Source organism: Diceros bicornis, chromosome 14 (assembly GCF_020826845.1).
Source record: "Diceros bicornis minor isolate mBicDic1 chromosome 14, mDicBic1.mat.cur, whole genome shotgun sequence".
Classification (NCBI taxonomy): domain Eukaryota; kingdom Metazoa; phylum Chordata; class Mammalia; order Perissodactyla; family Rhinocerotidae; genus Diceros; species Diceros bicornis.
Genome location: NC_080753.1, coordinates 12620547 through 12764725, shown reverse-complemented (window position 1 = coordinate 12764725; position 144179 = coordinate 12620547). Strand labels below are relative to the sequence as shown.

General features: G+C 36.4%; 1 protein-coding gene across 1 annotated transcript; it reads left to right on the top strand.

Moving 5' to 3' along the window:
• The first annotated feature begins 48609 nt into the window (after positions 1 to 48609).
• On the top strand, positions 48610 to 137685 carry TINAG (tubulointerstitial nephritis antigen). The gene is made up of 11 exons (XM_058554135.1): positions 48610 to 48964; positions 55943 to 56006; positions 56667 to 56756; positions 62179 to 62293; positions 74000 to 74123; positions 78085 to 78235; positions 80408 to 80588; positions 82134 to 82179; positions 85702 to 85825; positions 121385 to 121430; positions 137551 to 137685. Exons 1-11 carry the CDS (start codon positions 48610 to 48612, stop codon positions 137683 to 137685), a joined length of 1431 nt encoding a protein of 476 aa, XP_058410118.1.
• Positions 137686 to 144179: the final 6494 nt, after the last annotated feature.

Here is a 144179-nt window from a genome sequence, read left to right as displayed (position 1 = left end):
GCCTGTAGTACTAAGCAACTAATTGTGCCCTTAAAGGATAGAAGTAAGAAAGAGAACAACAAATATCCTTCCTTGTCAATTCCAATTTCAGTTTCTGGAATTTATTTTGAGTCCTAAAATGGTGTGGAATATAGATTTTGCTCCATTTTCATTACAATCTGGGAGCTGTGTGCAATGAAAAAATGAATGGTGTAGTTAATTCTCTTAGGGAAGTGGTTTTCTAGTTGAGAAAGAAACAACTCAGGATGAAAAATGTGAGGAAACACAGGTATGTGGTATTTGTTTTCAAAATAGGCTGAACATATTGTGAATGGAAAAAAATTCCATTGTGTTGTCCTTTAGAAAGTGGTCTTTGGAGGAGAGAATTCTAATGTGTCCCAAGTCTGTACCTTCTGGGATGGAGGAGGAAAGGTCAAAAATAAAAATAGTATAATTTGGGAATTTTCAGCCATATCTTAAAAGACCCGTTACAAAGATCAGAGCTAAAATTCCTGTTTTCTTGCTGGTATTAGACTTACTAGCACTTAGACAGCAATATAATGATATTAATGATCAGCACTTAATAGTGAGTTTTCTGTGGTTTCATAAAACAATTAACATGTAAATTCCAACTGAACATATGATAATACTCAGGGAATACACACAGGAATGTTGTGAAACTTAATAGTGCTTATAAAAGTTCATGCCAGGAGCAAGTGGCACAGCTAACAACTCATATTAAGGATGAGTTAGATTCTGTGGTGTTCATTTTTACCATCCCTATAGGCATAATTTCTGCCTCAGCTGTGGCTCAGTGCAGGAGATTCCAAAGAGAAAGAACCTTTTTTTTCTGAGATAGCGTCATTTATCAATCAACAGATTTTTGCATACACATCACAGACTCGTTGAATTATCCAAGTAGAAGAGGAACTGGAACTCATCTTGTTAGGGCCCAGAGACAAAGTGAACTTCCCCAGGTCTCATGGGGAGTTAGTGGTATAGACAAATTTGTAAACCTTTGGGTGTCACCAAAAAGAGATGCCACACCTTTAAATTCTAAAAATAAATATTTAAGCTACTGATGTTCTGTAATTTTTTTAATATTTCAAGCTAATGCAGATGAAATCTTTAAGACATGTGGCTAGGAGTAGCATGTTTCTGACTGTCATTGAAAGCTGCTTTTTCGTCATAGCTCATACCATGAACTGCCCTCATTAAAGAAAGACTCAGAGCTCTGCCCGTGTTGTGTTCCAAGGCACAGACTCTTGAGCAACAAAATCAACTAGTATTTGGTGCGTGACTGCTCAGATATGATGGGCCCTATCCTCCAGCAGCTTGCAGACTTTTTGGGAAATAAGGCAAACTCATTTAACAGCCTTTTTCATTTAATAAGCATTTTCAATGGCTTACTCCTTTGTTTCCAAAGTAGAGTTGATGCACGCAAAATATTTGCATGGTAGTTCTCGAGCCTCAGTTCCTGACATTCTCATTCATTTTGCCCATTCGCTCTGAATTTCCTCCCTTCTTCCACTCAGCCTAACTGTGAGTAATTTCTTTTCAGCTGCTAACCCCATATACACTCTCCATACCCCTTACCCCAATCTCCTGATTAGGTTCCAGCCTCTTGGGAAGAGATTCCTTCATCCTTCTAGACTAGGTCAGATTTATCTGTTATGAACCCTCATAGCCCTCTGAACTTTTACTTCAGAATGCATTATTTTGTGTTTGTTTCTCTACATTCCTGATTGTATAATTAATATCTGTCTCTCCCGCTACACGGTGGTCTCCAACGGCATGGACACTGTCTGTTCACTATTGTATCTCAAACATCTAGAAAAACGCCTGGCACACTAGCAAGAATTTAATAAAAAAAGATCTCTGATAAATTATTTAATTATACAACTGCAGTAGAACTTATTTTATTATGACATTTTGAATATAGTTCATTTCAGTTGTAAATAAATAGACATTTGAAAAACATCAATTCTATCCATTCATACAAAATGTTGGCTATGGCCTCACTACTCAACCTATGGTAGCCTTGGCCTCAGCTGAGAACCCCTTAGAAATGCAGACTCTCAGGCCCCTCTCCAGACTTACTAAGTCAGAGTCTGAAATTTATAAGACTTCCCAGGTGCTTCGTGTGTGCTGGGATATGTTGGAAATCAGGGATGAAAAACTCACATTTTGTTTGGCCAGGCAGACCCCCTAAATGAGTGAAGTAAGCAAGATATATGTGTATAAGCATGATAATAGGTGACCTCAGATCCTAGGCATCCTCTTGGAGGAATGGTGGGGACTGTGTGGAGATCATTAGCTTCATCTAAAAGGGGCAGGCTGCTCTACAGATCAAGGTGACTGCAGGCCTAGTGTTAGAAGACCTTTGAGTAGTTCAAGAGAAAGAAACACAAACCTGTAAGTACAATCTGTGGACTCAAATAATGACAACTAAATTCAACTCCTTTTAAAGCAGGAGAATTGTGAGGTTCAAACAGAACACACATGAGTGATAGTTCTAGTTCAAAGGTCTCTAGTTTGCAAAGTTTCATATAAATGAGGAGTCTTTTAGGAATGCAGTAAACACTTCCTAATTCTTCACTAACAGACTTTAATTTTGAAGTCAGAAAACCCTCTTTCTTTTCTCTAACCATTTCATTCATTCTTTCTTTCATTAATTTATTCATGCAGTACTCATTTAATGTCTATCCTGTGCTGAGTGGACCCTGTGCCAGGTGCAGGAGACCTAAAGATGAAGAACATATAATCCACATGACTTCCAATGGTTTATAGTCTCATAAGGACAACATAACACTTATGAAACACAGTATTTTATGTAGGTATTGCTATAGTAATTTGTCACGTCTGTTTTTGAGAGATGTTCTTAAGAAGGTTACACTCTAACTTGAGTAGTTCCCAAATCTAGGTGGGGAGATGGAAGTAGAAGGTACAGCTTACTGAAGACAAATGGAGTGAAGGTGGTTATCAGAGGATGTGGTTTAGCAAAAAAGCAATCCCAATGAAGTGAATTCTGAATAGAATGTGTGGCACTCTTGGTGATTTTAAAACGTTAACATTTCTTGAAATACTTCCTCAGCTTTATAATTTCTGGCAGATAAGAAAACCTACTTCACCTTCACGTAGGAGGGAGAGCTGCTCCACAAACCTGGAGTTTTGTATTCCATTTCTCAGGTAGATTAAAGACTTGAGTGATTTAACCATATTTTGCATATTTTCTTTTTTTCTAGTTGTATGGTTCTCATTTCTCCAGTTGAGTTGAGGGAATTTTATCTGTCTTTGTTAGAGAAGTTTGTGTTACCTCTAGAGAAGCAGTGACATTTATGAGAAAGCCCCACACTGGTAACAAACACTTCACAAGGCTTTATATTAGTTTGGTGGCAGCTGTGATCAAGAGTGTAATAAAAATCAACTGAACGTTTTATTCAAATACCACTTGTTGATTCTCCCACGGTGAGCGAGCAAAGGTCTCCCACAGTGGTGAGCGAGCAAAGGTCTAATCTGTTATACAATATCTGGGACTGGATTCTCCATCTAGGATAAAAGCATGTTTTGTCTTATTTCACCTGAGTTTTCTATTGCATTGATCATTCTATGTTGAATAATACTCTGATGATAAAATTAGTAACTTTTCTTTTCTTTCTTTCTTTTTTTTTTTTTTTTTGAGGCAAAATAGTCATTTGTTCTCCAGAACACTTACCACCAAGTAAACACGCTTGGAGGACTCTCTCTGCCCTTCAGTACTCACCTACTCTCTGGATCACAAGCCATTCATCTATGTAGAATTTATTGTAATGTTTTAGTTTCATTGTTTCCATTCTGGCTGTGAGAGGATTTTCACACCAGGCTTTATTGTCCTGCCCACTTAACATCTCTAGCCTTCATGCATTACCAAATCTGTGCATTCAGCAGAGGTATCAACAATATTTCTCTCCAACATTTCCCATATTTTCTTCCCTAATCAACAAAATGTCTACTTGATGCTTCTTCACTCGTCCTAGAGAGTAGGAGGAGCCCTAGAGTCACCCAGAAAAACTGGAGACTGTTCTATTCTCTAAGGCAGTGCTTTAATTTAAGACTTCTTTATTCTCTCTCTCTGATTACTTAAACATCTTCCAATCCCCCCTCCACTCATCTATATTTTGCACATCAGCCACAGTGACTTTTTTGAAATGAAAATCTGATCACACGTGCCCCTTTCTTGCTTAGCATCCTTCAGTGGCTTCTCACTGTCTAGAGAATCAAGCCCAGACTTCTCATCTGACACAGACGCTCCATTGTATTGTGTCTCCTGCATGGCGGTTCATAGCTACACCAGCCACGCCTAAACTGCTCTGGTCTCTGAATGGGACACTCTTGCCTCTAGGATGTAGCTTTTCCTTTTGCAAAATGGCACACACCACTCCCTTCCCCTGTCTCCCTGTCTCCCTGTCTCCACTCTCCTGAGCATCTTCCCAGGGACATATTACAACTTCACACCTGCTATGAAAGCACCATATCTGGAGACTGTCACCCTGGATTCCAGTCATGGCTCTGCCACTTACTCATTCTGGATCTTGAATAAATTATTCTGCCTCTCGGTGCTTTAGTTTCCTCATCTGTGAAACAGGATAATATTAGTGCTCACCTCACTAAGCTGTTGTGAAAACTAAATAAACAAATATGTATAATGAATTTACCATGTAAGTACATAATAAAGTATTATGACTAAATCCATTAACCTTCACAAGACATTAATATCATAATCTATTTTATATTTTTGGTCAGTTAGAAGATAATAAAAAGGCAAACCTATTGTTACAAAAGATCATAAATAGAAGAAAGAATTCCAAAGCCAAGTATAAATGATTTGGGGATTACCAATTAATTAGGGGATCCATCATTTTCTGTTCTCTTTGGTTGATTAGGATAATTAACACATAGTTTTTGAAATTCAAGAATAAAATGAAATGGATTTAAATGAATGGATATCTATATTGGAAAGAAAGAATGGAATGTAAAAGTAGATATTACATAATTACTCAACTGCTTTTACAATCTCAGTTTAGCATTTCATTAGGAGTGTTCCAACATTTTCAAATGTCAAGATATTTATTCTATTCTATCTTAGGAGACTAGGAGTATGGAAATTTGACATTGTATAAACTCCGATGATTCATATAATTACCACACCACTTAGCCGAGGTATGCTAAAGATTCTGCTGTCTCCAGGACCAATTACCTGGGTCTGAGATTTGAAGCAGTACATAGGGTCTAATTCTAAGCCATGCTTAGCATCTCAGGAGACCCTGATGAATAGGAGAAAGGAAGCGCTTTCAGTTGATTTCTGGAATGCTCTTTAGATCTCTGGTTGGCTCTGGGGACAGATCATGCTTCTATTTAAAGCAATGGTCTCAGGCAGCTAGGAGTCCTGTTATGACACCCAGAAGATTTCATAGTTGGGAACAGAATGTAATGGCTGCAATTTAGTGAAGCTATGGCTTTAAATAAAAGCAGGCTCCATTCTTGAAAATCTGCTGGAACAGGGGAAGCCTTAGGAAATGTGAGGCAGGACCTCCTTGGCCTTCTCAGCAGCCAATGTTGGCTCCTCCAGGGGCCAAGCTGAGGTGCTGGGATCCTCTGACACCCTGGAGAATGAGAAGTGAGTCACTGTTCCATTGATTTATCAACCAAATCAGGACCCTATGGAGGATGAAAGGGAGCCAATCATTTCTATAGTCCTGATCTGCCTAGAACAACAGCAGAATCAGGAATGTTCCTGGAAATTTGGGTACTGTGGTTACCCTAAAGCTGGAATGAGGAGAGATGGTGGAAAAAAAGGGGTGAAGAGATTTATTACAAATGATTACTCTTCCCTTCTCTTTGTGCGTGTGTGTCCCTCATGCTGTCTGTCTCTTTTTCTCACATATCTGTGACTTTCTTCTACCTTAATAGGTTTACGTGTATGTATAGTGCTTGGAAGACCTATGCAGTAATAAAAATTCCTAGATAAGCCAAAGAGCCCCGCTTCTGTTAAAGTGTCACTATGTTGTAAACTACGTTATAATAACATCGTCGGATAAGACTGCAATGTTTATGAAGTCCCTGTACTGAGATTATTAACGTTTATAAGAATGTACAATGCTTTACATTCCAAGTAAGTGATTACTATCTGTAGATCCGTCTGCTTTTACTCTGGGCCTCAGCATGATTTGTCTCTTTTGCTTTGGAGCTTTTCAATTTGAGGCCTATTGAGAGCTGAAACATAAATATAACTTCGTTTCCTCTCTATGGTATCAGTGTGTTTTAACAATTCATTCATTCAATAAACATTTAATAACTGTCTATGCTGTATGCCAAGCACTGTCAGAGTCTGTGTGGGACAGAGATAAATAAGGTGTGTTCTTATGCTCAGAGTGTTCACCATCTGCCAAAATTGTTTTCAATGATAAGAATATCTTCCTTTGTTTTCAATAACAATCAATTCTTAATGTTTACACTTGGTAGAACCTACTGTGATCAGCAACAATATTCTTATGTCTTTGTCTAACTGTCTATTTAAATGAAATTTAAACATTTGTTTCTCCTTACTTCTCCTCCTGGTCACATCCTGGGCATCTTTTCTGTGAAGCTGAGTCATCCAATGGTTACTATTCCTGAACATGAAACTCTTGATTCTAAAGAGGTAAACATAAGACACAATTGGAGATCTAGTTATCTGCTTCCAGGTGATATTAGGTTGTAGAAATAAACCAATTTATTTTTAAAAAATATTAATAAAATCATGCTTTTTTTTTTCTTTAAGAAAGAACTGTCCCCTCTGTGTTGTTCAGAAGCAGCTGATAGTTAAATAAGTAAATTCTTGTTGCTTCTCAATGTGGAAGGTGGTACTAGAGGGCCCCATGTATGTAGCACCTTCATTACAAACCAACTCCTTCTATCCCAAGTGTCTGTCTTTGTGATTTTCTCTTTGGATTCATACGTGAAACCACTGTTGTCTTCTTTCTCTAGAAGGTCAAAGGATGTCCCGTAATACAGAGGGTCTTCTGAGTCAGAGGCCCCAGTATCTCACAGTATCTCAGTTTCAGCTCATTGGAGGATGTCTGCTTAGCTCACTGCGCAGACCCCCAAGTGAATTTTGCATATGGCAAGTCACAAATAGGCAAAAGTATACCAGCTGAAATATAGCTCCTAAATTTCATGCAAATGTTTAGCCATTTTCACATTTTGAGCCAACAGATAAAAAAGAAATTTAAAAAAATTTTATTTTTATAAATGCTGTACCAAAGAGACAAAGAAAAAATTTTGTAAAGAAATTTTTAATTTTGTGTTAATCAAGAGCAAGAATAATTGAACAATGTTTTCTTCTCTGCATCTTTTCAAAGTGGTAAATTTGAGAAAAAAAGTGATTTTTAAAGGACTTATCTTTAAGAAGGGAGTAAGTGAGCTTATGCATTCATTTCATAAACCCTCACTAATGAGACATGCTCATTTTGCAGCCTCCAAGTTTAGGAAAAAAAAGCATAATACCAAAGAGAAGTAAGAATAACAAAATTACAAATAATACCTGAACTTTTCCACAAAGTATATTTCCCACAATTTAGGGCATATTGTCTACTTTTCATAAACTGACATCCCTATTTCTACAAATTTTAAAACCTCTGTCATACCATACCAGTGTGCATTTCTGCTAGAACATTAGTTATTAAAATATAAAGGTGTGTTATAAGTAGGTGTGGATTTATATCCTCGACCATATCTCTGATGTTTTAAAAACAGGATTATTGATTCAATGAGTATGGACACATGGAAGGCTTTTGATGCATATAGCCAAAATGCATTCCTGAAAAACTGTAGCCATTCACCCTACCAGAAGCCTGTTATAATACCTATTTCCCTGTACACTTGCCAGCATTGAGAATTATTATAATTGCCAATTTATTAGAGCTTACTATATGTTAAAAAGTGCTATGCACTTTATATGCATTATTTTACTTAATCTTCACAAAACATTCCAAGTTAAGTACTATTATTATTCCCATTTTACAGATGAGGAAATTGAGGCTGAGGGAAATCAGTATATTGCCTAAAACCAAATAGCTGGGAAGTGTCTGCACAATCAGAAGTCAAATCCAGATCTGACTACCTGGAACCTGTGCTCTTATGCATTCTACTATGCTCTATCCAGCTCTCTATCTGAATCTCTATCTATACTATCGTAATCTTTCTCCCTTTAAAATCATAATTTTAAAATACTTGCAATTTAAAAGGGGAAATTATCTTTCATTTTTATTTGCATTTAAAAACTTTTATATTTTTCTTTATTTTTGTCTATTTTGCTTTTGTGTTACGTTACGCACTTATCTACTTGTGTGGTAATATTTTTCTTATTGAATTGTAAACTCCCTTTATATATTAAGGATATTAACTCTTTGTCAAATGTGCTAGCCCTTTCAGTGTGATGGTGGCAAATTGTGTAATAGTGAAAAGTTGGACAAATATATATATCCCAGGATAGCAGAATCGTTGAATAAATTTTGCACGTTTCAGATAAATGTAAAAAAATAATCAAATGCTGTCTTTCTTTCAAACAATAATTTTGGCTCAAGTTCACATAGGCTATATGTACACAATAAGAATGTTCCTGCACAACGATAGAAAATCAGTTGGTTATTTAAATAACAAAAGCATCCAGTTCAGATAATAAATGCTGAATTAAGAACTTTTGAATGTTAGGTAATGTGAAGGACTGTCTTGCTAAAAAGAACAGGGTAGGTGGAGTACTGTAGTATTTGCATTTTTTTGCCCCAATTATCCCAACCCTAGAGACAAAACTTAAAATTAAGCTAGTGGATAAGATTGCCAAAAAATGATTTCAACCTCATGTTTGAAATATATGAAAAACACCATAAAAGGAATTAAAGTTTGAAGTTTAATAATTGTAAGAAACAATGAGTTACTGTTAGTATTAAAAGAAATGTAAACAATTAAGCAAAAGGCCATTTTATGCTTCCAGTGTGCTGTATTTTACTTCTTACTAACATTGGCACGTTTTGGAGCAATTTAACTACTTTTTACAATTCCTTATGATATGTGGTCAAACTGTAATATTGACTCATATATTTTCCCCAAACCCTCTCTTTGTTACCTGCAAAGCACTAACCAAGAAAACGATCTGTTTTTATAAAGCAATTCTGGTCTTATATCCAGAATTATGACTATATGGCTTAAGAAGGAAAGCATTCCAGTTACCAACCCAGGGCAAATAAAGAATTATGGAAGGAAGAACCTTTTATTGGATCACAGAGTTTCCCCCTAGGTTGTTCCCTCATTTCCTAAAGACAACAGTCTGTCTTTCTTACTGCCAGACTCCTGTTTCTTGTGTTCAGTCATGCTATTTATGGATACTAGTTTTTAAAATTAGCTCAGTAATTCATTTAAAAACAAACATACCTCAGATTTATCTGATTCGATTTGCTCATCGTTTTTATAAGTCTTATGATTTATAAAGTACATTTAAAAAGAACTAACTCAAAACAACAATTTCACTTATCATCTAGTTTAGTAGTTCTCAGCTCTGGCTGTACATTAGAATCTCCTGGGACTTCTTAAAAGCCCCAGTAGCAAGGTTCCACTCCAGGCACATTAAATCAAGAGTCTCTGGAGGTGGCAAAGGCATTGGTATGTTTTAAAATCTCCCCAGGTGATTCAAATGTGCAGCAAAAGTTGAGATCCTCAAATTCTAACTTCTTCATTGGCAGTCTGGGAAAGCCAGTCCAATTAGTTATTCAGTCTTGGAAACAAAAATTTGCAAGTAAAAGCAGAATCATAAAAAGTTTTGTTTCAGGGAATGCTTTGAATTAATAAAAATTTGGGTCATGTATTCCTGTCTAATGTCATAAAGTTTTAACACGTGATTTAACCTGTGGTAGAATAGTTTTGAAAGATTTGTTCTATGTTGAGCTTCACTGTAATTTCCTTAGTAAAGTCTAATGTTTTGTGTCTGTTTTCTTTGATATTCCACGCAAGGTTTGGAAAATAATTAGGCTGGGGCTGGGCATAGCATTTGGTGCAAGCTGAGTCTGGGGTCTAGTGCATTCCAAAGAATGTTTTATTTAGCATTTTATATGACTCTTAAAGAAATTACTCAGCCAGTGATGAACCCTCGTACAAGTTGGTGAGATCCCTAAACAATCCATTTGACCATTATGGTCAGCCGGCTGATCAATTTTCAAAGCAGGTCACTTTCAGAGATTTCAATTGTTCACACCAATGCATTAATCTCCAAGTAGGTAATACATAACACCATTTAATTTAGAGCAAACTCCCTGCCTGAAATAAATGATGTCTCAGTATAGTTACTTAGAGGAAATTAAATTATAGTAGCAACAATTATTTCTGATTGTATTCATCATGTCTTGTGAATTCAGCAACTCTTTGATCCACAACCACTCTATGACTGACTTCTCTTTCTACAGGCTTACTTGTGAAAGTCATACTGGGGAATGAGATACAAACAGACCTGCCACTCTTCACATCACCTGCTACATGAGGCCCTAGGCCTGTTTTATTTTTAACTTGATTTAAAAACATGATTAGATGCATTTGATTCTGAGCTTTCAGATCCACTGGTTATCAACACAACTTGAAAGCTAATCATTCACTAGCTGCCTATAAAATACACACTAGGCAAATTCTTATCCTGTCTTCTTCCCTCTCTTTGCAGACTTTGATAAACATTTAAGGGTTGGCAAGATAATTCTGCTGGCAAGGTGACCATGACTGATTTGCTGCTGTGTTGTATATAAGCTTTTTGTGTTCATTTTATTTTGAATTCCAGAACCTCCATTGACGTCTACAGTTCTAATCATATGGGACAAGCGTCTCATTCCTTTATCTTTATTCTCCAGATGAGAACATAAAAAAGAGAAAATAAGTGACTTGTTTGTGGAAGCCATTCTCATTTTCTGGTTTGCTTCAAGGGTAAAAATGAAATTATCAAGAGGAATGGGCCTACTCTATTCCCTTCTGGCAATCTCCCATAAATATTTCTTTCTCAAAATCAAGCTTTGCTAAATCTTGGATTGCAGAATTCAAGGTTGTAATCTCAGGCAGGAACTTGGAATCTAGAAATTATTAACTGCTGATTAAAAGAAGATTCGTATGCTTTGATAAACAACTGGCTAGAGGGCCAGGGTAAATTTATGTTATAAAGACACCTAATATAAACAACTTGAATGGATAGCCACCTTGCCCAGGCATCCAGGTAGGTGAGAGAATAATAAAGGGAAGGACATTCGTAGCCAGATTTGGCAGCAGTAGACTCCATCAAAATGACTTTCCTGTGTTGTAAGCCCCCAGCTTGTCTTGGGGAAATATAAATTTAAAAAAGTCTTTCTGCCAACCCAAAAGTCGTCTTACAAAGGTAGTAGAGAAAGAAAACAATTTTATTATTGAATAAGCATTAACCCAGAAATATGCATCACAGACAATCACTAAGAGATTGCAAAGACAGGAAGAAATCTCACCCTTCACATTAGCTAAGCAGATACAATCCATTATATAGATATTCTCGAGATAAATAATAATTCAATTCCTCCTCAAGTAAGAGGACTCGACAGTACCATTCATTACACATAGTTCATCCCAAATACCTGGTAATTGGAGTGACCATCTATATTAGGTAATTTGCTTTACACAAAGGAAAAGTAAACTTTTCATATCTTTATGATAGGAGGTAGTTTTACAACTTGGAGCTAGGTATCAGCTAAAGTTAGGCTTCTTTTCTCACTTGGGTGTTTATATTCAAAATAGACGGTTCTCGAGTCCTTGAGAAAGACTTTCCTGGGTCTTAAAGCTGACAAAATGCCTATTTAGTTTTCAAAATAATTTATATATATTTCAAAGAGAGGAGAATGTACTTACAATGACAAGATTCCTAAAGTAAATGCTCTAAGAACAAAGGAGTGAAATCTTTTCCCTTATTTTCAACAAGGAGAATTAAGCTTCTTATTTTTAATTTCTGTTTGTCCTTATACATGATCAACAAGGGGCAGAACTGAAATCTGAGAGTCTTAATTTAAAGTAGCCAATAAAATGAAACATTTCTCACTTATTTTTCTTTTCTAGAAACTCAGTTGAGTCTATTATAGGAGAGGTAGGGATTTGACAATTTGGGGTCTCTCCTTCAAATTCATCTCAATAGATTAATGTTGGGTTTTACATTGTGGTGAGTCATGGCAAAGCTGAGCAAAGGTCAGGAACTAGAAGGACTAACATTCTTCTGTGTGCTAATTTTTCAAGATAAACAAAATAAGATTGGGGTTAATAACTATTTGGAGCTTAGGTCATCCAAATATTAAATGTTTTCAACTCCAGATTCAATGTTGTGCTCTCTAGAATCCATTATATCTGCATTTTCTATTGTGGGGGAGGGGAAAATCCCCCTTTGCGTTTTTGGTTCTTATGGCTAGTTGAACAATTAAAATAACATAAGGCAGATTAACAGGAGAAAATCAAATTTAATACATGTGCATGGGGAATTCACATAAGTATGAAAATTCCAAAGATAGTCAGGCAAAATGAGGTATATATGTCATTCTGGACTAAGAAGAAGGGAGCAGGAGTCTGGGACTTGAAATGGAAGGGAGGCAATTTACAGGATGATGAAAAGAGTTGTTTGGTAAACAAATATTTGTTGAGCTATCTAGAGACAATGGGACACAGAGAAGACTTTGATCAAACGCTAGATTCCTCCTGGTCTATCACACCTACTTCATGTTAGACTATAGTTATCTACAGTGATATCTCCTTCCTGGAACAGGTCCTCTATCTAAATTCTTTTTCAGCAGTAAGGAGGGATGTCAAAGTTTCTTCCTGAGTCTTTTGTTTCTTAAAAATAATCAGCCTAAAATAATCCTCAAGCCAAAGAGACAAATTTTTGGTGGCAAATTTTGTTCCCCTACACTATCTATCAAGATAGTGAATGTTTATATGATCATAATTGTATATGATTGTAATCACTGAATGTTTTATATACCTTCTGGCTTATGGATAATAAATTCTAGTACTAGATCTTGTGTTTTTACACCAAAGTTAGTAGTTATGTAAATGTCTAAAATACATTTAAAATATTTCAGAAAAATTAAATATGCAGAAATTAATAATATACATTTTCTGGAAATGGCTTTTTGTTCTGGATCCATGAAGTCTGGCTTCATATTTACAAGAACTCATACGTAGATCATTTTGCTTTCATTTGGCAAAGAAGAGTATGCATAGATGGTTTTGTATTAAAAGAGAATGAAAAATCAATTTACACAGCACATTCTTGAAAAAGAAATGCTTTCTGTAACATTGGCTTAAAGTTTCACAACACTACATCACTTATTACCCAAAGTTAACTCTAAATAAAAAAATTTTGGAATTTGACCCCCTTCAAAATTTTGCTTTTCGAAATGTCTTAAGTTCTTTTTTAGTTATATTTTCTTATATCCAAAATAAGTGTGTTGTTCAACTGGCAGTATGGTCAAATAATGAGCCTTAACTATGAGAGTATAATTTTGAAATAAGGATTTATTTATTTATTTTATGAATGACCTTCATCTTTTTAAACTATTGACCTTTATATTCCCCAAGTTATTTAGCTCTTTACCTATTGAGATTGGCAAAGGAAAGTAAAATCTTTACAAAATGTTTAAAATTCTGACTCTACCTGTCGTAGCATAATGCATCATTTCAAAAGAGCTGCTGACTTGTGGTGCCCAATGTTCCTTTGATCTGCCAGTGGGTTCAGGAAGAGCTGGGAAGTAGTGCTGAGTTTGCCAGCACGGTGTCAGAGGATGAACTACCTATTCCTCTGCAATCTGATTTAATTATTCATATAATTATAAAATCTTATATTTGAAAGAGAATTTAGAGGACATTTAGTCCGATATTTTATTTAATGTTAGAATTCTGTCTACAAGTATATCCTTATGTATCTTCTGTTTAAACTCTTCCAGTGACAGGGCATTTACCATTTATAAGCCAGACAGAATATATGTTTTAGTATGGCTAAAACAAACTAATGACTACATGGACAACAAAAATAAATAGAAAACGTTGAACAAACTAGGGTTTTATTTCCAATACTGTGGACTTGGGCATGATATTTAATGTTTTTGAGCCTCAATTTCATTCTCTGTAAAGTGAGGTCAAAGGACTATGGTGAAGATCTGCATTAATGCACGTAAAGTGCTTAGCATATAAGATACAGAGCGCTTAATAAGTGTTAGCCAAATGATGATGATTTCTTTAAATCTCTTGTAATATTAGCTATCAAATGTTGTACTTACAGGGAAATCAAATAAATGGTAGTTTTTATTTGTTAGAAAGAAAAGGAGGAGATGTAATTTAGTCATTTCCTCCCTTCCTTCTAAAGCTTCAGAGGATCCCAGATGATGAAAGCTACAACTTGCTTGTTTCATGACTGATTTTCTGTGGTCAGAACAAATCAGTGCAGCAATGGAGCTACTCCCTTGTTTTGGTAGCCTTTTCTCCACCTCCTCCTTCTAGTCTAACAAATGCACTTTTTCCTAAATGATGCAGAATGGATCCATGTTTCACAATCCTGCTTAGCCACTTGGCCATGCCATGCTCAGGTTTCCTGTCTGCGTTATTTCCCCCTTGCATATGGCCCATGTTCCCCTTGGAGCCAGCTCTAAGCTGCAGCTCTCTGACGACTGCTTCTTCCCCCTATGATCCAACCCAAGGCAAAGCAGCAAGAGTTGCCTACAGAAGAGCAACCGACCTCCCTTATTCTCCACCAGCCATTTTGGAATGCTCCATCGACAGCCTTGAGCTGGCACCAGGAAAGATAAAGCTGTGGTCATTTCCTTCCATTGGTGTCATTCTATCACGTTCTATCAGAGTAACATTTTGGAACTAAATTTCTCTTCTGGCTCATCTCTGGTGCTTTCTTTTATAGTTTCTTTCTAGATTTATCTAATCTGTTAATACCATCTCCACTCAGTTAAATTGATCTTATCTGTTCCAGACAGTCTAACTCTATCAAATAGGAACACTTAGAGATTGATGGATAAAGAAATTATTGGGATCACTCTGCTACCACATAGCAACATTTTAAAACCAATCGAATCAATATATGAAAAAAGGCAAGAGGTTCATTTACTGTCTCTATCTTTTATAATGTTCCATTTTGCAAAAGCTGGGACTTAATCTAATCCCAGTTCACTTTACTTCCTTATTTTAGAGGTTACATTTTAGGGAATGAGGCAGTCAATGCTAAAGAAAAAGGAAGGCAGCAGCCAAGTGATCGAAAGGTGAGGGGTTGTGGGTCAGATATGGCAATGCTACTCCTTAAGGCTGCACCAGCCCCTCAAAGCCATCATAATCCCATGCAGGAGGCCAGAACTGCTCTGCTGAACTCTCAAGAGATCAGAGTCTGATATGAACGTACAGCTGTGTGTCTTTCTTATGCCATTAATTGTATAGCAAGAAAATAGCTACTGAGGTAAAAAAATAAACAAAAATTTCCTACTATCAACCATTTTTTATATCAGATAGTATACCCAAATATTAATGCATAAATTTTTGGGTGTATTTTTAAAAATTTATTTATCTCCATTAACCTAACTACTATTTTCTCTTATGTTGCAGCAATGAAGTTGGAGCAGAAGCTGAAAACACAGGCTATGCTGAAGTTTTTTGGAATGCTGGTGCTAACCACTTGCTAGATTTAACTTTTATTTTTTTCAGTCTTAGTGTTCTTTTATGAACTGCAGTGCAGCAGTGGAACTAAAAAAATTTCCTGCAGGCATCGAACATTGCAGTACTCCACTAATACCCGGCATAGGAGAGATTTACCCACAGCTTCTTGCACCACTATTAGAGCCTCTAATGCCTTCTATTAAGCTGACAGCAATACTAACGTGCCCCTATATTTAGCAGCCAAATAAAGAAGAATCATGGGTAAATAAAAGAATGGTTGTGAATATTTTCAACACCAGTTTTATTTAATGTGTACATTACTTACTGAATCAGGTTTTATTCCCCCTTTGCCTCATTTTTTTTTACATGTTAAAAAAAATGAATAACTTTAAAAATATGAGTCTCTGCCTGCTTTCAGGGGATGCTAATAATCAGGGGTTCATTGGACAGATCTTGAACATGAGAAAGTTGGTATTTCAGATAGCACACACTGTTCTCCTGTTTTGTTGGGGTTCTGTGCTGCCATCACAGACTATGTACAGAGACAGCCCAATGATGTTGAACGTGGTGTCGCTGGAATGCATCTGACATCACCGTCCCTCTGTCTATCGCCACATGATTCTTGTGAAGGCTACTTCAGAGTCAGTTGGTACTCATAATTTTGGGAGCAGCAGAGACCATAGAGCAAACCCACACTGTGATGACAATCCTGGGAGCCCACCCTCCAACACACCCGATGCCCACAATATCGGTCATGTTCAGTTTCTTTCCCAGTTGTCATCTCCAGTAGTCTGTCCTAAACTTCTCTCAGTGGTTTCCTTTTTATAGCTTTCTGCCCAGCTGGGAAGCCATGGACAACACACCCTAAGGAAGAATCCACAGCAATTCTGGACAGTGAATGTCTGGTAGCAGAGGAGCCTGAGTAATGGCTACTTTACTTATCCCTTGAACATAGCTCATATTCCCCTTGGAGCCAGATCTGTCTGAGCCACAGTTCCCTCAGACCACTGCTTCATCAACCCTTCATCCTGTCCCAGGAAAAGCAGGGAGAGTTGCCTACAGAAGAGCGATTGGCCTTCTTCATTCTCCACCCGCCATTTTGGAATGATCCCTTGTCAGTTATCAGTTGGCCCTGGAAATATAAAGGTCTCATCAACTCCCCATTAGTAGGTGAAGAGCAGCAGAGCCTTAGTAAAGCTCTCTGCTCATCTCTCCTCCTCCCCAAAAATACTACTTCTCCATCAACCTGCTAAATTGTGTTGAGGCATCACTTTAGATTATTATAATCTCTAGTATTCATTGTGCTCTTATCACGTGCCAGGCACCACACCAAGTGCTTCACATGAATTTAATTTAACCTCCAATGAGCCCAGAGGTAGGTAATATTGTTATTCATATTTTATGTTTGTGAGAACAGGCTCCAAAAGGTGAAATCAAGCCAGTAAATGGTAGAGGCAGAATTCAAATCCAGATAATCAAATTCTAAGACCAAGCTATTTAGTCAATCATTTTTCCATTCATTTATTTATTCAGTTTTTGACCTTGGGTATGAAAGGTTGAGTTGATTACACTCCCCGGTTCACGACAGATTGCTGTTATAAGTTTGGGCAAGGCCCCTCTCTTGTGTACGTGTTGACTGGATGATTGATTGGATGATCATTTATAATAATTTCTATCTTCCCACCTCCCGCTGTAGGTACACATTCTTACATGTTTAATATATTTCTTTACTTATATAGATTTTGAAGATGTGCATTGTTTTTGTCTGCATATATATTTAATAAATGTAAATAATATTATTGTTTATATTCTGTTTCTCTTTTTTTTTCTCTCAGCATTGTGGTTTTTAAGCTCTATCCACATTGCTCTGTTATTGTCCAGTGGATTACTTCCTCACACCACATGGAGTGCCTTCATCACATTTCACCTCCCCACCTGCCCCATGGTGGTCTCTCAGGTCCTTGCCTCTACCAGAAACAGTTGTGATGCACATCCCTTGTGGACCTTTGTGGGAATTTCTCTGGAATGTATACCCAGGGTTAGAATTGATTAATCAAAAGTATGTGATGGGGTTTGCAGCAGGTCGCCCCAAGATGTGCCACTCTGGCATGCAGATTATTTCAAGCTGAAAACAATCAAGGCCCAGAAGGTTCAGGAAGAAGCTTTGAACTTCCCTCTTCCTCCCTAAAATAATTTAAAGATACAAGATCTGTTCCAGGAAGAACTATCACCATAGATAGCTAAAGTAAAATGTGAACCAGGTGTGGTAAACAAGGAGGAACCTAGCAAGGTCTGTTTGATCAAAGTCCCCTCTGTGGTCCATTGTCTTGGCATGGCCCAGCAAACATTTGTTTACTAAACATTAACTCCTTTCATCTTCCTCTGAATTGTCTTCCTTCCCTTTGAAGTCCCAGACCTCTACCTCCTTCTCCTGAGTTTAGGATGATATATATATATCATTTTATCTGACTGTGTTTGGAATCTTTCATGCTTATGTGAATTCCCCATGTGCACATATTAAATTTTATTTTCTCCTGTTTACCTGCCTTATTTTAATTGTTTGACCAACCATAAGAACCAAGAGGGAAAGGGGGAGCATTTTCCTCTCCCCCACATATACGTATACTTAATTTGACTAAATCCTCCCAGATTGCTGCTCTCAAGAATGGATGTAACCATTTTTATTCCCACTAGCAATGCATTAGGGCTCTTATACCCCTGAATTCATCTCCATCTTTGAAGGTCTGAGCTTTGAAGCACTAGGCAAAACTATTATTAAAGGCAGATTTTAAGATGGGAAGTTTGTTTGCTTACGATGTCCCATTCATCCTAAGTTTTCCAATTTTCTGAGACTTTTATATACTTTAACTCATTGCAGTTGTCAGTCAGGTATTGTTGTCTTCATTTCATTGATGAAAAACTTGAACCTGAAGGGTTATTTGACTGAAGGCAAAGTGGTGAATTACAAACCTAGTACAAGATCTTTTGATTTTTCTGCTATGTTATGTCTACCTAAACAAGCTGCATCTGAATGTCATGGTCTAATCTATTTGTTCATTTTCTCAGCAAAGATCAGAGTCTTAAGAGCACGAGTACAGAAGGGGCAAGTGTTGGTTGTGGGGAAAACATGGAGAATTGGCTGCATTTTGGGTTGGTAGGTAGCAGCATTCAGTGTCCTGAGGATCTTGGGAACACAGTGGATGTCTGTGAGGAGGAAGAGGTGGGAGCAGGTGATATGGAATAGACAGATATTGAGGCTGTGTCTTTCCTTGGATTCTCCAGGCAGCAGATTCTGAGATGAAGATTTAGTGTAAACAGGTTATTTGGGAGGTGATCACAAAGAACCCTTGTGAGGGAGTGAGGGAGTGAGCTAGGGAAGGGAAAGAACCAATAAAGAGTCCATTGTAAAGCCAGTTGCTGGGATCGGCACCGGGAGTTTATCCCACTGGGGAGTTCCAGGACCCAAGGTTGAACATGCCTCAGAGGTAATTCCACTTAGAGGGAAGGAAGCTGGGGCAGTGATTCTAAAGCTTGACTATCAACCTTTACGCAGTGGTGACTTCTCTCTTTGTAAAGCTTTTGTTTGCTTGACTTTTCATTATGCATACCCAATAGGACCTATAATTTCTTGTGAAATTTTAATTTGGGAAGTTTATTGAATATTGTTCTGTGTAGTCTCTGAAATAAAGTGCAGGAAGCAAGAGTTAATTGAAAGCTTAAGTAATAAGGGAATAGCCTCAGATTTTTTTTTATTGGACAAGCAGAAAATTCTGCAACTAGTAATGGGAATAAAAATCCTTTTTTTCACTAGACTACCATGAATGTCCACATTTGAAATAAGCTTTATCTGTTAGAAATTAAATCAACTTCGTGAAAGGATAACTTGGTTTGTAAGAAGGAAAGATTACTTTGCTTAGAGCAAGTCTAGAGGCCTTAGAGAAATATTACTGAATTTGTTTAAAATATATACTGTATTTTGGGTACTTTCCACATATTTCTGTGGTATGTTGTAAAATTAAACATTATATTTACCTCATGTTTTAGAGCATATTATTCTCATTTTATTTGATTAGAAATCGATTTTCTTTATACTTTAATGAACACATTTTAATTTTTTCTTATAAAGGTTTTCTAATGGATTTATTTGGAACTGTTCAGCATCACTTAAGCACCTGAGTCCAGTTTTCCTTAACTTAAAACCCTGGAGATAAATTCAAACAATGAAGTGAAACTACACAACAGGCAGAGGGGGCTTAGTAAATAATGTAAAAAAAAAAAAAAAAAATGAAAGAAACACCCTATATTTTCCAGGAGGCTGCAGATGGTGACTCAGAAATACTGAAAAGAATCTCTAAAGTAAAAGCAGTAGAAGATTCAACTACAAAGAAAAAAGAAATCCCCATGCAATATTTAACCAAGAGCATGCTGTGTGGAAGTACTGATAGGGAGGCAGAGAGTTGGAATGATAATGAAATAGGGCCGTAAAATATTTCTTACAAGGCTTAGGAGGCATTTTCAAATAAATTGGAGCTGAATTAAATCACTCAAGGGAGGAGGAATTCCAGGGATTTTGCCAGCTCTGCTTTGGGTTACGGTTCAGAGTTTTATTTTTTAATCCATACTAATTTAAGTAAAAATTCTAGAAATTATGGGGAAATTTAGATAGTAGCATAAGTTTTTTTTCTGATGAACAGATGAAGTATATGTGAAACTTTTTACTTGAGTCATTTAAGATTAGAAAATGAAGTAGATTTTGAATAATATGTGGTAGGCCATGCTCTGAATTTTCTTAAATTGGTCCAGTTATAAAAACATTAGATGGGTTCAACAGAATTTGGGAAAGTACACCACCAAGAACTCAAGCTTTTATTAATTATTGTTTTCTAGGTTAGTAATCCTAAGGAGGAAATTTCTTTTCCAGCATTTCTTTTTTGCACAAAACTAATGACATTTTCCTAAGAGGGAGAGAATGAAAATATGTGTGTTTTCCTCCGAGTTTCCAATCCTATCAGTAATCACAGATTTTACTTGCAGAAAAAGAGCCAGATCTCTAAACAGAAATGTATTGAACTGCTACACTAATTTTTGTTCAAAGACCTACCCTGAACTAGGATGACCGGGAGTTTTGGAGTATCATCACATCTTCACCGTTTCTAAAGATAAAAGTTGCAAATCATAGTTCCATTTGGTTTTATCTTTTCTCCAATATGTGCCCCTCCTACAAAATTTAATTTTCTCATGTTGATGCAACAATGAAAATGCACTTGAAATATATCATTTTAAAGCTACATTTAGCTCAGAGCAGCAAATTTTTATAGTATTGGAATGCATTTTAAAAGGATAACATTTATTTTTAACGTTTTAAACTTGTCTAGAAAACAATTTTGTCATTGACAAACACATACACCCAGGCACATGCACTCAATCACTCCTAAAATTGTATCTATTGCCAACACGGATGTTGAGATGCCATGCTCGTGTAGGAGAGAAAATGTAGCAGTCATAGGTGAAAACTTTCAAGACAAACTGGTTGTGACTTCTTGGGTAGTCTATCTTTATGAGGCTCAATTTTTTCATCTGCAAAATATATGTCACACTAGATTTTTCTTCTCTTAGTTTTATTCCAACTAAAATAATTATGTGAATTTATTACTCAGTTTTAGGAAATTTGACTCTACATTCTGAAATTGAGGAACAGAATAATTTTGGGCACATGGATTATGTTTCAGCACTATGGGCCTCTTACAGTCCCAGCTATGTCTTTCAGAGTGACCAAGACCACTTGTATCAGAATGAAAGAGTATGCCTTTTTAAAAAGTCATTTTCTGGTTCTTTTCCATATTGAATCAGAATATATAAGGTGGCGCCCAGAAACCTGCTATTTAAATAAGATCTCTGGGTGATTATTATGCAGATAAACTTTGGATAACCACAAATTCTTAGATCAGTATGGTGGCTAAGCGGGAAGAATATGATGTTCTATATGGTTAAGATAAGCATGTTACGACATTGTTTATTTTACTGATGGTCAGAGGTAATAAGAGAGAGCTTATATTAAATGTTTATTTTACTGATGGTCAGAGGCAATAAGAGAGAGCTTATATTAAATGTTTTAACATCAATCAAATAAGGGTGGATAATGTAATTAAACTGAGTACAGTTAGGCTAAGTATATGATAGAAATAATAAGTGATCTAGAACTGGCAATTTACTACTGAATTTTGCAGAAGAGAAAAGAACCCACCATTGTTTTGGTTGTAAATATTAATAATTTAAAATGGATCTCAAATCAAATATACAGGATGGAAAATAGGGACGATTAAAAGAACAGTTTGTATTCGTCCTTTTGTTTTCCTTCCATCGCCAATTGAAACTGAAGAGAGAAAGAACTAGCATTTATTATGAGCCCCTGAAGGGTTCAATGTCAGAGACAGACTCATCTACATGTGTTACCTCATTTTAATTTAATCCTTCCCAAAGTCATACAAAGTGGGCATTATTGCCCCAGTCATACTGAGAAGCAAGCTGCAGGTGAGGGAGATTAAATCCCAAGGTTAGGATGAGGCAGGACTGGATTTGAATTTTGGTCTGTTTTGCTGCAAAGTTCTTTATACTCTTTAAGTGTTTTTCCATTTTTCCTCCTGCCATATGCCAAGGGATAACACTCCCTTGGAAACCACATCCCCTCTGTAAGGGCACCTCACCAAGAGCCACTGAAGAGAGGCCACAACAGGTGGGAGCCTCTCCGCCAGCTTGGGCTTCCAGTCATAATAGCTCATCTCCACTTGCCCTGTGAGCAGGGAATATGAATGGCCACATCCACATCCTGATATTGCGCCCTGGTTATCCTCGCTCGGAGCCTCCTTAACGCAAGATGAACTCCCTTTGGGACCCTAAGCTCCGCTTCTCTCAGCCAGTCTTGATGGGTCCCATGCTGCTCAAGCAATTCTTCCTAAATTAACAAAATCTGCCTCAAGATGACTTGTTTCTTGAACTTTGGAGAGGGACTAATGTATTTTTGTTTTCTCTTTTTAAAAAAATTCTGCCTCACTTAGCACTCCATCACCATAAAGAGGATTTAGAGATTCTACGCGTTTCAGTGGGGTGCCGGCTGTCCGGCACCCCCCTTTCTCACGGTGCTTTACCACTCTGATTGTGAAGACTGCTGTTATACCATGCTGTTCCCCAAAAAGTCAAGAAAGCCTAGTGTGATTTATTCATCATTTCAGAACATATTTCCTAAATCAATCTCAATAATCTATATAGAATGCTACCTCTAATTAAGACTGGCTTGAACACATACCTACTTGCTAAGAGAAATCCAATGCCTTCTCCAAGATTTCTGTGAATTCTCAAGGACTTATATTTTTCCTAACCTCCTCTAGAACAAATTCCCAGCTTCCATGGAATATTCATGTTCTACTTTTCATCTTGCTGCTACACTCTTAGAGTGTCCTCAGTGTGGGTTACAACCTATTTCCTTGATAATCCCCACCTAAAACTCTCCTCCAACAAGTGTGGAATATATATTTATTGGAGATTTGTGGATGATGGTGAGGGATAGGGGAGACAAGGACTTACAGCATGGAATCAAATGGCAGTCTATTGAAATGGATTTTAGACTTTCCTATTTTTAAAAGGGAATTAACCATTTATGCCAAATTGATGTCTTCAGGTTCTACCTTGGGGTTTGGGGGTCCTTTTCCCATCTTCTGTCTCCTCAGCTCCACTTCATGCATGGATTGCTTCTTAATTTTTATGCAACTATTTTAATATCTCTTTTTCTGATCTTCTCCCTACCAAGCCAAGTGGCTTATTGATTTTCCTGAGTAAAAACAGTTTATTTTCTCAGAACCCTTTCTAAAAGGTAAAATAATAAGTTATACCATAAGTCTACAAAAAGTAGTATCTAAAAATTTTAGCTAAAAATCTACCACAAATTTTTCCCTTCTTCTGTTCCTTTACAGAAAGTGCAAATATCACAAAACTTAAGCAAATTGGAAGCATCCCAGTAAAATAAATAAAAACAAAAGCAAAAGTAAAAATACACTTGACTTTCTGGAAAAATGCCCAGAAAGCTTTTCAGTTTCTATTGACTGGCTACATAAGAGCTGTGCTTACTTCAGAAGATTTAAATGGAGCAGAGTATATGAGGCTAAGGTTGCATATTAGCTCTGAAATCTCAAAGTCATTTTTGTTTTACAAGATGACTTTTTAGACTTATTAAAAGTATTTCATGGTCAGCCCATTTCCTAAGTAAGTGCTTTTTCTCTATAATTAATACAAGATATAAATGGAAACCTGCAGCCAACTGAATGGTCCTTTCAGCTCTCATCCTACTTCCATTCATGCCTAGAACCAAGAGTTAACCAAGAAAATATGCCATGTACACTTGATAAGCTTCTGCTTTGTTGAACTGCCCAAGGGAGTGAGTTTTGGATATTTCCTACAAAGAGAACTTCCTTTCACTGTCAGGGACAGCCCAGAGACAACCTCAGTGAGAATTTTCCTGGCAAATGCTTCCCAGTCAACTCTCAGGGTATGAAAGCTGATTAGGCAGTCATCTCAGGCTTTGGCTTTGGCAGTGCCACAGCCAGTTAGCACCTTCACCAAATTCAGAGATGGGAGTCATGTGGGCAAGGGAATAAAAGCAGATGGGTTATCAAGTTAATCCGTCATTTTTAATCCAGTCACATTCCCCCAGTCTCTGAGGGCTTCCCAACTTAATTCCCAAAACACACACACACGTACATGTTCTCTCCTTCACATACATACACACTCACACAAGTAGACATACTCCTGTACTTCATCACTAACAGGTGAATTATGAGCCTTCTGCCATTCTGATAGCTCTATAATAATCTAACTTCATTTTGAATATTTTAATATGGACCAATGAATACCAATGAGATGGTATATGTAAATTTTTATACAGATCCAAAGTGTAAGCGATTGAGACAACTCTTTCCAACCAGAACGGCAAACATTGATATTTTTTTCCCTCAGCCTTCATCCTTTACTCACAGCAGAATCATTTCCTGATCATAGTCTTGAGTTATGGAGTCTAGGTTTGGTTTCAGAATCCTCCACACAGAGTTCCAGGCAGCTGTAATCAAATGGCTGTAGTTTATGTTCAAGATGAAATCTGTTGTCACTTCTGCCCTACAAGTTAGAGCTTTGACAACTCTTTCCTCCATGCTCTTCTTTTTCCTCCCAAAGACCATTCTCTCTGGTTGTTTAAACCAACTCAGATCCCCAGGACTCCCCTTATCCCTGGGCAAGTATGATCCATGCCTTGGGCTCTGTACTTCAGGAGCCCTGAGCTTTGGAGTACTTTCCTCCAAAATGTATAAACCCTTCTGGTTGCTGAAATGAGTCAGGGTTGATAGTACCACCTAAATGGGGCATCTTGAGTTTGGACAAAGAAATTCCTGGGCCCTAGCCCTGTTTATCCCATTCAGGGTATCTTGACCTTCATTCCCATGGTTGGATCAACCAGGTACTCTAAGATGGTCAGAGATTTGTGTCTAGAGATTTGTCCCATGGTTCTGTGGCCAGGCCCCAGTTCTAGGGGAGTGTTCTGGTGAATGGATCACTCTGGCTTCCCTATGTGTTATTTCTTTCATAGAATCATGCAAGATTGGGCCTCTACGTGGTGCTGATATGCTGATTTTTGCTGAATCAAATTGCTTCACAAAACATAGTCTTCCTGCAATGTTAACACTGTTTGTGTGCTACTGTATCCTTCCTTCCTACCAATTTCTAAAAACCTCTATTTTTTTTCACTGCAGAAAAGAAATATTTTGCTTCCCAAATTAAAACTTACTTGTCCTAGTTCCTAGTGCCATTGGAACCCACTGTCATTGATGGCTTAAGAAGGGGCATGGACCTAATTCTGATCAATGAGATTGAAAAGAAAGTCCACTTGGGGTCTTCTAGTTAGGATTTCTTAGCTCTTAAAAAGAAACACAATAGGAGAGTTAAGTCAGCAATGGCAGCATATGAAGCCCCATTCCCTTCTTCTTCCCACAGAGACACCAATTTAACAATAATACATGGACTAATTCCCTTTGTGAGAAATCTATAAGCCAATTAAGAGGCTACTGTATCCCAGGCGAGCATGAAAGCACACATCAAAGCCACTAGGAAAATTCATGGCACCTTCTCATCAAAATCCCTCCCCCTCGCATAGTGCCACATGATTGGGAGGAAAATCCCAGCTCCTGGCTTCTCTCTGGGGAGGGAAAGAGAAGTCTAGACCTTATAGCCAACACTCTGATTTTTTTGTGGCTGCTTAAACGACTAGTTTCTGTTTCACCTGTCTTGAAGTATGGATGGAAACTGACGTAATCTAGATGGCTGGGGGATGCTGAGAACAAAAAGAAGCTAGGTGATATGCTTCTGCTTCATGATATAGCAGACAGACATCAGAGGGAGAGGGAGTAAGATATTATGCACTCCTGGCAAAAAAACCCCAGCAAATTCTTCTAATTAGGAATCTACACACAGAAGTCCAGAGATGACACATTCATGGAAAAGGTTTGAGAGGTCCTCAGAATCTCTACCTAGGTTAATTGGTGAATGTCTTTCTTTTTATAAAGTGGTTACTTTTTCAAATGTGTGGGTACCACACAAAGTTACAAGGAACACAAGAAATAGGGAAAATAACCCAATCAAAGGAACAAAATAAATCTCCATAAACTATGGAGACCCTGAAAAAATGGAGGTATATGAATTACCTGACAAAGAATTCAAAATAATCATCATAAAGATGCTCAATGAGCTCAGGAATACAATGCATTAACAAAATGAGAATTTCAACAAAGAGATAGAAAATATAAAAAGAGCCAAACAGAAATTTTGGAGATGAGGAATGCCATAACTGAATCAAAAATTCACTAGAGAGGTTCAACATCAGATTTGATCAATAATAAGTGAACTTGAAGACAGATCATTTGAAATTATCCAATGAGAAGAGCTAAAAGAAAAATAAAAAAGAGTGAAGGGTCTAAGGGACTTATGGGATATCATAAAACAGAGCAATATACTCATTGTGGGATTCTCAGAAGGAGAAGAGAGAGAAAGGGTTAGAAAGCTTATTTAAAAAAAAAAAAAGTCCCAAAGCTTTCCAGATTTGGGGAAGAAATGGACATCCAGATTAAAAAATCCCAATAAATCCAAAATAGAAAGAACCCAAAGAAATCCATACTGAGACACATTATGATCAAATTGTCAAAAGTCAAAGACAAAGAAAGAGTTTTAAAACAGCAAGAAAAAAGTGACTCATTATATACAAGGTATATACAGTGTATACACTCTTTATATACACTGCCATAAGACTATCAGTGATTCCTCAGCAGAAACTTTGCAGGTCAGAAAGGAATGGGATGACATATTCAAAATACTGAAAGAAAAAAACACTTCCAATCAAGAATACTATATCGTTAAAATTGTCTGTCAAAAATGAAGGAGAGTAAAAGAACACCCTGAAAAAACAAAGTCTGAGAGAGTTCATCACCACTAGACTAAGAAATGCTAAGGGGAATTCTTTAAGTTGAAATGTTACGATGCTAAATAGCAACATGAAAGCATATAAAAGTATAAAGCTCACTGGCAAAGGTACATATATAGCCAAATACAGAATACTGTAATATTGTAACAGGGATGTCTACATCACTTTTAATTCTTGTATAGAAGATAAAGAAAAAAGTATAAAAAATTACTATAACTATAAAATATGTTGAAGGATACAAAATAAGAAAAGAGATAATTTGTGACATTAGTGACATAGAGTGTGTGAGAAGTAAAAGTGTAAAAGTGGAGAAGTAAAGTGTGGGAGAGATAAAAATATAGTTTTTGCATGCAATTGAAGTTAAATTCTAACAAGTTTAGAATAGATTATTATAACTATAAGATGTTTTATGTAAGCCCCATTGTAACAAACAGAAAATTCCTATAGAAGATACACAAAAGAAATAATAAATGAATGAAAGCATGTCACTAAAAAAAATCAATGAAACACAAAAGAAGACAGTAAGAGAGGAAAATAGAGACAAAAGAGCTACAAGACAGACAGAAAACAACAAAATTGCAATTGTAAGTCATTCCCTACTTTAAATGTAAATGGGTTAAACTCCCCAATCAAAAGACATAGAGTGGCTGAATGGATAAATAAAAACAAAATTCAACCATTTGCTGCCTGCCAGAGATTCACTTTAGATTTAACGACATACATAGGCTGAATGTGAAAGGATGGAAAAAGATACTCCATGCAAATGGTAACCAAAAAAGAGAAAAATGGCTATACTTAGACAAAATAGACTTTAAGTCAAAACTGTCAAAAGACACAAATAAAAACATTGTATAATAATAAAAGGGACAAATCATCAGGAAGATATAACAATTATAAATATATATGCACCCAACATCAGAGCACCTGAATATATGCAGCAAACATTGACAGAATTGAAGGAAGAAATAGACAACAACACAATAATAGTAGGGTATTTGAATACCCCACTTTCAATAATGGCTAGAACACCTAAGCAGAAGATCAATAATGAAACACAGGACTTGAACACCACTATAGACCAAATAGAATGAACGGACACATAAAGAACATTCTACCCAACAGCAGCAGAATACATTCTTCTCAAATGCACATGAAACATTCTCCAGGATAGATCACCTGTTAGGTCATAAAATAAGACTTAACAAATCTAAGAAGACCAAAATCATACAAGTATCTGTTCCCGCTGGTGGTGAGAATGTAAAATGGTGTAGTGCTATGGAAAACAGCATGAAGTTTTCCCAAAAATTAAAAATAGAAACTACCACATGATCCAGCAATCCCACTTTGAGTATTCATTCAAAAGAATTGAATTCAGGATCTCTAAGAAATATTTGCACTATCATGTTTATTGCAACATTATTCACAATAGCCAAGAAGTGGAAATGACCTAAATGTCCATGAATTAATAAATAGATATAGAAAATGTGGTATTACATAAAATGGAATATTATTCAGCCATAAAAAAGAGGGAAATCTTGTTTTATGCTGCAAAATAGACGAAACTTGAGGACATTATGCTAAATAAAATAAGCCAGTCACAGAAAGACAAATACTGCATGATTCCACTTATATGAGATACCTAAAGTAGTCAAACTCTTCTAAGCAGAAAGTAGAATGGTGGTTTCCAGGGGTAAGGGCAAGGGTGAAATGGGGAATTACTGTTCAATGGATATAAAGTTTCTGTCATGCTAAATGAAAAAGTTCTAGAGATCTGCTGTATAACATTGTGCTTTCAATTAAAAATACTATACTGTACATCTGCTGTACTTTAAACATTTGTTAAGAGGATAGATCTCATGTTATGTGCTTTTACCACAATTTTTTCAAAAAGAGACACAATTAGCAGAAAGTTTATTTTTCTTTTTACATTGATACAAGAAGATACCCTGAACTATTGCAGTTGTTTTGCAATGTTGAGAAGAAATGACTGAGTAGAATATGGAGACCACTTTGGTTATTGATGATGCCTTTAACTGCTCTGTTAAGAAACCCTAGAGATACCATATCTTTTATTGATAAAGTCATTTTATGTTGGGTTTATATTACTTACCTCCCAAAGCATCTTTATAGATATACCATTTGTAAAGATTTGTCCTTAGCAAATGGGAGTTACCTCACAGAGAAATGCCATAAATGAATTGGAGACAACAACTTAAAAATAAAAAGTAAATGAAGAGAAAATGTTAAACATAGAGTTAACATATGATCCAGCAATTCCACTCCTAGGTATACACCCAGGAGAAAAGAAAACATACGTCATTAAAAACTTGTATAGCAATGTTAGCAGTAGCATTATTCATAATAGCTAAAAGATGGAAACAACCTAAATGAATAAACAAAATATAGTATATTCATACAAGGGAATATTATTTGGCAACAGAAAGAAGTAAAGTACTGATATCTGCTATAGCACTGATAAACCTTAAAAAAATTATGTTAAGTAAAAGAAGTCATAAAAGGCCCATATTGTATGATTCCATTTATATGAAATGTATAGGCAAATCCGTAGAGACACAAAGTAGGTTAGTGATTGCTGGGGGCTTGGGAGAGGGGCGTGTCAACGGGTATGAGTTTCTTTGTAGGGTGATAAAAATATCCAAAAATAAAGTAGTGGTGATGGTTCTACAACTTTGTGAATATACTAAAAAAAACACTGAAGCATTCACTTCAAAGGGAAAAATTTTATTTTATGTGAATTATATCTTAATAAAGCTGTAATGAAAAAAAAGAAATGAAGAAAGAAATAAAAACAATTCAAGGCACAACACCCACCAAAGATTTCTTTGGGTGTCTAGGTAAGAAAAGCACATGGCTTATGAGGAAAAGAAAATTAGATTGTCATCTGAGTTTTGACACTAATGTCAAAAATTCCAGACGAATTCCAGAAAAAGATGAAATACCATATTTAAAATATTAAAAAATATCTGAGCAAGAATTTTAAATTCAGCAAAACTGTCCTTCAAGTACAAATGACACTAACAAACTGGCCAACATGCAAGAATTCAGGAAGCATTGCTGCTAGGAGCCCTATTAAAAAAGGAATGTACTAGTGAATGAGCTTCGGACAATTAGAATGAAGCTTTATTCTGGCTTTCCTATGTGAGTTGTAGCACTGGGTAATTAAGTAGTAGATGGAGGGAAGCATCTCTTTATAAAATTATTCTACTTAATAAATGAAAATAAAATGATAGGATGTTATTATTTTGCAACCCCCAATGAATTCATGGATCTAGGAATTGAGCATCAATGACTGTAAACATCAAAAAGAAGGAAAAACTGGGCATTATGTGCTTCCTGATTAAAGAATATGTCACTACCTAAGTCTGTCAAACGGGCTAAAGCTGATCTGATCAAGCCTCCGTCCACCTGCCAATTTTCAGACTATATAGAGCATAGAAGAATGTGTTGAATGATGCCATGATGATGCAATTGACAAAATCTAGGCTGTGGGAAACAGTGCAGGACAAACCACCTGAGCTCTGAGCATATATATTGCAAAAAAAAAAATGAGCAAGATTTGGAGGAGGAGCCTGTAGATTAAAATAGACTTTAAAAACTAGTGAAGGAAAAAAAGGCAAGAAGAGGGTCTAGGGGTGAACACTTGGGTGATTAAAAACAAAAAGGAACACAAGGAAGCAATTACCATAGAGGTCAGATTACTCTTTGAGGGAGAGAGGATGCTGTGATTGGGATGGTGCACATGGAGGTGATTCTAGCGTGGCTGGCAAGGTTCTGTTTTTTGACTTGGGTGGTTATAAGGATACTCACCTTATAATAATTCAGTAAGCTGCAGAAAAAGAGGAAATACTAAGCATATATTTGCAGATCCTAAATATATCACCCATCCATAATCCGTAATGTATAACTCACCCATCCTAAGTATATCACCCATATAATCACCCATCCATATTCCACCATCACTGCAATAAATGTTAAAATTAAATGAATTCTTATGTGCCAAGCATTATTTGTTTACTTGTATTATGTCATTGTTTACTACTGTTATTTCCATTTCACAGAAGAGAAAACTGAGGCACAAACCTGTTAAGTAACATGACTAAGTTCATACAGTTACTAAGCTTCCTTGGAGTCAAATGTTATTCACCTAAGGAAAGATTTCTGGCTAACTCAGGTGGCAAAAGCAGCTTTCTAGGCGGATGGGTTTCAGGTTTATTGATTAATTGGTTCATTCAATCATTTCACAGATTTTCTTGTTGAGCATCTGCTCTGTGCCAGGCACTGGGCCAGGCGCTGGGCTGCAGTGGCGTACTAGGTCGTTACTCTCAGGGCTCTCGTTGCTTGCAAACACCCGGAAAGGCAGAAGGTACCACAGAGTGTTTAGCAGTGGGAAGGGGCGTGGTTTTATCGAGGAATGGAGGGTTAAACTGAGACCAAAGGATGAAGTACAGTTGGGGCAGGTCAAGGATGGTGGAAAGATTAGCAGAGAGGGAGCTGCAGGCTTAAAGGCTTTGGGGCCACAGACGAGGAGAGTACGTTCCAGGAACTGTGGAAAGGGTTCTTGAGTTTTCCTGGTATTTAAGCTTCAGCTCTTTCTATGCAGATGCTATTTAAGGACTAGTGACATTAGAAAAGCAAAGGAAACCAAACATTCGCATCCACAGTGAACCTGGAATGAACTGAACTTGCAACAAATGAAAATCTCTCATTCTGTCTCTCTGATTTTAATTAAATTACATACAGAGTCAATAAATTGCGGAAAGAGTGGGCAAGCAACCGAATCAACCCGAACTGAAACTAAATTACAGTCAGGCTTGTTCAGTGTGAAACCAGAGGGCTGATTTAGTGCCACTGTGAGGGAGTTGATGGCGTTTATGCTTTATTGTTTTATTAAAAGTTTCAGAAAAGAGGGTAACAAGTCTGCAATGTGGGAAGGACTTGAGAGACTAGATCACTATTTGGCAACAATTCCTGCATTGAAGAGGATATTGGCATTGTTGAACTGAGTGAAGTGTTCTTTCCAACTGTTTTTCCTAAAATAAGAACATCAGACTATTCTCAGATCTGAATAACAGTTGAACACAGCTCTTTCATGAAATCTGAGCTGTGCTTTGATAACCTGCTTCAACTCAGAGCAGCTGATCTGATGCAAGTCTCCTCTGACCACATGAAGGCCCACAGGTCCGCGGGTCCTTCCCTGCCGGCATGGGCTTGTCCTCTATTGGGGGACACTCTGGCTCTGCTTGGGCTTAGCCCTGACTGTGGCTGGGGCTCATCTCCCAACACTTAACAGCCTTGTTCCCTTCTCTCACAGGGACCTGTTCTCGGTGGACTGGGTAGAAGTTAGGACACTGGCTCGGCCACTGCTTCTCAGTGTGAGTGTGGCCACATCACTGGCTTTGCGTGGGCCTCAGTTTTGTCATCTGTGAGTGAGGATTCCACCCTTTCCTCCATCAAGTGAGATCTCAGAGCCTTCCTGGAATTTATACTCTGAGATTCTCTGATTAATATATACCAACCAATGTTTCACTCAATAAAAATGATTGAATGAGGTTGTTAACCCTGGTTAGTAGGCCCAGGGAACCGTGGTCAGAGCTTCAAAGTTCACTAACAAACTATTCATTAACCAAGCTGTCTAAGTCCTCGGTTACATGGCATTATTTTCCTAGGTGATGGTCAATGGAATTTCGAACTCTGTAACAAGTAAGTCTTACAGATTCCCTCACTGCACACAGTGACCTCCACGCTCAGCTCGCTCGTCTACTCCTGCTTCATGAGCCTGGGTACCTAGGGCTTTCCCCCGTTCCTTCTTTGCTTTAATGTTACTAATGTTTTCTTCACCTGTATGATTCATTATATTATTTGTATTTTGTATTTTGCCACCAAAATTCTTCAGAGCTTGATTTTTTTTTCTTTTGTATTCTAAAATGCATTTCTGTGGTAAAAACAAAAGAGCACAGTCTTTGGATTAAGACAGGCCTGGGTTTAAAGTCTCTTCTTTTACTTATCAGAGTTGATTTAGGGAAAGTTATTATCTCTCCAAGTCTCTGTTTTCACATCTGCTAAATGGAGATACTGTAGAATACTTTAGTGTTGCTGTGAGGATTAAAGGAGAAATTAGTGAAAAGAGCTGGTCTAGTACCCTACACAACAGAGATTGGTCTTCCGTGCCTGCCTTCCCATTACTAAGAATAAGCTCCTATAGGTGTCTTTGTCCTTTGTTTTTCTTTTAGCCTTCCTTATAGTCAGCCAAACCTTGTGTCAAGCATAGCCCATGTGAAGGAATGGGTACACTATGTATATGGTCATTCGTGCTCAGGAAAACTGGGTGTTTGAGACCATGATTTAGAATACTTCTTTATGCCTTCAGTGTTTATGACACACTCAGGCATGTTTGAGAAATTATATGCTTTCCTTCCTTCCTATTTGAGGTGAACACCTATTATCTCTCTCATCCTTGCTTTTCTAGGAATTCCCCAGCCCTTCTACCTACACACTGACCCGCCACCTTCACAGTCACTGTGGGAGCTGTGGTGCACACACAGCTATTCGGATGCCCCCAGGTCACAGTTCAATTGTACAGAAATGAAACCCCAGCTCAAGAACCTAGCTTAACCCACATTTACCTGGACATGATGGGCACATGTCTCAGGTTGTACCAATAGACTTCTTCCCCAGAAATTTGAGTTTTGACTTGAGAGAATTAACTCTGTCTCTGCCTATAGGTGACTGAATGTTGAACACTCTCAGAAGCTTTCAGAGCAGTTTTCCACAGTGGATATAGGTAAATACAGGAATGTCATTTGCAGTGAGAGAGTCAAAGGGAGGAAATGTGTGGAGGAAATAGAGATGAGAGGGCCCAATCTGAGTTCCTCCTGCCTTTCAGCCACTGGATCCACTGATTCCACAGGGCCACCTGCCCCCTGCCTACAGAGGCTCTCCATGCACCCTTCCAAGGAATGTCTTTATTTTTGCTTATGCTAGTTCAAGTTGGATTCTGTTACTTGTAACCAAAAGAAATTTAACTGACTTATAGGGATATTAAAACTCTCAGCCTACTAGTCTGGGTGGCCATGCAGCACTTAGAGACAAATGACCTCTTTCAAAGATTTCATTGTGTCTATTTCCAGCAACATTCTTTATTCTTAATAAGTATGTCTGTGTTCTAATGGTGTTCAGATATGGGTTTTCCAATCCACTTTTAGCTTTGCTTAGACTAATTAAGAAGTGTGATTTATTAGAGTAAATTGGACCATTTTGTAGGAACTTCTGTTAAAGCAGACCCCAAGAAGAGTTTGCCTGGGTTTAAAGCAGAGGACTCCAGATGGGGTTTAAGTACTATACTCTTAGGATCAATTTAAGCAACTCCATTGTGTGACAACTATAACCCTTCCATCATGTTAGAAAACTAGAGTGTACAGTAGAGTGTTTCACAGTAATAACAAAAAGATCCCTCAGATATACAGAAAGCAGCCAGTTGTGTATCATAGTGAAAGCATAATTCTAGAACAGTCTTAGTTTGAATTATGATTTTGACATGTAGCAACTATGTAACTTTGACCAAGTTATTTAAACTCACTTGTAAAGTGGGAACATTTACAGTAGTAACCTTCTAAGATGCTGTGAAGCAGTACATGTAAAATTCTTAATAAGCGGTCTGGCTCAGAGTAGTAGCTCAATAAATGTTAGCTATTATTTTTATTATTACAGCTATGTAGCCTTAGCCAGCCTTAGAAATTCTTGTGTGCCTCAATCCCTAATTGGAATCAGTATCTTGAGGTTATTTAAAATCCTAAAGTCTAGTTTCTTTACTTATATATTTCTGCTTGTTGGTTAACATTATTTTCTAAATTGTATGCAGAAGAAAATTTGCCAGTTAAAGACAAGTGATATAAAAGAAAAAATTATCTATCTTTAGGAGTTTAGAGTCTAATGGAAGATCTAAGGTAATAAGTGAAGAAAGTGAAAAAGTAAATAACACCAAAAATAAGTGCATACAATATATACTACAAGTGCAATTCAATGCTAAAAATAATGGTATGTTTACTACATGTCCAAGGATCTAGCCTATTTTTTTTATAGTACATACTCAAACATGTGGATCACTGTTGGAAATGGAGGAGACTAGTATCTCAGAGGATGAATTTTAGCTGAAATTAAACGAGAATAGAGGTAAGAGTTTAAAGAGATGAACAGATGGAGCTCTTCACGACAGGAGAAACGTCATAAGAGACCTGAAGTAGGAGGTAGAGATGTTCTGGATGTCTTTCAACAAATAATGTTTGAGCCCCTGCCATGTGCTATGCACTATATTAGTCACTGAATTTTCAAAGACAAATACAAATACTTACTACTGACAGAAACTTACACTCCGGAGTGGTAGACACATGAATAGATGTAATGGGGGACAATTCTTTGCAAATATTAAACCCTCACATTTTCATATCCTTCCTAAATATGTTTCCTTGGAGCCCTCTCCCAACTCAAGCTGAGCCACCAGGCTTCTGAGTCCAGGGAGGGGGAAGGGAGATATTGCTTAGAAAAGAGGCCGCTGATTAGTCTTAAATTTTAAAACTGACTTTCTTGACCTTTTTAGGAAGTCAGTAGCTCTGAAAGAGATCGTGAGAGAGGAAATACTTTTCTAAATCATTTTATCATCCTTTAGCACATCAAGAGATAAGAGAATGACTGGGCTGAAGAGGTAGACTCTCTATGCCAGGGGTGGAGAGATCTCAGGATATTGGGGGAGGATGGAGAAAGCCAGCTGCTCTCCTTGAGGTTGGAGAGAGAAGAGGAGGGAAAGATGTAACACCAGAGAAGCTGAAGGTCCCGGGAAGAATCCTAGCTTTCAGCTTGTTGCCACATCCAAATGGCCTGTACGTGATTGGGAGGAGGTTCAGCAGGAGAAATCTGGGTAGCCCTCTGTCTCCCCAAGGCCAATGTGCAGAGTTCAGGGGACCCAGAGGTTCTCAGGTCAATAGGAGGCGCTAATGAGCCCAGAGAGCTGGCAGAGGCCTATGTTCTGAATAAATAGCTATGTATTCTGGGCTTCAAGCCCAGAGCCAAATAACTGGAATCACAGATTTTTATGGTGGGCATCATGTCACCCAAAATGCATTCATATCTGAGAATTCCATTGCAATTCTGAGGTGACTCATGACCCCACATCACAGGGGATTTTAATGCAGACTGATAAGAAGATTGCATTGCTCAGAGTCTGGGTAGGGTTTTGAGGGAGGGAGAATACATATGTAATACCTAAGATGGACTTGATGAGAGGGCTTCTTTGTGGATGTGATCTTTTGATTGATATGATGTGATGTTCAAGTTCTTAAGGATAAGTAGGAATCACTCAGGCAAAATTAGAGAGGCGGGATTGGCAGCCCAAGCCTCAGACACCACATGAACAAAGGTCTAGAAGGAAGAAAGAACATATTCTGGGTGTTGCGAGTATTTCAAATGGCTGCAGCACAGAGTCTGAGGCACGTTTTAGGTTCCCCAGGAAACAGACTGTAGGACAGAGATGTCAGTGTAGGAGGTTATAGGGAAATGCTTTCAGGTGACAACCCCTGTCAAGGAGTGAGGGAGGAAGGATTGAGCAATGGGAGAAGTTGAACTGTGATGCAGTTACAATAGACATCTCAGGCAATCCCATGGTGACTTCTGGAACTGGGATGGCCCTTTAAATATGTCCCAAATTGAGGTAAGGAGAAGGTCTTGGTATCCTCCACTGACCTTGGATAAAGGATGCCCCAGGGGTGAAGGAGTAACCTTGAGTGAGGCAGCTTCCTTTGGTTGAAGGCAAGTCCCTGAAAAGGTTTTCAGCTGCGAGCTATCAGCTGGCAACATTCCTGTGGCTGGAGAATTAAGCACCTTGGACTTGAAATGGGATCTGGGTGGCATGTCCCAGCATCCAGTACAAGGCGTGAATTTGCCGAAAGGTGAAGTTAAGAGAAGTAAGCACATACCATGTGATACGAGTCCTTATAAATCAGATTTACAGATTTGGGCATATTTTTAAAAAGCAACGGGAAGCTACTGAAGGGTTTTAAGCAGGAAGTTAAATCAATACAATCATGTTTGGGTTTTAAGAAGATCACTGTGGCTGCTGTGTAGATAATTGATTTGAGAGAGAAAATTGGAGACAGGGAGACCTGTGAGCAGGTTGTTGCCGTCATCAAAGAGGGAAATGATGAGAGTTTGAGTTTATTAAGTGTAGGTGGGAATAAAGAAAAGTGAACCGATTAAAAAGATATAGAGAAAGCAGAATTAACTGTATCCACTTAATTGATTGATGGAATGTGGAGGTGATGGAGAAAGATGGGCGAAGCCACCGTTTCTGGCCTGGGAATCTGAAATAAGAAATTTGGCCAAAGACAGTGTTCTGTGGTTTTCTTATTCCTTCTTTCTGGCATGTAGACAACTATCCTTGCTGTTAGGAGGGATCATGTAACTACTTCTGGCTGAAGAAGTGTGAATGGAGTGATGCATGTCACTTCTGGGGTGACGCAATAGAAACCCCTGTGCCATTCTCTAGTCTTTTTCTTCCTCTTTGGCAAGAGGCAGAGAGGCCATGTGTTGAGCTGGTCGAGCCACAGAATCACAGCAGCTGAGAAGCCTGAGTCACTCTGGGAAGGACAGCTGCTTTGGATTGTTGCCCAGTCAAGAGAGAAGGACCGCGTGTGAGCTGGAAATAAACTTCATGCGTTATACTTTTGAGATTTGGGAGCTGTTTGTTCTTGCAGAATAAGGCTAGCCTAGCCTGACAAATACTGGAATATAGAAAGTGTTTGTGTGTTTCATGGGACGTGTGTGTGTGTGTGTGTGTTATGGGGGCAAAAAGGGGAGCAGGAAAGGCAGAATGTGAATTTAGTTTTAGAAATGTTGATTTTTAAGGTGATAGAGATATTTAAGTGGACGCGTCCAGCATGCAGTTAAAATGTGGGTGTGGAATTTGTAGCAAAATCTAGACTGGGGATACAGATTTTGAAAGGTACCACAGGTGATCAATGAAGCCATGTGAGGGATGAGATTCTTAAACACTCTGATCTAAAATGATCTAAGCATATTATTTTCCTGGTCATAGTCTTTTTTGTCCTTTTTAGAAAACAGTAGAATTCCCGGAAGCTTTACCATTTACCTTTAAAATTGCATTTACTGTATAAATCAATCTCAGTGTCACCATACGTTACAAAGTCATTTTCTTTTTCTCCCTATCCCACGATATTGTAGGCATCAGGGTGCTCTGCTTGAATGTAAGTAGAAGAGCCAACTTCAACTTCGTAGGGGAGCAGGCAAGCCATACTATTATCATTAACAATCTGCAACCAGTTTCTATCTTCCTTGAAGTGATATCTCAAACCCAAATTAGAAGTTGTTTTGAAAAATTACCTAAAGGGACCCTTTGGTTACACAAATGTAAAGTAAGTACCAACACGTTATTGTTGACAGCTGTAAAGTAATCTGAATGTCGCTATTTTAGACACAGAAGCTATAAGAACTATTTGGTAATGTAAATTTTATATGATTGAACTAGACTTCATAATGCTGCAGATTTTGTTGCTTTTTGGGATGGAAATATAAGACAGGATCTGATATGAATTCAGCCTGCACTGTGCTTGCACTGTTGCATATTCTTGTTCAGATGTGTGTGTGTGTTCCTGCTTAAGTTAGTCATTAGATGCCTAAGCTGACTCTGAGTTCAGCAGCAAAAATGTACAGGCATGAGATTTGCACCGTGTAGCTAGATGAGCAGACACAAGAAAGTAGTTTGGGCTTGGCTCAGCCTAGTGTGGTCTAAACTGTTGATGTCTTCACAGATAATCTACGTGTGAGAAAGTATGTTGAACTGGTACATTCATTATCATTTCATTCACAAACTGAGTTGCAGAAGGATTAAGTGACCTCTAAAAGGAATACACCAAAATATAAGGGCCAAAGGCAGAATCCAGGTTTGGTTCTCTTTGATTCTAAACCCTATACTTTCTCCTCTTGACCACATTGTTTTAAACAAGATCATTTCAGGTGTGTATCCTTTTATATTGTGTGAGCGATGTGTTCCTGTTTTTTTGTTTTTTTTTAAATTTTGTCCTTGGAGTTTTGAAACATTTTAGAAAGAGTTATTAGTCTCCGCTCTCCCTTTTGTTTGTTTGTGAAAATGGAAACACCTCTCTCTTCTGGTGTTCACTAGAGCAGCTGCTCAAAGTGACTCAGCTTTTCCAGTCAGCTGTGGCTCCTGCCTCATGGTGGGGAGGAAAGGACTCACAACATACCATCCTGTAAGAATACGCCAAAAGGTGCCTATTTCTGATGAGAAACAAGGAGCTCTGTTCTCAACCGGAACTATCATCCTTCCTTCAACCCACACACATCCGTCTCACCCAGTGTTTCATCTCATTTTCCTCTTTCTGTTCTGATTGAACACCATCATTTTTGAATGGGTTCTTATGACCATCTCTGTGAGTAAATGGAATGTGAATACCCTGAAGATCCCCACTCATGAATACAAACTCTCTTGATTCTGCAAAGGGAAGAAATACGTTGCTGAATATTAACAGCCCACTAGAGATTAGAATTTAAGATTAGATAAGATCTGCTTAATGTGTTTATTATCCAAAGGTGAATGGTAGGAGAGAGAGGGGCAGAGCAAGGAAATAATTAGAGAGGAAACTAATATATATTGAGCATCTATTTTATTTCTGGTACAGAAGCGTTTCTACTTATAAATTTTCAATCATGAACTCTCACTATGTGAACGAAATTTATGCTGCAATTAAAACGCCCACAACCAATAGATGGGGTTAGCAGTAATGTTATGTCATTTTAGTCATTGTGTTTCTTGAGTCATAGACAGGAAGTCTGCCATGCATGTGTTAGTTTTGAGGTAATTTATGATCATGATTAACCCCATCATAGCAGATAAGTGCAAAATAAATGTCAACAAGAAAAGACACGATGGGCTGGAAAGTAGAGATAATTTTTATAAATTAAAAGTGATAGAGAAATGGACGAGTATTGCACAAGTGTATGGAATGACTCATTTTTCAATAAGAATGAATCCAAAGGACATATCACAAATCATGAAATACTTGAAGGCCCTGTGTCTATACCACTGAAATTAATAAGCAAGAGATGAGGAAAAGTGATTGAAAAAATGAAACAGTTTTCGAGAATGTGGATCCAGAAGTTGTTTTTCAGCCTGAGCCTCTCTCACACCATACCAATGAAATCATAATTTCTTGGGATAAGACCTGAGACTGGCTTACTTTTACTTTTTATAATTTTTACTTCCCAGGTGGTTCTAATCTGTAGCCACTGTGTGAACCACTGGGTTAGGAGTTCAGAAGTGAAGCTATGGGTTTGTAAATGAAAGCACTTTTAAGGGTTCGTTGAGTGTGCTGGTGTTGTAAATTTAGAATGATTGCCCCAAGCTAGTGGAGATTCTGCAGGCTTAAAGCTTCTTCTAATTTTGCACATTAAAACCAGTGATGAGGCAGTAAATGCTATTGCCATATGCTAAATTCACTTTCACCTGTGTAGAGATTATTGAGAAAGTGGCTGATTTTATTCACACATTTTCATATAGACGAAACAGTCATGTTTTGAAAAAGATCTCTAATTGAATATAATATATCAGCAAGAGGATAAGATTATGTTTAGTTTTATATCATTTTAGGGGAAATGCACCAAGGACCTCTTTGGATTTTAAACACAATGACTTAAAATCAGCCCTTTGCAAACTAATCCTTTCTAGTAAAGAAGCTTCTGCATGGTTCTAGTACTTTCTCATGGATTCTTTTATTTAACTTCAAGAAACTGTTTAAGATTGGTATTATACTTCCTATTTTGATATTTGGGTTAACCAAACCTATAAGAAGATAACTAACTTGACCAATGTCACATGGCTAGTAAGAAATTTCAATCTGATTTTGATTTGAATTCAAAGCTAAGAATCATTCTCATACACCATGATGTCTCTCATAAAACAAATACATGAGGGACATTTGAAATTTTCATATAGTTTATGAAAAAAATGATAAAACTTTCAGTAGGGTCCATGAGGTTCTAAAATAAAATTCCTTGCAAATATATTTACAAACACATTTAGACTATTCAAATATCTGAATTACAGAGCCATGCTCCAGCCCTGGGTGATGAGGGGTAATGTCATTCACTTCCATGGCTTTTACCATCAGCTACGTGTTGATGACTTCCAAATCTACATTCTAGCAAAGAGAGAAGGCAGTTTCTCAATAGACATCTCCATTGGGATAACCCACCAGAAAATCAAACTTAATAGATTCCAAACTGAGCTAATCTTTGCCCTAAACTGCTTCTCCCATAGCTAATACTACTGTCTAGTCATTCATGCAAGAAATATGAAACTCACCCTAGGTAACCCTTACTCCTTTACCCCCATATCCAATTAAACATTTATAAGTATTACCTCCTTAATATCTCTCTTGTTTAACTTTCTGTGTCAGAGCCAGTTTTCAAGGGCAGGTTTCACCATCTTTTGCTTAGACTTCTACAATAGTTTCCTTACTGATCTCCTAGTTTCCAGTCTCACCCTCATTCAATCCATCCTCTATTCTGCTAACACAATGATCTATCAGAAAAAGCCATTCTGACCACATCCTTGTCTTGTTATGAATCTAGAATAACTTCATTTCTCAACAATTTTTTAGTTATAAATGACAGACACTAACTCTAGTTAACTTAAGGTCCCCCTAAATAACTTTTTGAAGGATATTGGTATTCAAAGAAATTAAGGAGAAGCTGACTGCCGGGGATCTTGGTCAGTAACTCATGGTCAATTTGGGGAGTGTCAGTATGTGAACGACTCAGCTCTGTCTGTTCTATATACTAGTCACTGCACTCAAGATTCAAAGAATCTCAGGAGAGAGTAACTGGCTCACTTTATGTCATATGAGACCTCTGGGAAGAAGTGAATGTGAAGACCTATGGCTAGTGGTCTCACCAGGATTCCATGGAATGGGAGAAGACCAGATCCCCAAAGGAAAGCTTATGCTGCTGTTACCTAAAGCATTGTTGGGTGAGCAAAAACAAGAACTGACTCATATTCCTTTTCATTTTCAAATACGCTGTGTGTTACATTCTAAGTCTAGAAATTCTATCTACTTACATGACAAATATCCTACTTAGTTTTTAAGACTCAACTGAAATGTCATTTTCTTAGTGTTGTCTTCCCTAATTCCATCAGGAAGGATTGACAACTACCTCCTTTGTGTCCTCATTAAATCCTCTACATGTCCCTGTGATAACACTCCTTAAGGCTCATTGTAATGATTTCTTTATAAGCTGGCTTCCATGGCTATACTGGCTTGTTCTTTAAGGGTCGGGATTAGGTTTTATTAATCTCTGCATCCCTAAAATATAACAGTACCTGGAATACATTTGGAGTTCAACATATATTTTGTTTGAGTAAAAGAATGAGTGAATAAAACTGCCTTTCTTCAAAGCAGTGTACTGTTAGAAGTATGCTAAAAGAACGAGATGGCAGGCCTATTTCTTATTTTCAAGTGCCTCTTGTGAAATAAAACATTAATTAAAATCTTTTATTAGCTCTAGAGGTAACTTTTTACATTCCCCATTGTCTCCTGTTTAAAGTTGAAATTAGAATTTTGACATGAAAGAAAACTTTATTCTTATGCCCTTGCACAGTATTTTCCTCTAATAACTTTATTCTGTTAGCTTTTTCTCTGTCATAATCTTTTACTACCCCTTTGGCCTTCATGCATTTTTCTTCATTTTTTCTTTTCTTTTTTTTGTTTCCTTTCGTGTCTTGTCATTACGAGATTTGCACGGCTCCTCCCCTGTCCATATCAAGGCAAAGAATTGGCAACATGAGCTCTGTAACAGGCCCTTGAACCAGAGTGGAGACTTGGTGGGAGGTAAAATAAGGCCTTTTTCAGAGCCTGTCTTCCTTTTCCTTCAGGCCCAATGGATGCATCCCCTTGGCCCATTAGAGGTTTTCTTTGGTGCCTGATGGTCTAAACCAAATATACTCTTTGGGCTCTCTTAATCTGCAAATGCACACTACATAAATCACTGTACCATGCAGTTCTATATTGGAAAATAAAAAGTGGAAAAAGATATTGAAATTGCTATTGCAAAAAAGTGAAAAACAAGGGGAAAGTAAATCCGAAGTACCTGTTTAATTATCGTGAGAAATTAGAAGGCTTTGAGCAAAACTACTAAAAGCCTGGACCGGGGCCCAGTGTCTGGAACCATTGTCATTTGGGGAGCTATTGCAAGATCCTCTTTTCCATTTCATGGATCTGCTAAGTTTTTAATTTTTTCCAATTTTCCCAGCAATGTATAATTAAAGCCCAAATCTGCATTAACTGGTAAACTTCCACAGAAGAGAGAAGTTTCACTGGAGTGTTTTTACAACGTGCAACCACTCTGTGCAAAACCCTATGATCCTTCCCTAGATCTCCACCTCCCTCCCATACTCTCTGCACCTCAGGGATCACTGGGTTGGAAAGCATCTGGAAAGATTATCCACGTCATGGGCTCAGGCAAGGCTTTTGTTAAGACGACCAGGTGAGCAGTTAGATGGAAAGGCAGGACGGGTCAGGGAAATGTGCACCAAGCTTGGAATCGAACACTCTGTCACTGGCTATGTGACCTTGTATAGTGACTTGAGTCTCAGTCCTTCATCTGTAAAAACTAAAATAGGGATAATAGTTATAATCTCTGCCATTGTGGGCTGTTGGAAGGCTCAAAAGAGATTATGCACACACACTAACTCACAAGATGTACTGTGTATTATACAGACGTGTGTTTGTATATATATACAGATGTATATTGCAATTATAATGTGTATAATCCTTCAGTCTCCCTCAGCAGCCTAATCCAAAAACAACTACACCTTGTAGTCAGAAGTTTTCTTATGTCTCATTGAAATCCTTTACTTTAAAATTTGAATTAACTCAGTGGAGTAGAAAGGAAAAGGTAGTTTCAAACAGTTAATTCATGAGCCAATGTGTGAAGAAAGAGCACTCGTTTTCAGCAAGTCTTCTCCCTACCCTTTTCTTACCATCCTCACCTGTCCTTCTCATCACCTAATGAGACCATTCTAGATCTCTTGTCAGGGTGAAGGGATCAAGCCCTGAACCCTCAAAAATGAGTTAATATTATTCAAGTTACCTCACTGAAGAGCGCTTACTATTGTAGAACGTTTTTGCAGCCTCCATAATTCAAAGAGATAAATCTCTAATGATAGAGTTTAGACCAATAAAATGAATTGTTTTCAACAAGCCCACCTTCCTATTCTCTCTCCCCCTTTCAAGTTTAAATTTTGCCTATTTAAATATCCTCGAAAACTTCCAGTTATAAACATGATTAACATTTCCAGTGTCCAGTCCATTTTTATAGCACAAGAAAGTTATTTGATGACTTCATTCTTTCAAGGAAAAATCAGAAGGCTCTCGATTCCCTCCGTTGTTCCTTGTGCAATGGAGGTTGTAAAAATCACAAGAAGAGTACATTTGTTGTCATTTAAAGTTATGCATACAGTGCACCCAAATTTTTGAAATAGCACCCCTAGTAGCTATGTACTACTGTCATTAGCTATTATCTCAAAGCAATCACTTATTGGAGGTCCAACTGATCAACCTTATTTAAATAGACTCAAATTGCAAGTAGACGTGATAATTTTATTTCTTTCTGATTTCTTGTTAGTTGTTTTCAAAAATCTTGTAAAATATCTAAATCAGGGTTTATCAACAGCAGGATTATCGACACTTTTGGCCAGATAATTCTTTGTTATGGGTTCTGTCCTGAGCATTCTAGGATGTTTAGCAGCGTCCCTTGCCTCTACCCACTAAATGCTTGCGGTACTTCCTCAGTCAGGACAATAAAAACTGTCTCCAGACATTGCTAAACTTTTCCTAGGAGGCAAAGTCACCCCATGTTGAAAACCACTGGTCTAAAGAAATACATTAGTAGTAGAACTTGCATCCAATATGTCACTTTCAATGTAAAGTTTCTTTGCAGGGATTTTTAAAAGCTTTTGTCAATTTAGAGAGGATGAATTAGTTAAAGCGAGGTATTATAATCAGTAGAAACACTTACCAGACAGTGGTAAACTGCAGTATTTAACCATGTGCTGTAAACAAATAAGTTAGGATACCACTCTCAATCCCCTATCACTATGGAGCTTCCAGTCTTACCTCAGGATGAGGGCTACATATATCTGGATATCAGAGGTGACCCATCCAAGAGGAAGAAGAGTGAGGTATTCATACACAAACTCCTCTAGGCATTGTTTAAAGGCTGCTTCTGGGTTCCAGGGAGGGTGTTAATTCTTCACCACTTTTGGCTTGTTATGCAGTGGGGCAGGTCAATAACTCATACAGTTGGAATCTCAGCTAGCTTGTCCTAAAATGGTAAAGATAGTGGGAATATGGGCCGAGTGACAGCAGTGTATGCTACAATCCTACTAACAGACTGAAGGAATTGGATGAGAGAGAGGTTGAAGATGTATAGGAACCAAGAGATAAGTGAAGGAATAAGATAAATGGTGGCAGAGTGAAAATTATAGGTGAAAGAATTGTCTGAGAACAGGATGACACTTCATCTTCTAAGTCTGGAAGGAAGATGGGAAAGATGGCTGCAAATGTAGACAGGTTTATGGGTTTGATCACAGGAAGATGTGGGATTAACATTTGCTGTCTTTGCTTTCTTGGAAACCACTGAAAGAAGGTCATCTCTAGAAAGTGAGGGAGTAAGTTAGGAAAGCAAGGAGGTTTGTAAGAGCCAGTAAGGGAGATGGCGGACAAGTTGAAGAAATATGAGACAAAAACCCAAAAGTTTGTGGTGGCACTGATTCTATGGGCTGGGGGTCATCTCCAACAGTACTCAGTAGATGTGGGTCAGGGGCGGAAAATGCCAATCGTAGGATTCATTCATTTATTGAATAAATGATTTATTGAGTGTCTAATATGTGTCAGGCACTAAGCACTGGAGAAAAAACAGTTAGACAAATTACAAATAGACAAAATTCTATGATTTTTGTAGAGCTTATATTCTGGAGAGGAAATACAGAAGATAAATAAGATCAGCGAATAAAATTTTAATATATTAGTGAAAAGCACAGTCAATGGGGATAGGGAATGCTGAGTCTGGAGAGGGGATGCCATTTTAGATAGCAAATGTTGGCAAGGCCTCTCTGAGAAGGTGTCACTTGAAAAAAGACTTGAAAGAGGTGAGAGATGGAGCCATGTTGATATCGGGGGGAAGCAAGTCTTAGGCAGAGGGAAGAGCAAGTGCAAAGGTCCTGAGACAGGAGTGTGCCTGGCATGTTTGAGGAATGCAAGAAGGCTAGTGTCATGACTGAACCAATGTGAGCGAGGGGTAAAGCAGTATAAATTGAGGTCAGAGAGATAAAAAGGTTGGAGATCCACCTTGAATAGGGTCTGATAGCCCATGACTTTTAGGTTGATTCAGTGCTCGAAGTTTTGAGGGAAGGTGAGGTGTGAGGACTAGAGAGGGAAAGGATTGAGAATGTTGGTGAAAACCTATTTGAAATGACAATTGAGAAGGGAAGGACATGAATCCAAGAGAAAGTAGATAAATTGGGAGCCTTATGAAGAATAGGAAGAGAATCAGGAGAGAACGAAAGCAGAGAAGTTAAAGGAGGAAAGAGTTTCTAGGTGGAGAATATATTTAATTAATGATAACTAACATTTATTTAGCACGTGTGATGCACTAAGTCCGTTGTGCATTATTTTATTTAAATTTCTCACCCACCTGATGTGGTAATAAATATTATTATCCAAATTTGCAGATGAAGAAATTGAGGCATAGAGAGCGTAAGCCACTTTCCCAAGGATGTGCTGCTAGACAGTGGTGAAACTAGGATTTGAACTCCGTTAGTCTAATTCTTAGACCCCCATCCTCACCCAGTTTGTTATCCAGTGCTAAATGCTGCAGAAGATTCCCGTATGATAAAGATGCACCCACAGATCTATGGGAATTGGATGTTAGGAGGTCATCGGTGAAAGTAGGTGGGAATGTAGATGGCACTTTGCTGTAGTCAGTGACACAGTGGATGGCATGGAAGTGGAGGCCGCAGTTTTTGGGTTGGAGAGACAGGGGGATTACGAAGAGGGACACCAAGATGAGATAAAATTAAAACAAAAAAGATAAAGAGACTTGCATTCATTTACAGCCTGAGAGGAAGATGCCAGAAGAAAGTGAAATAATGAAGATAAAAGTGTGAGTTGAATAATTTCTGGAGCAAAGTCAGGGAACGAGTTTGAAGGGTTGGCTTTATGAATTAGCCTTGGAGAGGAAGATCTTCATTTTATAGGAAAATAACTGAGGACCCGAGAAGCAAATTGTGAACCCAAGGTCGTAAAGCCGATTCAGCAATAGATCGGGGACCAGAGTCCAGGTTTTCTGATCATCAAGACAAGTCCTTTCCACTAGGCCACCCAACCACTCTTGCTGAATCATCGTCTGCTGGTTACTTATCCCCAATCCAAAGGGAGTTATTGTAGTTAATGAATAAATGCAGCAGAGCAAACCCCACTGTAAATGCTCTGCTCTACAGAAACACCAAAGACATCGTGACCTTTGAGTTTTCTTCACAACTCCCTCCCCCTGCAGGTCTTTAGCACAGAGTACTGACTTTTCTTGACTAGAAACTGCCTTCCAGAAACTGCAGGTTCCTACGTTGATGCCAAGTAGGGACTCGGGTAGAGAGAACTAAGGCCCCCCTCGGGGAATTTCTAGCTGAAGTAGGCTCCTCTAAGCCTTGAAATCAAATTGCTTCTGGTAGGTAAATGGGCTACAGATGGCAAATCAAGCCAGTGTGTGACTGGGCGTGATTGAGAGCAACTGTTACTGATCTGACCCATCCTGGCAGGCAACCTCACGAGAGCCTGGATTTTAGTTGCCATGCAAGTGGGTGAAATAAATAATTGTGTTTTTGACTTTTGAATTTTCTACACCTTGCCCGTTGTTACTGCAGCCATAATTTGGGGCATGTGTATTCCAGAGAGGTTTTGATTTAAGAATCTAGATGTTTTTGGAGGCAAGCAATATTCAATATATCACGTATGCATAAGATTTTATGTGTTCATTTTTGTGGCAATGAGCACTTTTACGTGATATTAAATATTATCAATTTTTAACTTTGGAGGAATGACAGTGGTCTATTTCTAACACTTGCATTATCTTGGGCAAACGCTGAAATTCTTGATTAATGTTTAACTGCAAGAAGTATACTCAGTTCAAGCAAAGGATCAGTTTCAGGATTCAGGCTGTTATCTTGATGATTAGAATTCTGGCTCCAAGGAGAAGCCCCCAGGCCGAGGGTATTGGATATAACAGAAAGTGGGAACCATACCGGCCTCTAGATAATGTGGACTGGATATAAGATCTTAATCTTCTCTTATCTGACCACAGAAATTTGGATGGAGAAACAGTATTTATCTCAAAGACAAGTGGACCCAAGAGCTGATTTCACTAGGAATCGAACCGTTTTGGAAGGTACTCGATTCAAAAGAGCCATTTCCAAAGGACAATACTGTAGAAGTTTTGGTTGTTGTGAAGACAGAGATGATGGCTGTGCCGCTCACTTCTTTGAGGCGGATGCATTGTGTTACTGTGACAAATTCTGTGAAAGGGAAAATTCTGATTGCTGTCCTGATTACAAGTCATTTTGCCGTGAAGAGAAAGAATGGCCTCCTCATACAAAGTCTTGGTATCCAGAAGGTAGGCTTGGGAATGTGTTTACATTATCCTAGTTCATAACAAAAACTGACATTTTCTCTGTTTTTCTTTCTTTCCTTCCTTCCTTGCTTCCTTCCTTCCAATATTGCAATCACTAGAATAAATTCCTTTGGATTGTTAAAGTGCTTTGGTTTAGATGCAGGGTAACTGCATCATACTAGCACCTTCAGGAAAGTTCTGGTGTGATGGCCATGAATGCTTATCTGAATCTTGTTTTGAACACTCACTCAATTTACATGAGAATTACTTAAAACTCTTTGGTTCTTTGTAAAATGTATTGACAGCATGACTCTCAAGTTTTTGAATGTAATCACTTAGAAAATCTCATCAAAGTCACAGGCCTGATCATCTGCAGAGTCATGTAACATTTTACTTATTATTTCACAGGACTAATGGACTTCTTAGCATCAGAACTTGTGGCATAGCAATGCCACTGAAACCACTGCAAAAGCAAAATAAAGTCAGCCACTCACCCTGCCTAAGCAACATCAAATAGATTCTTCATGTGTATTTTCATTTTGTTTTGTTTTGCCAATCTGAGATTTTTTTAAACTATTAAAAACAAAGGAGGGCTTCATATAGAATAATTGTAAAAGTCTAAGATTGAGTGAAAAAATTCAAATAATTTATAAGGAGAATGGTGGCATTTACTGTATTGGTCCAATTATAGGAGAACAGCTATAGATTCTGAGTAACTGATATATCCAAGATTGGCAAAAAAACGTAAACAAAACTCTATTGCTACAGTTACATGAGGCTCTATTTCTCCGCTGCCCATTATGTCAAATCTCAGCACAAATGCAGGTTTAATAGACCTCTGTCGCATTCTCTGCATGGGTGATAGTGACTAGAAATTATAGTTAGAAGATAATTTAGAATAAACTAGCATTTGGTATCTTATTTCAAAATCTAGACCTCATTTCAAAATCCAGATGTTATTGCTTTCCTTCTCAATAATGTCGTTTTGTTTGAAAATTGAGGAAACGCTTCTTAAAACATGTGTATTATGTTAAAATTTCCACAGAATTGTCATTTATCCCAGGCCTTTGCCTTTACCAATAAATAGCTCAGTAAACATTTATTTCATCCTAGAGAATGGCAGATACTCTACTAGAAGATCTAGTCATTCATCAATAATTATTCATTGACTATCTCTACTGTGCCATGCATTCTGCTTAGTGCTGGGGAAACAATGAGGAAGAAAAAAGACAAGATTTTACAGTATTGTCATTGAAGTGACAGTCATGTTGGGAGGCGGTATAAGATATTTAACAAATTCGCTGTGCAATTTCAAATTGTGATAAATTCTCTGAAGGTAACATTTAGAGTGCTGTGACTGAGTATGTCAGAATATAACATTAACAGGTAAGATAACATATACCATTAGCCTGGGTGGAGGGGTCAGTGAGGGAAGACCTTTAAGCCAAGACAGCAGGAGGGATGAGGAGCAGCGAACGGACCTGAAGAAGAGTTGACAGGAAGGTGTTGCAGATCTGAGGGGGAGGAGCTTGGCATGGTCCAGGAACTGGAAGGAGGCTACCGTAGCAGGAGACTAACGATCAGTGGAGGGTTGGGGGTGACATGAGATGAGGTTTGAGAGGTGAGTAGAGGTCAGATTATGCCAGGATTTATAGGCCATATTAAGAGTTTGAGATTTTATTCTGTTATGAAAACTCATCAAAAGATCTTAAGTAGGAATAGGGTCGGCTTCATGGGTGTTGAGTCTCGTCATTACATATAAGCTGCAGTGCTTCTGATGTGCTAAAAAGTGTTTGAGTCTGTTCTTATTTGAAACATATAGCCCATTTAGAAACGTAATTGTTACCTCTTCACTGTCCATTTTTGCCTGAGAGCTAGAATTTTACTAAGACTTTAGTTTAGGGTCATGTTTTAGGTAGAACTTATGTTCCAGGTATAGTTTTCATTCCAGTCATTATGAAAGGAAGCAATTATTCACTTTATTGGGTAGCAAAAGTTCACGTTAGACTATAATTGCTCTCATGAAGGTAATTTTTTTCTTTTGTCTTGCTTATGAAAGCGGCTAGTTGAAAGAAAATAGTACTACACAATATTGGAAAGCGAATTCAAATAATAAGACAATGGTATGTTATTTATACTAACTTTTTTGCACATGTAAAGTGACTTTCCTCTGAGATGCTAAGTTGGTCATTCACTAATCTAGTAAATATTATTTTTATTTTTTTGAGGAAGATTAGCCCTAAGCTAATATCTGTTGCCAATCCTCCTCTTTTTGCTGAGGAAGATAGGCCCTGGGCTGACATCTGTGCCCATCTTCCTTTACTTTATATGGGATGCAGCCTCAGCATGGCCTGATAAGCAGTGAGTAGGCCTGCACCCGGGATCCGAATGTGCGAACCCTGGGCCACTGAAGCAGGATGTGCAAACTTAATGGCTATACCACCGGGCCAGCCCTGAATATTATTGTTCAGTTATCTAGTTACATGGTATTGTCTAGTTCTTTATACTGCAACTGTCCCAAGAGCTCTTTTTAAACCAGTGACTTAAAACTATGTACATTATCTTATGGATTAGAAAAAATAAATATGTCCCTTTTGTATAAACTGGAAGTTGGACATATGGTAAATATCTTCCTTCTGTGTTTTTCCCCCATCTCTGGTGGTAACTTCTAGTAATTGGAGGATTTTGAATGTCAGATACAGAAAACAAGTGATAGAATTTGAAATAGAACCAGAGTGGATATTCCAGACAGAATCTTTTGGTGTAAGCACATCTTAAGGAAAGAGTCTAGTATACCATCTGTTGTGAACAGCCCTAAGCTAATTTGATTACACACAACTCTTATGTTCACATTGGTAAAAAATGTATGTAAGCCACTGACACATTTGAGTTGGACGAGGGTGAGCCACTCCTTGAAAACCTCCTTAACCACATTATAATAAAGATAAATCACAGTCCAAATTCTTCCATGTATACTGATAGTTACAAAAGTATATACATTGGTAAGAAGACATAAACCAATTTGTACAACCTCTGTAAGCTTCACAAAGTCTCAAATTCCTGTCCTTTTAGGTGTTCCCACATCCACCTGGCATGAAAAACTTATTGGAGGCACTTGTGATAATATTAAGGAGGTCAGACTCTTACAGTGAGTGTCAGGGAATGAGAAACCCTCCTACCTCATGGCTGGACACAGGGCCTTTGAGAGATCAATCCTAGGGCAGCGAGTCTAAGAGTAAAGGCTTTTTACCTTAAGAGATAGATACAAACCGTGGGGTATAAGAGTGGGATGTGACTTTAAAATATTTTAGCTACTCGACATAAATTGAATACTATTCACTTAGCCAATGAGAGCTGATTACTTATATCCATTATGCTGATTAACAAACCACTAATTTTACCAAAGCAAGCCCATTGCTGACATTCATTATACTGATACTTGAGTGTTCATCGAAAGGTGGATAACGGAAGCACTCAGAGCAGCGGCCCTGGAGCCTGGCCTTTCAGAAGGAACGCTCCTGACCACCCTGGGCTGTGGATTCCTGATTAGAGGAAAGAAGTGCCTTCCCTGAAATGAAGTTTAGACCAGCACAGACATTATGACACATGATGATGGAGGACTTGAACATAAATGACAGCCACCATGTCATCTTTTCTCAAATCAACAGGCCAACTATTTCACTCTCCAAATGTCTGACTTGCCTACTTTTGTATTAATGGCTGTCAGAGCTGCAAAACTCCCTTAATTTCAGCAGTTGTTATAATTTCTTTTCAAGATGCTGTATGTGTACCAATTTGACTAACTCACTCTGAGGTGCTTCATACACATTTCCTTAAGAAAATACAGCCACCAGGAATGCTCCCATCTCTCTACCACCATAATTTTCAACCTACCTCCATGTGGGTTACTGTTTACATTGAGTCTATCCCTCCTCTTGAGCTCTGAATCCCATCCTCTCTCATCTTTTCAAGATCTTCACTTTCACAATTCTCTCTCTCTCTCTCTCTCTCTCTCCTTCTTCCGCCCCTTTTCTCTCTCTCCTTCCCCCACCCTCTCCTAAAGCACCATTTTTTCCCCTTCTTTCCTGGATTAACCATCAATTTACAAAATGTGTTTTTGTAGCTCCCAATTTTGAAAAGTCCTCCCTTGATTCTTTGCCCTCAACCAGCTGCTTTTCCTTCTTTCCTTAAATGGCAAAATATCTGAAGGAAGCCTTTTGCTTCCTGACTTCCGGGTCTCTCATCGACCCATCCCTACAGGCTGTCCTTCCCTCTGCTGCTTCACCGAAACCTCTCCCGGCAGGGTTGTTCACATCCACTTTACCAAAGGCAATTTTCAGTTGTCTGTTCACCTTTTCTTGACCTCTCTCAGCAGTGCTCTACACAGTTGATTACTTTGCTTGTTTGAAATACTTTCTTCTTTTGCTTTCCACGACTCCACCATCTCCCGAATTCCCTACTTCCTCACAGGCCATTTCTTCCCAGTTTCCTCTTCTGAATGTCTGTTGGCTGGAGCGCGTTGAGTTCAGTGCGGGATGGCCTTCTCTTACCTATATAAACTCTCCCAGATGGACCCTTATTTAGTCGCAAGGCTTTAAAAAACATGTATGTTGCTGTCTCTCAAATTCATGCTCCAGCCTTGACTTAACTCTGGCCTTCCACCAACCACTCTACTTGACATTCTTCATTAGGATGTCGAACCTAGATTTAACGTAAATCTAAAATATGCAAAGCAGAACTCTTGATTTCTTGCTATAAGCCTGCTCCTTATTTCAGTAATAGCTTCACTGCCCCTCTGTTGCTCAAGCCAAAATCCTAGTGAGACATCCTTGATTTCTCTTTTTCCTCATTCCCCAAACTCAATCCATGAGCAAGTCCCATTTGCTTTACCTCCGAATTATGTCCATCTGCTTCTCTCTTTCCTCACTACTATCATGTTAATCCTTCCTTCCTCTGGAAACCACACCCCAAGCCAGCACAACAGGAGTGATGAGGACAGAGATTAGGGTAGAGACATTTTGGCTAAAGCCTTATAGGTCACTGTAAGAAGTTTGGTTTTATTCTAAATTTGATGGGGAATAACTTGAGGATTTTAAGAAGGGAGTGACACAACTTAGATTTTAAGAGATCTGTCTAAACGCTGTGTAAGGAATGAGGAATACACTGGGGTTGGGAAGGAGCGTAGGAAAGGAGTGGACTGTGTCTCTGTACCATGTAGAAGCTGGGACTCCACTTTATCAGCACTTTGACCAGGCCCAGATTAACTGATTACAGTTTTTATTCAGGAGGCCTGCTCTCAAGTGAGATTACAGCAAACATAGTTTCTCATAGTCAACTCTGACTTGATATTAAGAAAGGAGGACCAAGAAATGGAACTTTTGCTAGCACTAGACTTAGTACTAATGATTTGGTGTAGGCCTGGTAGTGGTATGCTCTTGACTTCAAAATTACTAGCTGGAGTACAGGTCAGAGAAAGGACAGTCTTTTTTCCTTAGGACTTTTGTAACTTCCTTTCCCTTGATCTATGTAACTGGTATGTGGGACAAGCCAGATTAATGGGGTATGATTAAAAATCAGCTTTGATTTTGCCCCCAACTCTCCTTTTAAAACCAAACAGGGAAGTACTTCCCTTGACTCTGAATGAAAACTTGAAGTGTTACGTGAATTTTCTGTTGCTCCTAGGTAATAAAAATTTTAAGTGTCTCTTTAGGTTACAAATGTAGTGTAAATTCATTTATTAAAAGTGTCTAATCTTGGGTAGTAATTAAAACTCTGAACTTGATTTAAAGTTAAATCTTTGCCCTCCCCTGAGTTTTCTACATCAAGAAGCCCGTGATCCAGGCGAGAGGAGTTCTCTCTTCCCATTATTGTGGAACATCAAAAACTCATGGGAAAGAGGTGAATAGAAGCAAATACATAGAGATTTTAGATTCCTTAAGTAAAATGTTGAACTGTGAACACATAGCACGTGCTAAAGTGGGAAAGTTGTGCAATGTTTCCTATGAGACAATTTTTTGAAAAATCAGAGGATAGTTAATTCCATGAGTAGCTTTTGTGACCTTGTGTCTAGTAGTTAAATCAGATCCCTTGGAATGCTTTCTAAAAGTGTAGATTTTCCCCTATGTTTATGTGAATAAAAAGTTAGAATTCATCTTGTTTAATTAGAGGCCATTGATATGATCTATCACTTACATGTTTCTGTCAACAAAGTCTTCACGTGACAAAGTAGTGAATTTTGCTACTTTTGCTAATTCAGCATGAATTTTAAATTTCTGTAAATTATAGTTTCGAAAGGGATTTAATTTGTAACCAGGTTACTATTTTCACAATATCTTACTTATGGTTTTCATACGATGATAGTTGATCTCTTTTGAGGAGTTTATAGGATCTGGTAAACTAGTTAACAATTAGTTTCAGTTAAAAGTTGAGAAACATTTGAATTTGGAACACAAATGGCCACAATCTTATTGGTTTCATGAATTTTTCTCCTGATCCAAATCCTGAAGAAAAAATAGAATTAATCTTTGTAAGGTAAATTCATAACATAGGTTCACATTTTGGTCCAAAACTTTGAGCTCCTTACTCTAGTCATATGCAATTAATCATATTCACTTATGAGACGTGATTAGATTTTTTAAAATGAGAAATGCAATAAATTTATTCAAATACTGTTTTATTGTTTACCTACTTAAACACATTTTGAGTGTGGTTAGTGATTAATTCCTTGGTGTCTAGTTTCCATGCTTTGCAAATCCACTCTGTTGGAACATAATATGCAATTTAAAGATAAAAGCTTATGGAACAAGCCCAGAAGGTTCGATATATAAACCTTAACACAACCCAGATGTGGATTTCCATCAGATCAGCACCAAATATTTTTGCATATTTGAAGAACTAAACACAATTTTAGGTTTATTGTTATGTTAATGCACTTTATTACTCAATTTAGAATTTTCATTTGTTGATGTGTTATGTTGACAGGTTGCTTCAGAGATGGTCGACATTATGAACAAGGATCAGTAATTAAAGAAAACTGCAACTCTTGGTAATAAATTTAAGTGACACAGAACTGAATTCTACTGTCTGTGTATGTTTTCGTCAAATGAACAGAATATTTCTGAAACAAAGCATATATTTAAATACAGATAGAATTGGAAGTCATAAGATATCACATATCTGTAGCTTCTTATAATCATATTTAATTTTAATGAATATTGAAAAACCTAATCATGAATATATCTTTTAATGTTTCAGTTTGATGTTCATGACAGTGGGCATTCATCGTATAGCAGGCCTGCCTAAAACACACCTCTTAATTATAAACATTCTGATATACTACAGGCAAGTCGTGTCTCTTTGAACACAGTAGCTACATATAAAAACAGGCTATCTTAAAAGGGTTGTACTACAGAAAGTTTCTGAATACAAATGCATTGAATCTACTATCTAAATTGTCCGATGTTTTCAAACTTCAATGAAAGTGAGGTCATTTCATTTATTAATTGCCTGGAGTAGAAGATAAAAGCATTTAAGTGGTAGCTAATGTACATGCTATGATTTATTTTTGCTAAGAATCAAGTAGTCATATGGCTAACATTAATCAAAAATATGTTTTATGCCTTAATGATCTGCAACTCTGGTTGCTAATCTTATAAGTGTACTCCATAAAGGCCAGACCACTTTTGTAATTTTTCTATCTTTGCAGCACATGCTCAGGACAGCAGTGGAAGTGTTCCCAGCATGTATGCCTTGTTCAACCAGAATTAATTGAACTTGTCAATAAAGGAGACTATGGGTGAGAGAAATTTTGCTTTATAGGCTTTTTGGTACTCTCAGTTACTCCTCAAGTTTCAAACAATGTATTTCCTATTATTTACTTCTAAAAATTGCCATTATTTCAAAAGAAAGAATGGGAGAGAAATGAAAAAGGAGGGAGAAAGGCATGTAAAATTGGAATGCACAGAGGTGAACATTAAATAATTAAAAATTAACATGCACAAAGAAGAAATATAGAGCATGGTCTTGAATTGTCTAGGAGGAGCAGTGTCATGGTGTGAGTAAGGGATAATTTGGATAAGTATTCAGGCAAAATCAGGAAGTAGGCAAAATTGATTTATTCACGTTGACCATCTTTCTCTCTACTGCTCTCCTGACCCAGCCAATCACATGCTCGGCTATCCTGGGTAGAATCTTAAGAGAAGAGTATTTTATCTTGACTATCCCCCAAGTAACCGGTCTATCTAGACAATTTCACTGACATGACTGATATCTAGCCAATTTCACTTACAATTGAGTCAAAAGACAGGTTGAGCCCCTTCCTTTGTTAATAAACTAAATATAGGGCTGATGGACCCTTAAACATAGGAAATAACTATTTGATGCTCTCCAACAGAGTAATAAATTACGTGGCTTGTCCACTTACATAGAAGGAATTAAGGTGGAGGTGCTAGGGGCCGGCACGGTGGTGCAGCGGTTAAGTGCGCACGTTCTACTTTGATGGCCCGGGGTTCACAGGTTCGGATCCCGGGCGCGCACCGACGCACCGCTTGTCAAGCCATGCTGTGGCTGTGTCCCATATAAAGTAGAGGAAGATGGGCACGGATGTTTGTTCAGGGCCAGTCTTCCTCAGAAAAAAGAGGAGGATTGGCATCAGATGTTAGATCAGGGCTGATCTTCCTCACAAAAAAAAAAAAAAAAGATCGAGGTGCTAACACTGGCTGTCTTTACTGAACCAAAAGGAAGAGGGATAGGCTGGCTGCTATCTGCCTCAGGAATTTTCCACTGCTCTTGATCAAATCTCTATACACACTGGATAGCATTTTCCACATTCTGGAAAAGATTTCACATAAGAAGGTCTATTGTCAAGCAACTATAAAAGTGAAATAATCCTGAAACATATTTTTAAAAATTATAAATATCATTTCCTTCCACACATAAGACGTATGTTTCCCAAGCACAATGGGGACACTGAATTTCAATGTACTCAAAGTATTTTCTTGGAAGATATGCAATACAGAAAGTCACATTTGTTGACATTAATATTCTTAAACCATTCTCAATTCCTCTTTGTGTGTGTGTATGTCTGAAACCAATATTTTTGGTGATAATGCAATGACATTTTAAATATTTCTAGGAAAAATCAATTATAATTTTCTGCGTTTAAGTGATATTTAAATCATTAAAAGAACATAAGAGGGGCCGGCCCCATGGTGTGGTGGTTAAGTTCATTGCATTCTGCTTTGGCAGCCTGGGGTTCAGATCCCAGGCATGGACCTATACCACTCATCAGCCACACTGTGGTGGCAACCCACATATAAACAAAAGTAGAGAAAGATTGGCACAGATGTTAGTTCAGAGCTAATCTTCCTCAAGCAAAAAATGAGGAAGATTGGGAACAGATGTTAGCTCAGTGCCAATATTCCTCAGCGGGGAAAAAAAAAAAGAACATAAGAGTATGTGTCATCATGAGAAATTATCTGAATCAGTTTCCTAGAAGTATTCACATGCTTGGCCTACCAAGAACATACTTCCAGGAAGTCATAATAAGCAGCCTCCCTTTCCACTGTCACAGAATCCATGAGAAACCTCAGTCTAAAGCAATGTGGAGAGAAAGTGCATGTCGGTGTCCAGGAGCTGGCGAGAATGCTGTCTTCCTCGGAAAGAAGGATTTCCTTTCCCTCCTTTGTTTATTGCGAGAGTCCTTCAGGATTATTTAAGAGGCATGAGCTTTCCCTTTTAGTAGCAAACACAGATGACTTTAAAAGAATAAAAAGTAAAGTATAATTGAAGCAAAAGGAGACATACACAGACCAAATAAAAAAAGTTAAGTAAAAAAGACAAGCTATGAAGAAAAGGAGTAAAACTAAAATTATTTACCAGGGGGGAAATGTCCTTGAGTTTAAAAGACAGTTCTAATTCTCAGAGGTTTTCTGTTCTTGATGTTCAAATTGTTTTCATATGTGAAAGCAGAATTATATTGCATCATTCAATATTTATTAAGTGCTTTTTAAAATAGCCTAAATACAAATATGTACAATCTTTGCTTTAAAGCATTTATTTCTCACAATTCGCTAGTGTTTTAGATACAGGTCTTTATTCATTTTACATAACCTACTTCAGTAGGTTCGCTACTGAATAATTCCCTGTATTATTTTTAATGCAATCAGTTAGTATTAACAAAACACGCATTTCCCTTGTGGCACTGCTGAGGATACAAATAAATAATTTCTGTCTTAAAGAAATTTACAGTCTCGCTAAGGAGTCGACATGTCATAACTTTGTAAAAGGATTTCTAATGACAGGGCAGTATATAAGGGCCAAATTAGTAGCACAAGTAATAATCAGTAAGTTAATAGAACAGAGGGAGATAGAGAACCATTTCGGTAATCTGATGCTGTGCAACAAACCACTCCAGAATTTAGCGGCTTAAAACCACAAGCTTCTCATTTGTTCATGTCAGCAATTTGGGATGGGCATAGCTGAGGCTCTCTTGCTGGTCTCTCCTGGGGTTACTCATGTGTCTACACACATCTAAGCCTCAACTGGGGCTGAATTGTCTAAGATGGCCTCACTCCCGTGTCTGGTGGTTGGTGCTAGTTGTTGGTGGGCCCACAAGTCTCCAGCAGGCTAGCCTTCGCTTCTGTACATAATGACAGTGTTCTAATAGAAGTGGAAGCTACAAAGGGCCTCTCTTGAGGCCTAAGCTTGCAAGTTGCACAGCATCAATTCTACTGCTTTCTGTTGGGCGAATCAAGTCACTAGGGCAGCGCACATACAAAGGTGGGGGAAATAGACTCCACTTCTTGATGGAAAGAGCCACAGTAATTTGTGGTTGTTTTAACCTATCGCATCTCTAAACTTGACTTTTCTTATGAATTCAAAATCTAGTCTGTTGGATAATTTGGCCTTGATTTTTCACTGGTTTCTCAAAATCAACATACCCCGAAGGAAAGGATTCACCTCTTTGACCTACCCTTGGTTACTGGTGTCCTCTCCACCTTGTCCACCAAGCTAGAAAACCGGAAGTGAGTTAGATTCTGCTTTCCTCTTCCCTCGCAGTCACTAGGCTCTTATAATTCTCTCATTCAAAGTTTGTTTTAGATGTTTACTTCCTCTATTCCTATGCTATATTCTAGCGCACTTTTTTTAATCAAGCCTGGTTTGAAATGACCTGACTTTTCTTTCTATTTGCAGCCTGACTAAACTCCAACGAATCCATTATACTTTCATAGTTATCCTTCTGAAACAAAGCTTTGATTCTGCCAATCACATTCTTAGAAATCCTCCCTGACACTCCAGTGCTTATAGAATAGAATTATACTCCTGGGCATAAATAATAATGTGACCCAAATTCTTCTCTGCTATTCCCTAAATGTGCGACCCAATTTCAAACCTGCATGTTTTGCTTCCAATTTGCCTTTATTTAGGGTAAATGCTCTCTGCTTTCATATGTGACCACTAAACTCATCTTCATCCTTCCAGACTGAGCACAGAAGTCACTTTCTGTAAAAAATTGTACTAACTCCTTCAGACAGAGTTATGTGTGAATCCTCTACTCTGATCATATTTTGACCTACTGCTAATAAATGACACGTACTGAAGGCATTTCTATTTTTGCAGTCTGTTTAGGTTATGAGCTCCGTGAGGGCAGAGAAATTTATTTATTTCTATGTTCCCAGTGTTAACTAAAGAATATGATAGATAAATTAAGAATATTCGGTAAATGCTAAATTTGGATTAAAAGGAAAGTGATGACTCTAGGTCAAAGAGGATGGTGTAGGGTAGTAATGTCTTTTACACTTTTTTGAGAGTAACTCACAATAAAACCTACATTTTGCTTCGTGACCTATTACGCATACATAACATGTACATACACTCTATCTATCATCTATCTATACACATAGATACACAGATACATATATACAGTGCTTACTCTCACTATATGCGATAAACTCTAATATTATTTTCCTATATTCTATATTATTTTTTAAAAATTCCAATCCCTGCACACTAAATTGAGTGATTAATTAAATGTCTCTGATCTAGTGTTTGAAAACTACTAGTGTAGAGTGCCAAAAGCATACTTTACTGATGTCATAATTTTGCCCAAGCCTGGTCTTATTACTCTTGTGAATAATATTACAATATCTAACATAGTCAGAGATTTCCTTATTGAAATTCCTTGGGTGATGGAGATTGCACTTCAAAATTGTAGCTCAAACTTGCTTAATGTTTCATTAACTAACAGATCTTATAAAAGAAAACATTAACTTGCTAGGCATATTATTGAAAATTGAGTTGCATCTTCAATCATTCATAAGAGCTTATCACATTTTAAACAATTTAGGTGATAAACATAACAGGATAAAGTTTAGATTTGACTTAAGTACTGAAAATATATTGCCTTCAAGTTGTAGATAATTCAAACAAGCAATAATTAAATTACTTTTGTCTTTCTCATTTTTTATCTGCTATCATCTCTTAAGGATTTTTGTTGTCTTCAAATTTCAATATTAGATTTTGAAAACAAAGCTTCTTTTCTATAAAAGGCACAAAATATATCTCTAGAAAAAGATGCATTTTTTTTCTAATTTCACATCAATTGAATTTATATTATTGTTAATAATAAATAAGATTATTGGGCACTTACAAATTAATTTAATATATGATAGAATATTTCAATGAAATTAATTAGTATTGATATAATCTTTTAAAGTATAACTATTTTACCCTCTATTTTTCATGGACAATTCTTTTTATATGGTCAACCTCTTTTCAAACCTAAATTAAATTATAAATAAAACATAATACCCTATTTAATCAATAAGTACATTTCTGTACATTCAAGCTTCTTTCTAAAATGCATTTAATGACATTTAAAAGAAACTGCATATATTGGCCTTATTACCACTTAATCCTTTTACAGTTTGTAAAGATTCTATATTCTTAAATTTAATCTATATTGATATAGCCTTAGGTCCCTCATCTGAGTCATTAAAATAATTGAAAAAGACCTAATTTAGGAAAAGTGTCTCGTATGCTTCACTCTTAGAGTAACCAATAATGTGTCATTTATACAAAGAATATCTAGCTTGCAGTAATAGTTCCAAATTTGTGAGATTTGCTTTTGTATAATTTCAGAAATATAAATGAACGTGTATTTGCAAAAATGATATTACATAACCTGTACAGATTTTTCTCTTTCATTTGTAAGGCAGATGGACAGCCCAGAACTACAGCCAATTCTGGGCAATGACTTTAGAAGAAGGTTTCAGATATCGTCTTGGCACCTTGCCACCTAGCCCCATGCTTCTGAGGATGAATGAAGTGACAGTAAGTGTTCTCTCTGTTTGACTTGTGTGTGTTTGTGTGTGTGTTTGTATAGGTGCGTTCAAATGTGCATTTAAAGCAATTTTAAATAACTTAAATAGTGAGTTTTGAGCTTTCAGAGTTACAATTTTGTCATATAAATAAAGACCTTTCCCCACATCGCTGTGACATCCCTCAAAAGTTTCCTGTGGACTTTGAAAGTTCACTTAATGTCATTAGATATAGCCTCCTACCTTCAAGATCAATTGTGCGTTCATTTCCATTGCTAATGATTTCATAGAAATTCATGTTTCTGATTATTGGTTATTCAGTGACCCAAAGCTTAAGCAAGTCGTTAGTTGTCCTTATTTTTCATTATTTAAGTAAACACAGTTATTTTGCAAATTTCATGAACTCTGTTTTAATGTCTCTTGATCTATCCATTATTGCATGAGGATAAAATAAATGCTAGTAACTGCAGACATATATGTTAAAATTGGTAAAGATTTGTCCTCGAAAATCCTCAAAATTTCCATTAAAAGAACATCTTTAGGGCCGGCCCCATGGCTTAGCAGTTAAGTGCACCAGCTCCGCTACTGGCGTCCCGGGTTCGGATCTGGGGTGCGCACTGACGCACCGCTTCTCTGGCCATGCTGAGTGTCCCACATACAGCAACTAGAAGGATGTGCAACTATGGCATACAACTATCTACTGGGGCTTTGGGGGAAAAAAAAGAGGAGGATTGACAATAAATGTTAGCTCAGAGCCGGTCTTCCTCAGCTAAAAAAAGAGGAGGATTAGTATGGATGTTAGCTCAGGGCTGATCTTCCTCACAAAAAAAAAAAAGAAGACCATCTTCAAATTTGCCTGATGACCTGGTAAACTCCTTCATGAAACTGTATCATTTCCTCACACTCTTATGCTTGGTGTGTACTATTGTACTGGTTTTCCCTTTCATTTTTAAGAGGTGTTGTCCTCTGAAAATAGGTAACTTGCATAAAGAGGCTTCTACCTCTCTGGTATCACAGACCTCTAACTCAGAGAGGGGCAGTTTTATCACCCGACATATGGCGTCTCTCAGGTAAGCCATTTCCAGTTGAGACGTTGATTGTATTCAAATACAATGCCCTGTTACAAATGCCCAGGGCTGAGCGAGGCTCTCAGGCTGCTGGAGCCTCTTCACTTTGCAATGAAGATGTCAGGTCCTGGCTGCCTGGAAGCGCTCAGCGTCTCTGAGCAAGCAGGGCTGTTGTTTGCTCTTGGATGAGTTATAAATCCACAGGTTTCTCATTAAATGTTTAATGTGCTTTGCTTTTGAGAGATGTAATCCCTTGAGTTATTATTCCAATTCAAATTCCAGTAGTAGGGCCTGCTAAATTATAACTAGTATCAGAAAAAATAATAATAGCTGCCATTTATTGAGTACTTGTGTGTTAAGCACTCTTATAAGCGCTTTCATACATTATCTCATCTAATTTCCACAGCAACTGGATGTAGTGGGTACTGAATTTTCCACATTTTGAAGACAAGAAAATTGAGACTGAGAGAAGTTAAGTCACAGGGAGATTGAGAGAGGTGAAAAGCCATCACCAAATTACTTAGATTGCCGAACCAGGATATCTTAAAAGATCTGCCTCAAAAAATACTCCCTAGAGTTCCAGTAGAATCAGTTAGCTTTGGCCAGTCCAGGTTCAAAATAGCAAAAGCTTTTTAATCTTTTAACCAGAGCTAATTTTCTGAAATGATCAGCTTAGATATATTTTTGGTTCTTTCCTACAATCGATAAGATATAAAATTTTTAGAGATGTGGCTCAGATTAATGGTTTTTAGTGACCTAACTGTATGATCAACTGGAAAAGATTTATTTTTTTCTACGTTTTCTTTTTCATTTTTGTCCTCATCTGGGAAAAAAAAAAGGCAGCATTGTTTAAGAATCAGTTCACCCCTTTATAAGGCTTGCTTTTGCCATTGTTTTTATTGAGGACCCTCGTCAGCCAAATACACATTTGGGTGTCTGTATACATTTCCTCCAGATTATTTCTAACATTTCCCTCTTAAACTTTGATTTTTGCAACTTGGAATGTTTTATATTCTAGAAAAAATGAGGTAAATTTCTTTCCCAAGTTGCCACTGACTGTATCATAGAAAAAGAAATTTAATATTAAATCATTTATTGGCTGTTAGAGATTTGTTTGCATAACAAACTTGTTTGCATAAATACCACTCTGGTGATATTTAAACGAAAAATCTTAATGATTAGTACTTTTGGAGAATTTAAATTACCCAAAATGCTATGAATTAATGTAATGCAGTTGCCAAGTAATTCCAGGTAGGCCATAAGAAAAATTCAGGTGACCTGTAAGAGTTCTATTACCCACTTATGATGTAAGGCAAGGAAATAGCTTCTTATTTCTGAAGCACGATAGCTTAGGTATTGAGGGCCTTTCAAAAAAGTTTCTTAGTGTTGGAGTTGTCCTAATATCTGGTCTGACATAAGAAAATCAGAAATATAACAAGTACTTCTAGGAAGAACATGAAGTCAATATGAACTGAGTTAAACTGGTAGCTACAGGAAGATCCAAAAACCAAGTTAATTCATATCCTGGTGACTACATAGAAAATACCCCAATACATCAAATTGCCTCTGAGTACAGTGAAAATAAGTTATTTTTTTGTGCGTATGCTTCTGGATAACTTTTTTCCAAACTTTTTTTATGTATCATTTTCAACGTAAAATGGTCTATATGTACAGTTAGGGTAGGCAATTGTCAACAGAGGTATGATTTTAGACATGCTGAGAAAATACACTGCATTCCCACCCCAAAGCATGTCCCTTTCCTCGTCTACATTACCTGGATGAGAGTTAGGGTTCAGGAAATTCTTTATCCTGAGTGGGAAAGATGAGCTATGAGTCACGCCTGATTCCTGGGAAAGTTCTTCTCTTTCCTGTCTGGTTTCCTGGCTTTATTTCTTAGCTAAGTCACGATTCCCATAATGTGTCTGCTGAACATGAGTTAGAGGAATATCAATAGATGTTGTACAAAGAGCTCTATGATCATATGAATTTGAAAAATCTGTGTAACCTGTGAAGTGGTTTAATTCAAATGAATTTCTGTAGAGTGTGATTAGTAATAATAAGGAAGAGAAATATGTTGATAGTGGGAGTTGGAAAAAGCTAACTTGGGGACTTTGGGGATACTCTTCCTGGATGACAATCCTAAGTGAGAGCAGACAAAAGGAAACATAAACTTGTTGTTCTCTCTGGGTATAAGCAAAGTGGATGAGAGGAATAAAAAAAATGGGAAAGAAAGAGGGCTGAGGGGGACCCTGCCTAGACCATGCAACTCCTTACAGTGTATAAAGACTCATTTCAACCCACTTTAGAATTATGTCTAGTGTCAAGTCAACAAATGGTGGCTGATTAATCCATGCCTGATACTTTCCTGAAGGTGTTATCTTGAGATGAATCAAAGTAATGTCTTGAGTGGACAACTCTGTTCCGAATTGTTCTACATTAAAAATGGTAAGAATGATTAGATGAATCAACTACTCTTTGCCAGTCCATTGAAACTTTGTATATTGCATGGATAGACTCACAATGGGACTGATTGGGAACTGGCCTTCAGAAGGACTATAGCTCCCCACAAGAATTTTAAATTCTGCTTTTTAAGCCTTTTATCTCCTTGGTACAAAACAAGATATGACACGTTTTAAACCTTATTTCAATATTTCTCAACATTTGCTCCATGGACTGCCAATTTTGCAAGATGCTCTGGAAATAAAGATGTCCCATCTGTGGTCAAATAAATTTGTGAAATGGTGCGTTATATTTTCCCTCTGAAGATTCACACTATTTATTAGTATTTTGAAGACATTCCATTAATCTTTTTTTCACTCAGTGTTTCCTAAATTCATGAGATCAAAGAACCTTTTTATCGTTGTTTATAAGGACTATTGATATTCTACAGGACTTAGGTGCCAAAGAATACACTTTAGTAAGTGCTTTCTTAAGCTAAAATATTGAAATAAGAGGGCTAGAGGGAGAAGAGGTGTATTCAGGGATAAAATAGAACTTTCTCAGTGTCTCAGCAAGAAGACAATGGAGATAACCAGTTATTATGATTGTATGCAAAACTGGCATTGACTGAGCTCTTTTTGAGCCAGAAGAAGCATCACAGTCGAAATCCGTTAAAAGACACGCGTAGGCCAGCGTGATCACTCTTGAGGTACCACTGCGCACACCACGACGGACGTGAGCTCTGAAGGCAGTGTGCTTGGGTCTCAATCCGGCTCCTCCGCTGACTGCTTCCGTTTTCTCCTCTGTAGAATGCTGATCACAGCGGTGCCTAGCTCATAAGCTTGTAAGAGTTCCATGAGAGGCTGAATGAGAGCTCAGCGCAGCACTCTGACTATAGTAAAGCAGCAAGAAATGTTATTATGTGATATATGAAGTTCTTTCCCCCTTGGATTGAACTTAGGAGAAGAGCAGGATTCTGAAAGTCAATTCTGTGAGGACTAAATGATCCAAAGCTTCATCATTGGGAGCATTTTTCTTCATAAGCAAAGGTGTAACTGTGGATTTATTGGCATTGATGGAGTTTACGTATTTCTGGTGAATGTGAAAGTTCCTCTACTATGCTCCTAAATCAAATCAAATCAAATCAAATCAAGTCAACAACTCTGCACCTTATTGTCTTTCCAGGCATAATGATCATGTGCTTTTGACTTTGGGAGATAAGTCAAGAATCTTCACTGTGTTATCTCCTATTATAAATATTGCAACTATTTTGAATGAAAAATACTATTTTCAAATAGAAATGGGGAAATTAAGAGTTCATTTTCATACTTGGCTCAGTTAAAATTTGTTTTTTATAGTTTTATCGTTGATTCCCCAGGGAGTTAATCAAGTTACCAGAGCTATTACAGAGAAGTATCACGTCTAAGGTGGAGCTATTTGGAAACTATTAAAACATTAAGAAGCCTGGCATAACATTTAAATCCTTTAGATACACTGTATTATATAATATCAGGTTGATGTATGTAAAATGTTCTAAAATTTTTTTTTGTCAACCTCATAGTTTACTAGTACAATATCTTTTCTCAGTCACTCAATATAAATGATTTTGTGTGTTTTAGTAGGTATTACTAACAAAGGAAAAATAATGTCTTTTTTTATGGTTTGTTGGAAGTTAAAGTAAAATAGCATTTTACATATTATATAATAACTTTTAAAGCCACTGATCACTGAGGTGAGAAATGAAAATTTATTTAATGATCTGGATACTTTATCATTGTCTAGATAGCACATAGCAGCTGATTGATTAGATTTATTTCTCTAGTCATTAGTTATAATAGGAGGAGTTTGTTTTTTCCTTTCCAAAATATATTTCAATGATAGCAAGTACTGAAGGATGAGAAGTACCTTTGAAAAAATCAAAGTGAATATTACCAAGTCTAGTTATTACCCTTCAAAGGTTATTAAAATTTTTGATTTGAGTAGCAATAACCTCTTCTGAACAAACATCTACTTGATTCCAATATTTGTCACCTGTGTCAACAGAAATTTCTGTAAAAACCAAAACACTGACTAGAAAGGTAAAAAACACAGTTGTAGAGTTATGTTCTTTATATAATATTAAACAAAAATGACTGTTTTTCCCATAAAATTGATGTTTAGCTCCTACATATACAAACATAAAGCAAATGGCATCAGGCTTCCAAAATACAGTAGGTGCCAATGACGCTACAGAAGAGGGGCATGGCCCGATGTCACGGTGGAGTCTGTTTAAGTGTATATTTCTCTCAGCTCATCTCAGAATCTTCTCATCCATGTAGGTAGGAAGCCAGGGACACAAGAGGATGCCAGTTGTACTTGCTGTCTCTGAATTAGAGTTTTAAAATTCAAAGAGCATCAAGGCATTTGCTTATGTCTCCTCGGGTCTCTCTCCTTTCTTCCTTTTCCTCCCTCTCAGAGTGGAATCCCAAGTTCTTCAGCAAGCTTTAGAAAACATACATCCAGCCTCACCCCTTATTCAGCTAAACTTGTGGCAGAATGAATGTCTTCTCTCTCAAATCAGTTTCCGAATTTTCAGTTTAATTTTTCTATACTCGTCAGAGTCTGATGCCTAGCACTGTGATATAATTGAACATGACTTGAACAACACCGTGGGGCTGAATTGATCACTGCAGGACAAATCTTCAAAAAGAAATGTGAAAATTCATTTTTTTCCCTCTCTATGAACAAATATTTGGGGCTGTTAAAAAGTAGATTTCTGGGGTGGTTTGGTATGTTTTTAAAATAGGCACCTACAGTCTGGCCTCCTCAAGCCTGGGTCTATTCAGTTCATGTAGTTCCATGAAACACTAGTCCTAAGATCTGCTTCACAATAAAAATGCTGTGAAATGAAATGAAATAAAATAAAATACTTTGCATTGAGTCATGAACATTTAAAATCATGTACATTTCTTCCACTTAGAGCCTCACAACACTTAGGTAGTTTATAAAAAATATTACAGTGAGGATAAAAATCTAATTTTCAAAACCAGTGCTTCTCAGAATCGTTTGATCAACCAACTCCTTCTTTTGTAATTATCTATTACAATTCCTCAGAACTAGTGTTCTAAGCAACTCATTTTAGGAAATATCAGAGTTCATCAATTTCCAGATGTAGATTTTCTTCACCTCTGAAATTGGGATGCTTCTTGCATTTGATGATGTCCTGGGTTCAGTGAAATATGGTATTGCCCGAGAAGCTTTAATGTCAGTGACGTGTGCTGTTTATTTATGATTAGGCACATCTGAGAGTAAAAAAAATCCAAAATGATAGTGGCTTAAATAGTACAGAAATTCATCTTTCACCAACAAATCTTGAGATGGGTGGTCCTGAGCTAGAATTGTACTCTGTGGCATTGGACACCCAGGCTTCTTCCTTCTTGTTGTTCTATTCTCCAGAGCTCTTATATCCAAAGTCATATAATGGCTCAAGAAGACTGCTCCGTGTCCATCTATAATACCCAAATTCCTGCCAGCAGGAAAAGAAAAAAAAGATCAATGAAGCTCCCAGTGACACTTCTGCTTACATCCCGTAGGCCAGGACTTAGTAATGCGGCCACACCTTGTAGCCGAGGGTAGTCGTTTTCCTGAGCTGGCGTGTGCTGAGCTAAAATTGTTATTCCTATGAACAAAGGGAAAGCCTATGGAAAGCGGGAGGAGAAGCACTGGCAGTACCTGCCATAATGTGGTCACTGAATATTGATATTTACAAGAAGTACATCATTAAAAATTACTCTACAAATACAAACTAGAGAAATAGCAAAGCATAACCCTTTCACAGTTAAGGCATGGAGGCAAATATTGCTGAAGATGAAATATTCACTTTGACATTAGCACCCAGAAAATTAGCCCTTTCTTCTCCAACATCAACTAGGTTAGAAGAAATTTCTTGGTATTCATGGCCGTTGACCTTGGATTATGAAGGACAGAACAGAATGATATTCTCTGTTGCCTTTTGATTTTCAGGTTGCTTTGATTATCCAAATTTAAGTGGGGGAAAGTGCAACTAGAGATACAGGGAGTTATTCACATAGCAGATATTATGTAGATTTGAGCTCGTTTTAAGAATGTCCAGAATGTCCTGAATTTGATTAGTTTGTTCTCAAGTTGCTCTGTGATTATGTTTGCATTACTCTGTTAGAGATTTTGATTCAAATAAATGCAGGAATTATTGTAAAAAATTCTCCAGTGTTCACCGTTGCATTTAATTCTTATATTTGTTCACAATATCTTTAATCTCTGATTTCTAAATGGAAATATTGAAGCAGGGAGATTGTTCAAATTTAACCTCAAATTTGACTAATGTTAATTTGGAAATATAATTAGAGTATGACTGAAATTTTTTTAAACATTACAATTAAAAGAATTAAAAATGCACATATGTAATAGTGTAAATCTTTTTTTTTTTTTGATGAGGAAGATTATCCCTGAGCTAACCCCTGTTGCCAATCCTCCTCTTTTTCCTGAGAAAGATTGGCACTGAGCTAACATCTGTGCCCTTCTTCCTCTACTTTATATGCGGGACACCGGCCACAGCATGGCTTGATAAGGTGTGTAGGTCTGCACCCGGGATCTGAACCTGTGAACCCTGGGCTACCAAAACAGAGCACGTGAACTTAACCACTATACCACCGGGTCGGCCCCAAGTAATAGTGTCAATTTTTTTAAAAAATAAATTGCTATCTTATTTAAGCCACTGTCATTTTGGAATTTCTATCACTCTCAGCTGATCCTCTTGATTATTTTGCTTTATTAAGCTATCCTTTGAAAAAAAAAAGTATCATTCATTGAAGCCAGACCTATTACCACTTCCTAAAAGCTGTTATTTTGTGATGCTTGCCTTTATTTATAAGCTCTTAAAAAACACTCTTACTTTACAGGGGAATGCAATAATTGTGGAATAATGGGGTATGAAATTTGCTCATTCTTCCTTAGGTCAGATTATCTGATACCATAAGGCGAATAAAATTACAAGGTTATATGTGTCTGTTGGGCCTCAAATCATACGGGCTTATTTTTAGAAAAAGCAATGTTAAATAGGTGGTAAAAATCCTGACAGATCCAATAGATGAGCTTCATGAATTGATCTGGCTTAGTGGGTTGATAAACATATTTTCAATAAAAATGTCATTTTGCTTGTTGTTTCTCTATTGCCTTATTGAGAAGGATTAGCCATTCATATTTTTTATTTTTAAACAATAAATCATAAAAGCATCAAATGCATGCTGGTATTATAATTCAACTTAGCACGCCTACAGGGGAAAAAATGATTTTTGTTAAGAGATGAAATCTACCAGATAGATATGTATCACCTCATTATTATCAGATATTTATTGAATACCTCCCATGTGCAAAGCACAAGGGTAGGCTTTGGAATGTGGAAGTCAAATTCTAAATAACTCAACCCTGCTGAAATGTGTTTGAAGTAATGGTTATATCTTTACTGCTTCAACAGAGCAGAAGGGAAATAACCCAGCTATGTTATGAAATTGGAATTATAAAGTGATAAATTAAAATAACAATTGATACTCCACCTATTTTTCTGGAAACTTGAGGTGATTTAGTATTATAAAGGCTTAAAAGCATACTGATAAGCCAATAATAATAAAATTGGAAAGTATGAGTAATGTATAAGATATGTGTATTTCTGTCCCAGTTAGAAAGACTCCTTTGGAGAGTTCATCTATATCTCTGAAACTATCTGCTCAGGACAGTAAATTTATTCTGCTTCAATACTAAGGGTCTGTAGCGTGGCTAATCTAATGGCCTAGGAATCTAAAATCACCTGAGTTTCTGTTACTGCTCTTCAAGTTATCACCCAGGCACTCCACAGTGATCTGCTTGACATTTTCGGCACTTTTCTTCCATCATCTAATTAGCAGTGTTTTTAGTAATAGAACTCAGGATTTAATAACTTTCTCTCTCTCTTTTTTTTTTTTTTTTTTTTTGGTGAGAAAGATTAGCCCTGAGCTAACATATGTTAGTTCAGCAAAAAGAGGAAGATTGGCCCTGAGCTAACATCTGTGCCCATCTACCTCTATTTTATATATGGAATGCCGCCACAGTATGGCTTGATGAGTGGTGTATGTTCGAGCCCAGGATCCAAACCTGCGGACCCTGGGCCGCTGAAGCGGAGTGCGTGAACTTAACCACTACACCACCATGCCAGCCCCATTAATAACTTTCTTATCAGGTGATAATTGTTCTATAAATCAAAGCTGAACTCTCATATTAAAATTTAAATTTATAAATATTTTGGATGGATACTCTTTCAAGCAGACATGTACAGTTTAAATTTTCCTTTATTCTTTGAAGCTATCATATACTTGTCCGAAGTATTTTTTTTGCAAGATATTGGATTAGTAGTCTGACTTGTTCAATGCACAATCATAAAACTTTTAAATAAGTAAAATTTTAGCTTTTATAGACATTTTACTTCTGTTGCAAAGCATCTACATATTTCTAATAAAGTATTTCTGATAAAGGGAAATGATAAATGGAGCATAGTGTTAAGAATTGTAAAACCTGGGTATAGTTTCAGGGGTGTTTCTTCTTCTTTGTTTTTTTGTTTGTTTTTTGAGGAAGATCAGCCCTGAGCTAACATCTGTTGCCAACTTTTCTCTTTTTGCTTGAGGAAGATTGTCCCTGAGATGACGTCTGTGCCAATCTTCCTCTATTTTTGTATGTGGGACACCGCCATAGCACGGCTTGATGAGCAATGTGTAAGTCCTCACCAGGGATCCAAACCTGCGAAACCCAGGCCACTGAAGCAGTGCGTGCAAACTTAACAACTGCACCACCCTGCCAGCCCCAGGGGTGTCTCTTCCTTCACTGAGAGACCTTAGCATGTCATTTAACTTTTAGAAGTTTGTTTCCTCATTCATAAAATAGAGTGAATATTTGCCCTAATTATACCACGTAGCGCTATTGAGAAGATAAAAGAAAATACTGAGTATTAAAACACTTTGCAAGCTTTAAAGCACTCTCAAAAATTATGTGTGTGTGTGTGAATGTATGAGTATACATAAGCAATAAAAAATTAATAACCAAATCCTTATTTGGTTGGAGTCCTGATTACTTATGTAAGTGAAATTTATCAGTCTTTAGAAAAGTTTGGAAAAGAAATAGGGGGGCTGGCCTCGTGGCTTAGCAGTTAAGTGCACCTGCTCTGCTACTGGCGGCCAGGGTTCAGATCCCAAGCACTCACTGATGCACCGCTTCTCCGGTCATGCTGAGGCCGCGTTCCACATGCAGCAACTAGAAGGATGTGCAGCTGTGACATACAGCTAACTACTGGGGCTTTGGGGAAAAAAAAAAAGGAGAGGATTGGCAATAGATGTTAGCTCAGAGCCGGTCTTCCTCAGCAAAAAGAGGAGGATTAGCATGGATGTTAGCTTCAGGGCTGATCTTCCTCACAAAAAAAAAAAAAAAAAGAAATAGGGTACTGTGTTTCAGATTTTCTTTGAGTGACATGAACACAGCAAGGTCCACAACATTTAATTTGCTTTCTTGGAAAGACAGCAGCTGAAATTGACTTTGTCAGGGCTTTACCATGGACTCCGAAGACATCGTGGTGTTGTACAGCTGGCATTACACACATCCTGAAGTCCTTTCTAATCTTCAAGGATTTATAAAAATCAACCAATTCATCTCAGTTTTGTTTCCCAGTAGCTGGTGTAAAATTGGCGTTCCTTGGGGCTCCAAGTGTGTTAATGCATAGTTGCCACAAATGTATCATTTCAAAATTAAATTCACATCAGAATCACCCACTTTTTTCAACATAGGAAAGACATAAAAGTAAACATTATTTATGAGACCAAATTTAAATAACACCATGTAGTCTTTCACATGGATGACCATAACTCTGATGCAAGATGACGGAAACGTTGGCTGAAATGATTGCACTTTATGGTAACCCAGCAAAAGCATTCTTTGTATTGTTCCTATGATTTTGCACTATGTTATGATTCCCTGCATTGAATTGTCATTTTTAAACATAGTTAAATAGGAATCCTACATAATTAATGCTTTTCAAGGATGTCATTCAGAAAATTTAAATGTACAAAATAATTCAAAAATTGTTATAAATGTTATAAAAGGGCATGACATTTTCTTATGAAAATGGTTATTGGGATACATTTGAAAAAAATCTGACACGCATGCCTCTTCTTCTTTAGGCTTCTTTACCTGCAACAACTGATCTTCCAGAGTTTTTTATTTCTTCTTATAAGTGGCCTGGATGGACTCATGGCCCATTGGATCAAAGAAATTGTGCTGCATCTTGGGCATTTTCCACTGCAAGTAATAAAGTTATTTTAATTACTTCCTTATAAATTTTGCCTTTGACTCTAGAGCCTGGGAAAGTAATTAAAGGTTTTCAAATTTAGACTATTTAAACGTTAACATTTGGTCAATTAAAATAAAATCTTATTCTGACCAGAGAACACAACCTGAAGATTTTATAAAAATCCATTTTTAGTCCGAAAATTGGTCTTTATTTTTAGAGTCTAATTTTAAATAGAGAGTAAATCAAAAGAGCAACAAAAAAAAGTTGCCAAAATTTGTTTGTCCTATGAAAGTTAAGGCCAGATAGTAAGAAGACTAGAGGCTCCTCTTCATCCATAATATCCTCTGTAATCCTAATACACATATACACACAGCCATGTAATTCTTATGTTCTTTTCTCTTTATAAGATTTGCAAGAATAAATTTAATTATTAAATTAATTTGATGTAAAGTAGAACTTAAGAACTAAATGATAATGGATTTACATGGGTTTTATCTCATTTTAAATGAAAGTAAATATATAGGTTCTGACTCTAAAGTGATATAACTGATCTTTTAATAAGAGTAGCTTCCAAATTAGTGTTGCTGTTACTTCAAAAATGTAAGGAATACCTTTTTTATAGCTACTTTCGTATAATTTCACAAATCTAGTAAATCAATACTCAGGTTAATCCCAAGATTTGGTCTCCAAATTATCCTCAAAGGAGTGTTGGTTGTCCTCCAGCAATTAAATCAAACCAAGCATTATGTTGATCGGCAACTATCAAAGATCTTATAAAACTACGTTCTAGGCTTTGAAGGTAATTCCAACAGTGCTCAAAAACAGTGTACGCACTGAAAGCGTTGTGAAATAAGTACGTAGGCTCTTAGAGAAGCCAGCTCTGAAGGGTCACACTCCTTGGGACAGAAAAGTGCTGATGTCTTTGTCTAAATGTCATTACTTCATAGCATTAGCTAGTTTATTCTAAAAATGTTGCCTTTGGCAGAACTATAGCATTGGCCAAGCCCATATCTGGAGTGGCTTCGTCTCTCTTGCCTGCTCCCCCAGTATAAATACTCTCTGGCTATCTGATGTTTGTCTTCAATGCATTAGGGATCCACATGGGGACCTCTTGAGCCCTGTTTCAGATGGGTGGACAGAGATTTAATCAGAAAAATCATTTGTCATTTTATGTTCATGCAGTTAATGTGTTAACACTCCTAAGTGATATATAAGAATTTTGCCTTAAATTTAAGTTAGACCAGTATTTCTGAAGATGTCTAAGCAAAGATATTGGTGGTGAAATACTGAGAGGAACTTGCTAGACTGATTTGGGTGGTGTATTTTGGTGTCTCCAAGTCACAGCTCCACAGATGGCTCAGCACAAGGCTGAAGGATTTGTCCTCCTACTTAATTCACCAAAACACCAGAGAGAGTGTTTTCAACACTTTTGTGGTTTCAGAGGACACGGTTTTGTATCCTATGTACTCAGTGTGGAAAATCAGGCTGATGTTATTATTTTTGAGTGTGTTAAGTAAAGAACAGAATAAACTAGGTTCTCTTAAAGATCTAGAAAATTATCTCAGGAAGTAGCGGTTAAAATAAGACAAATTGTCTTTCAAAGAAGCTAAAAGTTAGAAATTAAATAAGACATTTAAAAAATATACACATATATAAAAAAATAGTTATGCAGCCAAATAAAATTCAAGCAAGATGTCAGGAGCTGAAGAGGTGAGGGAGTTTGGCATGGTGGGAGTGATACATGCCACAAAGCAAATTTGGAGACAGAATAAAATGAGCAGGGAAAATAATAAAGTGTGTCTCAGAGGTAAAACCCAGTAAAAGTTTTAAAAAAGAGAGTGGAAAACAATTTTCTGAACTGAGTCATTCTCAAATCTTCTGACCTTTTCTAAGTATTTCAAGTGAATTTGGATTAAACCTTCACTAAGATTCAGAAATGTCTATATAAGAGCAACATATTGCATACCATTGGAATTTAAAACACTTATCCTTCAGTTGAAATCTTTAGATGCATGGGCTGGAAGGGATCTTAGAGACCACCTCTGTCAAGCCTTTGGTTTTATAATAGAGGCACAAATAGGTGAAGTGACTTCCCCAAAGCTAAAAGCCAAGAAGTCTCAGAAATGATCCTGGAAGCCAGGGTTCTGACTCCTTAACTATCTTTTCTATATTATAAAGGTATTTCCTGAACCAAAAAATAGTTACACCAACATTTTAAAAATTTATATTTGATTCCTAACCCCTATATTGAAAGTCAAAGCATCAAAGAATTTCTATGTTCTTTTATGAAATACATAGGAAATTATTTTCTTGAGAATAGCAGACGTGGTAGTATAATGTCATCTGCTCCTAAGAAACATATCCTAGGACAATAATAGATGGGACTTGAGAAGGAAGTAGGAGGTTAGAGATTCAACACATACTGAGTGTCTAAAATGTGTCAGCAACTGCGCTACAAAATTATACATATGCTATAGTTCCATAAAAACCATGTATACACAGAAATACATTTGTAAATGAATTATTTTAAAATGAATTATTTTAGAATAATTCTAAATTAGCACCTTGAGGGGTTCCAGTACACAGACAATTTTGATGAGCAAAAACTATAACTTCTGAGAAAACTGGATGGATAGATGAAAAGTTATGACTTTGTTGCCTTCATTTAAAAAAGGGTAAGAGATTAAACATCAAGAATGAGACTATACCAAGTTTCCAACAACAACCAAAAATCTGTACCAAAATGGAACCATCCCAGTATTCTCATAATCTCCTTACTTGTATTAGTTTATCATGGTGTTATGATCAAAATGGTAACAGGTATAGTTTTCTGCTACTGGTAGATTAGTTTCCCTAGTCTATTATTCTAGGAGGGAAGAATTATGACTCTCGTATTTTTTGTTCATCATTGTAATTTCTAGTGCTTAGTACAACGCCTGTCTCCTAGTAGTGGGCAATAAATATGTGTTGGGGAAAGGAATGAACTGATTTAACAAAAACCATGCTAGGAAATTATTTATATAATCCTATGTATGTATATAAATTTGTATGATATAGGGGCTGGCCCGGTGGCATAGTGGTTAAGTTCGCGTGGTCCGCTTTGGTGGCCTGGGGGTTCGCCAGTTCAGATCCTGGGTGCGGACCTGCTCACTGCTCATCAAGCCATGCTGAGGCAGCATCCCACATAGAAGAACTAGCAGGACCTACAACTAGGATATACAACTAGGTACTGGGGCTTTGGGGAGAAAAAGGAAAAAAAAAAAAGAAGATTGGCAACAGGTGTTAGCTCAGGGCCACTCTTCTCAATAAATTTATATATTATAATTATATATTATATAATTTTCTAGAATATTATAAGCATAAAAGTATGCTAGGTAGCTTTTAGATATTTTATAAGATAGATTCATATTAGTCTAGATTAGCTTAAGAATGGTCTCCCGGGTTGTGAAACTAGGTGCCAGTTTAAAAACCACAGATTCAATTTATTCTAGTATATCAGATTAATATGGATGAATTTCCAATTAATATTTCTATGATCAGTTTTTCTGATTTCCTTAGTTTAGTTACATTCATTTCAAAAAACGTATATTTATCCATGACTATATGTAAGACACTGTTCCAGGTGCAGGAGATACAATGTAAGTAAGATATGGCTTTTGCCCTCAAGGAGTTTCACTTGACAGATTTCTTAACGAAGAATTCAGAAGTATATGTAGTATGAAAGGAACAAGAAACAGAAAAGTCGTTGAAATTGATAGAACAATAGAGCAATACCAAAATCAGACAAAAGTTATGACTAAAATTGTTACACATTTGAACTTCTTGGAATATATAGAGATATTAATGACATTTGGCCTTCATTTTAAATTACATAAAATTTTGAAGACGAGTTTAGGGTTCCAACAAAAAGGGCTGTGTAAATAATTAGAAATACATGTGCTATTTGAATATTAATTAATATTCTATTTGAAACAGGTGTGGCAGCCGACCGAATAGCAATTCAGTCCAACGGGCGATACACAGCCAATCTATCCCCTCAGAATTTGATCTCTTGCTGTGCCAAGGACTGTCATGGATGCAACAGTGGAAGCATTGATAGGGCTTGGTGGTACCTGAGAAAACGTGGGTAAATAGCTGCCCAACATGTGTTTCAAGGATTCTTATGAGTGCTGCTTGGGGTTAGAATAAGGAAAAAAACATATTTCAAGATTATTACCAAAAAATATAAAAATATATGTGCTACATCTGTATAAATATATATATTATATTTAAATATATACTATATTTGCTATCTACTGAAATTATAAGCTATTGGAAACAATTATTTGAAGAATGTATGCATTCCTAGCTAAATTAATAGGAAGACTCAAGTAAGCATTGTCTCTTTGTTGCTCTGAGCCAAATGGTTCTACTGAGTCCCCATGGAGGGAATAGAGTCATTAATATTGCTGGTACCTCTGTTGAATCTTTCAGTAACTCAGGTAGGTGAATAGATAATGGCAAGTAAAATTAGATTAATATGAGTAAAATAAAGAAGTAATTTGTAGTTGCCTGAGCTCATCAATTTCATTAATTGTCCCCATCCCATTTGATGAGAAAAGGCAGGTTGCATTTCTTTACTCTCATGTGGGATACTCTCTGATACCCACACAGCATCCTCGTGTCTATTATAAGAGCCAATCTACTTAAGGGCTGAGTTGTTAAGCTAAGGAAACTGCAGCTGATAGCTAGTAGCATACATATATATTGCTTTCCTATTCTTTCCTAGTCCATTGAGTGCTCTGGGTCTGCTATAGAATAGTTAGATGCTATGAAAGAGAGGGTGTTAGATATTGATGGGTGGCAATACATTTCTTAAAAAACTTTTTTTCGTATGTTTTGCCTAATAAGGTGGTGCTTAGGGTGGACCACTTGGGCTAATACCTTCCTGGTGTAGTACTGCTTCATTGGCTTCTGTTTTGTGCAATGATAAAAATTAAAGCCCTTTAGGAGCTTAAAAATAAAAATTATCCTTAAGACCCAACTAAATCTCATTGTATTAGTCTGCTCAGGTTAACATAATGAAATACAATAAACTGGTGGCTTAAACAACAGGCATTTATTTCTCACAGTTCTGGAGGCTAAGAAGCCCAAGGTCAAGGGGTTAGTTGATTCAGTTCCTGGCAAGAGCCCTTTTGCTGGGTTACCTTCTCTCTGTGTCCTCACATGGCAGAAAGAGAGCTCTAGTTTCTCTTCCTCTTCTCATAAGGGAACTAATCTCATCATGAGGGCCCCACCCTGATGATCTCATTTAAAGCTAGTTATCTCCTAAAGGCCCCATCTCCAAATACCATCAAATTGGGGGTTAGGGCTTCAGCGTATGAATTAGGTGGGGCACACAACTCAGTTCACCCCACTAATTATCCCAAAGTAATGTATTGAATGCAAGACCTTTTAAAAGTATTTAGTGTTTTTAATGGCTTTGCTTTCATCATGCTCCTTGTTCAGATTCTCTTGCTGTTTTGGACACTAATGAATTTTCTTGAAGTGATCATATTGAATACTTCAATGGCCAGTTCAACATTCCATATCAGTACAACCAATTCCATTGTTTTATTTTCTTTTCTATCTGCTTCTATATTCAATGAATTATGTTAGATTTGGAGCCAAATCATTTATACTTTTCTATATTCAGTTTCAAAATCAGAAACCAAAATTATTCTCTTTACTTTTTGTATAATGTATATATCTGATAGCTTTCTACTTTATTAACTTTTAATACTGTATTAGTACATTCTATTTCTCCCAAAGTATCATGACCTACAGACACATAATAAATGAAGTCTTATGAGAAGATATCTATAACTTAATAAAAGTATGAAAAAAAACTTTAATTCTAGAACTTAGATAATTTATCAGAATACCCCGAGTATAATAAAATTTATTGTCTTTTTCACATTAAATTTGACTCTTCTATGTTATAATTATAGACAAAGAATGAAGGAGTCCTTCTCCTATTAACATTACCACAGATTTTATTGATGGTCACTTTTTATCTTCAGGAAATTCTATACTGTAGGTAGAATTATTTATTAAAGTAGATTGAAGCAAGATTATTAAAATTGTAATGAAGAAATAAGTGGGGGGCGGGGAGTGTAATGTCTCTGAGCTGCTTGTTGGAGTCAGTCAACATTTTGAAATTAAACATGTAAGTAGCCAGAATAATTTATGAATGTTTAATTCAGTAAAATAGTATATAGATAGGATATTATGACACTTTCCTAAGTATTACCTTTATTACTTTTCTTATTCCTCATAGACTGGTATCCCATGCATGTTATCCACTTTTCAAGGACCAAAATGCTACTAAGGATGACTGTGCCATGGCAAGTAGGTCTGATGCGCGGGGAAAACGTCATGCCACAAAGCCGTGTCCCAACAGCTTCGAGAAATCTAATAGGATCTACCAATGTTCTCCTCCATATAGAGTCTCTTCCAACGTAAGTCTAAATGACAAGAATTAACGATGGCTGAATTCCTAAAAAATGTATAGCTCTGCTGTTATTAAAACTACATATTTAAAAACTATTTAAAACTATTATACTCTAAAATAATGCTATGCTGTCAGGTATAATTTTTGGTATTCTTGAAGTGTCCATTGAAGACTTCAGTTTGGGTATGACTTCTGATCATTGTAATATTGGCAGTATAAGTGATTGGCTTAAATTTAAAAATGCCCATGGATATAGAGTTTTAAAATTATGTTATATATATATATGTGTGTATTTGATATATATATACGTATATATATTTGATAAATAAAAGCCAAATCAAACCCTTTCCATTGAGTTTTTTTGTGCTAGTAGGTCATTTTATCAATCTTTTGCCTTATCCCACAAAATGCTTGAAGTGGACGTAGCTATAATGGGAAAAGGACTCCTGTGGATTCCAGCTTGTCATATTAAAAGCTGAGGCAAATATTACTTCATCATGTCAGTGTTACCCAGGTCTTCCCACTTTCAGAATATCTGAACCTTCAGTGGCTTCCAATTACCTGCAGAAGACAGTCCAGTCTTCTTACCATGACATACAGGCCTTCACGATTTGGTTCTGACCTACTGCTTTTACAGCCTCATGTCCTGCCAGCATCCACCCCCTCCACCTGCCCATAGTGTTCTGATGTTTGGGACTATGGTCTGCTCCCTAGGTAGACCATGCTCTTCCTTACTTCTCTACTTAGCCAGATTCCTCTGACCCAAATGCTTATCCCGATCTATTTCCACCGGTAAAGTCCCACACTTGTGTCAAGACCAAGGTCAAAACTTCATTTTATCTGTGAAGTTTTCTTGACCCCTAGGCAGAATTAATTTCCCTTTCTTGTTTGTATCCATGGCACTTTATGCTTGTCTCTGTAATAAAACTTATTATATCATAATGCAATTAGTAATGTTACTGTCTGTCTACTCCACCAAAATGCAAATACCTTGAGGGTAGGTGAAGGGTTAATATTTGTTTCTACCTAGTTTCTGGTATGTACTCTGTGATCGATGTGCACAGATGAATGAATGAATGAATGAATCACGTGTCTCCTACTAACAGCTGTGTTAGACATTGGGTGGCAACACAGAAATATTTGTATGCTAAAACTACACTGAGAAACCTCACTAAACAATCATCTGGGGTGGCTCTTTGATCAAAAGGAGAGAGATGACACTAATCTCCACTGGTAAAACATGGTTTTCACTTAATTATTTTTTCTTTATGATCATAAAAAGTTGTTATATTTCCTTTCCCTTCCAAAACTATCATCAGTGGTAAAAGTCAGTGAAACAAATGGGTGCGTCTTGTTTGTAGTAACTTCATCAATACGGCATTTCACATGTGAGAATTTGAAAGTGTGATTAAGAGTAAATTGCAAGAAGTCAAGGCACATTGGGTTGTATAACTCCTAAGCTGATTGTACAACACCTAACATTATACACCAAACAATAGATTTAGTATACTCTGATAACAAGAATGATGCTCATTGATATTTTTCCTTCCAGGAAACTGAGATAATGAGAGAAATCATGCAAAACGGACCAGTTCAAGGTAAGCTTGAATGAAATAATTTTGTGTTTTATTTATTCCTTTATAAACAACGTTACATTTTAGCTCATGTAAAAGGAGCTTAATAAACAAAAGAAAATTTTTACTTTTAGAGTATTCATAAGGTTCAACAGTTCTAAGATCAGTGCAATTATAGGAGATATGCTCACCTAATAACTTCATGAGCTGCCATTTTAAGAGGATAGACTCGTTCATAAATTGAATTCTTAAATATTAATGAGACATTTCATGAAAGTCTGGTAAGTCTTTCCAAAATGATCACGGACCAAATAGACAGTCAAATATGAAATGCTAAGTGATGGAGCTCATTTAATTGTTCAGTCATATTTAAGAATCATACATAGTGTCAGAACTTTTCTCCTCTTCAGTTTAAATGGTTTAGGTAATGGATTGAAAAAAAAAATCAAGGTTTAGCAGTAGAAACAAAGTAGATACTTTCTTTTTACAGTAAGCTCGAAATAAATCAAATAAGCCAGTATGATTTTTGTGTTTTATAAAAGGCTTTCTATTTTGATCAATTTTGTAAACTTGTTATGATAGTAAACTAACAGTAAATAAGAAAATAATATACTGGGGCTGGCCAGGTGGCACAGTGGTTAAATTCGCGCGCTCCGCTTTGGCGGCCCAGGATTTGCGGGTTCGGGTCCCGGGCGTGGACAGACCCACCACTTATGAAGCCATGCTGCAGTGGCGTCCCATATAAAGTAGAGGAGGATGGGCACAGATGTCAGCCCAGGGCCAATCTTCCTCAGCAAAAACAGGAGGATTAGTAACAGATATTAGTTCAGGGCTACTCTTCCTCACACACACACACACACACACACACACACACACACAAAGTAAAAAAAAGAAAGAAAATAATATACTGACTTACTGTATGTTGACTTTGATTTTTATGTTATTGTCTCTGACACATAGTTTCTCTGCTTACATATTGAATTTTATTTTGCACCAAGGGCATGGATAAAGATAAATTCACAGCGTATATCCCTGTACTAAACATTGCCTTGAAGTTCGTGGAAGAACAGATCCAGTGAGGCCTGAAATGGAAATTCAGGTTGTGAACACCGAAATGCCCAAAATATATTATCCATGCAGTGGAATAAATCAAATAAATTCAAATTAACCAAATAAATTTAAATGAAAAATTAAATTTAAAACATTTGATGTATACTTAAGGAACTATTGGCCAGTATTTGTTTTTGTTTTTCTGAATGCCGACCATTTAATTGATTTTGGCTCAACATCTAGAGGAACCATAGAGTTTAAAATTGTGTTGGAAGAATTTGTATTTATCATTATCACTGGTTAACATTTATGAGAAACCAAAACTTATGCTAAATATGTCCTGAATTTGATTTTAAAAATCCTGGGGCCTTACACAAAACCTGACAAAAATGAGAATTTTTTTTCTCCTTACTATTGTGTAATTTTTGTTGGCTATTATAAGAGTGGGGGAATTCATGTGTATGAATTGTTGACTATTCATTTGTTAAATGTATGACTTATGCATGTTCAATGTTAATGTATGTTCAATTGTTAAATGTGTGACGTATTAAGTGGCGTTTATGTGACTGATTTGAAGGAGCACAGCCATTTGTACTCGAGGCTGAATTCAAAATTCCAACTTTGACATTTGTTACTTAAATGACTTTGGGCAAGTTATTTAACCTCTCTGAAACTTCAAATCATTGTATTACTGTTTCAAGTTTCTCTCTCTTTTTCTTTCTTTAATCAGTCAAAAGAAATTTGGATCATAATTATTTAAAACTGAGAACACCTTAGTTTATTTTATGGTCAAATACTTGAATGTTCATGAACTTCATATAATGAACCAAAAATAAAGATTTCGAATTTGAAAATAATAAAGTTGAAATCCAAATTAGTCAACATCCATTTAACAAATGTTTGTTGAGAATTTACCTACTGCTAGCCTGAGCCATTAGAAAGAAGCCCTATTGGAGGTGGCTACCGCCTGTCCTCATGCACATTATAGTTCTGTGTAATAAGTTCGCTGCAGTTTTCCAAAAGTAAAATTGCACTGCAATAACTTATATAGTTATATGTTTATGGGTTCATCAAGTCTGTCTTGGTGTCAGAAACTGAAGGAAGGAGCCACCTTCAAGTTAATTGTGATGACTTCTCAGCCATGTTTCTTTAGTTGGCAGTGTTTTTCAGCAATGAAGAGTACATTTTATTCACGGTGCTTAGAGAGGATTGAGAAGAACTAAAGGAGTCAGTGTGCCTATAGAAAAGAAAAACCACTAGCAATATCGTCACATTTTTATAAATGCTGGTTGACTCATCTTGCTGTCGATGCAACGTGATTGGCTGCACATTGCTGCCTGGGCTAACATACAGCATTTCCCCCCTCTCTCAGTACAAAAGAATATAAAAGGCAATAAAATGCTGAATAAATAACACTGTATGCATTCTTCTGAAATGTGTGGAATTAAAAATAAGTTTAGGTGCTGGAAAGAGAACAAAAGCCAAGATCTGCCTAGAGTACAGTTATATACATTCTTAAAATCTTATGGGAATGTGTTTTAAAGTAGATAAAGAAGAATTTTAAGAATATTTCAGCAACATCAGAAAAGGCATGGAACATTAAAAAATGAAATAAAAAGTGGAACATTAAAAAATTATATTTGACTTTGGAGTAGAAGCTTCATTTCAGGATCTATTAAATGCTAGTGACCTTAGTTCTTATTTTATTTAAAATGCGCATCAAACTAAGATAGATGAGCATTGTACACAGTTATCGAGGTATACTTATCTAGTCCCAACTAAAAATATTTTCAATTCACGTCTTCCAGAAGAGAAGTTGAGACTCTTCCCCCTGAATTGTCCAAGCCCGTCAACAAAGCAGCACACAATACAGAAAAGAAGCAATCTAGGTGAGGGAACGGAGAGCTTTATAAAGTATAGACTCTGACTTTCTAAAGAATACAACATTGGCTTAGCTCTCCTGAGCTGAAAGGATGAAATCTTGTCAGAGTATTCTTTTGCCAAGGGTTTGCTTTTTATTCAAACTCACCAAGGGAAGGTTTGTATTTACTTCTAAGGATTAAGGGCAATTGCTTTAAGCCCGGTTTGCTAGGTTCACCCTTTGCTACTATCTTAATTGGAGTTTTAAGAGGCTTGTAGGGAAGCCCGAGGTTAATGGAGAAATAGCAATTACTAGCCAAAGGTAGTGGGCCTTTGCTGCAAGGGGCTCCATTCCTGGTAATAGTGCTTCCGTCAGTTAAGAATAGATGGTGATTTAAAGGTATAGTGTGTACTTAAGTAATATTCTAAATAGCTAAAGTTGTTTTTATAAGAGAACAAGAAAATATTGCAGCCAATTAAATTAAGTAGGAAAGAAAATTAGGCTGAATTGCAAAATTCCTTCTTAAATTCTACTCCTAGCAATTTTACCCATCGATTATTCTATGAGAATTTCTGGAGGTTTTTAAAGATAATTCTTTAAAACCGTGTCATTTATCCTGTTGGGTTTTATTTTAGCCATAATGCAAGTCCATGAGGATTTCTTCCATTATAAGACGGGCATATATAGACATGTTACCAGCACAAACGAAGAATCAGAAAAATATCGAAAGCTTCGGACACATGCCATCAAACTCACTGGGTAAGGCAGTTACTTAAAAATCTTCAGTTGATGCTTTTGGAGAATGAAACTGAAAATGAGTATATGTAGTGAGTTTAGGTACCAGAATTCCCCTTGGTATAAGAGATTCTGATACAAATTAAAAATTATCTGAGCCTTGACACTATTCGTCATTATTTTATAAAAAAGTCCTGTTAAAGGGTAACTCAATATTCTGGGAAAGATGATGATTTTCTGTGTCTCACCTTGTGTTTGTGTTCTGAGCGCAAGGGAAATATATTATAGGCATAAATTCTACATGTGACGTAATCAAGGGAAGGGTACGGATCCAAAGTGTATTAGGATTTGGGGAGAAGGTTGTGGATAGAATTACAAATGGTAGAGATTAAGCAGGAAGAGAGGGTAGGGTCACCTTTAATTCAATGTAAGATTATTTTTTATATTCATGTGAGAATTGCGGAAATTACATTTATCAAATTTGCAAGTAAAATACATTCAGTTCTACAAGGGCAAGAAAGAGGCTCAAAATTGGTTGCATTTCAAGAGTAAGTAATTTCACAAATAGATCCCACTCAGTTTGTGGGTTCAGATCCCAGGTGCAGACTGATGGCACCACTTATCAAGCCATGCTCTGGCAGCGTCCCACATATAAAGTGGAGGAAAGTGGGCACAGATGTTAGCCGAGGGCCCATCTTCCCCAGCAAAAAGAGGAGGATTGGCAACAGATGTTAGCTCAGGGCTAATCTTCACCAAAAAAACATACAAACAAAAGAAAACAAAAAAAAAGGAATGCCAGTTTCCCAATATTTCTTCAAACACTGTGTTTTACTCTTCCGTTTTAATAAGTTTATTCTGTATAGTTTTGATTACTCAGCATTACTCCTCTTTAGAGGCCTAAAATAGTTTCATATTACCCTACATTTTTAGGTTATATGAAACAAGGTGCTTGATTTAATTTTTAAAAAGTATAATTTTTAAATAAAATGCATATTAGCTCACTACATTCATATAAAATGCACATATGCTTACAAAAATTCTTGACCTAAAAAGAAGATAGTAGAAAAGAAAATCTCAAATCATATTAATCTCCCCAAATCACTATTAACATTTGGTGAAAAGCATGTCAGATCAAGTCTCTCTGTCTCTCTCTCTGTCGATGAGAAGTTAGAGAGAGAAAAATAGAAAGACAATACAGGATAACAGCATTTTAAAACACTAATATTCAGGCTAAGTTTACTTTAATGAAATGATGTGAAATGAAGTTATTTTTGATTCTTCAGCACAGGAGATGCTGGTTCCTAAAAGAATCCTTTACACTTAAGAAAAGAATATGTTAAAAGAATTAGAGATTGGAGTCCATTTTTAACCACATATTTCAATTTCAGATTTTATCTATTGATTTGTTAATAGAAAAGACGAGAAAATTTATCATTTTTATACTTCTTCCCACCTTTCCTCCTCTCATACATCTTATTTTTGTTAGTAATATTATTATTTTTATATGTTAAGGGATTACAAAATTTGCATTCTGCTCTGAAATCATAATATCCATAGTTGTTTATACTTTGTTGTATATTAATGGAATCAATGATAAGCAAATATCTTTATCTTTTCTGTCCTTGAGTTTAATTTTTATTAATGATTTCATTGGGTGAATTTTATTTTCCAGTAATTGTTTTGTTTTTTTTTTAATCAAGAAGAGCTCCTGGTACCTGTGGTCCCCAATTTCTTGCACATTTGAGAAAGTGTATGTTTTCTTTCAATTCAAGAGTAATTTTATCAGGTATAAGACTCTGAGACTATAGAACCTTCAGAACTTGGCAGATGTTGCTCCAGGGTTTCTGACATTGAGTTTTCATCTAGAAAAATCTCTGGCCAACTAGATGCTTTTGTCCCCTTACAAGTGACGTGACTTTTTCCTCGTGAATACTCATATTCATCTTTTTATTATCTTTGAATTAAAAATATTTACTTTTTAAAATTAAAGGTACATATTACACATATGCTGGATCTTCTGCATCTCCTAATACCTTTTTCACAATATTTATAGTTTCTTATCATTTCATTGTGTATGATTTTCTCTACTTTGTCCCATATATCTGAACATTAGTTGTATTGGGTGTTCATTCTCCAAATGGCTCTCACCTCTGAAATGTTTTTAAATTTTTTCTCTTCCTTTTCTTTAGATTGTCTTTCTTTTATTTATTTAATTAATTTTTAATTGTGGTAACATTGGTTTATAACATTATATAAATTTCAGGCATACATTGCTATATTTCTATTTCTGTGTAGACTACATCATGTTTACCACCCAAAGTCTCATTGACATTCATCGCTATACACACATGCCCTTTTACCTCTATCATCCTTACCCCTTCCCCATCCCCTCTGTCAACCACAAATCTAATCTCTGTATCTATGTGTTTGTTGTTGTTGTTTTATCTTCCACATATGGGTGAAATCATAGAGTATTTGGCATTCTCCATCTGACTGACTTTGCTTAGCATAATGCCCTCAAGGTCCATCCATGTTGTCACAAATGGCAAGGTTTCATCCCTTTTTATAGCTGAGTAGTATTCCATTATATATATTCATACCTCATCTTTTTTATCCATTCATCTGTTGATGGACACTTAGGTTGTTTCTCTGTCTCGGCTATTGTAAATAATGCTGCAGTGAACATAGAGGTGCATAGATCTTTTTGAATTAGTGTTTTCATGTTCTTTAGATAAAAACCCAGAAGTGGAATAGCTGGATCATATGATAGTTCTATTCTTAACTTTTTGAGAAATCTCCATACTGCTTTCCATAGTGGCTGCACCAGTTTACATTCCTATAAGCAGTGTCATGAGGGTTCCCTTTTCTCCACATCTTCTCCAACACTTGTTATTCTTATCTTTTTAATAATAGCCATTCTGATTGGCATGAGGTGATATCTTGTAGTTTTGATTTGCATTTCCCTAGTAATTAATGATGTTAACATCTTTTGATGTCCCTATTGGCTATCTGTATATCTTTTTGGAAAAATGTCTGTTCAGATCCTCTGCCCATTTTTTAATCGGGTTGTTTGTTTTTTTGTTGTTAAGTTGTATGAGTTCTTTATATATTTTGGATATTGACCCCTTATCAAATATATGATTTGCAAATATCTTCTCCCAGTTGTTAGGTTGTCTTTTCACTTTGTTGATGGTTTCCTTTGCCATGCAGAGGCTTTTTGGTTTGATGTAGACCCATTTGTTTATTTTGATTGCCTTGCAAGGTTTTCTTTGAGCTATATTTAGAGCAATCATGTCTGTAATTTCTTTGAGTCTATGTCTGACTTCTCTAGTTTCCTTGAATAATTCCTTTTGAACTGTATATTCTTCATGTATCTTTTGCTTGCCTTCTTCTAAAAAATTTAATCTCAAATCCGCATTTCACCGTGACTGCCTGTCTTTCCAGTCCACTCTCGCCACTACTCAGACCTCAGCAATCCTTCAGCCTCATACATTCTTTTAATGAATTATGCCATTCAATCTGACCACCATTTAACTGTCCCTCTTATGCTTGATGCCCACACTCCCTTCCTTATTGAGTTAAAATTCCATGGCAAATCATTGTAACCACTCACAAGTACCCTGGACTCTTCTGCGCTTGCTTATTTCATCATATTAGCTTAGCAAAATCTCAACTCTGGGTAAATTCAAATCACCCTATTTTGTACCTGCAGCTGTGCATCTGAACACGGCTTGAAAAAACACATAATTATGCTGGTTTCACTTTAATTTATAACCACAAATATGAAGTAGTTATTTAATACTACCAGGCAGTCATATTCTAGATTCCTATTCTGCTTACTGTCACAATCCTCAGGTGATTATCTCAAAACTTTTCCTTTTTTCTTTTTTTTTTTGTGAGGACATCAGCCTGTGCTAACATCTGCCAATCTTCCTCTTTTTTTTTTTTTTTTGCTGAGGAAGACTGGCCCTGGGCTAACATTCGTGCCCATCTTCCTCCACTTTATATGGGATGCCGCCACAGCATGGCTTGCCAAGCGGTGCATCGGTGCACGCCCGGGATCCAAACCGGCAAACTCCGGGCCACTGCAGCGGAGCGCGTGCACTTAACTGCTTGTGCCACCGGGCTGGCCCCCCTTTTTTCTTGAGTCCTCAATACCTCCACCTTTATGCTCTTAGGTGATAACCTTGAATTCTATTTTACCAAAAAGATTAAAGCAATCAGAAAACAACTCCCAGTATCACACGTGCCACCTATCAGTATGCACTCCCTCATTCTCTTTCTCCCCTTTTCTTACATAGATGAACCATCTGTGCTCCTATCTAAATCCCTCTTGCTACAGTGTAGACCCAACCCCTCTCCACTATTCAAGAATATGCAGAAGCAATGTTTTTCTTTTTCTTCTCTATAATTAATTTTATTTCTACCACCATACAAGCATGCCATTATTTCTCAGATGCTATTAAAAAACAAAGAAACCCAACTCTCTCTTGACTCTACTTCTGCTACCCTCCGTTTATGTTCTCTCCTGACAGCAAACTCCTCACAAGATTTGTCTGTACTCACTGTCTTCAGGTCTTCTCTCCCCATTTTTTCTTAAATCTCTCCAATCACTTTTTCATTTCCCCCTTCCTCTTCATAAAAATATTTATTTCAAGGTTATCAATGACCTCTACATTGCTCTCTCAGGCAGAAGCCAGGCCGGCCACCTCTTCCTCCTGGTTTTTCCTTACTGGCTGTGACTTTTCAGTATCCTTTGCTAGGTTTGTTTTTTTCTTTTCTTTCTTCTTTAAGAAGCAAGTACTTCTATGCTTCTTAATGTTGGAGTGCCCCAGACTCAGTTCTTGTCCTTTTCTTCCTTCTAGTCCCACTCATTCTCTGGTGAACTCATCAGTCTCTGAGTTCATCCTGGCTTTGAGTACCATCTAAACCTGACACCAGCTGAATTTGTATCTCCAGCCCAGGTCTCTCTCCTGAACTCCAAACTCATGCATTCCATGGCCTACTTGACATCCCCACCTAGATACCTAATAGTTGGCTCAAATTCAGCACTTCCAAAACTGAAATCCTGATCTCTTACGTTGTACTTGCTGAACAGCATCGACCTTTCCCATCTTAGTTGACAACAACACAGTCCTTTCGTATACTCTAGCTGGAAACCTTGGAATTATCTTATTCCTTTCCTCAAAACTCACTTTCAATGTCAGAATCTCTGTTGGCCTTTAACTTACATCCAGGATCTGACCACTTTTCACTGTCTGAACCACCGCCCTTGCCTGAACCACCATTACTCATTATTTTGTACATGGATTACTGAAGTAGCTTCTAACGGGTCTTTCTGCATTTACCTTTGTCCTCGACAGTCTATTCTCAACAGAGAAACCAGGGCGTTCTTTTTAGAACGTTACTCAGATCTTCTCACCCCTTTGCTCAGAACTCTACAATACTCTCTCATTTCCCTCAGAGTAAAAGCCAAGGTCCTTACAAGGGCCTACAAAGGCCTACGTGATCTGAGGACTCCCCATCTGCCTGCCTGCACCCCCATCAACTTTCTGATCTCAATTTCTATTCATCTGTACCTCGTTCTTCCTGCGCTAGTAGGCCTTTAATGTTTCAAAAACCCAGACCTCAGAATCTTTCCCTCTGCTTGAAATGCTTTTCATCACACATCTGATTTCTTAGTGTCTGTGCTTCCATCCAGTCTTTGCTCAGATCTCACCTTCTCAGTGTTGCTTTCCTGACTGTCCGATTTAATACTGCTACCTACCCTCTCCTCCAGCACTTCTGATCCCTCTTACTTGATCTATTTCTTAAAAATCTTTTCATAACAATTATCACTTTGTAACATACTGTTTAATTTAATTAGCCTTTTATGTTGATTGTGTATTGTCTGTTTCCCCTACCAGAATAAAGCTCTATGACAGCAGGTGTCTGTATTATTCACTGATGTAGCCAAACTACCTAATACAATAATCCATAATATAGTTAATGCTTTTTCTATTCAAAAAATGAATTTTTTATGCATATGCTCTATGATAGTTCTTGTTTAGTACTCATCTTTAAATAGGGCGGCTATGGGTTGAAAAATAGAGGGAGGAGAATTTGGAGGAGACAGCCCAGGTACTCCTCAGCTTTGATTATGTTTGTGATTCTCGGGCTCATGCTCACCGAATCCACTCTGCCCTTAGTTCATAGCCCGGAGAGTCTGGTGGGACTCATAATAGATCTCTTGCAGGGCTCTTTGCTGCCATGGGCTACTCTTTGCTTTTCCTTTTTCCTTCACCTCACTCCATCTTTCAGTCATTGCCCCTGGGGGGTTGGCCAGGACTTCGGTGGCCCAATGGGCTTCCTGTGTGATTTCTTCTTCAGCAGACCTCCCATGGGTGGTATGGGAAAGGACTGACATAGTCTGATTGCCATGCCTGCTCATGGCCCTCATCAGAAAGATCTTGAAGGGTATTTCTGAACTGTCTTATATACTTTTGAGGGTAAAACTTTCCTATTGAGATCTGGAGGTGGAGGGGGAGAGTTGTGGTGAGTGTTGTTTCTCAGCATCTACTCTTGCTTTGGTACAGAACAAAATGTGTTTTTCTGTTATTCCTGGATGTTGTTATTTGGGATTATGGCTGTTTGCTTGGTTCACTAAAGACGCAAAGAAAGTATTAAGGATTTAAAATTTGTTTTGTTTTACTTTGTTTTTCCATTCTTAATGGTTTATTGACTTTTCAGGAAGGCAAATGGAATAAAAATGCCTTTATACTGCCACTGTAACTGGAAATTCAACTCTATTTGAATTCCGTTTACCTTCAATATAAAAGCCCATTCCTTCTAAATCTCTTCTTCCTATGTATGTGTCATGATCAATTTTTGTCTTCTCTAGTGACATCCTTGATTTGGAAAAATTTTCCCACCATACACTCGATGATTGAAATAATTTTTCCTATTATTCAGAGAACTCTGAAAATGCCAACATTGATGTGGAGCCTTCCTAGATTTATTAGAACTGATCATTTATCATTTTTATCACTTATTTAGCCATGCTGGTCATATTTTCTTTACTCTACTAAGTTCATTCAGGCTGAGGTTGAACAAGATATAAATGTGTTCACATTTAATCACTCTGTAACTGTTTGTTGATTTTCCGTGTTCAGTTTGTCAATTGCAGTAATGTGTTCACTTTTATAAACTCCCAGAAAATTGAGACCTTTACAAATTTACCTCACATGTGTGACAACTAACAAGGCTATTCTACTAGTAGGCAAATTACTTTTGGAGAATATGTTTATTTTTCAGAAATATTTTAGGCCACCTGGGCATTGTTAGGTGCCCTGGAGCGGTAGATTTTAATTCATTTCTCCATTAGTAACTCCTGATTTCGTAATTAGTGCATTCAGAAAATTAACGCATCAGTGAATTAAAGATTAATCAAATAGCCCAAGTAAGTTAATGTTCCTTATCAGAGAACTTAATATACTGCTATGAAGTACCTTACAAATTTATCTCGACAAATTCTTTTTGCTGCCCTTTCTGTAGAAGACAAAGCTATGAGATTTAACTTACTTGAACAAATGAATTTAAACTTCTATCAAGTGTCCAGCACCGGGGAATACAAGGAGGATTAATGCATAGTCCTGCTCTTAAGGAGTTTAGGGAATGAGGCAGATACATTCACAACTGATTCTAGCATAAGGTGACAAAAGCTATATATTTCTATGTATAAAGAACAGAATTGTGGTATATAGACAAAAATTTGTAATGTCCTTATTTGCTCCCAATAACCTTATTTCACTCCCCTCTCTCCTCTTTCTAAAACCTCTGTCCCTTTCTATTATGAATACTATAACTATAAAAGTGTTTAATTGAATTAAAAATGCCATATATTTTGAGACATGGCATTCTTTTATATACCAGTAATAAGAAGAAAACATTACCAGTTAAACTAAGAAAATCCATTGATTGTTAGATGGATCTCAATTTTAGAGATGTTAAAATGTGGGGGAAAAAGTATCTTACAATAAAAAAAAATATGGTTTCTGAGATTTTCACGCTGGCCAACATTCTCTGTATTATGATCCTATTCTGCATCTCTATATCCATCATAGTTCATCCTGCGCCGTCCACCAAAGGTTCTGAGCTTTCTTTAATCCTTAAGTCACAAGTTGATGAAGTAGTGCATTAATGTGATTTACTTTTGCGTCTGATTCTCAGGAATCATCACTAAAACTCAAATGAAAAAAATCTAGCAGTTATAAATTTTAGAAAATTGAGGGAAACAATTGCGATAAACATTGACTTTTCTTCACAGTGTCATCTCTGCTTGTGGGACAGAGTTTTATGGAAGATGTAGTCTATATATCACCAAAAAAGAATAATAAAATATTTTAGGACATATTTTTGCTATTGTTCAATAATGTTTTTTGTGAAAGTTTATTTATTCAATGAGTATTTATTGAGTACCTGTATGTGCCAGGTGTTGTTTTAGGATATATTAGTGAACAAAATAGACACAGATCCTGGTCCTCATCAGATTTATATTCTACTAATTGATGTATAGTTGTCAGACAAATAAAGTCGTGTTTTATAAAGGGCCAGAGTTTTGGTGCTAAACTTTGTGTGTGTGTTTCTGGGGTCAACAGTATCAACTTTTTTACTTATAAATACTGAGTAGCGACTCAGACAGAACACAAACCATTGTGATATGGAGACTGAAAGGAAAACATCCATTCGAATAGTCCGAGAACAGATTAAAGAATAACAAAGATGTTTTTCAAGGAGATTGTGAATGATAATTGCCAGTTTTTTTAAATTAACTTGAACACCCCAAAATATGCTAAAAAATGCTTCAAAGTGATAGAAATTTGGCATGTTTCCCATAAGTGACTGTGAAGACATCTGGTTTGAGTGAATCATCAAAAATGAAGTCAGAGATTTCTGTAAACTTTGATGCAAATTCATTATACGACTTAAAATTGGGCACAAATAGAATGATTTATAAGTTTCTCTTTTCTATATATTCAACAAACATTAGAAGAGAAGCCATGTTGTTCTTGGTACTGTGCTGAGTAGTAGGCATGGTGAGAAAAATCAAAAACAGTTTTTACCCTTCAAAGGCAACCAGATATTAAACAAAAACACATTAAAATATAAAGTTCTGATACATTTCACAAAGGCAGAGTAGAAAGTGGTAAGAGGGCATACAATACATGATCCAGATTTGAAGACCTGAGAAATCTCCCTGAAAAAGAGAAGTCTGAGCTGAGATTTACAGGTTGTTTAAGAAGAGGCAAAGGGAACAGCTTACGTAAGGGACCTCTGGTCAGAAGGATGCAAAACATTGTATGAACACAAAGAAGGTTGTGTTTGCTGAATCTCAGCAGCCTCTTTTACAGAATTTAGTCAAGTATGTTAAGTATTTGGTTAAGGATCTTAAGGGCAAGGGGAAGTCATTGAAGTGTTTTAAATAGGAAGGTGGCACGATCTCTCTGTGTATTTTTTAAAGATTGCTTTGATTATAAAGAATGAAATAGAAAAAGGCAAATTGTAGTAATCCAAGTAAAAGATAACAGTCTGGACTTGGAAGATGGTGGAAAGGTTGGGAAGACATGAGTGGATCAAGGAATATTTAAGGAGAAAAGCTGGCAGATGTGATGTGGATTTGGAATAGAGCATGGACAATGAGATGAGGAAGGAGTTCACTATTGAGCCTGATGATTTTGAAGTGTCTTTGAGATGTAAAAATGCAGATAAATGTCAGAGAAGATCGGTAGATACGCTGATCTTGAGGTCATAGGAGAGATAAGAGTTGAAGATGGATGAGACTGAGCAGAATAAGAAAAAAAGAAAGACTGATTGAGACTAAGCCATGGGAAAAACCAATATTTAATGACTGGTTAGAAAACGATGATTCTACAAAGAAAGAGGAGAGGCCAGAGAGGTTTAAAAAAGTATTTGCTAGTGTAAGATTTCTGAGAAAGCCGGAAAGCTGCAATAGTTGAGACCCAGAGTATACGAAGAGATTGGTCTTAGAGAGAGACCCAGTGGCAACTCTGTTGTGTCAAGAGAGAAGGCAGAGAGGATGGGGTTAGATGAAACTATTTTAGCATTTAAGGTAGTGGTAAAGTGAAGAAAATTCCTATAAAATTGCTTCTTTTTTTTTTTTTTATCTCCAGAAAGTAGAAGGTAAGGTTATCTGTAGAAGGTAGAGGTGGTGGGAAGGATACATTATGAGAAATTTGAGGAGAATAGTGATGGTTTGCAATGGTTATCTAGATGTTTAGGAGAAGTTGTTGCCCAGAGGAACCTAAAGGGATTGCCACACATTGCTAATGGTACTACTCTGCCCTCTTGTGTGTGCTGTCTGCAGTTGTAGACAACTACTTGGGTGTACATAAAGAAAAATAGGAGTTCATCCAAGACTGAGAGTTTTCGGGATGGGTGCAATGAAGAGTCAGAAAAACAAGGGATTTAGGATATGAGAATTGAAGCAAGTATTGCTAAAATAGCAGAAAGCTTAGTAAGACTGATGAAACGAGAGGACTGATGGATATGGAGAAAATGGAAACATCATTGGGCTAAAAGCTGTGATACTTGTAATCTCAGTGATTTTATGATTCTCTTATTTATTTTTCTTATCTTTTAGATTTTTTATCATTATTTATGAGAAGCAAAGTAATCAAGTAATAATAAGTAATATTTATAGATTATAAATACAGTATTATAGAGTGATTAAAAGCCATAATTTTCTGTTAGTACCTAATTATATTGTAATACTGATTGTCTACTTTGTAGTCATAAACTTTTGATCGATCTATCGATCTATCTATCTATCTATCTATCTATCTATCTATCTATCTATCTATCAATCATTTATCTATCCAGTTAAAGACACTTGCCCTCTGAGAGTATAAAAATAATGCTTCGGAGTTAAATTTCTAACATATTTTTCCATATTTTCTATACATATCATAAATAGCAAGGATTCCAGGAGCATAAGTTATTACTTAGTACCATCACAAATTATTTGACATAGCTTTATTGGGGCCACCACTTGTTTTTCCCCATTCATCTTTTTTTCTCTCTTCCTTTCTGAATAACAACTGAATGTTAAGCCTGAGTTTTCATGCTATGTTATGTCTAACCCCTGGCAAATTGATAAATTCTGAGCAGATGTTTTAATTAGAGGTTTTTAATGCATGGCGAAGTCTAAGACAGTTCAATGAACATTTCAAGTACAATTATTTAGAAGATGCAAATAAATGTGTAATAATTAGTATAAACAATATATCAAAAACATTTAATTTGGGTATTAGGATATCTTTCAACTGCAAAATGCTTAGTTCTTTCTTTTTTGAGGGGTTAAGGGGTGCACTGGTGTGAATAACAGTAGCTGCTGCAACAAATAGACTCAAAATATTTAATAGTTCAAATATATTAGTAGAAGTTTATTTCTTGTTCACATAATGCTCAAGATGGGTGATCCTAGTTTTTAGGTGGCCCTCCTCCATGTGGTTTCAGGGTCCCCAAGCTCTTTCCACCTTGTTGCTCTGCCATCTCTGAGGGTCACATGTTGTGATCCCCTTCGGCCTATGGAAAATGAAGAGGAGCATGAGGAAGGCTTCTTAAATTCATTTATTATAAAGCCTTGACTCAGAAATGGCCTCATCACTCCATTCACATTCCTTTGGTTAAAAATTCACATGGCTCCACGCAACTGCAAAGGTGGCTGAGAAATGTAAAAGATTTGGCAGGAACGTTTTAATGTCAGAACAAATAGAGCTCTATTTTGGAGTAGAATTCCAAATTTGCATAAATTTCAAAGGAAAAACCAGAGACTCAAATTTTGAGTTTATGAAGAGTTGACTTGGTCTACATCTCCCAGGCCCTCTGTAACTATATGTTCTAGTTGTTTTTTTTTGTTTTTTTTTTTTTTTGGTGAGGAAGATTAGCCCTGAACTAACATCCGTTGCCAATCTTCCTCTTTTTGCTGAGGAAGATTAGCCTTGGGCTAACATCCGTGCCCATCTTCCTCTACTTTATATGTGGGACGCCAGCATGGCTTGGTAAGCAGTGCGTAGGTCCATGCCTGGGATCGGAACCTGCGCACCCTGGTTTGCCGAAGTGGAGCGTGTGAACTTATCCACTATGCCACCAGGCTGGCCTCAATGTGTGTTCTGTTTTTAGAGACTCTTCATTGAGGAATTTTGAGAATCACGGCTCTACGAGATTGAATAAACTAATAAATGTATTTGGTATCAATTATATCCATAATCACTGAAGTAGCACTGTCTCACAATCTTCATACTTAAAAATTCTTGTGGGATGGAAATTATTATTTCATTTTACCAGAAATAAGAGACTAAGAATGTTTTAGAAATCTGTTCAGGTCCTTCTGACTTCAAAATAAATATTTGACCAATACTACTTTCATAATATATATATCTCCTATATCTATGTACATAAATATATGTATATATGAACAAGGAAGGTCTAGTGTCGAGATTCACTAAATCTCTGTTTACCACTAAGGATTTCTCAAGCAATTGCTATATTTTGTCTTTTACTAAAAATTTCTTTAGGGTAAAAATAAATATATCCTTTTTTCCTATCTAAAATTCTATTCTCACTTTCTTTGGCTATACATCTTTAATCTGTACATAAAGACTTTTGTTTAATTTTTCAACAAGAAATATTTTTTAAGTACATAATATTTGTCAAGTACCATGCTAGGCATTAAGAATACAAATACCAGGGGTCAGCCCCATGTCCTAGTGGTTAGGTTCGGCGTGCTCTGCTTCAGTGGGCCAGGTTCAGTTCCCAGATGCAGACCTACACCACTCATTGGTGGCCATGCTGTGGTGGCGACCAACATACAAAACAGGAAGATTGGCACAGATGTTAGCTCAGGGCAAATCTTCCTCAACAAAAACAAAAAGAATACAAATATCACTAATATATTGGCCCTGTCCTCAAGCAAGTTGAGAGAGAGAGAGGGAGAGAGAGGGAAAGAGGGAGAGAGAGAGAGAGGGAGAGAGGGAGAGAGAGAGAGAGAGGGAGAAGAGTAAGCAGGTGCCAACACACAATGTCTTAAGTGTGGAGATGGACACAGGATAGGAATTTATATTGAGTATTAAGGATGTCCATCATAGAAGAAAGCAATAACTCCAATTCTGGGGCCAGAGAAGACTTGTAGGAAGGGGCGGAACCTGCTGTGGGGTTTAGCAGAGCAAGTAGGAATTATTAAATGTATATAGAAAGAAGAGTGCATGTTCCAAGAAAAGTGAGCGGTGAATGCACAATCTCACAGAGAGAGAGAATATGACATATTTAAGGAATTGGAAGGAGCTTAATATGTATTGAGTGTAGAGTGAGGAGGAATCTAGTGAAAAATGAGACTAAGAGGTAGCCCCATCAGAGGGGCATTCTTCTATTTAGTGATAACTTAACTTACTTGTCCTGGAGCCTAGCCTGGCTCTGCCTGCTTCACTGTCTCTGAGTTTCCTTCACATTTCTCCATTATCTCTATATCAACTTACATGCCTTTGCAGCAACATTGTGTGGCTTACAGTGAAAGTTCCAAGAAGTGTCTATATGACAACTCTCTGTCCTATGTTCTGAGAAGTGGTGTTCCCAATAAAGAGACCAATACAAGTCTTTCACATTTGCAAGCGGTTCAGTTCAGCATCCTAGTTCTGAGTCCTTCTACGCTGAGATGAGATAAATCTGAGATCAGAAACTGTCACCAAAGAAAAGAAATGGGATTTCAATAAACTGGATCCATTATTCAGTTTCTGCTACAGGCTGCTACAGGCAAGTAGCAGAAACTGAATACTGTTCTAAAAGGAAAAGGAATCTTTCTTTCCCTGACACCCTGTGGCAGAGCTGAGCTCTGGGAAATACATACATACACTTGCCTGGCTTTGAAGTATTTACAGTCTAGTAGTGGAGACACCCCCATAAATGCATAATGTAAGTGCATTGGTTTTGAAATGGATGGAATGAAAACATATGGAAGCATAGAGGGCAGGAACCTCACCTAAGAGTGTGCAGGTGCGTTAGAGGTGGTACAAGTGAGGAGTAGAGGAGGAAATGACCCTAGAAGAAAGGTGAATAGATTAATTATTCATTTGCATTTCCTCCACCGTGAACTCTTTATTCACGTCCTTTATTCATTTTTCTAATAGTCTTAGTTTTTAACATATTGATGTGTATGAGCTCATAATGCATTGGAAGCATTAACCCTTTTATAATATCAACTAAACTCCGGTTTATTGTTGGCTTTTATAAATTTATTTTTAATGGCTTTGACCTGGACAGTACTTTAACTTTTATTCTAGATTTTTAAAGTTGTGTTTTTAAATTAATCAAGTTAAAAATGTACCTGGAAGATATGTGGATGAATGATGTGTGGTGATGATCTAATTTTTTTTCCTTTAAATTCTGAGCTAAAGCACCAAGGCCACATAATGAATCACCTGCCCCCTCCTGACTCTTCGTAATGCATTCGTATTGCTTGTTAAATTTCTAGATCAATTTATTATGGTTGGATTCTGGGGTGTCCTGTTCAAAATACTCCCTGTCTATTATTCAACTGCTTTCGCTTTAATACTGGATGGTGTCCACATTGCTTCAATGCTCTCATTTTTTCAAATCCACTTATTTTTTTTTGTTTATTTTTCCCAATGAGATTAAAAAGACTTACAGCAATTTAAATTGGATCTTGTATGTTTCACTTATAAAGAAGATAATATGAACTTTTTTACTTTTTAAAGACTATTAAATACATTGCATTTACTTTTCTTTAGAGAATGCTATTTTTCAAGGATTTTGTTTTTGTAATACTTTTTTTTCTCTTCTCTATACCCTAAAATCTTTATATCTTTCTTAAGTGCAACTTTCAAAGGTGAAGCTATTTGGCTGCTAAACTGTTATTTTATTTCACTTTTGTTACCAAGTTACTATCATTTCAATAGTAAATAATTTTAAAAATAAAAGAAGTATTAAAATGATAATTTGATTAAATTGATTAAAGAATTTACCACTTTTCAAACTTAGGATATTTTATCGATCTAAGATCTGTAAAGGCCCATGGATTTTATCTACCCAATAAACTCCTGTGAAAGAAGAGGACGTAGTGATAGAGATTTTCCAGAGATTGCGTGCTGGTTAGTTGCAGAACCAATACCCAGTCGAGTCACTTCAGTACTAATCTTGTTTGATAAATAAACCACTGGACACAACACAGTATTAAGCACATGTGTGTTAAAGTCAGACACATCTATATCAAAAACATTGCTGCCATTTATTTAGCTGTGTTTAGCTTTTTTAAAGCTGAGGGTAAAAGAGTGTTTGTGAGGAATAAATAAGATCATGCAGGCACAGTAATTGTATGCTTGCTATATGGGAGCAATCAATAAACATTAACTGTTATTAGCAATAGTATCAAAAGGGGAAATCAATTGAGTTATATTTGTAATTAGTTATATACTTTAACAACTTTCAAAATTTGCTATATTTTCCCCCAAATCTATAACATTTTAAACTAGGTTAATAATTTTAAATGACATTCTCAAATTATAAATGTTGTTCAGATTTCTCCTTGTGAATGAAAGCTGAACTTCTGATATGAGAAAATTGAACTGGCTTATAAGAAAAATAAAACCATCATGGGTATATTAAACAAGGGATATCATCTAAATAATTCTTAAAAATTGACTCAATGTTTCTTTTCTAATACTTTTAAAGATTTTAAATTTATACATTATAATATAGTTATAACACCGTGCAATTTTATTTCAGGATTTCTCAAGCAAAGCCACCATTGCTGTTGGTAATTGACTTCAGAATGAATTTTGCGGAGGGATGGAAGGCAGAATTGCGTTCTGTAATTTGATATTCCAAAATTTGGATGAACTTAATTGAAAATTTTAGCTTCAGTGGTACTATCTGGGTCCTTTAAATGCTGACACTTTCCTAAAGCACTTCAAAGCAGGTCAAGACACTAGTGTAGAACTTAGAGAAAATTAGGTAATATAAAATATCTTTTACGTTTCAGAAGTGTAATTGAAAGAGTTTCTTGGGTTGTTAGTGAAGACATCTGATTAAACACTATTCCTGGATTTTCTTGGGGGAAACCTGGACAGAATATAAATTTAACATTGTTGAATGAAATAAATACAAAATCTTGATTTTTGTGTGAAAAAACATGACATTAAGTAATAGAGGACATTAGTGAAAATTGAAAAAGAAGTTAACTTTGGTGTATTGATAGGTATAGAAAATAATCTATTGTACACGTCAAAATAACCTAAGAGAAAACCAAAAGCTTATTTCATGCATATTAAATTATCTAGGACTTCTAGAACTCACTAACTGGAATAGAGAACTTGTTGTTCTTTTCTTCCTTTAATCTGAATGCCTCCTGGGTTTAATCTTTAAGTATGTATTGGTTCATGACTCAAGATAGATTGGTTGCTTTTTATTTTTAGATTGCAATATTGCTTTTTTTTCATTTTTGTTGAAGTATAATTGACATACAATATCATATTACTTTCAGGTATACATTATAGTGATTTGATATTTATATACATTACAAAGTGATCACCATGATAGGTCTAATTACCATCTGTCACCATACAAAGTTATTATAATATTATTGACTATATTCCCTATGCTGTATATTACCTCCCCATGACTTATTTATTTTCTAACTGGAAATTTGTATCTCTTAATTCCCTTCACCTATCACCAAACCCCAACACCCGTCCCCTCTGGCACCACCAGTGTGTTTTCTGTATCTATGAGACTGTTTCTGTTTTGTTTTTTTATGTTTATTAGATTCCACATATAAGTGAAATCATATGGTAATTGCCTTTCTCTGTCTGACTTATTTCACCTAACATGATACCCTCTGGATCCATCCATGTTGTTACAAATAGCAAGATTTAATTCTTGTTTATTGCTGAATAATATTCCATTGTGTATATATACCACTTTTTAAAATTTTTATTAAGGTCATATTGGTTTATAACACTATGTAAATTTCAGGTGTCCATCATTATCTTTTGGATTCTGTATAGACTGCATCATGTTCACCACCAAAAGTCTAGTTTCTATACATCACCATGCATATGTGCCCCTTTACCCCTTTTGCCCTCCCTGCACCCTTTTCCCCTTTGGTAACCACCAATCTGTTCTCCTTATCTATGTGTGTTTGTTTATTTTCAACATATGAGTGACGTTGTACAGTAATTGTTTTTCTCTGTCTGACATTTCATTTAGCATAATGCCCTTAAGTGCCATCCCTTTTGTTGCAAACAGCAAGATTTCATCTTTTTTTATGGCTTAGTAGTATTCCATTGCATTTACATACCACATCTTTTTTATCCATTCATCTGTTGATGGGCACTTAGGTTGTTTCCAAGTCTTGGTTATTGTGCATAATGCTACAGTGAAGATAAGGGTGCATATATCTTTTTGAATTAGTGTTTTCATGTTCTTTGGATAAATACCCAGAAGTGGTATAGCTGGATCGTATGGTTGTTCTATTCTTAATTTTTTGAGGAATTTCCATACTGTTTTCCATAGTGGCTGCACCAGTTTACACTCCCATCAACAGTGCGTGAGGGTTCCCTTTTCTCCACATCCTTGCCAACACTTGTTATTGGTCTTTTTGATAAAAGCCATTCTAAGAATTATGAGGTGATATCTCATTGTGGTTTTGATTTGCATTTCCATGATGATTAGTGATGTTGAGCGTCTTTTCATGTGCCTGTTGGCCATCTGTGTGTCTTCTTTGAAAAATGTCTATTCAGGTCCTCTGCCCACTTTTTAATTGAGTTGTTCATTATTTTGACATTAAATTGTTTAAGCTTTTCATGTATTTTGGATATTAACCCCTTATCAGATATATGATTTGCAAATATCTTCTCCCTTTAGTGGGTTGCCTTTTTGTTTTGTTGATGGTTTCCTTTGCTGTGGAAAAGCTTTTTAGTTTGTTGTAGTCTCATTTGTTTATTTTTGTTTTTGTTGTCCTTGCCTGAGGAGACAGGTCCAAAAAATATATTACTAGACTGATGTCAAAGAGTGTACTGCCTATGTTTTCTTCTAGGAGTTTTATGGTTTCAGGTCTTACATTCAAATCTTTAATCTATTTTTAATTTATTTTCGTATATGGTGTAAAATAGTGGTCCAGTTTCATTGTTTTGCATGTAACTGTAGAGTTTTCTCAACACCATTTATTAAAAAGACCGTCTTTTTCTACATTGTGTGTTGTTGCCTCCTCTGCCATAGAATAAATGACCATATGTGTGTGAGTTTCTTTCTGGGCTCTCTATTCTGTTCCATTGATTTATGTGTCTGTTTTTTTTGCTGGTACCATACTGTTTTGATTACTATAGCATTGTTGTATAGTTTGAAATCAGGAAGCATGATACTTCCAGCTTTATTCTTCCTTCTCAAGACTGCTTTGGGTATTCGAAGTCTTCTGTGGTTCCATACAAATTTTAGGATTCTTCTGTGAAAAATACCATTGGTATTTTGATAGGAATTGCGTTGAATTTGTAGATTGCTTTGATTAGTATGGCCATTTTAACAATATTGATTCTTCCAATCCATGAGCACAGGACATCTTTCCATTTATTTGTGTTGTCTTCAATTTCTTTCATCAATGTCTTGTAGTTTTCAGAGTACAGGTCTTTCACCTCCTTGGTTAAATTTTTTCCTAGATATTTTATTCTTTTTGATGCAGTTGTAAATGGGATTTTTTCCCTTAATTTTTCTTTCTGATAGCTTGTTATTAGTGTATAATAACACAATTGATTTATGTATATTAATTTTATATCCTATAACTTTACTGAATTCATTTATTAGTTCTAAGAGTTTTTTGGTGGAATCTATGGTTTTCTATATATATTATCATGTCATCTGCAAATAGTGACAGTTTTACTTCTTCCTTTCCAATTTGGATGTCTTTTATTTCCTTTTATTGCCTAATTGCTGTGGTTAGGACTTCCAATTCTATGTTGAATAAAAGTGGGGATAGTGGGCATCCTTGTCTTTTTCCTGATCTTGGAGGAAAAGCTTTCAGCTTTTCACCCTTGAGTGTAATGTTAGCTGTGGGTTTTTCATATATTGCCTTTATTATGTTGAAGTACGTTCCCTCTAAACCCACTTTGTTGAGAGTTTTTATCATAAATGAATGTTAAATTTTGTCCAATGCTTTTTCTACATCTATTGAAATGATCACATAATTTTTATCCTTTGTTTTGTTAACCACATTGCTTGATTTGTGGATGTTGAACTATCCTTGCATCCCTGAGATAAATCTCACTTGATCATGGTGTATGATCCTTTTAGTGTATTGTATTTGATTTGCTAATATTTTCTTGAGAATTTTTTCATCTATGTTTATCAGGAATATCAACCTGTAATTTTCTTTTCCTGTAGTGTCTTTGTCTGGTTTTAGCATCAGGACAATTCTGGCCTCGTAAAACAAGTTTAGAAGCATTCCTTCCTCTTCAATTTTTTGGAATAATTTGAGAAGGATAAGTATTAATTCTTCTTTAAATGTTTGGTAGAATTCACTTGTGAAGCCTTCTGGTCCTGGACTTTTGTTTGTCGGAAGTTTTTAAATTACTGATTCAATTTAATTACTAGTAATTGGTCAAATCAGATTTTCTATTTCTCCACAATTTAGTCTTAAAAGATTGTGTATTTCTAGGAATTTATCTACTTCTTTTAGGTTTTCCAATTTGTTGGTGTATAATTGTAGTAGTCTCTTTTGATCCTTTGTATTTCTGTGGTATCAATTGTAATGTCTCCTTTTTCATTTCTGATTTTGTTTATTTGGGCCCTCTCTTTTTCTTGATGAGTCTAGCTAAAGGTTTACCAATCTTGTTTATCTTTTCAAAGAACCAGCTTTTATTTTCATTGATCACTTCTATTGTTTTTTTAGTCTTTATTTCATTTATTTCTGCTCTGACCTTTATTATTTCCTTCCTTCTGTTAACTTTGGGCTTTGTTTATTCTTCTTTTTCTAGTTACTTTAGGTGTAAAGTTAGATTGCTTATTTGGAATTTTTCTTGTTTCTTAAGGTAGGCTTTTATCATTATGAATTTCTCTCTTAGAGCTGCTTTTGCTGTGTCCCATAGATTTCAGAAAGTTTTGTTTCCATTTTCATTTGTCTTAGGTATTTTTTGATTTCCTCTTTGATCCATGGGTTGTTTAGTAACATGTTGTTTAGTCTCCACATATTTGTGTTTTTTCCAGTTTTCTTCTTGTAATTGATTTCTAGTTTCATACCATTGTGGTTGGAAGAGATGCTTGATATGATTTCAGTCTTTTTAAATTTATTGACACTTGTTTTGTGGCCTAACATGTAATCTATACTTGATGTTGTTTCATGTGCACTTGAGAAGAATGTGTATTCTGCAGTTTTTGGGATGGAATGTTCTGTATATATCTATTAAGTCCACCGGGTCTAATGTGTCATTTAAGGCCGATGTTTCCTTATTGATTTTCTGTCTGGATGATCTATCCTTTAAGGTAAGTGGAGTATTCAAGTCCCCTACTATTATTGTATTACTGTCAATTTCTCCCTTTATGTCTGTTAATATTTGCTTTATATATTAGATGCTTTATATATAATATTTATATATTTAGGTGCTCTTATGTTGAGTGCATAAATATTGATAAATGTTTTATCCTCTTGTTGGATTGACCCCTTTATCATTATGTAATGCCCTTCTTTGTCTTTCATTACAGTCTTTGTTTAAAAGACTATTTTGTCTGATATAAGTATTGCTACCTCAGCCTTCTGTTTGTTTCCATTTGCTTGGAATATCTTTTTCCATCCCTCGTTTTCAGTCTGTGTGTGTCTTTAGATTTGAAGTGAGTCTCTTGTAGGCAGCATATAGGTGGGTCTTGAATTTTTATCCATTCAGCCACCCTATGTCTTTTGATTAGAGAATTTAGTCCATTTACATTTAAAGTAATTATTGATAGTATGTAATTATTGCTATTTTATTAATTGTTTTCTGGTTATTTTTGAAGTTCTTCTCTGTTCCTTTCTTCTTCTCTTGTTCTTTACCTTTGTGGTTTGATGAGTTTCTTTAATGTTATGTTTGTGTTTCTTTCTCTTTATTTTTTGTGTGTCTATTATAGATTTTTGGTTTGTGGTTACCATGTGGTTTATATATAACAATCTATATATTTAGCAATCTATTTTAATAGGAGAATACCCTGCCTGTTCACACTCTGCCTGCCCCTGCCAGAGAGCAGGGGAATGCTGCAACCACTGGATCTCCTTGAGTTCAGCAAGGAACTGGCCCTCACATCTGAGCTTGCCCACCTGTGCTGGCAGGTTAGGCAAGGGGCCCAATGATGACAACCCCCAGTGCCACCATCCCTTTCCACCATCCCCTACCCCTCCATCTACAGCTTTTAGAGTTACAAATGACTCTCCTTCACATATAATCTCAACATTTTTCAAACTGATGCTTATTTTGCTGGGTCTTGCAGGAGTGAGACCCCATGCAGCCCCTTAAGAGGGGAATCTCAGTTTCCTGTAGTACTTTGGGACACTTGGCTACCAGCCCCTTGGTTTTCTAAACTGGATGTTTTGGGGGCTCATCTCTCTGGTTCAGATCCCAGGAGCTGGGGTGCCTGATGTGGAGCGCTAACCCCTCACTATTCTGGGAGAAGCACCCAGGAGAAATACCCATCTGGTGAGATCCCTCCATATTGTGTGCCACCATACTGGGGTGGGGTATTCAGTGAAAGTGTTTTTCTGCCTCTCCTACCTGTCTTGATGTGGCTCTTTTGATCCTCTGTTGTAAAGCATGTGTTCAGCTAGGTCTCGGTTTGTTTTCAGAGGGAATTGATTCATACGCTGCTGTATATTTGTTGTGTCCATGGGAGGAGGTAAGTTCAGGCTCTTCCTCTGCTTGAACCCCTCCCAAGATAGATTGTTTTTATATGGTCAGGAAGCATCCTTCTTATCCTGGTTTTCTAGAAGTTTTGATCATACTGAGTTTTAAAAATTTATTAGAAACTTTTAATATATTTTGAGATGAGTGAATGCTTTGCAATAGATCTACTAATGTTATAGTCTATCAGTGGATTTCCTAACAGTAAACTACTTATATTTCTAGAATTAACTCTATTATGTTATGAAGCCTTATAGACTTTATACATGATTTGCTAGCATTTTATTTTAAATTTTACAACTTTACTTATAAAGGAAACTAGTATAAAGTTTGTTTTACATTATTGCCCTTTCAGATTTTGGTAACAGATTATGACAATCTCATAAAATAAATTGGGTAAATTTGAAAGTTCTAGAGCTATATATGAGGTATCTTTTTCTTAAAAGAAAAAACTCACATTAAATTATTTGACCCTAAAGCTATTGTGGGGTAATAATTATTTTATGTCTTTACTAGTTTATTATATTTATTTATTTAATCTGGCTTTCAACTCTTTGATTAAATTGATATTTTTCCAGAAAATTGGCTCATCAAGGTTAGTGAGTTTGTTGTAGTAATAATGTATGATGATGATAAAAGTAGTAACAGTTGTTGCCAACTCCTCTGGATAGTCTTTAAATTGCTTGGCATTGTTCTAAGTGCTTCACATACATGAACTCTACACTAGACTTCTGCTCCTGATACAGTTAAAAATATTCTTAAAAGACGTATAATTAAAAAAAAATTTAATAATAAGATTCTGACATTTTAGCTCAAAAACCTTGGATTATATTTATGTTTATATTTACTTGTATGATATTCATATAAAGATTGCTATTCATATGTGTATTTGTGCTATTTTTAAAAAGGTTGTTATGTGGCAGTGCAGAAGGGAATAAAAACATACAATATTATTATTTATTATATAGTGCTATTATATTTGTCTCTCCTTCTTGACTTTGAATATATTAAATTCAATAATACTAAAATATTTGAAATATGTACTTTTATTATAATAACAGATGTATGAGTTTTCTGAAGCATAAAATTTCTTATTTTTCAAAAGCTGTCTTAAAAAAAGAAAAGTAGATTAGATTAAGAAAGAAAATCAACTATTTTTTACTTACTAGAAAACCCTAAAACCAAATTAAAAGAAATATTAAAATAAAATTATAAATATCAGGAGAGCTATCATGAAATACTTGTGAGGAAGACAACATAACTCACTGAACTTCTGATGCTTTATTACAAGATACCGTGGAGTGCTGCATGCAGTATTATCAAATGAGCCCTTTACATCTTTGTCTTAGTTTCCCGAAGGGTCAATTCTGATTCACAACAACCTTAGACTCATGTGTGAAATTTGCTATTGTAACTTTAATTTCCTTGCCCTGTCTGATTTCCTTTCAATTTCTTTGTTATACTTGCACTTCATTTGTCTTGTTACTCATGTTTCTCAGCTTCTTCTCTACTTGTGTCATCAGTCCATAAAAGCCAAACCCTCTTTCAATCCACTGAGAATGCAAATTCAAACTCATAGAGAATTTTCCTGGTTCTTATAATAAATAATTTTTCCAAGGTGTTATCTTTTTCCAAGAACACAGGAAAATGTTTCATATTGCTTGAATATATGTATTTTCATTTGTTTGTTGTCGTTGTAGATTGTTCATAGCCTCATTCACCATCGCCTTGGTCTTTGGTAATCCCCAGTCTACAATCTGAATTGAAGTTCAGGTTGATGTGTACAGCTCCTAGCTCCGCTATTGTTCTATGTTGACACTTCTACTCAAGCTCTACTGCAACTGACATGGGACATGATGCTAAGTGCCAATCAGCATTTGTCACTACTAAATGAATCTTCCTGCTCCACAGCCAATTATTGCACTTTCTTTATAAGAATTAGTTGCCCCAGATGTTATGCTTCACTATATCCTCTTAGTCACTGTCCTTATGTTTTCTGGGGGTTACTAGGAGGTGCTTGGGAGAAACACAAGTATGGATAATGTGGTTGCAAGACAAGAGATGAAGCGGGCATAGGACAAAGCTTGCAGGGCCTTGTTAGTTATGGTTAGGGTTTTGAACCTCATCCCAATCTTTAGGAAAGTTATTTTAAACAGTTTTCAACAGGAAAATTACATAATTTGCCTTTTTTAAAAGGTCACTCTGTGTGATACTTAGAGAATGAAATTATGGGGTTGAAGATGGAACAGGAAGAATAACTAGGAAAGTAGTGTCAGAGCCTGACCAAGAAATAACAGTAGCAGGGGCCGGCCTTGTGGCGCAAGAGGTTAAGTGCATGCGCTCCGCTACGGTGGCCCGGGGTTTGCCATTTCGGATTCCGGGTGTGCACCGAAGCACCACTTGCCAAGCCATGCTGTGGCGGCGTCCCATATAAAATGGAGGAAGATGAACATGGATGTTAGCCCAGGGCCTGTCTTCCTCAACAAAAAAAGAGGAGGATTGGCAGATGTTAGCTCAGGGCTGATCTTCCTCACAAAAAAAAAAGGGGGGGGGCCGGCCTGGTGGCGCAAGTGGTTGGGTGCACGCGCTCTGCTGTGGCGGCCCAGGGTTCACCGGTTTGGATCCGGGGTGTGCACTGACACACTGCTTGGCAAGCCATGCTGTGGCAGCGTCCCATATAAAGTGGAGGAAGATGGGCATGGATGTTGGCCCAGGGCCAGTCTTTTTCAGCAAAGAAAGAGGAGGATTGGCAGATGTTAGCACAGGGCTGATTTTCCTCACAAAAAAAAAAAAAAGAAATGACAGTAGCTTGAACTAGGTTGGTAGTTTTGAATATGAATAAATGAATATGAGGTATATTTTTTTGGTAGAATTGACAGGACTTCGTAATTTGTTGGAAGGAGTGGTGATTGGAGAGGAAGGTGTCAACGATACGTCCCAAGCATCTTTCGTGAGAAGCAGGTTGCACAGATGTTCCATTTACTGATATGGAGATCAATGGAAGAGGAGCAGATGGAAGCAGAAAGAGAAGCAGGAGTTCAATTTAAGTGTATTGAGCTTGAAATTTCTGGAGAAATCCAATAAAAATGTCACATAAGCACTTATACATATATTTCTGGAGTGAAACCATAGACTTTTTTGGGTCCAAAGAGAAACCGTTGAAAATGATTAGCATTTAGATGGTAGCTGAAGCCATGGGAGTGGAAAGGAGGGTTATAGAGCAAAACCCAAAGAACCTCAACATCTAAATGTCAAACGGAGAAAGACGAGCTAGTAAAGGAAACTGAGGTGGTCAGAGAGGGAGAACCAGGCTTGGTGTCACATAGACCTGGGAGAGGGAGCGTTCCAAGAAGGCAGGGATGGTTAGCAGTGTGAAATGTTGGTGAGAGGTCGCATAAAACAGATGCTAAAAAATTCCCTTTGGGCTTGGCAATATCTAAGTCTGTAGAAAAAGAAAGAATAAATGGCAGTTGGTTCTTCTTGCTGAATCTTTGCATTTGTATCTGTTATAATTTTGGGTGCAAATTACACTAGAATATTCTTTTATCTCCATCTTAAGTTCTGTCAAATTTGATTTGTCTTATGTGAGTTTACTTGACATTCACATTTTTTCATATTGTGTGTGTACTAAACTTGAAGAAAAGAAAAAATGCCTAATTAGTTAAGATTATATGAAGGCTAAGAGAATCCTTTGGTTATTATACTGAATGACTTTCAAAAATATTTGAACATTATTGGAAAGTAAAAAAGTGCAATTCTTTGCATTCATGTAGACGCTCCTCAAATTGATTCTCAACTCAAACTTTCAACAAATTTTATTGAGCCATGATCATGTACCAAGCACCTTGCTAGGTGCTGGGGATGCTGAGATGAATAACAAGGAAAGCCTCAATAAATAAAATAAAATAGGCCCCACCGATTTGACACAGCTGTGAAAAGCTATCAACCAATCATTCAAGGAAGCCACTGGGAGGTTCCACAGACTCTTGGGGTCTTTTGAGCTGAACTAATTGACAGAAGAGTGGAGGTGGAGCAGACCCTGGGGACGGTGAAACTGATAAATGGATTTGATTTTTCTTGTATCTTCAGTGCTGATTGAATTGTGTTGCCTTGTCTGTCAGTACTGAATCAAATTGACAGGACAGTTTGTGCTCCACTTGTTTTCTCTTGTTTGACATTGGTCTTTCATTGATTTGTCATCTCGACACTGACTCTATAACTGCTGTTACTATGAACTGGACTGTTACAAACAAAACAACAACCATAGCAAGAAAGAAAAGCTTTATTTTTACTTAGGTGAAAGCATGGAAAGAGTGTTGTTTTAAAAAGAATTCTTGGAAAGGTCTCTTGACATTCATAAAAACGTGACTTATAAAACATATACAAAACACATGTATATGTGTACACAAACACACACACACACACACAAAAAGGACTCTAAGATATTTTTTGCTTGGGTCAGTGCAGAGCTAATCTTGATTGTGGAGCATAAAGAACAAGGGTTTTGGAGTCAAGCTTAGGTTCAGCTACTAGTTCTTCCCTTCTCCCTGGGTGTTCTCAGGCAGGTTGTTTAATCTCTCTCTGTCTCGTTTTTCTCATCTATCACATTGGGATAATAAATAATTTCCCCCCGTCTTGTTGTGAAGATTAAATGGAATAGTGTGTCTGCTACCTAGAAGGCTGCTCACTTGACACATTTTTTAATTCTTAAAAAATACATGCTTTCTTTAACTTCTTTATTACTCTGACCCTGTTTTCAGAATTATTTTTAGAAAGTATAATGTGGAGCTGATTCAATTATGGCATTAATGAGCACTTATCTGTGATATACATACTTTTACACTTATTTCAATTTATTCTAATTTTTAAAAAATTTTTGATCCAGCTTACTCTGAGAACACAAGTAGATGATTAAGGATGAAAAGGGAAAGAGAAATGTGACTATAGGAGGGAAGAATTAATTTCTTTGGTAAATGTGATAAAATTTTCACGACCTTAGATAATATGATTCTATATGTACCAAGAAAGCCAAAAAAGTAGGAGTCTGGTCACATACACTTTAACTCTATTGGATTGTGTAAAGGCAGTGTGGTTGGAAATATAATTTTCTAGTTGGTGAACATTAAGGAAAGCTGTGGTACATGAACAAATGGTTCAATAGAGGAAATGATTATAAGCAATTCCTTAGAATTATAGAGAACTGGGGGCAATGGATTACACCACAGTTGAGAATGTTTTCAATTATTGGGAAAGTATACTTTACCTACTTGCTGAGATGAGTTTTAATGTCTGTGGATACTTCAGATTTTGGGAGCCTCTGTGATGGAATTTTACTTAGCCCCTTGTGCAGTGCTACCTCCCAAATGTAGCTTAATTAGTTCTTTTTTGGTGATTTTGTTTTATAATCTAATAGTTTCTGTGGTAGGTATTGCCCTCAAAATTCCAAATATGATAGAATTCACATGGAGGTTAGGTAGTGTATATCTGTGAATTTCCAGAGACGTGTGGTGGGGGGAGGGGACATCAGAAGTAGGAAGTACAGTGGCTTCTGACTTCATTTTGTCAACCGAAGTGTTGACAAGCGATTGGTTTTCCCTTGAAAAAGAGAACACTTACAGGGTAATCACCGTACATTCTTAAAAGCATATAATACGAGTTTACCATTTCAGAATCTAGGATCAGGACTTTATCCTGTGCACCAGGAATATGATATATATAACAATTCTGATGAATGAATGAACTTGGAGATTTTGTTAAAATGTGTGTGTTGCTATGGCAATTTACAATGTCTTCTCTGAACAGAAACACATAGGATATTACTGACTGCTTCAATAAGACCTAAGAGAAGGTCAGGCCAACTCTGTGTTACAATAAAAAGGAAATGGTTACAGAAAAACGAATTTTGCAGATGATGAATGAATACTACTTGTGATATTAAGTGACAACTTTGATTTATTTTGATCCTCAGAATAAATGCATTAAATATTCTTTTCCATCCCCATCATTGTACTAATTATGATCATTACATTTCTGGACACAAATGAGATGGTTGGATGTGATGAATGTAATCCTGATTAGAATATTGTTATAGTGATCAAACTGTTCTTCCTGCCTCCAACACCACACTTATCAATTTTGTCCGTCTTGCCCATGATCAGCTTTGTCTTTCTATGGCTGCCTACAAGCCTCCTCCTTCTAAATCTTTTGTGATTTCTGCACGCATGCACAAAGAGTAGCTCCTGACATTACTTCAGGCTCTCCTCTCTGGTGTGCCCTCCTTTCCTCTTGGCATTTTCTACAAATTGTTCAAGGCCCATCATACCTTCTCTCATTGCAGCTGGAAATGATTCCACCCACTTCTATCTTCTCCTACATCCTACTTTTTATCACTTCTGTTATTAATTGCTCCTTAGACATGAGTGTCAGTTTAGCGAGTTACCATGTAATTTTGAAATGTTACTTAACCTATTTGGACCTCAGTTGTCTTATCTACGAAGCAAAGAAATTGGATTAGAGTCAGAATAATTTTGGGGGTCATACGGTCTCGACTACTCAACTCTGCCATTAGCTGATATAGATAATATGTAAATGAGTGAGCTTGACTGTGGCTGGATTTAACCTGTGAGTCACAGTTGGCCAACCCCTGGAATATACTATAATCTCTGAGTCTCCTTCCAGTGTTAATATTTTATGAGAAAATAAAAAGCCATTTATATTCCTAGCATCAAAGGGCTGAAGTTTTCCCTCAAAGTGTATCTTCCTAAGATATTACCCTAGTTAATTGTCATTGGTGGTAATGGATGATTTTAGTCTTGCTCTCTCTCTCCAGTACATTTCACATGGTTTGGGCATCTTAACATATAGTCTCTCAATATAATAAATGCAGAGGGATAGTTCTCTCAGTTTTACAGCAGATCATTCTGACCAGAGCATAAACTGGATACAAATCTTGTTGTCAATTTCCTCCATACTCCTTTGTACAGGTCAAATTACATGTGATCTTATACTTACAATCTTTTTGCTTCCTGAAATATTAGGGTAAGGTGGGATAAGCAATACGTCAGCAACTCAATAAATAGCGTTGGTTGGTTGATTAATTAAGAACACAATCATCTCTGACCTTTTCATTCAGAAAAATGATCTTTCAGAAATATCCATTGGCTTCTCCAATCTATAATAAAATTTATAGCTCCTTGGCAGAAAATGTCAATAAAAGTACCTGATCTTAGATTCAGTGAACCCTGGCTGGCTTTACATTTTGCTTCAGTAGAAAATGAAGAAGGATGAGGAATTCCCTCACTTAATTGTACTTTCCCATGCAGTCTATTCTCATTCGTCTTTGAGATAGCATTAATTAGCACTTTCTGATAGCTCTCTATCTTGTTCAATACTGCCACACTCACTGGGCCTGAGTATTTTTTTGAAGGAAGTTACTAAGCCTCTCTTGTAGAAAGTTCGTAAGGCAACAAAAACCTGCACATCTTTGCCTCATTCTTACTGCAGTTATCGTTCAAATCTTTGTGTAAAGGGAGCTGAGAGTCTATCTTCAGTCTCACCTTTAAAAGCAAAATCCTATATCCAGAGTAGTCATATCATTGTTATTGACTTGAAGCTCATCTGGTGCTTTCTTTATACTTGTATCCTATCTGACTTTCATTTCCTTAATAAGAAGGGTTGGAGTTCCGTATCAGGCTCTCTTATATATTTGTTCCCTGTTTTCCTCCAAAATTTCCTGTTCTAGTAGGCTGTACTGCATAAAATTTCTTTACATGTCCATTGTTTAGAAACTTTTTTTTTATCTGTCTGGATCTATATTCACTAATACAGAATTGGTCTGCCTAGAAAACATGCGTTTGAATTCCTGTTGTCCGTCTATTGAGACCTGCTGGGACTCTAGACATAGAAAACCATCAGAAGCATTGCAACATTTTAGTCTAGATGATTCTGCTACAATGTAGTACACCTACCGTCAATATAAAATAAAACTTTTTTTCTTCTATAACTCTAAATTCTTGGATGGATGTGAGATCTACTTTAAAGAACTAGATTGTAAACAAATGTAATCTTGACACACGAGTTAGGAAATATTCTCATCAAAGAGGAATTTCCTCAGTCTGTAGAAAAGTCTTTCGCAATTTCTTTTAATAACCAGCTTTCCTTGGTTCTTACAGTATTTTACCTGTCAGAAACCCTGAAAAGCCATGAATTTAAAGGTTAATATGCAGAACCATGATCAGTAGAGAGAACTCAAAAGAAGATGAAGCAACTCTGTAATTATGGTCTTAGGCAGCAATAAATCAACCTGATTGGCAGGAACACATCTCTGTGTGATGTGAAGTGTACCTCGAGTAATGCTGCGTTTGATGTATCTACTCATTCAACCTTGAAATCCTGGAGTTCACCTTGATTCTTTCTTCTCCCTTTCTGTCAATATAAATTGGTTAACAAATTCCATCACTTTCACCTCCAAAATAGCTCTCAAATCTGTGCCTCCTGTTAATTTTCGCTACCAGTGTACTTCAATTCACTTGCTCAACAAATATCTATTAAGGGTCAGCTGTGTGATAGTCACTATTTGAGATGTTGGAAACACAGCTGTTAAAAGAATAAACAATATTTGCTTTATGGGTCTTACATTCTTATTCAGAATTTCATTATTTCTTGCTTTAACTACAACATTCATCTTAAGCTTTAAACCTCCTCCCCCTGGAATCTATCCCCCACGCTAACACAGAGTTGTCCCTCTGAAAGACTATCAGGACCATGTCACATCGTATATTTGGAGGACTCTTCATCACCAACTTTGTAAATGCTAAGCTTGGTAGCCATGAGTGCTCTTTACGGCCTGAGCCAAATCTGCTTTTCTAACATTGTTTCCTGCCACTCCCATCACTGTTCTCCAGTCACCCTGAACCAAGTGCTGCTCTTAGACCAGGCTGAGATGAGGTCTTCATGGCTGTCTTGTGACTTTGCACTTACTTGTTGTGCCTAAAATTCTACACTCCCATTTTTACTTGAAAAATTTCTACTCAACTCTGTGAAGGGAGTTGTCTCTGCCCTCTGCAAACAGTTAATTTCTTTATCTGTAGCCCATAGAAAATCTTCAAACGTGCTTTTATAAAAGTAGCAGTTATAGAATTCAAATTAGTTTTATATTTATTTGTTTTTCATTTCACAACTTTACTCCCATTAGATTGTCAGCTTCTTTGAGTCAAAAGATGTATCTTCTTTGTACTACAGAGTATACTGTTTGCAGAATAAAGGCAGAAATAAATGGATGAAGTACACAAGACTGTGTTTTCTTCCTAAAAGAGATATTTATGGGAATATAAATATTACTTTAAGAAAGTTGTGTCTTCAGTTTTTTCTTATTTACTGTGTCTAATATGATCACCACTGGATGTGTGGACCTCAATGGCAAAATCAACCAAAAACAAAGGGAGAGAAAAAAATTATCAAAATCTTATACAAAGTAGTTATTCAGTTCTAATTATTTTACTATCGAGACATAGCTTAAAATAGGGTTTAAAAGTCTAGTATTGTTTAGCACAGTTATCTGAAAATAACATCCGTTTTGAAGGGAACATACATAAAGATATTCATAACCTTAGCAATACAAACTCTTACATCATTCTTTAATGGGTTTTAATGCTTTAATCTGCAGAATTTATGGTCTCTCTGGAAAGATTTTTAATATTATGCAAAAGAGTAGTATTTCCAGAACTATCTAAAAGTTAGCATATAAGATGAATCCAGAAGGAAGAGCTTAAATGATCATGTGTTTGAAGTGGTAGATGTAACCAGAGATTCTGTGTAGGGAACCATCGGTTCTCAGGCATCCTCAGGGAATGTGGGACACGGGCTAAGAGCTGCCCAGATATTTTCAATACCAGCATTTTCCCAGGTGTCACTAGATTTTGAGAGAAAAGAAGCATTCCTGGATCTTAACAAATAATTGAAATCATTTAATCTAATGAGGTAGAAAAATTTCAAAAGAATAATATAAAGTTCATAGGAAGTTGAATCCTTTGAGGCAAGAAAAGCCACTATTAGGATCTCTCAAACTTGTGAACCTATTGTACACCTTGTTCTAGATTAGCAAGTTTAAGGAAACAATCTCAGCAGAGTAAGGTTAAAATGAAGAGGTATAAGTGAAGGAAAGAAGAGTGTGAATAGCTTTGTTTAGAGCAAATATGAATGTAATGAAGATCCTCATGTCCTCAAAGACAGCCGTTGACGTAGAGAATATTTGTGAAAATATATGCATATTTCTAGAATTTTCAGCCTATTGGTATAATGGCAAGCAGAAGTCTAGTACCACAATTCAAAAACATACATACGTTAAAGGAAAATATCCTTCATAGGTCAAATAGAGGGGAACTCTCTCCTGTAAGTGAATAATATAAGTAGTCTTCTTGCTTTATACTAGTTAACTTTTATTTTTGTTTGGATAATTTGAATTTGCTCTGATACCAATGGGAAATAACCTGGGGTAAAGCGATTTTTCCCAGTCTTTCAGAGTATGTGATATTTAGAAAACCACCCAGGTGTCTATTTCTCTACAACACCCCATTGCGAATCTACAGGATATTTGATTACCATCTTAGGAACTGTCTGGAGAATACAGAGGAGAGGAAAGATAGCTGAATAGATTCCAGTGCAAACGTTAGATCCTGTGATGGATGGTCTTTGCTTGTCATTTGACATGCAGGCTGTAACATAGGGAACTGCATGATAGCTTCTGTGGTGGTGTGATATTTTCTTTCCTTCTGAATTTTGCATCCAGATTAACATCTTTTGTTTATAATTATCTTTCACAAGCATCCTAGTCTCTGAAACTATCCAATTTAGCAGGCTTACTTTCTTTTTCTTCTTTCACCTCTATTTGAAGATTTTATTAATTTGTTTTTCTGTCCATTTCTAGAATGTTTATAATAATATGAATGCTGGCATTCTCCCTGGGTTAAAAATGACTGGTGTTTTGAATAATGTGTCTTAGTTATAGTAAACAGCAATGCTTCTTGAAAAGAAATTCATAGCAAATCCAAGGAGTTGATATTTGCAAAATAAGAATTATCGCTGTCTATTATAGCATTGAAAATATTATTTAGATAATCATGACAAAATATATAGGAACATATGAAAAATATACCAGTTGAACAAAAGTAATAGTGATGGTTTGTATTTCTTAGACATCTCCAAACTAAAGTAGTTTATTCCACTCAATTTATTCGGTAATGCTAGAATAAGAAAACTTAAACAGCTACATTCTGAAGTTCCTCTTCTCCTTCATGGGGAAATGTTGTGTTTCCTTAGAATTAGTCAGTCTCTGATCTGTTGGTAATGGTGTTATGTGTAGACGTTATTTTTCTAAATCTTAACTTCATATGCAATTGTGGATCTTCATGCCCCAAAACACTGTCTCAATATTTCTGAGAATGCCTAAGAGTATCTAAAATGGACTTAATAATAAGTACAATACTTATTTCATCATATATTTTCTTGTATGTCTTTTCACTTTCTTCTGTTGAATATTTCTTTGTTTTCCCGTGCACCATCCTCAATACATAGGACCCCAAGAAGTTTGAAAGATCTTACAAAGTGGGAAAGAAACTTTATCCACTTTTGGTGTTACCCTATATTTGAGTGTTATTAGAGTGCTTTATAGAATATGCAGAGTTTTTAGTGAAATAGCTATTTTCTGTTTTATTAACAAGCCTGACTTGTCCTTTCCCTAATTCTGAACTTACTTGAGTGCAATGTGAGAGCTAAGCTTGGACAGCTCTGAGTGACAGGCAACAAAATGATACTCTCAATTGCTCCTCCTCTCTTTTGATCAAGGCTTAATTATTGGATCAAGCTTGTCATGTCTGCATCCTTCTTTCTTGAGTAGGAGTTCTTTCTTAGGAAGCTCCTCAGTGCCTCAAGCAAGACTGCCCCCCTTCTCACCATATCTGGTGGGATCTCAGATATGGGGCTCCTCTACTGCCTGTATAATTTTGGAGCCGAATGGTTCCTTAGATTCTTCTGATTTAGTCTTGTATTTTGTGGTTTGTGTAAATAGCTAAAGTAACCAGTAGCCAGAGCGTCTGGAAGGAAGTTTGATTGCGTGATAAAGGCTTTTTGAAATTGTTATGGTAGCATAAGTGGGTAGAAAATGAGTGACTTGAGGCTTCAGATATGAACTACTACTTGAAGTACATAATGACCTTTGAAGATTTGGGGGCACATATTATGATTGGTAAATTTTTAATGGTGATGTCTTTGTAGAAAAGTTACAAGGATGTAAATGCAATTTCAAAACTGAAAAATGGTTTTGGAAATTGAACCAGTTTGAACTTACACATTAAACTACCCAGAATATTTGAAATCTTAAAGTATTTCAGTCTACCCCTGTGTACAGCAGAGAACCAAAAGAGAGATAGCAATCAGTGCAATTATCCCTCCTAGCCTCTATTAGGAACAGGAGAAATAAAACTTGTTCTTTAGTGATTTCCCACCTCCCAAGTCACTTTTTTCTTCCCTTGCTCTCATGCTGAAAGATCCAAATGCATTAATATATTTTCTTGAATGCCCCAAGATCTTTACCACGAACCTGTCATCTTTAGGTAATACCTCCATGCTGTGGTGCCATCACTCTATTTTATACCCTGTTAAAAATAACTGTCTCCAAACTGAAATGTTGAAAATATTTGAACAACAAATTTATACCTCTTCCAGGAATGTTTGTTATGTAAAGACACACCATGATTTAGCTTGAAGGAGCTCTGATGTTGGGATATTAGGGATGGATTGATGGGGTGATACGTGGACAGGACTATATTCTTACGATTGATGGATAGTGATAGTCAATATGTTTTCCTGATATAAAACTGATGCTGTTCGGTACATACTGCAGTTGGGGAATGTCTATTTCTAAGAGAAGCAATATGACATATTAAGAAGGACATGGGATTTGGAGTCCTGGATCAACATTTCCCACTCTATGATCTTGGACAAGTCTTGTTATTTCATTAGTACATAGGACATGTTAATAACACCTAACTCACTGGGTTTAGTCAAGAGAAAAAATGAGATATTGTAGGTTTTGGTTCTTTACGAACTGTTTCCTGCTACACTGAAATGGGCCAGTACTGGGAATATAGGATTTGATTTCCATATGTATAGGGAAAGTCCACATTAGGCACATAGCCATTTTATAAAATAAGATATGCATATGAATATTTTTACATAAACTCTCTGATCTACAACAATTATCTGTATTTACATTATGGTTTTTATCAGTAGTCTTGGGAACTTTTAGTTTATGCCATTTAGGGTAAAGTTTGAGAGAGCTAGAAGTAAAGAGAGGAGGCATCTTTAAGTACTTGAAAACCTCTGTACCCCGGTTGCCTTAAGACTTATCTCCTTTGGTCAATGAGTTTGATTCAAGCTATTTAGATATAGTTGAGTATATTCTGAGAAAGTAAATAATGTTGTGGTCAAAAAGAAAACTATATGAGCACATTTCTGTAGAGCAATGATGACAGTTTCATAGTGAAACAGAGTGGGGCAAAAGGAAAATAGAAAAGAAATAATACCGACAATAATCCGCATTTTATCAAGATGCAAATAAAACATTTTTAATCATCCCAATATTTATTATTGTTATTATTTGTAGATGGGGCATATTGAGAGGAGCCCAGGGGCGGAAAGAAAAATTTTGGGTATGTAACTCCACTTGAATTTCCACTGTGAAGTGAATATTTTAGAATCTTCTGTGTCTCTACTCCCTGCTTTGTGTTATTTAGTCACATCCTAAGTCACTGTAATATTGTTTATAATATCGATGTTTACTCCAACACAAAACTCATTATAATCATTTATATTAGAGTAATAATTTTCCTCAATTTCTCTTATTTTAAATTGTAAAAGAAGAGTCAGTATTTTTTTTTTCAAAATGAGAGTCAACAGGAAAACTTTTTGTTCTACTGTTATCTATATTAAACTTTAATGGTTAGTCTTCTCATATATGTCAATCAACTTTGTGTTTTTACATCATTTTTGCTATGCATGATAATGCTAGAGTCAATTTGTGTTGCCAGTATCAATTTACATATATATATATGTATACGCATAGACTCATACACATTTTCTAGGGGACACACACACACACACACACACCCCCACACATTACCTAGGGGTTAAGCGTTTTGTTTTTGTGTTTGCCAATTATAACATATACATGTTTCTTTATGGAGAAAGAACAAATGTCTAGTCTAAAAAAATAATAGAAAGTTACATCTAAGAAACAGTTTGAAAAAGATTGGAACATATTATCTCAAATATTCAGTTGATTACAATAAACTTGGATGAATTATCCCAAGTCCTGATATTATATACCTTTTTTGTTTTTCAGAAATAGAATAAAGTCTAGGTGATGATGTTTGTCATGGAATTTGAATTCGAATGTATGCAATAGAAGGCATATTATCACTTATAAAACACTAAATGTTAGGACTTATGCTCACCAAAGTGACTCTGGTTAACTAGATTTCTCCACAAGACACTCACAAAAACCAATCACCCAAGTATGTGGTCGCACCTTGTATTTGTCTTGTTGATATATACAAGTATTATGCTTTTAAGTAGAATGATGCTCCTTTGTATTTAAACTAAGCTTTCTTAAGTATTATTTTCCTCATTAAAATAAACCTTGAAGTAGCTAATAATTAACATTAATATTCAATAGTTAAAATTCATAAAATATGAAAGAGGATATGTTATTCAATACCTACAATTAAGTTTCTGTATGAGACTTTAACTGAATTTGAACAGTTATTCAATCTCATAATAATATAATATTTAGAGACAAAAACAAGTTCTTTGATTAATGTACTTAACTCACAGCAGTTCTTAGCATGTAGCACTCGATAACTATTTGTTGAGTGAATATGCATGTGTTGAGTGAATATGAATATGAATATCAATGCAGAGGAAAACATTTTGTGATCCTCTCACCCTCAACTCATCATTTCCATCCTAGAGCCCCATGTGTTGTAGACACACACACACATACACACTCACTCACACTCATATATTCAGCACATCCATGCACACTATCCTTTTACACTACTTTTGTTGTAGTTACTATGAATTCTGAACTTACTACTTATAAAAAATTTTGAAAGAAAACTTTATTTCATGGGCATGGGGGCAGGATTTCTTTCTGCTATGACTCTTTTCCATAAACTGTTGAATGTAAGTGGTAGGAATACAAGAATCAGCCTGAAAATTTATCATATTTTATTAAATTGCACATTTCCGTTGACTTTTTCCTCCACTAAAGTGTGAAGGAAATATCATCTTGGGCCAGTATCATACCTGCCTTATTTACCAATGTATCCAAAGGGCAAAGCAAAGTGGCTGGTGCATAGTGGGACTATAAACAATACTTGTTGAATGAGGGAATGAATAACATTAATCTACGCACTCAGGAAAAATTAGTCAAGTCACTAAAATAGTTTTCATTTTGTATGAAACTTAATATTGGTTTAATTAAAATATGAAATCTTTAAGTACTATTGTACTGTTTTGTCAAGAATTGTGAAGAGTCTGAGATGTTATTCCACTTGCGTTAAGGCACTTGGGTCAGAAGAAGAGTTCTTAATTGATGTTTATGAACAGATCAACAGCCAGATGTCACAGCATTGGTGCCTTACACTTTAGTCTTGCAGGTGAAATGATAAGAGCCAATGGAACTTTTCTACACAGGTAGCAGTTTACACCCCTTGAATAAGAGGCAGAGAACAATGGTTTTCTCCATTTACAGACGGGAGAAGGACAGGAAACCTCCTCTTTTCTTGGAAGCAGAGAAAAAACTTTTATTCCGTTAAGATGAGATGGAAAGGGACCTGTGTTCTTATCCTAACACTTAGCAATAGAAATATGTCTTTCCAAGGGCCAGGTAAACAGCAGACAATGTCTCCAAATGCTGGTCTTAATCCCTTTTGACATGGACATGTAAATACTGAGGGAGATGATGTTCCAGTACTCCTGGAACCCTGGGGCTTAATTTAGGACCTTGTCTGGTCTCTAACTCTTTGAACCTCTTGGGGCGATAAGAGAAGTTTTATTACCTTTTGAGATCAGATCAATTAACTAGACAAATGGCTACAGATCTAATTCTCATGGTATGTGAAGATAAAATATTTCTAGGAAAAGTGAAAGCAAATATTCCCTATCTTTATGTCATATACACTTTTTGTGTGTCAGGAGACTAGGATTTTTTGCAAGAGAACTGAGAAGTTCAGGGTAGCTTTTTTCCCCACATGACATATGAGTGTTTCAAAATATTGACAGATAGGCCTAGAATATAGTAAATTATAATAAAAAATAAATAGATGACTTCCACCACTGAGTAAAAGTGTAATGGATAGCAGCAAGCCATAAATTCCACTATATAAGTAGAAAATAACAGCATTAACTTCCCAAACTTACATTTTTAAAGAAATGAGAGAACTGAATCTGGAGACGATTTTCTGTTCTGGGTGCATTGGGTAGGTCTGGGCACAATCTAAGGATGGGATTTGAAATAGACAGAGAGAGCCCTCTAGGAGAAGGAGATTTCAGCTGGACTGGAATTCAGAGGAACTCCAAACACAGCCATTTCTTCCCATGGAATATTGACTGAGTGCTGGAGTAGTGTGAGTAGCTAAGGAAGGGGAATGGAAAGGCCGAGTGAATTCTGTAGCATTGCAGAGCCTGGGGATGGAGCCCCACCGGAAGATGGCCTGAAACAAACACACGAGAGGTAGAGCCCTTGAAATATTTGAAACAAGGTGTGGACTGAGTTTAGCAAAAACTTGTTTCCAGCCCCAACCCAACTCACTTCCTGACTAAATTGAGGTCATTAGTCCCTTATCATTTCTCTCTAGAAGAAAAGGCTAACCTTTTAAAAATAACCCCAATGTCAGTCTCTGTAATTATTGTGACAAAATATCCAGGATACATTTAAAAATTATGACACATGTGAAGCAGAAATTGTGACCAATAACCAAGGGAAAAAAACTATCAATAGAAGCAATAGATGATACTTTAGATGTAGGCTTTAAAATAACCATTGTAAAAAACATCAAAAAATATATGGATAAAAAGATGGAGAACTTCAGCTAAGGATTTCAATATATACAAAAAATGAATTCTGGAATTTGTGAATGCAATGTCTGAAATTAAGAATTCACTGTATGAGCTAAATAACAGATAGAATTAATGATCTTAAATAAAATCCAATAAAATATATCCAATTTGTGGTACACAGAGGAAAATATAATGAAAAAAAAACAAAAACAGGGGCCGGCCCGGTGGCGCAAGCTGTTGGGTGCGCGCGCTCCGCTGCGGCGGCCCGGGGTTCGCTGGTTCGGATCCCGGGTGCGCACCGAGGCACTGCTTGGTGAGCCATGCTGTGGCGGCGTCCCATGTAAAGTGGAGGAAGATGGGCACCGATGTTAGCCCAGGGCCGTCTTCCTCAGCAAAGAAAAAAGAGGAGGATTGGCGGATGTTAGCTCAGGGCTGATCTCCTCACAAAAAAAAAAAAAAAAAAAAAAAAAAAAACAAATCCAGAATGACGTGAAGATACAGATAAGACAAAATCAAATGGTTTAACATATATGTAATTGTATTCTTAGAAGGATGAGAGACAGAATGAGGCAGAATCAATAACCGAAGACATGATGGCCATAAGTTTTCCTAAACTGAAAAGCATCCATCCAAAGATTCAGGAAGCTCCATGAATTCCAAGTAGGAGAAAAAAAAAAAAAAATCCAGGCATTTCGTAATCAAAGGGTCGATAAAGTGTAAATTTAAAAACAGGCAGGGTTAAAAAATGATACATTACCCTCTGAAAAATGGCATTAAGACTGATGATTGGGGAAAGGATAGTGTCTTCAATAAAAGGTGTTGGGAAAACCGAATGTTCACATGCAAAAGAAGAAATTGGGCCCCTCTCTTACACCACTTACAAAAATTAACTCAAAATGGATTAAAGACTTAAATGTAAGAACTGAAACTGGAAAACTACTAGAATAAAACAGAGAAAAAAAACTCCTTGACATTGGTCTTTGCAATGATTGTTTTGGATAAGACACCAAAAGCACAAGTAACAAAAACAAAAATAAACATGTAGGACTATATTAAACTAAGAAGCTTCTGCACAGCAAAGAAACAATGAACAAAAGGAAAAGCAACCTTCAGAAAGGAGAAAATATTTGTAAACTATATATCTGATTAAGGGTTAATATCCAAAATATATAAGGAACTCATACAACTCAATAGCAAGAAAACAACCCTATTAAAAAATGGGCAAAAGATCGGAACAGATATTTTTCCAAAGAAGACATAAAAATGGCCAACAGGTACATGAAAAGGTGCTGAACATCACCATCAGGGAAATGCAAATCAAAACCACAATGAGATATCACCTCACACCTGTTAGGATGGCTATTATCAAAAAGACAAGAGATAAAAAGTGCTGACGAAGGGGAAGAGAAAAGGGAATCTTTACGCACTGTTGGTGGGAATCTAAATAGGTACAGCTACCATGGAAAACAGTGTAGAGGTTTCCCAAAAAATTCAAAATAGAACTACCATATGATCCATCAATTCCACTTCCGGGCATATATCTGAAGAAAACAAAATCATTATCTCAAAGAGATACCTGCATTCCCATGTTTATTGCAGCATTATTCATAACAGTCAAAAAAGAAAGCAACTTAAAAGTATTTTGACAGATGAATGGATAGAGAAAACGTGAGGGATATATATATGCAACGGAATATTATTCATCCGTAAAAAAGAAGAAAATCCTGCCATTTTAGAAAAACATAGATGAACCTCGAGGGCACTTTGCTAAGTGAAATAAGTCAGACAAATACTATAGGATCTCACTTATATGTAGAATCTAAAACAGCTGAGCTCATATAGAGTAATTGGTGGTTGCCAGGGGTTGGGGGGTGGGGAAACTTCTGGTTATAAGATGAGTAAGTTCTGGGGATTTAATGTACAGCATGGTGATTATAGTTAACAGTACGGTATTATATACTTGAAAGTTGCTAAGAGAGTAGATTTTAAATGTTCTCACCCCACACACACAAAAATAATAACTGTGTGAGGTGATGGATGTGTTAATGACCTTATTTTGGTAAGCATTTTACAACATATATGTATTTAAAATCATCACTTTGTACACCTTAAACTTACACCATGTTTTATGTCAATCATATCTCAAGAAAGCTGGAAAAAAACCCTAATGCCTGACTTCAACAGAAAAAATAAAAAATGGAAGTCAGAGGACAACAAAATGACATTGTTAAAGTGCTGAATAAAATAATTCATAATAACAATAATTATGATGATGATTTACCTGTCAACCTAGAATTTGATATCTGGTGACAATTTTCTTCAAAGAAAGTAAAACAGAGACATTTTCATTCAAACAAAAGCTAAAATAACACAGCTTCAAAAAATATTAGGCAAAAATTACAGGAAGGAGGAGAAATACACAAATCCATAATTGTGTTGTATATTTTAACATACCTCACTTAGTATTTCATAGAAAAAGCTGCTAAAATATAAGGAAAGATATAGAAGATTTAAAAAACTATTGGGTAGCTTTAAATAATTGAAATGCATAGAATACTACTCACAAATATTAACAGGTAACACATTCTTTTTTAACACACAAGGAATATTTGCCAAAAGTGACCCTACGCTGGACCATAGGGCAAGTTCAACAAATTCAAAGGATTGACATTTTACAGAGTATGCCATGTCCAAACTTGTGTTTTTTAGCTAAAGTAGTACTGAATTTAATAGAAAATGCATGTATTAGAAAAGAAGAAAGGTTAAAATCAATGCATACATTAAAAAAAGCAAGGCTGAAAATAGTGATCCAATAAGCTAGATAAAGAACTCAAACCCCAAAAAGAGAGAATGAAGGAAATGATAAAGAGAAGAGCAGAAATCAATGAAAAACAAAGCAGACATACAATAGAGAATATCAATGGAGCAAACAGTTGATTCTTCAAAAAGATTAAATTCCTAGGAAGACTCATAAAGAAACAAATAGGGAAAAAATTGACCATAGAAATGAAGAAAGAAGACATTGGTCCAGTTTCAATAGATATTAAGTAGGCAATAGAGAATGTTATGAAAACATTATGCCAATATATTTGGAAATATGGTTGAAATGGATAAATTCCTTGAAAAACTTCCTTATCAAAACTCACTGAAGTTGAAAATAGAAAGTCTAAATAGTTATGATACTATTTGAAAAGTTGACTCTGTTTAAAAACTCTCACAAAGAAACACTAGGCTCGAATAGCTTCACTGGTGAATTTTTCCAAACATTTAAGGGACAAATAAAACCAAGTTTACATTAAACTTTTCTAGGGAATAAAGAAATAAGAAACAGTTCCCAACTCGTTTTATGAACTGACATAACATCAATACCAAAACTGGACAAGGACAATACAAGAAAGGAAAATTACGGGTCAATATCTCTCACGAACATAAAATTCTAAATAAGATATTACAATCAAGAAATATATTAAAAGGATAATACATTATGATCAAGTAAGGTTTATGCAAAGAATGCAAAGTTGCTTTTAAATATTAAAATCAGTCAATATAGTTCACCACATTATCGGAGTAAAGGAGGGAAAAAAAAACATGATTATCTTAATTAATGCAGATAACGCCATGATAAAATTCAACACCTGAATAAGTTTTCAATTGTTGCTCAACAAATTAGCAGCTTAAAACAGCATACATTCATTATCTCAGAGTTTCCGTGGGTCGGAAGTCCAGTTAACTTAGGGTCCTCTCTCTGCTCATGGATGCAATCAAAATGTTGTCTGAGTGGTGTTCCTTTCTGAAGCTCAAGGCCCTCTTCTAAGCTCACATGGGTGTTGTCAGAGTTAAGTTCTTGTGGTTGTAGGACTAAGTCTCCATTTTCTTGCTGGCTGTCAGCAACACATCAGCTTGCATCTTCAAGGGCATTGGGAAAAAGAGTTCTGACCCCTAGACCCTCTTTTAAAGGGCTCACCTGGTTAGGTTAGGCAGAATAATCTCCCTCTTGATTAACTCACAGTTAATTCATTGGAGATTCGAGTAATATCTTCAAAGTTTCTTCAAATTTGTCATATAATACAACCTATTCACAGAAGTGACATCCCATTGTATTCCCAGGTCCTGCCCACACTCAAATGGAAGGGATTATGCAAGGCAAGTACACGAGGGGGAAAGAATCTTGGAGGCCATTCTAGAATTCTACAGACCACAGAACTCATTCCAGATCTCAAATCTTAGCAAATTAGGGATAGAATTTACCTTCCTTCATCTTATGAAGTCTGTCTTCAAAAACTCTACTGTTAACATCATATTTAATGGTAAAATACTGAACACTTTTCTCTTATCATTGAAACATAAAACGTTTATTGTCATCACCTTCACTAGCATTTTACTGGAGGTTCCACTTAGTGCAGTAAAACAAGAAAAAGAAATAAAGGGGAAGTGTGGAAAGAAATACAACTGACATTATTTGCAGATGACATGATTATGTATATTGGAAATCCAAAAAAAATCCAGAAAGAAAATATTAGAAATAATAAGCATATTTACAAGGTTCCTGGATACTAGATCAATACAAAAAATGAATTATATTTCTATATAGTAACAAGAGACAATTGGAAATTAAAAATAAATATGATCTAAAAGGACATAATGTAAAAACCTAGGACACATTTCAATGAAAGCTGTGCAAGATTATGTTAAGAGAAATTAAAGAAGACCTAGACAAAAGGAGAGATCCACCATGTTCATGTTTTGGAAGGCTCCATATTAACATTCCCAAATTGATTTATAAACTCAATAAAACCTTAATCTAAGTCCCAATAGAGATTTTTTACCCAAGATGACGTCAGTGAATAAGAACAAAGTTGGAGGACTTACACTACCAGATTTCAAGACCTTATATAAAGCTACGGTAATTAAGGTAGCATTTATTAGCACAAGAATAGAGAAATAGACAGATGTTACAAAAAATAATCCAGATTTTCAGCACACAATACACTTGTTTTAAAACAGACACCATTGCATTTCAATTGAGGAAGGAGGGTCTTTTTAGTAAAGTGTTAGATTAGGGCTTAGCAATTTTTTCTGTAAAGGGAAAAATAGTAAATATTTTAGATTTTGAGTGTCACATACAGTCTCTGTCACCTATTTTACTTAAAATTTTGTTTACAACCCTTTAAAAACATAAAAACAAAACCCCAAACCAAAACATTCTTAGCTCAGTAAGTTGTACCAAAACAGGCTGCTGGCCGGATTTGGTCCACGTGCCATAGTTTGCCAACGCCTATGCTACAGCAATTTTATATCCGTATGAAAAAAAATTGAATCTTGGCTCCTACCTCGAGAATACGTGCGAAAATAATTTGAGATGGAGCATAGACCTAAATGTGATTGCAAAATAATAAGGTCTCTAGAAGAAAACATAGGTGATATATGAATGGTATTGATTAGGCAAAACTTTATTAAATTGGACACAAAATGAATAAACTTTATAAGAAAAAAATTATCAGACTATAATAAAATAAGAACTACTACTCATCAAAAGACAGCATTATCAGATAGAAAAGATAAGCCACAGACTGAGAGAATATTATCTATCTATCTATCTATCCATCCATCCATCCATCCATCCATCCATCCATCTATCTATCTATCTATTTGGAAAAATATCTGGCAAGGATTCACATATAGAATATATAAAATTTGTTCAAATACATATGAAGAAAGAAAAATGAATAGCTCAATAAAATATTGGACAAAAGACTTGAACAGGCAATCACAAAAAGAAAATCCAAGTGGCCAACAGACATATGAAAATGTGGTCAACATAATTAGTTATCAGGAAAATCCAAATTCAAATTACAATGAGATACCACTACACATTCTCTAGATAGGCTAAAATTGAAAATTGGGTGAGTGTGAGGATATGAAGTAACTAGAACTCTCATACTACTAATGAATATGTAGATAATGCAAGTACTCATGTTCAACAAGTTTATCAACAGGAGCATAGATAAATAAATTATGGCATAGTTGTTATACAATGAAAATGCACAGAAATAAAAAGGAATTAATATTACTTATATATGCTGTAACATGGATGAATTTCATAAACATTATATTGAACTAAAGAAGTCAAACATGAAAGAATACATACTGTATTATTCTCTTTATTGTAAAGATCAATTTCAGGAAAAATTAATGAGAGGGAGGAGGGTAGATTTTTATAGGGAGAGAATATGGTTGACCTTCTGGAGTGTTATCAATGGTTTATATCTTGATCTAAGTGGAGGTCGCGTTGGCATAAATCTCATGAACATGTGTGTAAATTCACCAAACTGTACACTTCAGATTAATGCACTTTACACATGTGACTGTATCACATATCTCAATATAAAAGATAAAAAGTTAAGTTTTTATAAAATTTCTCCCCTGAATTACTGCCCATTCCTTTATAATTAAATTTTAAAAATTCAGGCTTTTGGAAGAAATAAAATTGATGAAGAAATGAAAGAAATGACAGTAGGAAGGATAAGACTAATAAAAATAATACATGTCCTGAGGTGCCTTTTATTAGCACTACTTTACCAAATGCCACTCTTTATAACTATTTTGACTTTCTTGCAAATCTATGATTAGCTCTCAGTACATAAATTTGCATTTGCTTATAAAATCATCACATACCTTTCTGATTTTTACCAAATATATAATGATAAAGTATTGAGTAATAATAATTTTCAAGACATCCAAATGAAACTAGGTAGAATGCTACCTAGCATAGTTTCAAGAATTTACAAAATATTAATATCCCTAACAATTTATCCTAGGTTACGACTAATTTTATTTGACTTCTCAGTGTTTAGAAGTATACATATTGGAACTGACTAGAAAATATGGAAATTGGAATTCAGTTGCTAAAACTCTCACACGCTTTAATGCTGTCTTGTTTCCATTTAATTCAAAGTCCATTCCATCTTTGAAGTGTTAAATTGAATTAATAATGTTAAACACAGTTTTAAAAGTGCTCTTTTATATAGTCAGGGCTAGTTAAGAAGGCAAAGAGTCAATACAAAAGAGGTAAATTATGACATCAAAAAACAAATTATGGGGAGGGGGAAGTAAAAGATTAGAGTTTTTGTATATGTTCAAAGTTAAGTTGTTATCAACATAAAGTAAACTGTTATATATACAAAATGTTTTATTTAAGCCTCATGATAACTACAAAGCAAAAACCTACAATGATTCACAAAAGATAAAGAAAAGGGAATAAAAGCATGTCACTACTGAAAATCATCAACTAACAAAGAAATACAGCAATAAACAAAAAAAGGAGTAGGAAACTACAAAACAGCCAGAAAACAATTAATAAAATGGCCTTAGTAAGTCCTTACATATCAATAATTACTTTAAATGTAAATAGACTAAATTCTTCAATCAAGTCATAGCATGGCTGAATGAATAAAAAAACAAGATCCAAGTATATGCTGCCTGCAAGAGACTCACTTCAACTTTAAGGACACACATAGACTGAATGTGAAAGAATGAAACCAAAAGAAAGCAGAAATAGCTATACTTTTATCAGACAAAATAGACTTTAAGACACAGGTTATAATTAGATACAAAGAAGATCATTGTATAGCGATAAAGCGGTCAATCCAACAAGACGATATAACATCTGTAAAGATTTATGCATCCAAAAAAGCAGCACCCAAATATATAAAGCACATACCAACAGGTTTGAAGGAAAAAATAGACAACAGTACAGTAATAGTGGGAGACTTGAATACCACACTTTCAACAACGGAAAGGTCATTCAGACAAAAAGTCAATTAGGAAACACTGGACTTGAACTGTACATCACACCAAATGGACCTAATAGACATAAAGAACATTCCACCTGTGTACCCAGAGTACACACTCTTCTCAAGTGCACACAGAACATTCTCCAGGATAGATCACATATTAAGTCATAAAAAAAAGCCTTAAAAAATATAAGAAGATTGAAATCATACCAATTATCTTTTCTGACCACAAAGGTATGAAACTAGAAGTTAATAACAGGAAGAAAACTGGAAAATTCACAGGCTCAGATGATGGTTAGTATTTTTTAGCAATAAAGTATTTCTCAATTAAGGTATGTACATTGTTTTTTAGACATAATACTATTGCGCACTTAACATATTACAGCATAGTGTAAACATAACTTTTATATGCACTGGGAAACCAAAAAGTTTGTGACCCACCTTATGGCGATATTTGCTTTATTGTGGTGGCCTGGAATCAAACCTGCAATATCTTTAAGGTATGCCTGTAGATAGATTCCTAGAACCATACAACATACCAAGACTAAATAATGAAGAAATAGAAAATCTGAACAGACCAATAATGAGTAAGGAGATAGAATCAGTAATCAAAAACCTCCCAATAAAGAAAAGCCCAGGACAAATAGTTTCACTGGTGAATTCTACCAAACATTTAAATAATTAATTCTAATCCTTCTCAAACTCTTCCGAAAAATTGAAGAGCAGGGAACAATCCCAAACTCATTTTATAAGGCCAGCATTACTCTGATACCAAAGCCAGATAGGAGAACTACGTGAAATCTATTTACCAATATCCCTGATGAACATAGATGCAAAAATTCTCAACAAATTACTGGCAAATTGATTTCAACAGTGCATTAAAAGGATCCTCCCATCATGATCAAGTGGGATTTATCTCTGGGATGCAAAGATGGTTCAACATACACAAATCAATGTATGTGATAACAACACATTAATAGAATGAAACACAACATTTATATGATCATCTCAATAGATGCAGAAAAAGCATTTGACAAAATTAAACATCATTTTATGATAAATGTCCTCAACAAATTGGGTATAGAAGGAACATACCTTAATGCAATAAATGCCATATATCATAAACCCACAGCAAACATCTTACTCAGTGGTGAAAGGTTGAAAACTTTCCCACTAAGATCAGAAACACAACAGGGGTGCCCAATCTTACCTCTCCTCTCAACATAGTACTGGAAGTCCCAACGAGTGTAATCAGGCGAGAAAAAGAAATAAAAAGCATCCAAATTGGAAAGGAAGAAGTAGAGCTGTCTCTGTAGGTAGATGCTGTGTCTTTAGAGACACAACCAAAAATCTATTAGAACTAATAAATGAATTTGGTAAAGTTGCAGGATACAAAATCAACATACAAAAATCAGTTGCATTTCTACATACTAACAGCAAACTATCTGAACAAAAAATAAAGAAAATAATCCCATTTACAATAGCATCCAAAAAAATACTCAGGAAGAAATTTAACCAAGGAGATAAAAGATCTGTATATTGAAAATTATAAGAAATTGGTGAAAGAAATTAAAGAAGATGCAAATAAATGGAAGGATACCCCATGTTCATGAATTGGAAGAATTAATATTGTCAAAATGGCCATACTACCCAAAGCCATCTATGGATTCAATACAATATCTATCAAAATTCCAAAGACATTTTTCACGGAAATAGATAAAACAATCCTACAACTTGTATGAAACCACAAAAGACCCTGAATAGCCAAAACCATCATGAGAAAGAACAACAAAGCTGAAAGCATCTCACTTCCTGATTTCAAACTTTATTATAAAGCTATAGTAATCAAAACGGCATGATACTGGCATAAAAATAGATACATAGACCGATGAATAGAACGAGAACCTAGAAATAAACCCACGGACATATGATCAACTAATATTTGACAAGGGAACAAAGAAGACGCAATGGGGAAAGGATAGTTACCTCAATAAATGGTGGAAAAACTGGATAACCACATGCAGAAGAATGAAATTGGACCTCTATTTTATACTACCTGCAAAAATTAACTTGAAATGGATTAAAGACTTAAATGTAAGACCTGAAACCATAAGACTCCTAGAACAAAAGCTTGGGGATTTTTTGGATATGACACTAAAAGCATAAACAACAAAAGCAAAAATCAACAAGTGAGACTACAGCAAACTAAAAACCTTCTGCATAGCAAAAGAAACAATCAGCAAAATAACAAGGTAATCTATGGAATGGGAGAAAATATTTGCAAAACAGACATATCTGATAAAGGGTTAATATCCCAAATATATCAGGGACTCATACACCTCAATAGCAAAAAACCAAGTAGTCCAATCAAAAGAGGGCAAAGGACTTGAATAGACATTTTCCCAAAAAAGACATAAAAATGGTCAACAGGTACATGAAAACATGCTCAACATCACTAATCTTCAGGGAAATGCAAATCAAAACCACAACAAGATGACCTCACACCTGTTAAAATGGCTATTATCAAAAAGACAAAAAATAAGTACTGGTGAGGCTGTGGAGAAAAGGGAACTCTTGTGCACTGTTGGTAGGAATGTAAATTGGTACAGACATGATGGAAAACAGTATGGAGGTTCCTCAAAAAATTAAAAATAGAACTACCATATGATGATGCAGCAAGCCCACTTCTGGGTATACATCCAAAAGAAATAAAAAAGAATATTGAAGAGTTATCTACACTCTCATGTTCATTGAAGCATTATTTACAATAGCCAAGACATGGAAACAACCTGAGTGTTCATCAATGGATAAATGAGTAAAGAAAATGTTTGTACATATATATATATATATACACACACACATATATATATAAAATATACACAGTGGAATGTTATTCAGCCATGAAAAAGAAAGAAATCCTGCCTTTTGTGACAACATGGATAGATCTTGGGGGCATTATACTAAGTGAAGTAAGTCAGACAGATAAAGACAAAATACTATATATTCTCACTTATATGTGGAATCTAAAAAAGCCAAACTCATAGAAATAGAGAATAGAATGGTGGTTACCAGGGGCTGGGGGGTGGAGGAAATGGGGACATATTAGTCAAAGGGTACCAACTCCCAGGTATAAGATGAATAAGATCTGGGGCTGTAATGCACAGCATGGCGACCATAATTATCAATACTGTATTATATACTTGAAAGTTTTTAAGAGAGTAGATCTTAGATGTTATCACCACACACACACACACACACACACACACAAATCGTAATTATATGAAGAGATGGAGGTGTTAATTAAAATTTGTTGTAATCATTTTGCAACATATACATGTATCTAATCATCACATTGTACACCTTAAACTTACATATTTTATATGTCAATATCTCAATAAAGCTGGGGAAAAAAGAAGGCAAAGAGACAAATCTTAAAAGAAATGACAAGAGTCAGTTCTTTCTTAAAGCTTATGTTTTCATGACTATTTTGTCGCTGAGTAAACCTGCCCTTTTACATGACAGAAAACAGTCAAACTCAACGCAACACCATATACCTTGAGAATATCAGTGTAGTTCACGTTTGAGAAAATTTTCCATCTTAAGCCCAGGGGAGGGTGAATGTGAGGCAAGCGTGGAAGCTGTTGTTCTGAAGTCCCCAATTTACCAAATCCTGTGAAAAATTTCAGTTGTTATCCTACTGGACTTTTCTGTTGCATTTAGTTGTGGTCAACTGCCTCCCTCCTGAGTGTCCTTCTGGCCTTCATGAGACTCTCTATCTACTGCATTCATGTGTTTGCTTCCTGTACACTTACTCACCCAAGCTCTAAGCCCAGGAGACATTCTGGACCTGTCCCAACTCTCTAACCATCCTCCTGTTTTAAAAATAAAAATAGAAAGAAAATTTCTAATCCCTATTGATTTTACTTTCTGAATATTTCTCAAATACTTTCTCTGTTTCTCTCCCTATTTTCTCTGCCCCCGTTGTCATCCAACTTGATTATTACAAGTTTATTAACAAGTTTCCTTGCCTCTTGGGTCTACCCTCTTAAGTCCATCCATTTCATTTCACACAGAGTAATGTAATCAAAACATAAATTTGTCCACCTCGTTCTCCTACTGGAAACAACTCAAAACTTGCCCTTATTTTTACCGTATTTTTTCAGTATGGATGTTATTATCTTCTGTTCCAGCCTCGTAACCTACCAGCCTGCTTCCATTTAATGATCTAATTAGACAATTTCATTGCTTCATTTCGCTGCTTCATGCTGCTTCGTGCTTTGGTATTTATGCTTTTGCTGTTTCACTTTACTTGACTCTCCTTCCTCCTTCTTTATCTGGTTATTTTATGGTCAGGCTTCAATATGCATCTCATGTGGCACTTCTTCTGGGACAACTTCCGTGAGCCATTCAAATAAGCGAGATGCCCCTCTGCTGACTTCAACAGCACTCTGTGCGTATTTCTACCTTAGCACTTGCCTTATGGTGGTCGTCCTTCATTAGCCCATGAGCTCTCTGAACACAGGATAAGGTATTGTTTGTTTTACCTGTGTTCCTCCAGTGCCCAGCACAGGGCCAGTCACGTAGTAGACACTTGATAACTGCAGCTTGTCTGCCATCTTCTGATGAGGCATTTCAAGCTCTGACGTATACGTCACTGTTGTACTTTGGGGGACTCAGAGGTGTTACACCAATCCTGGCTATTGCCTACATGTATAGCCATGCATATTAATCTAACTTATGAATAATATAACTGTTTCATTCTTATTTAGAAAATATTTCAGTTCTTAATAATTACAATTTATAATAACTCAAAAGGCATTTAAAGCTACATATCAGTTCCCTGTGTTTTTACAGGCAGGATTAAAAAATATGGAAGTGTGATACTCAGCTTTTTTATTTTTTTGTTTTTCTGCAGGTCGCTGCCAATTCCTGGGGAAAGTCCTGGGGAGAGAACGGCTATTTCAGGATTCTTCGAGGAGTAAACGAGTCTGACATTGAAAAGTTGATTATCGCAGCTTGGGGCCAACTGACAAGTTCAGATGAACCATAACATATCATCAAATTTCCATAAGGCCATGCATTTAAGTAACCCCTTAAATTGAAATTAAGCAGTGTGAGGTTCTCTGTGACCGTGGAATCTGTCTCTTCACCTTGTTATTATAATGTGCCTGTCTTCTTGTTTCACCCCAGGCTCTTGCTTCTGCTTCCTCTATATTACTGAGTACATGAAAATACTTACAGAGGACGGCAGAGTGGCTAAATGCCTTTAAAGCTCCCTGGTTGTGTTTATTTTTCTCTCATGACACTGTTTTTTTGACTTTGATAGTTCACAGTGTGACAGCACTGGTCTCAAAAGTTCATAGCATTCATTTGTAGCAACGATGTGGTTTCTCTCTTTGACCAATGAGGACTTCAGATGGCAAAAAGCAATGAAAACACCAGTTTACTATCTTTACGGTTTTTTCAACCAAATGGTGCTTTCTCACTTCAGACCTTGTTTATGTTTTGCCCAAAGCAATGGAAATAGACTATTGTTTCTCTTAATAAGCTAACATTTTGTTTCTTTTTATTTGCCTAAACCTATCTCACAATCTGAATTCAAAAAGGAAGGTAACTGCCCACAGGAAATAACTACTCTTTATGGTACCGTGTAATGGCCTGTGATGTGGAGGAGATGGTAAGTAATGGGAATGCTTAGAGGCTAATAATAGAAGTAGTCTTGACACATATACACTCCTATTTTTGGAAGCCGGTACACATTGTGTAAAGTCTATTAAAATCAGCTGTAAAAGTGTATTTGGAAAGATAACATATTTACCCCCCAGAACAGCAACGTGATGCCACGAGTCAGAAAGAATAAATACACTTTTATCACAACCATTTCACAGTTCACTGCTTGAGATTCTAAAAAGTAAGCTATTTTGGCACTAATTTGCATATAACTTTTATTTTAGTTCTCTATAGTCAGAGAAACCAAAATAGCATCATCTTAATGGTTGGGAAAGGACATAATCTTTTAATAATTCACTGGCGTCTTAAATGGCAGACTAATAAACGAAGAACCAAAGCTGATAAGTGAGAAGTGCCAGTTATAATTACAATGGTGGGATACAATGGCCTTAATTTCTGGACACTGTCATCTTCATTTTCGGGTGTGGGGCTTTTCTATGCTGCTGTGTCCAAAGATGCCCGGAATAGATGAGCTGGATGTGTTGAAAATGTGAGGGAGCCAAGCACAGGAAGGTGCAGTGTTGCTGCAATTGCTGTTTTCTCCATTCATCACTGCAGCTTTGTCAGAAAAAGCATCAATTCATTCGGTTCCTCTGTAGAAAATATACATAAGACTGGTTCACCTTGTTGGGATTAGCCAATGTTCCCTCAGAGGGTTGAGAAATAATTTGGTTTTGTCTCAGTCTGGATTCCTCTAGAAGCAGCCTCTGAGGCAAGGTTTTGAGTGCAAATAGTTTGGGCAGAGAAGGGGACACTGAGAAGGGACCGGGGCAATGATGCAGGGTAGTGAAGGCAGACTATATAGGGTGCATTACCAAGCAAAGCACCGCCACAGGCAACTTGTTCTTATCCCACTGCGGACTGCTTATACATTCCTCTGATACATGCCACCCAAGAAAGATGTTTGTTGGTTGTGGGCTGCTCCTGGGGGCAGTGAATTCCCTGGTTGTTCTGATCTGGCATAAGGGTGGGAAAAGCAGGTTCCAGTGTCAAGAAAAAAACCCACAGGCAAAGAAAAGCAGGTTCTTGTGGTTGGATGCCAGGTTGATGTCCACTGAAATGGCACTGGTGAGGCTATGTGGGCAGGGCACCAGCAGTGTCTCTGCTACAGGTGTTAAAACATTTTTAAAACGTTCCTTAGGTGTTCAAGACTAAGGAAGTAAAAAATGATAAGGCACTAAGATGCCAGAGGACTAACGCCACTTTGTTTATGGGATTAAGTTGATCCAATCTCAGTCCTTGTTAGTAAACGGACAAAAATTGTTGGAATTAATTTTCACATTGTGGTTTGTGCATCTACATTGTGGGCCTAGATTCTGCTGTTTTAAGTTCCTACCTTTCTAATGATCCCAACTGATGAGGAAGCTGATCCCAAAGATTTGAAGATAAAGCAAAAAAAATATCACAATAGTAAGTCCCATTGAAAGGTGAAAGATATATTTGTCCAGCAATTACAGACCAAGAGGTAAAGGTGAGAGAAGTTAGCTGAGACAGAAGTATACCAACGGGATAAGGAAATATTATTCCTGAGGTTTGTTGAGGTAGTGTCTTCCTTTGAATGGTGTTGCTTCTCATTTTTAAAACTTAAAGAGCATGTTTGGTTCTATTTACCTGCCAAAGGCCCTGAGTCAACCTTCAGGAAATAGTGATTGGTATATTCCTTTGCCCACGCTAGGGACTGAGCAACTCTTTGTGAATTGATTTGACTGATGACTAGATGGGTTTCTCCTACACTGTGGCTTTTCTTGGCATGCAGGTGTGCCCTACTCACCTCAGCTTGGACTGAGCAATGGGAAAGACCACACATTTGGTGCATATGTCTTTAGAGTTCCTGTCTCTGTTTGCATATATGGGGTCTTAGTGTTTTGAGTTAAGAATATGCAGGAGAAAAATTGTCCGTAAAGATCATTTAACTCTGCCAGGATAATGTATTTCAGATTGGATAACACTGTGAGCACTAAGATCTGGTTTTCTTCCTATTCAATCAAAAGTATGTACCATTTATGTGCTTTTTATGGGTTCCAGTTTAAACCGGTTACTGTGTATGGTTTTTCCTGGAAAAAGAGGAAGTTGTCCCAATATAGCGCATTGAATTAAAGCCTGGCCACTCCACTCGGTTGAATAATGCTTCTTTCTTCAGGTGGCATTAAAAAATATAAACCAGGAAGAAGTAGGGAAGACCTTGAAGATAGATAGGATGCATGCTCTTTCCTGCGTCACAATGTTTGAGTCTTATCTCATTCTGTTCTAAACAATGAAAAGACTTTCCCAGCTTTTTAAAATGCATATTCATAAATTTTCTTAAAAATGCATAACATGGAATGAAGTTTGTTAGTTGATATTCAACCAGAAAAAAGGAAACCTCTCTAAGTGTTTCCAACAGAAGGAATATAGTGAAAGAAAGTGGCTGCATAGGTGATAGAGGAAGACAGAAGGCAAGAGGATGGTGAACCAGTCCAGAGAAGAGCAACAATAGGAAGCTGCCGTTGTCCCTAGACTGAAGGGAGAGAGTGAAGAGGTGGGTTACTGGAATGTAGAGGCTGGACTTTTCCTGGTGGTAACCGGAAGCAAGGCTGGCCTGTCTGGTGGAAGCTGGACTCATAAAAAGACTTGGTGTTGCCAAATTTGCCAACTGAGGCAGAGAGGAAGGGGGAGAAACACAGAGGCTTCTCCTTTCCTCCTGCCTCCCAGCTCTCATCAGTGCCTTTCATTGGCTGATCCTGCCGAAAGACAACTGATTCAGGAGGTTATGAAATGAAGCTGTCCGAGTCAGCCTCCATCCTTTATCAGGTGGATACAGATACAGAAGGGAATAGGATAAGAGCAAGGAATAAATAAGAGGGTAAACATAGAAAATAAATTTTTGGTTCATCCCATGTAAATATTGGAAATCAAGATTACATAAATGAATGGTTTCTCAATGATGGATTAGCTCACGGACTCAGTCCTTAGTTAATGCATATGTCTTAAGTACTATAATGCTTGCTATTACATGTTCTTTTTCTTTTCTTGGTTAAACACTTTTGACCTATTGGGACTATACTATAATCTATGCAGGGAAAGATTTTTTTCTCCACTTTCTTCACAAGAGTTTCTAGGGACTCTGTCTGATGTTTGACCATTATTGCTTATCAAAAGGATTGTGAGGATCTGATCTCAGGAAATTTATTTTTCTTTGGCCGGAAGCTGATTCCATTTTCAAAAGAAAAAAAAAAGGAGGAAAAAGAGAGCAGTAGCTGACAAAGTACTGTCTTATGAAATATTTTAACAGAAGGAACATCAATCCATCAGATGCCATTGCATCAGAAAGGAGACTCCGAAAGAACACACAGACGTTCCTTCCCCACAGAAGTCAATGAAGGAGGGAAAAACCCAGGCTAACACTGTCAAGAATGGGGTGGTTGAATGAAGGGAAAAAGCTCGTTTGTCTTCAGCCATGAACACTATTGTGTATCATTTTGCTACCATATCTGATAGAAATGTTTAAAAAGTCATTGACAGGTAATTAAGTAAAGTGGGATTTCTCCTGAAACACCACCACAGGAGCCTCATTAGTTAGAAAAAGAGTGACAATGACTCTTCCCTTCATCATCCATCCCCTGTCTATACCCTCTATCCCCATAAAGCGAGCTGTTTAATTCTATGTTTATCCTGAGATTATAAGGGAAAACAAGTCTAGTTATATAGAATTTGAGATTCATCTGGTGTTATATCTACCATTTTCAAGATTCACAATGCACAGGTTGCTGCGAAGTCCTTCAGTAAGTCTGGCAAATCACAGCCTGGGTTTCAGCCCTCTCTCATCTTACTCAGGTACTTCTTCTGCGCTGACCAACATGTACAATTACATATAATGGTTCCACAAATGACCACAGACCCTTTTCCCCTAAAAATTCCTAATGTCACACATTATCCATTCAATATTTATCATATGCCTGCAAGGTTCTAGCCACTGTGCAAGGTGCTAGATAGATAGCAGGGGGACCGACGAGAGAGACAGTCCTTGCCCTGTATTATCCCTCAAATTATTCTGTTGTAAAACACACTTTGTAGATACTGGCATGTATACAGTTTTGAATAATAAGGTGCATAATTAGCTCTTAGGGAGAGGTTGGCATTCCCTGACCTCTGACTTCTGATAAAATAAGGAACATTTATCTTTACCTACAAATCGCCTTTGGTGCCTCTCTCAGAATGCAGCCGTGGGCTGGATATACCTTAGGTCTGAGTCAGTCTGAAATGTCTTATGACAGTGCACTGGCGCGCCAGTCAAAGACTGTGGTGTGTTAGTGCCATTAAAGTATGTGAGAGAACTGTGCTTCAATGAGGTGTGTTTTAAAGAGAACCCAAAATTTCAGTCATCCTTTTTTAAAATGTGTCTTAAACTTATTCAATGAAGGACAAAATTTTCTTTTCTGAGGGATATATTTCAAAAGTGTTGTGTGTCCGACCAATAGTACTAGGCTTCATTTGATAGTATGGTACTGAACCCAAGTCAAACTAGCTTAAGCCGGAAAGGAATGACATTTACCTATAAAATGGAAGTGATCAAGAGGGGGGATCTAGCTTTAGACATGGTTGGTTCCAACAGTTTAAATGATCCCATTAGGACCCTTTTTCTCAAGGTCGCAGCTCTGTTTGATTCCATATGGCCTTTTCCCAGCTATATTTTCTCGATGCAGCAACGAGATGGCTGCTGGAAGCCCCCTGTCAACAAATTACTGTCATTGAGTCTCAGTTTCTGAATCTGTAAACTGGAGTTATAAATGCTTATAACTCTTGCTATTATGAGTAGTAATTGAGAGTGTATGGCGAACATTGTGCATGATTCTTGGCCTAGAGTAAGCCGTAAATAAATGACAGCTATTGTCATCACTGCTTTCATGACCATTATAGTGGAAGGGTTCTTATCATGGATCTCAGCTACCAGTAATTCCAACCCTCTGCTGCATAAGTTATAGACAACTTTTGATTAATGGCTAAGACCCATCATCTCTCTAGACTGCTCACTTGTTATTCAGGTCAGTCATTAGCATCAGTAGATGGCTTTCTTTCTGTATGGAAGTGACAGTTACCCCCACAGCAGGTTCATAGTTTGTAGTATTTAAATCTCTGCATCAGGGATATTAAAACTGTACAAGTCATTGACCCACAACTCCCTTTTGAAAAGCAAAACCACAAATGTTATACCCTCCAATTTCAAGGGTATATTTCCTGTTGATAATCATTAGAGCTTGGTAAGATGATATCCAGTGAAGTGTAAGCAGTTCTAAGGTAAAGATTCTGTCTTATTCCTCCCGATTTTTACCACCAGTAGCAAACATGGTTTATATACAACAAATGCTTGCTAAATAAATTATCAAGTGACTAAACATTGAACACATCATGTTGGAACAAAACCACTTTTGACTTATACTACACTGTCACTAACCACGTTCTTTCCCTGTATCCTCCACTGTGAGGTCATCTTCTGAAGGGCACGGAACACGGCCGTACAATGACCACCAATCCAAGCACGGTGTCTGGAATAAATAACTTCTATTGACAAGTTTTGAGGAAGCTTTTTTTTTAATTACTAAAAGCATGACAATTTTTTTTTCTAGGAAGTATATAGCTTTCTTTGGTGAGCCACAAATGATTTGCTAAAGTCATCAAATATTTTTTAATTCAGTGGGATTTAGTCCCTTATGTACTCAGTTTATTGAATGGGTCGAGTATAAAGAGCTACAGAGAGAAAAGATGGCTTTACTTTTCTCCAACTACCACCTTCTAAAATGCTTTGTCAGATTCCTCTTCTTCACCCTTGATGATATC

Bases quoted from the DNA above. Each gene is read 5' to 3' on its own strand.
- TINAG (XM_058554135.1), top strand. From the start codon at position 48,610: ATGTGGACTGGATATAAGATCTTAATCTTCTCTTATCTGACCACAGAA. The intron at 48,965-55,942 runs GTAGGCTTGGGA...TTATGTTGACAG, and splicing joins AAAGTCTTGGTATCCAGAAG to GTTGCTTCAGAGATGGTCGA. The intron at 82,180-85,701 runs GTAAGCTTGAAT...GTTTTATTTTAG, and splicing joins GCAAAACGGACCAGTTCAAG to CCATAATGCAAGTCCATGAG.